Raw genomic sequence first — 132657 nt, 5'->3', positions numbered from 1 at the left:
TACATTTACTTGAGTATCTGTACTTGAGTATTATTTTTTTCTGGAAACTTGTGACTTCATTACATTTGAAAGACAAATCCACTACATTTCTATCAATCTCCTCGAGTAGAAAGGTGTCACTATGTAGCAGCTTTGAAAATTTGATTTTTTTTTTGCAGGTGACAGACAGCCTATCAATAATCCAAGTTCAATGATTTCCCAGTATTTTTTGAAAACTGAGCAGTTGGCAAAATGGAAGATGGCGGCTCCTCGGCGCAGTGCAGTATAAGCCATACTTATAAAATATGTTCCAGTTTTCTGAAAATGTTAAAGATTTGTTTAGCTTTAAATGTTTGCCTAAAACGAACCATATCACAACCTTCAAAAACTTGCCGTCCAACCTGTCGAAGCATATTAAGGGACTGTATGTAAACTTTTAATTTCTTGTAAAAGCTTGAAATTATCGGTGCTTTAGAGCTAAAGTTTCAGTATGAAGTATGGTCGGTCAAATTATTTTTTATGGATTTGCCCGCCAAGTTGCCATAGCTTTGTGGATACACTGCTAATGCATAGGTGAGCTTCGACAATGACGGTAGTTAGCATGCAAAAGCATGAATTCAAATGTAAATGAGCTTAAGATTTAAATAAGTTAATATTTTTTTACTTTTATATATGTTTTTGTTGTTGTTTTTACCTTGTATAATTACTATAGTTATGTGTAGAGCTGCACAAGAAAATCATAAAAAGATCATGATCTCGATTCAAACACCCACACGATCTCTTTCCTAATGATAACGATTGTCTTTGACAAAAATCATACCGGAACATTCAAATCTGCGTTGGTGCCTCTGCTGAGCCAGAGAGAGCAGTTATCATGTATGAAACAGCTTCACAAACAGTCTTTTCTAGTCCTGGACTTATAGCCAAAGAGTGTGTTCATGTCTGTATTTACAGCAATTTCACTGTCCACTTGATTCAAATGTGGATGAATGTATACACATACCGTAGATGTGGACACACTGCGCGAGAACACCACTGTGCTGGTTTTGTAAGGGTGGGTAGGAGGGTTAAATAGTGTGTTTTGTCAATTCAGTTGTTTTATTTCTATTGGTTTTGTAACATTCTAAAAGCTCTTTATTACACAGATACTACAAGCTAGTCAGTGTATTCAGTAGGTTGCTGCAAAGGCATAAGGTATTGTAAGTATTACATACAACAATGCAACAATAATAAAACAATGCATTGACATAAAAAAGGAAATTTACTTTTGATACTTAAGTACTTTTACTTAAGTAAAAATCTGTCTTTACATCTTTCACTTGTAATGGAGTAATATTTGACCAGTAGAATCTGTACTTTCACTCAAGTAATGGAGTTGTGTACTTTGTCCACCTCTGGATGTTGCAATCAATTAACTCCACAATTGGATTAAATAAAAGATACAAGATGGCAAAATACAATCTTTCACCAAAGGTTTGAGCAAGACATATGCGATAAGAGAGACTAAAAGTGTGAATAAACATATTGCAAGGAGTGAAGCATCATCTTGAGACAAATCTCCCTGGTGAACAATATGGCGCAGGTGAATGTCAATAAAGGGCAGTTCACACCAAACTGCGGTATTTTTCAGGTGCTTTCTTATGTAAACATGCCATAGACGGGCGTCTAAAGTGAAGAAGAACTGGGCTAAACTTTACACAAAAAATAAGTCATATATATATATATATATATATATATATATATATATATATATATATATATATATATATGCGTTGCGTCTAGCTTCCGGTCTGAACGGCCTCCAAGACCGTATTTCATGCATGCCACATCAAAACACAACAAAAATGACACTTTATGAAAGAGAGAGAGACGCTACCTCACAAACACCCTGTCATTGACAGAACGTGCAGTGAAACATAATACTTACCCGCAAGAATGGGAAATGTTGCGGGCTCAAACTTTATTTGTGTGTTTGTGTAGGCAGTAATATTGTTTGTGTGAGAGAAAGATAAAGAACGCATGTGTGCGCGGGCACAACACGCGCGCTCCGCTTTGGATGTTGCGTTCCCATAGCAACGCTAAAAGGCGCATACAGTAGTTTAACCCCCGCTCCCTTCACCCAGCATCTGACTTTAAACGCTTCTATCAAGCACCCTTTCGTGCAAATTTAGAGCGAGGTAGCGCGGAAGATTGCGATAAATAATTGTGTGAGTGATACCGCTCAATTGACCAGGTTGTGACAACTCTAGTTGTTGATTTGAGGGATTGGGGGATAAATGAGGTGTGAGAGGAGGAGGGAGAGGTCAGTGGAGACAACGTGTTCTGCACATGAGGGGGAGAGAGAGAGAGAGAGAGAGAGAGAGAGAGAGAGAGAGAGAGAGAGAGAGAGAGAGAGAGAGAGAGAGAGATGGGTGATTAGTACTGAATTGATAACATTCTAAATTCAGATGCAAGGAATCAGTCACTCGCCCATGTGCTGGCTCTACACTTTTAACTCTTTGCTCACAATATGCACAGGCAAAACAAGGTTTGATCAAGATTACATGGCAGCTTGAGCAATTTCCAGACTTTACCTGCCTTTATTATTATTATTTATGGAATGATTGAAATGATACACGCATTTGACTACTGCTTCCTTGTAGGTTCCTATATGGTCTAGTGGCCAGCACCCTTCAAATAGTCATCCCCCTGAACGAACTCCCTTCACCTCACTTTTGTCCTCCTCTCCTCCGTCGCTCTCTGCAGCACACGTTAGAGCACTAACTCCACTGACATCACATCTATACCATTAGCTCTTTCAATACCCCGCACCCCTTCCTTTCCTGTCTTTTGCCCCCTCCTGCTCTCTATGCAGTTTTAGAGGAGGCTTTGTTCACAGCCCACAGCTCACCCCTGGATTTCTACACCAGTGGGTTCACTCTTTCTCTTTCTCTCTCTCTCTCTCTCTCGTCCAGCTTTAGCATCCTGCTTCTCCCACTCCCCTCCTTCTTCCTTTCCCTCCCTCTCTCTCTATATTAAATTTCCAGTCACACAACAGTGCAGTGGATATCCCTCCCTCCCTCCGGTTTCTCTCTCTTCTTTCCAATCTCCTCCCCTCTCCCACAGATACCCTCCTATGTTGAAATCTTCCTGGATCTCTCTATGTCTCCCTGTTGACTGCTCTCTCTCTCTCTCTCTCTCTCTCTCTCTCTCTCTCTCTCTCTCTCTCTCTCTCTAAGTCAAAGCCCTCAATCTCCATTGATTAAGACTCCAAGCTGTCCCCCTCCTCATTTACAATCGTCTCATCTCTTCCGCTTTCACCCCAATTAAAGCAAAACCTTTCTCTAGCCCAGAGCTCCCCCCACTTATCTGGCATGGCAGTCGGCTCGTCTATGTTGCGCAGTGTGTACGTTGACCATGTGGACAGCATTAGTAAATCTCTCCATTTCCTCCTCTCATGTGGGGCAGCTAAGATGTGACTGATTGTGTGGACACCACAGGCCATTAAATGAAAAGTGACGTGGTCCGACTAGAGGATTAATGCAGTTCACATGATGAAGGCAGAGCAAGCAAACTGCTCTTGCACTCCAAACACTAGGCCCTGTGTGTGATTACCGTCCTTCACGGGGAGCTGCGGGCCCTTTCAGCACTGCAATGCTTTACTAGCTTAAGCGAACACGCTGTATTTTATGCCATGCTTCAGAATTAATATTCTCCGCCGTGTCCTCACCTGCAGAGTGAAAAATTCCTAAACCACAGTGTGGTACAACACAATACTAGAGAGTGTATGCTCTGTGATAATCCACTACACTGATGCATTAGATCTTCAGTTTTTCTGTACTTGCAAACTCTTGCTATTACGCAATGATTGTGTGAAGACTGTTCAATTCCAGTGCTCTCTACCGCAGTCATTTTCAACCGGGAGTTCATGCACTCTAGGGAGTAGTTCAGCACAGTCCAGGGGGTATTGGGAAAGATTTCCATATTGCTTCGTTTAACCTGTAGAACAGGAATTAAACATTAAATATTAGGGCTGTAAATAGATTAAAATAAATATTTTTGTTTGTTTGTAGTTAACACATTACTGAATTCAGTTCCTTCTTCAAGTAAACAAAGTGTGTAAGTTGTGCTAATTTGTGTGGGAGACCAACACACCCAAAACGACACGTCATTATACTGTAGCAACACTTTGCTTGCACCCCCAAAACTTCACCCTTGGTCTGTATTTTAAAGTTGCACTCAGTCATTTTTTTTCCCTTGTTTAAAAAATTTTACTTTAAAAAAAACTTAATTGTAATTTTGCAACATGTGTATAAAATCGTGAGCACTCACATGAGATGAAAACTCTAATCCATGCTATTTGTGTACTGTATTCCGGATCTTCTGAGGCTGTGATCGGTTTGTGTGAGGAACAGATCAAAATTATAGTCATGTTCCTTGTTCAATACAAGTAAAGCTCAATCGACAGCATTTGTGGCATAATGATGATTTCTACAAAACAATTATCTTGATTTGCCCCTTCCTTTCTTAAAAATAAATAAATAAATAGAAAAAAAAGATAGCAATAATCTGGGTTCCAGTGAGGCACATAAATGAAAGTGAATGAGGCCAATCCGTAAAAGTAAAAATACTCACTATTTCAAAAGTGCAGTCACAGTAAACTTAAAAAGTTATATCCAATTTTACAACTTCGTCGCCATGACAATGTATTGCCAACATACACTAAACACTAAAATGACTGTAAAAATCATGATTTAAACAACTTTACAGCTCAAATGATTGGTGGCGGAGCAAGGGTGTGGCCAGGGGTGGCAGTGGCCACCATGAACCGAAGCCTGGCCACCCCATAGGCTTCCACTCGCAGTTGCTGTTTTAGTAAATTGTTTTGATAATTTTTTGACCAAAGGTCAAAGAGGTGAAATCATCTCTGTACAATTGTCCAAACTTAACATGTGCGCACACCAAGGTCAACGCACCTCTCTGTCCTGGGTGTCATTGTATCCACTCACCCCCCCACAGTACAACAATATAAAAATGCTGCCCGAACATTTCTGCACCCAAATAATACATGAGTTTTAACAGAAGAATTCATGTAAGTGCTTTTATAAATGATAAGCTTTATATTCCTGCCTTTAAACCCTCCAAAATTTGGCCCCATTCACTTCCGTTGTAAGAGCCTCACTGTAACCTCGATATTTGCTTGTTTTTTTAAAGAAAATGACAATAATTAATAATTCCTTACATTTATATAGCACTTTTCTAGGCACTCAAAGTGCTTTACATAAAGGAGGGGGAATCTCCTCAACCACAAATTGGCCAGGACTCCAGAGTTATACCCCTACTATTTACAAGAAGTACCCTGGGATTTTTAATGACCACAGAAAATCAGGACTTCAGTTTAAAGTCTCATCCGATAGACAGACGAGTCAAAATAATTTTTTGTGGTAATCAACATTATGCCACAAGTCCTGTCGATTGAGCTTAACTTCTATTGAACCTAGAATATTCCTTTAAGTCTATGCAACGATCATCACCACATCCAGTGCAACACTCAAATTCCACTTCAGTTTAAACATTCAAGAAGTATTTTGAGAGCTTTGACAAAAAAAATGTTCCCCTCCCAGTTTGGAATGCCCAATTCCCACTACTTAGTAGGTTCACGTGGTGGCGCTGTTACTCACATCAATCTGGGTGGCAGAGGACAAGTCTCAGTTGCCTCCGCTTCTGAGACGTCAATCCGCGCATCTTATCATGTGGCTCGTTGTGCATGACACTGCGGAGACCCCGCATGTGGGGCTCATGCTACACCCCGTGATCCACGCACCCCATTGAGAGAGAGAACCACTAATCACGACTACGAGGAGGTGACCCCACGTTACACTACCCTCCCTAGAAACCAGGCCAATTTGGTTGTTTAGGAGACCTGGCTAGAGTCACTATGAATATGTGTTCATAAATATCTATATAACAGTGTAATGTAACACATTATTATGACTAAATGTATCTGACTGTTACATGTTTCATATTGTTTATAAATGGTTAGGTTAAGGGTTGGGGGTTTAGTTAGGGAACCTAAAATATCAATATGATCGTATAATGTTTTCAAACTAATACCATTTTTTTTAAGTATAAAAAAAACATGCAGATTAAACACTCACAATGAATCCAGATTGCCAAGCCTGTGACGGAATCCTCCGAACTGAGGTGAGAATGTAATGACAAGGATGTTTTCAAGAAGCAGGCAAAAAGTAGCTACTATGACACCTCTGTCATGAGCATAGCCGGATGTAGGCATGGGCAGATTTTTTTCAAGCAAGAATGATAATAATAGATATTTTTGTGCAATGCATATGTTTTGGTGCTCTTAAAGAAGCCTAGGCCTAGAAGCACTACCAAGAGCTGGTGGTGGTAATGCTGGCATGTAGCTACTGTTAATGTACCACAGGATTCCTTCTTCCCCAGCTCCCACTCATCAGATATCTCCCTCTTGCCCCACCTCAGTTCCCAAAATCATGTTGCAGGTGTTGGCAAAAAAACTAGATCTGATTTCTAATGCACCATCCCAGACAATATTTGCTAGCTACCCCAAAAAGGAATTTGGGGGCATAACGATCAGTTACCACTGGATTATACCTTTTGCGACCATAGCTGGAATGCCGTATTTTGCTAATTGCAGGCTTCTGTTTCCCTTGTCGTTAGTTCGGTGTTGTTAATGAGAAAGATTTTAACATTGCTTCTTACATCTCTTTTATTTACATCTATATTTTAAAGTACTATCTATCTATCTACCTACCTAGATTCCTGTATATTTACCTAAATTACTTTAACAAATAAAATGAACAATACCCATTACTACCTTACAAAAGCAAAATGTAGTAACTACGCTTGCTTTAAGAGTGCAATTCTAATTTGTGAAATTTTGTAATATTTTAGTTATAGAGGTAGTATAACAAGATTAAGGTATACTTACCCTCCAATATGCCCACATATAACATCTCCCAGCCCACCTTAACATAGCTGGATAGAGCCGGGCCTGGCCATAAGACACCACTGGGATGACACTTGTAGAGGAATATAATGTGCATCTAGCCTATATAAGACACCAGACAGAGCTACATTTCTGCAGGGGCGAAGGAATGATCTGAAAACTGGGGGAGACAATTATAAATCTTTCAGCTTGACTGATGAATATTAATTATGTGATGGTATGTAGTTAATATTCAATGCGCCTAGTAGTCTTGCTTTGCTAAAAGGCAGAAAATGGTAAAAAGGCAACAGCTATAGTATTGCCGCTTACAGTGGGCTGGTTTTCTTTCACGCTGCTGCCAAGCAAAATAAAAATCTTAAAATAACATTATACATTTTCAAATAGTAGGGGGATGATTTCTAAAAGATCAAAAATGGTGGATATGTCCCTCTCCGTTATAATGGTTGCTATGCTCATGCATTTATGCTGCTCTTTACTCGATTGATGATAATGCAAAATTATATCCAGTAAAATATTTTTAAAGAGTTTTGCTAACCCATTTCTGTTTAGTGTTGATGTAGGGGTACTTGGGCTTTACTAATGGGGCTGTTGGGAGGACAAAACATGGTGGAAAAGACTGCTCTATACTGCAATAGATCCAGCACAAGTTCTTATGTTCTGGCATGTTTGAGAGAGTCTAGTGTAAAATCTGTGCTTTACATTGGTCCACCAGACATGTGGCAAGCTCTGCTCCATCTCTGCTGCATTAGACCATGTCAGCACATTTAGCTCCATCAAAACTCGCTATTCTCAAGGACATGTCAGAATATATCTAATGCGGTAAGTAACTCCTGCCATATATGTGTCAAAGCCTGTGTTGTCCTTTTCGACTGACACGAAGGTGTGGCTTCTTACTATGCATTATATTTTAAAAGATAACACTGTGAAAAGTTAGAACGATAGGATGCAACATGACGTGAGATGCAACCATGTGTGTGAAATTCCACACAGCTTCTAAAATAAAAGCCTCGCTGTTACTTACAATTGCATTAAAGTTTAACAACTACATTAGCACTCCTTGTACTGCACATATTCACATCTACCTACATAATGTTAGTGCAACGTTAGCCCTTTGCACTGTGCTGATTGCGGAGATGTTAGTAAGCATGTAAATATGTAAACGTTCTTTGTGAATGCAAATAAAGGCATGAAAGCTGTAGTGAGATATGTTTAGCATTGCAAGACTTATTTATATTTGTGCCTTGAGCTGGACACTTTAACCACCATTTACTTTAAAAACATTACATCACTGGTTCCTGCATTACTAACACTTTCTTGCCACCAGTGTTAGGTAAATAGCTCTAAAGTAATCCACTACAAATAAATAATTCATTCCCAGTTATTGATTATGTCATGGAGTCATTTCAAGTACTTTCTAAAACACATTTTACAGAAAAGTTTTTGTTTTTCCACTAAACTAACTCAAAATAATGTCTATTGTGATGTTAAACTACTTTTATTTTTTGCTTAAAAAGTAATTAGATTACAGTATACAATAACTGTGTAATCAGATTACACCTGAGACAGATGACCACTGTCTTCTAGCACTCAGGGTTCCCACCCTTTTTGAACAAAGAATTTCCATTACTTTTCCATTTCGTGAACACTGGATAAGTATTTTTTTTATTTTTTTTTAGAGCGATTGCTCTCACAAATTGAAGCTCAGCTCTTTTTGAGCTGAGCTTAACTAGAAATAAGGATATTCACTATAGAAATTTCCATGACTTTTCTAATTTTTAATTTTATTTGAATAAGTTCCATGACTTTTCCAGGCCTCCAAATCACAATTTTAAAATTCCCTGGTACTTCTAGATCTTCCATGACAGTTGAATCACAATACATTTTAAATATTTTCAGTTGTGTTAAACAGCTTACGTTACCATGGTTCTGTGAATCACAGTCCAGAATACAGAGCAGTGAGATAACAATCAAAACAGTTAATCAATGAAAACATACCAAAAATTCAGTCCCATTGTTCATTGACCCATGAGCACCATGAAGCTGCCACCTCAGTGAACCTGTTTTGATAAGCTCTAGTGTTGCCAGTCTGTGCAGTCTTTCAATGGGCTATTCCATTGCTTAATAATATTTCCTATCAGGCCTCTCAGTTGAGTTTCGTGTTCTTAGTGGTGTGTCATCCACCATGCTGTGTCAGGTCAGGATTTGCAGCAGGCTTAGTCTTGCTATGAAAAGAAATACATTACATCTTTCTTTGTACTTTTTACTCATGCTACCCCTGGCCTGACCCCGATCAGAGAAAGGAGCAGCATGTGTTACAGCACTCCTGTCTGATACAGTCAGTACTTTTACCCCACCTCACCAATGAAGCTGAGTTTCTGCTGCCTCAGCATGCCTGGAAACATAACATAAGAGAGAGGGATCAGCTTCACACAGCAGAGCAATTAAACCCAATAAACATCTCCAATGTCAGAATATGAACCCTTCAAATGCCCCCTAATGGGCATGAAGCCTTAACAAAACCTGCAATCACCAAACTAACCGCTGATATGTATTGCATGTGGAATGAATAAAGCCTTAAAAACAGTGTTTCCCAAATCATGGCCCTGGAGTACCCCACTGCACATTTTGGATGTTTCCCTTTTCAATCCAGAGTATGAATTATTCTTCTATAGAGCTAATGAGCTGAATCAGGTTTGTTTGAAAACATAAACATCCAAATTTTGCAGTGATGGGGTCTGCAGGATCAGGGATTGAAAACTGCTAAATCATAAAATAACCGTTGCGGTGTCCAAAATATTTTTCCATACTTTAAAATAGTGTGACCACCCCTCAAGGCTAGAGTACACTTAGATTTTCTGTATTCTTTTTTGGTCTTGTGCACAGTCAAATGGTCTAGACTTTCAAAGTATACTCTTTTGACTGCGAGCCAGTATGGATGCATATCACTACATGCACATCAGAGAAGATGCTGATCGCTTGTCTGGTAAACCTGGGCTGCACACTGATTTTCTGCACGTAGTGTGCTGATGACGAAATTTACTTCACGTTTTCATAGCAGCACATGGAAAATTAATAATCATCCCTGCTCAGTTAACGAAAGCTTATTTTTTTCACTCAGTTAGCTGCAAGTAAAATTATAATCAGTTCCACCAAAATCAACTATGCTTGGCTACACCTAGGTGGGAAACCCTGTCATACTCGTTCTAGTTGTGTGCAAAAGGACCGTGTGCAGACAAACAAGAAAACGCACCTGCACGCTGACCCTACGTCAACACACTTACCCATTAAGGCCCAGCTCTGCCCTGAGGTCCTGAAACTGTGTCATTTGGAAACCATTTTTTTCTCCAGTGTGATATGAACATCTGTAAGGGGTAAAACAAGACTCCACAACAATTCCTCCGACTTTTGCTTTAAATATAACACAATGTGGCAGTTGAAGAATTCGCCCCTAAAACAAACCCTCTCTGGCTCTGTGACCCACTTATTCCCTTGGCCTGAGCTCAACGTCGATAGAGCAGACGCTGCAAGATTAAATGCATACGGCCACTGGAACTGCAACAATACTCTCTCTTCCACACGAGTGAGCAGACTGGCCCAACTCCTCAAGTTACGCTTAATAAACTGAAGTAGAGGCACCAGTCATCAATGTCTGTGCTACAGCAATTTACTCTCGACAATGCTAATCTGATGCTTTATTTAGACAATAATGAGACAAAATGTGTATCCACACATCAAACTGTGATAAGTGCAAACAGTCTGTGTATCCAAATGAGTGATATCTAAACAGAGCTCTCTTGAAATAGGAACAACCACAGACTAGAGTGTGAAAAGCCCCCCCAAAAAAAGGAAACGAAAACTGCAAGAGCGTGTAGCCCACAGTTGTTCAGCTATTGACGTGACCTGGATGGCAGCGAAAGGGATGAGCAGCCGTCACTGTGAGACAGAAGAGCCTCTATTTGTGTGTGATGAAGGGATGGAGAAAAAGCTTAGAATCAGATCCCAGATGTCAGTGTATAATAGCAACCGCCTCCGTCTCCCAGGTGACAGGGACAAACATCACTTCCTGTCTGTGTGAGAATGTGTGTCTGTGGACCAAGCATGTGCTTATGTGAAAATACATGAATATGTACATGATGTGTATGCGTGCATGGTATTGTTAAAATGGTTGACTGCTCTGTGACCACAGGCTGTTTTGCAATTCACTACCATTTCAGTGGCTGTTAGTAGCTCAGATTGTGTGCCTGTGTTCCCATTATGCAACTGGTGCATTACAAAGAAACAAACCAATCATTAGACGTATGATAGATTTGGAACATGCACTCCTAATGTGACAGATATGTAGAACATCTTGCATTAGTCACAAACAGTTTCATAATTAATGCCACAGGATGCTCAAAGATAAGCATGATATGACAGTAATGTTCATTCTTTAAAAATGTTTGTTTCACACACAAGATGTCTATTAAACAAAGTGTATCTAAATCAAATCGTTTGTTCTTTGCATTTAGTTCAGTCACTTATAGCACTAAACAAATCAAATAATTGTGTTTGCATATATGACACTATAAACTTGTGCATACTTGGAAATATTGCATGCAGCAACAAAGATCCAAGGTATATACATTTATGACATTGTACATGTATGTGTGTGTTGTATTTGTTTATACCATGTCTATTTGGTCAGCAAGATTACATGTTATGCCAAGGAAAGCATGGCATGCCATCTGGTATGACTACTTGGCGCAGGAGTTCACTGTATGGTTCCATGACATATTGGAGTGGTTAATTTTAACACTGTGACACCATTTGGCAGAATCAAACATTTTGCAACCTATCACTCAGTCTATTTCAGTCACTTGCCGGCTGCTAACACGCCACTACCAGGTTAAAACACCCACAAGCATACGCACATACAAACAAATGCTTACTCTGAGTATTAAAGAATCACAGGCCCGGTTTCTCTTATGAGAGGTTCTCTCATTTTGCGTAAGCTAGCTTAAATGGGCGTGACTAGAGTGCATATGAGCGTAGTTTGTAGGCTGGAACCCTGATTTTCATCTCTTCAGCGAAGCTCTTCGCATCTCTGAACTGGAAGTTCGAGGGGCATCAAGCAAGCGTGGACAGCGCTCGAAGAAGCCGGCCGTCTTCGCCACCTTCAGCCGTCCTGCGAGCTATGCCATCCGGCGACGTATCCTTTTTAAAGCAAGCTAGTTCTTACAAAATTTACAAAAGAGTATGAGCGTCTTTTTAAAGATGCCTCGCTCCACTTGCGCCTCATGCCGCACCCCTCTCAGCACCGGAGACCGCCACGTCATCTGCGCTCTCTGCCTGGGACTGGGGCATGCAGAGCTCGCCCTCGCTGAAGGCGGATGCGATCTCTGCGAGGAGCTTCCGATGTCGACCCTGCGGGCTCGACTCGAAGCGCTCAGGACCAAAGCCGCCGCGCCGCCTTCCATTCAGCCGCGCAGAAAAAAACGCCGCTCTCAAAGGCTGCCGGAACCAGTGGTAGAAGCGATTGCCTCGCCGGAGCCCCTCCCTCGAGCATCGCCTTCACCCTCCCCGCCCACCCCGGGACGCGCAGTTGCCACCGAGCGGCTGCTCTGCTGCCATCTCGGACGAAGAAGCGGAGGATAAGGGCTGTTCCATCATGGCTTCGGACAGCCAGGAGTGGTCAGGCTCACACGCCTCCTCCTCGGCCCAGGAATCCAGGAGTCGAAGGGGAATCCGGAGTCGAAGGGGAATTAACGCGCCTCCTCACACAGGCCGTCGACCGCCTCGGGCTCGAGTGGTCACCGCCCCCTGAGCAGGCTCCCAACAGACTCCACGCCGCACCTTTGCCTGCCCTCCGCGAGATGGCGGTCTAAGCTGGTGCTCCCGTCTAAGGCCTGCAGAACTACTTCCGCCTGTGTTGGCCGCGCCTATACCGCCGCCAGCCAAGCCGCATCTGCTCTGCATTCCATGGCCATCTTACAGACAGAGGCTGTTTCAGATCTGACTAGCCGACATGGGAGAAGCTGAACGCACTACGCGCCGCTCTCTCTGTCCGGTCTCTTCGGTTCCGCGGTGAGTGGCATTGTTGACCGTTTCTTGAAGCCCAAGCCATGAATCTCTTTCTGCCTCGTTGCGCTAGCTCCTCTGCAGGCCGCCCACGTGACCAGCCTCCTGCACGAGCCTCTTCACAGCGCCCAGCTCAACAAGCCAGACTTCTCAGCGTCGACAGGGCGGCCGCCCTCGATCGCGCTCAGACAGCCGCCGCAGACCGCCGCCCCCCTGTGGGCCTCGGCCTAAGATTGTACTGAAACCTGAGCAACCGAAGTCCTCCTAGCGTTGTTGAGAAAACGACGGCTCAGTCCCACCACGGCCGGACCACCGTCAAAGCTTCGCCCCCTGTCAGTCCCCTTCTCTCAGGCTACTGCAGTGGTGGATTCAGCAGCCAACAAGCCGGTGATACTACCCGTTTGCCTGCACTCAAACGCCGTTTTCACGGCGACCCAAAGAAATCTTGTAAAGAGTAAACATGCCTTATGTGTAGAAAATGTGCCCACAATCCAGTGCTCACTCCTACGCACAAGCATTACACATCCCGTGTCCCTAACAGAGCACAGTCACATAAGCGGTTACGACCCGCTCGAGTGTTAGAGTTAATAAAGCGCCCACGAGCCCGTGCGTGCGCCCCTCCTCTGCCCGCTCTGTCACACGGCCAGCTGTATTTAAGTCCCGTACGCCCCCTGTCAGTCCCCTTCTCTCAGGCTACTGCAGTGGTGGATTCAGCAGCCAACAAGCCGGTGATATTACCCGCTTGCCTGCACTCAAACGCCGTTTCCACGGCGACCCAAAATAAAGCCTTATGTGTAGAAAATGTGCTCACAATCCAGTGTTCACCTCTACACACAAGCATTACACGTTCCGTGTCCCCATCAGAGCACACTCAAAAGCGGTTACGAACCACTCGAGTGTTAGAGTCAATAAATGCGCTCACGAATACGTGCGCGCGCCCATTCTCTGCCCGCTCTGTCACACGGCCAGCAAACACTTCTCTGTATGTAAGTCCCGTGCCCGTGGCTATGCTTGCGCATCACTTAACAGACGTGACTCTTTCCCCATTCACCTCAATCGGGAAGTCACTCACAGAACAGCCTGTCCATGCTATCTGCGAGCAGTCCAGCATAAGCACAGTAAGCGCGCTCACACATTCTGTTCAGCGCGCTGTGTGCGGCAATCAGTGCGATTTGGCCATTCACCCTCTAACATTACACTTCAAAGCGTGGGAAGATATTCCAGGGATATCCGAATGGGTGTTAAGCACAATAAAACAGGGCTATTTGCTACAGTTCAATCGCCGTCCTCCTTGCTTCAGAGTGCGGCTCGAAACTACTGTGAACACGGAAGCAGCGTGCATGCTTCGTTCAGAAATAGCAAACCTTCTGTGCAAAAGGGCCATAGAGAGAGTGCCGCCTCCCCTGAGCTAGTCGGGGTTTTACAGCCGTTATTTTCTTGTCCCCAAGAAAGACGGCGGCCTCAGACCAATATTAGATCTCAGGGTTTTGAACAAAGCGCTTGCAAAAAGACCGTTCAAAATGCTTACAACCAGCAAACTCCTCGCGCATGTGCGCCAGGGGGACTGGTTTATTTCTCTCGATCTGAAAAATGCATACTTTCAGATTCAGATAAATCCCCGTCACAGGCCATTCTTGAGATTTGCCTTCGACGGCCAGGTTTATCAATACACCATCCTTCCGTTCGGCCTGTCCTTAACAACCCGTACTTTCACGAAGTGCATGGACGCGGCGCTCGCACAACTGCGGAGTCAGGGTTTGCGAATTCTGAACTATTTGGACGATTGGCTGATTTTGGCACAATCACATACGGAGCTTCTGTCTCACAGGACAGTTCTCCTCAGTCATCTGAACAGTTTGGGCCTTGCAGTCAATTGGACCAAGAGCTCACTACAGCCCAGTCAGTCAATTTCCTTCCTTGGAATAGAACTAGACTCAGTGGCAATGACGGCTCGCTTATCTACACAGCGCACGCGCCGTGTGCAGCGACTAGCCGCGTCATTTCAGATGAACAGTCTCACACCTCTGAAGAAATTTCAGAGAGTGCTAGGCTACATGGCCTCAGCCGCAGCAGTACTTCAGCTGGGTTTACTGCACATGCGCCCGCTTCAGCATTGACTAAACACCCGCGCGTCTCGCTGGGCTTGGGCCACAGGCCGCCAGCCCATCAAGGTGACTCAGACCTGTATTTCAGCTCTGCAGCCCTGGACAGTGGCCGAATGGTATCAGCGGGGAGTGACAATGTGAGCTGTATCTCGCCGAAAAGTCATCTCGACAGACGCGTCCAACACGGGTTGGGGCGCGGTCTGCGAGGGCTCTCCGGTTTTCGGCTATGGTCAGTTCAGGAAAAGCTCCTTCACATAAATTGTCTGGAAATGATAGCGGTCGAGTACGCGCTCGTGCGCTTTCTCCCGGTCATTCAGGGTCACCACGTCCTGGTCCGTTCGGACAACAGATCTGTGGTATCCTACCTAAACCGTCAGGGCGGTGTCAGATCCAGGAACCTCTTCCATCTGACCGAAACGCATACTGAGTTGGTCCCAGTGCCACCGGCGCTCGCTGAGGGCGACGCACGTGCCAGGCCACCTGAACGACGGCCCAGACAGACTGTCCAGAGACAATATTCCCCCAGGGGAATGGTCCCTGCACGCTCAAACAGTCCAGACGTTATGGCACCTATTCGGCAGAGCAGAGATAGACCTCTTTGCGTCCAAAGAGAACTCTCACTGGCCAACATTTTTCTCGAAAAGCGAGGACGCGCTGGCCCAGGACTGGCCCAGACGCCCGCTTTACGCCTTCCCTCCCGTCTCGCTATTTCCACAGGTAATGCAGAGGATCAGGGAAACGCGTCACTCGGTGCTCCTCATAGCCCCGCGTTGGGAGAATCAGACATGGTTCCCGGAGCTTACGCAGCTGTCACTGACAGCGCCGTGGACCATCCCAGTGAGAGCAGATCTCCTCTCTCAAGCTCGCGGCACAATCTGGCATCCCCACCCAGAGCGCTGGGCGCTGCATGCGTGGGTGATCAATGACTACCCGTCGCTCTGCCAGAAGGAGTAATAAACACCATCATACACGCTAGAGCCCCTTCCACGAGAAGACTCTATGCGTCAAAATGGTCTGTGTTCTCAAAATGGTGCACCGACAGAGACCTGGACCCGCGGACATGTGGGGTGTCGTCGCTGCTCCTGTTTTTACAAGAGCTGCTGGATAAGGGCAGATCCCCATCCATGCTCAAAGTGTATGTGGCGGCCGTTGCGGCGTTCGCTGGACCCCTGCACGGCCAGTCATGGGGTAAAAACGAGCTGGTCATCCGCTTCCTCAGGGGAGCTAGAAGGATGAACCCCCCGCGCCCCCCCTCGGTTCCTATCTGGGATCTTTCTATAGTTCTCGAAACTATGAAAGCCCCCCCTTTCGAACCACTTCAATCCGTGGATTTAAAATACCTTTCACTCAAAACCGTTTTTCTGACTGCCCTGTCATCAGTCAAACGTGTGGGAGACCTTCACGCGCTGTCTGTCAGCGCTGCGTGTCTTGAGTTTGGACCAAGTGACTCCAAGGTCATTTTAAAGCCTAGACACGGCTATGTTCCCAAGGTGATCGGTACTCCTTTCAGAGCACAGGTCATTTCCCTATCGGCGCTGCCAGCACCCGATAGCGAACGCAACGCCAATCTCCTTTGCCCGGTCAGAGCACCGAGATTGTATACTGCGCGCTCCGCCGCTTTCAGACGCTCTGAGCAGCTTTTCGTTTCGTTCAGAGGGCGCACCAAAGGTCTCGCCGCCTCGAAACAGACACTATCTAGATGGATAGTGGACGCTATTGCTGCTGCATACGCGTCAAAAGACCTGCCATGCCCGTAGGGCATTAGGGCTCACTCCACTAGAGGCATGGCATCCTCGTGGGCATGGTCCAGCGGGATTTCCATTCACGACATATGTGTGGCAGCGGGATGGACTTCCCCTCCACCTTTGTCAGATTTTACAATATGGAAGTGCCCGCTCTGCAGGCAAAACTACTAGCGGTTTAATACGCTACAGCTCCCCTGGTGAGCTGCACTGATGGGACACATTCCACACAGACCGGCACCGCCACTCTGTCGTTCCTTCCCACTATGTGCTTATGTATTACACAATCAATGACCCGCATTCTTGCCGGCCAAATATTATTTCCCCACTCATAAGGGCTCCCCGGGTCCCCCTTAATTCCCTGGGGCTCATACAGTGGATGCTTGGCGCGCGGCGTTGACAATGGGTTCCCGTGAGCGTAAGCTAGCTTACGCATATCTGAGAGAACCTCTCGTAAGAGAACGTATCGGTTACCTAACGTAACCTCGGTTCTCTCTAGATGAGGGAGCAGTATTGCGTAGCCGGCCGTGCTTCAGCGCCACGGCGACTTTTCGCTTCAGTCAATGAAAACCAGGGTTCCAGCCTCACGAACTACGCTTATATGCACTCTAGTCACGCCCATTTTGGCGGGCTTTGATGCAGTGAGCGCGGACGCCTCTCATTGGATCGCGAGTTACGCCCAAGCTCGATCTATAGGCTGCAGCAGTTGCCGCAGAGCAACCTATGAGCTCGCTAGCTAGCCCGCTCAAGGTCTGCAGCTGCCGCACTGCGTTGACAATGGATACAAAAATTAAGGATAATTTTTTGGCTTCAATATCTCAGAAAAGATTAATCTTTCCCGTAGCGTAAGCTAGCTTACGCAATACTCGTTCCGTCATCTAGATAGAACCGAGGTTACGTTAGGTAACCGATACGTTATACTTGGTATTAAGAAGTGTTTCAGGTGATCCGTTTGAAACTGGATGACATTAAATACATTTTTACAGGCTGTTCTGTTTACTTAATCAAAATGAACTAAAGCAACACAATTCTAGAAAATGTTGTCACAACTTGATTACATTGTGTTCTATCCAATTAAATATTTAAAACTAAAGTTTACTTGATCCATTTGAGTTTGGACTACATTAATACTTTTGTAGCAGTGCTGAAACTGGATGGGATTTTCATTTCTTAGCATGCTTTGCATGGGACTGGATGGGATAAACAAATGTTGAAATTAAGTATTTTTGAGCAAGAAAAGAATATGAGGAGATGTATTATTGTTTAATGTTCTGTTATATTGGTATTTAAAGAGAGTGTCTGTTAGGCATGAGTTTTCAAGATTTGCGATTGTGCTTAGGTGGAGGATGGACTTTCACGCAAGTGATGTTTGATTAAAGTGCTGCTTAACTCTATATAAGCAGTTGCTATCAACTTGAAAGTGCAACAGTTTAACTGTCCTTACACTTGCTCACTTGGTATATACTAATAGTTAGTAAAATAAGTTGGACCAACATAAGAACATTAATTATTATATTAAACATTATTAAATTGAGTTTGACTAACATAATAAAGTTGAGTTAAAACTACTATAGTATACTACAGAAAAGTCATTACATACAAATTATGTTGGCTGAATAAAACCGAATTAAATCAATTAAGTAAGGGTAAACATGGTCCAAAACATTTGAGATGTGTCCGCTTCAACCAAGTTAAGAGGAGGTCGAAAACATATAATAAGAACAAATTCAACCACACTGAACTTAGTGTAAATGCTCATGCATTCAAATGTATTCAAAGAACAGCCCAGGACTGCCAACTCACCTGTCCATCACCTCACCTGTTATGTGCAGCAAAATATTGGAAGACCTACCACAAAAATTGTTTGACAAAATTAACTTTATTTCAGTTTCATAAAACAACATATTCTAGACATCCAGAGACAAATTAAGAAAAGTAAAACCTACAGAAAGTAAAACTGTCATAAAAATACGATAACCTGATCGGGTGTGAGGAGGCAGCATATCATTAGAGAGTGATGAAACAGAGCCTGATTTATAAACTTCTAGCTCTTCAGTCCTGTATTCCCACAGACTGAGTGAGTTTAATCACGTTACCACTCACAAGATTCATTCAAGGTGCGTTTGAATACTTGAGTATGAAAATAGAGCTCTCATCTCACTCCATACCTAACTACCTCTATTCTTCCCCTATGCAGTTGCTTCTAACAAAAAGTAAAAGAAACAGAGCTTAGATGACTCCCTGTGTTTTGTAATGAAACCTTGAGGAATCAGTGATGGGTAAAGCAGTCCTTAAATAAGATCCATAAGAATTTCATCCTCCATCACATTGGAAACCGATGGCATCCCAGGATTCTGTGAGACTGGACCCCGTGGACCGGTAGGGATCATCAGCGGACCTGTTAGAATTAAGAGAGAGAATATATTAAAGGGTTAGTTCACCCAAAAGGAAAGTTTTGTCATCATTTTCTAACCCTTATATAGTTCCAAACTTGTATGACTGACTTTCTTCAGAAAGAAAGATGTTAGGCAGAATGTTAGCTTCAGTGCATCTTTTTTCATTGTATACAAAGAAAGTGAATGGTGACTGAGGCTACCAAATTCATCCTTGCATCTCTTTTTGCATTTCACAGAAGTCAGTCAGTTATATGGGTTTGGAAAAATATAAGAGTGAGTAAATGATCTCTCTTTAACTTATTACATTTGATGATACAAAACTATTATCTTAGAAATTTTAAGACGACAAAAAATATAGCTTCACAAACCAAAGCAAATTAATTTAATATACCAAACCATTAACAAGGTCAGAGATGTGATCAAATAAATTGAGTATATGATAGTTTCTTGTAAATTAACATTACCTTGGTGAGGTTGCCTCCACTGAGGCTGCATCTGAGTGCCCCCTCCTGGTGCTGGATGAACCATCTGTTGGATGGGGTGCATTCCCTGCATGCCCTGCATCCCAGCTTGCTGTAGAGAGAGAGAGATAAAGAGGAGAGAGAGCAGATGAGTGGCACACGTGGTTCAGATTTCACAGGAATGGGGTTAACCGGTCTAACACAGTGTCCTAACCAGATGTGAATCAACAAGATTCCAGAGACAAGTAACTTATATTTACATTTATGCATTTGGCAGACACTTTTATCCAAAGCGACTTACAGTGCACTTATTACAGAGACAATCCCCCCCGGAGCAACCTGGAGTTAAGTGCCTTGCTCAAGGACACAATGGTGGCGGCTGTGGGGATCGAACCAGCGACCTTCTGATTAACAGTTATGTGCTTTAGCCCACTACACCACCTCCACTTCATGCACAACTTGCATGAACAAATTGAATGCGCAAATGCAACAACCATAGCCAATCAGAAAATAAATGATTTTCAATATACAGATTTGTACAGCGGGATTTTGGAACAATTACATTTCTCAGTCGGTGGGGTTATCCAGCGTTATGTCACAGAAATAGAAACCAAGTGATCGTCAAAATGACCTGTCACTCATCACTTTTGGGTGGTTAGGACAAAAACTCTGATTAAAATGGAAGAGATGTTACTGCTTTTATCGCTTGCTGCTTAATCTCATCACACCTGGTTAGAACACAGTGTTAAGGTTTGGTTAATGTACTTGATGAATTAGAAAACAATTGCTTTTGAAGTAAATCGCTGTCGTTCATCAGAGTTTGTCAAACACACTTACAGGCTGTTGCTGGCTGAGGAGGAGGCTGCGTAGTTGGGGATTTGCTCCTGGGTTTGGGAGGCGGAGCATGCCACCAGGAGGCTGGGATTGACCTTGTGCCACCTGATTGGGTGGGGCACCAGTGACCGGTGGCTGCTGATTGCCAGTTGCAGCAGCTCTCATCTAATCGAAACCAAAAACATGAGGAGGAAGAAATAAAAGAAGTGGGCATGTATTACATAATTCTTAGTCCTGTGTGAGAGTTATATCATAAGAGAGAGCAGTGAATACAGAGGCACTTTAACAGTGCTAAAGGTGTTAAACGGGACATACACATTTGTAGCTTTTATTTCCCAGAAGTCCACTTATACTACAAGTCAAGGCTTTGTTCACCAAAAATTTACAAAGCCTAGTCCACATCTCAGGCAGCACCCCCACAGGCTGATATAGTCACGCTGTCAGAAAATATTCAGTTTTGTTTGAGGCAGTTAGTAAACTTGATATACAAAATCAGAATTGTATATTCTGCTTTCTTTTGAGTTATGTCTATGAAATAATCAGTATTGATTACTTTTGGGTGAAAGGAAATTCTGATTATAGAATCGACACAGATTTTGCTTATTGTTTCTATTTTTTATTATTTCTTCAGTGTTTTCTGTACAACCATTTATGGACACAGCTATTATTTGAATTATTTCAGTTTTTTCACCCTGGTCTATTATTGAGATATCATGGATTTCAGGTTAACCTGCCCCTACATGGCAAGGAAAAAAAATAAAAATTATTTGTGGTTGGTTGCTTTACATGTCAGTCTCTTCCTATGTAAGTGGATGGTTCTTGGCCAGAATAAGCCACAAAGTGGACCAGACTTAAAAGGAAAGTTCAATCAAGCATGAAAATTCTCTTTTTTTTCCTATTTCTATTCTATGTTTGAAGAATATTTCAGCTCTGTAAGTCTATACCAGGTGTCTCATACCACCAGCCCATAGTTTCATACAGCCCACGTGAGTGTTAGTGTGTGTTCACACTTGGCAGGTTTGGTTAGATTAAAATTAACTCTGGTGCGATTGCTGTGCGGTTCATTTGAACAAGTGTGAACGCTGTCACCCCAACCTTGATGCGCACCAAACAAGCAGACAGAGACCGCCTGAATAGTGGGTCTCGGTCCGCTTCCAAACGAACTCTGGTGTGGTTCGATTGATATATGAATGCAACATGGTTCAGACGTCTAAACGGACCAAAAACAGGAATTTGCCTAATACTGACCTCAAGCATACATGGTTCTTCTCATCAGAAGAGCTATGTTGCCTATTACAGTTCGGTACAGGCGTCGGAACTGCTGTCAGCCGTCCTTGCAGCATATCTTCATTTGTGTGTACAACGGAGGAATTCCTGGAGTTGTTGAGACTCTTTTACACATTTATTTAGCTCTTCGTTTGTTCTCAGATGGTAAAAATACCACCATATATAAATATAATGAGCGCATTTCGCCCAGCAGCCAGAATTGTTTTGGATGATCTGCAAATTCCTCCAAAAAATATACGTCATAAAAGCAGTCCAATCAGGTTGTGACTTTTCCTGATACCTTTGGTTTTGTATCGTTAGGTTCGGTGTTAAAAATGCCAGTGTGAATGCTAAGCGAACCAGGACTAAATATATCCTTTTCTTTTTTGGTCTGGACCAAGAGGACCAAGACAACCGAACTACAAGTGTGAACACACCCTAATAGTTTATCCTCAAACCCTGCCCGCAAATTAATTTTTAACTTTCTGCATTTTGTTTTGGATTTTAATGTTCCCCCGTAGTTCTCTTAAAGGATTATTAAGCAATAGCCTAATATATTCAACATGGCTTATACACACTTAACAAAACTAGATCAATTCCATCATGATGTACAGAGATGTCTGTACTGGAAGCATCTGTTGATGTGACGTGTGTTCAAGTGACGGCAGCTCAGTTTATTACTATATTTGATGAGTTGTACAGCTACTTAGGTCACTTATTTTGTCCATCCAACTGAACTAAAATGATTAAGATTACAAATATTTGTTAACTGATTGCTATGCAAGTTATGTCCATATATATTTAATTAACTTCTCACAGTTACATCAAAGCAGCCCGTGATGTGTCTTGTCTCTAAAAGGGACTGCCGTTTCTAATGAAATACAATATCAGGCATCATTAGGCTACTCCGCTAAACATGCAGAGTAGTCTACTAGATATGGATGAGTGATGAGTTGCTCAACTCCGAAAACATCTGTCCATGCATCAACAACAGTAGGCTATAACTAGTAATAACTAAAACTGTTAACAGAGCACTATTCACTGGAGCGTGCCAACTCTGCTCAGTCTACAGCGCCACGGCAAAAGAAATAATATTTTGTTGTGAAATGTTGGGTGAGCAAACATCCTCCTTTTTTGTACCTGAAAAAAAAAAAAAAGTGTCTGGCTAGGATTTCGAAACTGGCTAAAAATGTCTTGGATTTGTCTTTGTCTTCATATCGATGTGCATACTACAGTTAGTACTATAATACATTATTTTGTACTGCGCTTTAGTTTGTATTTGTTTACGCGTCCTTATGTGATTATTCTGGCATTAGAATTCTCTTGCTCACTCGCTTACACCACGTATTTTCATATTTTACTGAAAATGTTGACTGTATCGAGACAACATATAATATATACTGCATATCAGGGAAATTTAAACTAATATGATGGACAAAAACAGACCATGATGGAAATTTTACAACTCCATCAAAGCTGCCACTTACTGTACGTGTCAATTCCAAATAAAAGTCAGAAAACACCATTAAAAAGAACACATGTCAGGCCATTTGAGGGGAGAAACAAGCCCTTCATGTCTATTCACATAAATATCCATACTATTATCTGACAAGCACAAAAGGCGTCAGCCAAAGGAGAGTTTTTAATAAAAAATGAAGTTTGTCTTCAAAAAATGTTAGGATTCAATTGCATTGTATGGACGTATAGAGCTGAAATATTCTTCTACAAATCTTTGTTTGTGTTCTGCAGAAGGAAGAAAGTCATGCACATCTGGGATGGCTTGAGGGTGAGTAAATAATGACAGAATTTTCATTTCTGGGTGAACTATCCCTTTAATACAGATAGTCAAATGTCTGTCTTTGCAAGACTACCCTCTCTCAGGACCTTAGAATTAAACAGAGCAGTTAAATCTTTTTTTGCAACTGTACCTATAAGACTTCCATATATAAATGTCTTCTTTTATGTTTTGCTAACCTCGTCACATTTGAAATGAGTAGAAAGTCCCTTGTTAAGTTGCTGAATACTGAACAGGTGGGGATATGTAAATGTGGAGGTAATTTGTTAATATGCTCATGTCTGTGATATTAATACCACCACACATTCTGAATGACCAGTTTTTGCAGCAAAGTTTCCATAAATGAGATGGATTGACTGGGGAGGAAGCTTCGCATTGTGAATGTTATATTATGTCTGACTTCATAGTACACTGAACCCTTTTATTTCAAAAGAGAAAGCAAAACAATTTGATGAAATGTCCCCTTTCACATATGGTGCATTCACTAGATTGGTGCTGAAATAGCAGAAAAACAAGTTCTAAGTTGCTGTGCTAGAATGGGATCCTATGCCCTTTGAAAATTAAATTGTTAATTTAAAAACAGCTTGGTGTTATTTGCTTTACTGAATATGCAGCGTGGTGCAAATGTCCACTAGTAAACGCTTTTTTTATAATTTAACCACCCCAAAAATAGTACAAATTTTATTATCAGTACAACAACTAGAGTAAAAGAACTGTATTGGCCTTGTTAACTCCTTTGTACAAAATCTCGGATTGTTTGGAAAACCTTAAAATAACTTTTGATTTCAATGCAAGCTAAGTGTATGCTGTCATTAAAGAAAAAGTGGGACATAAATTTATGCTGATAATATAATTTTAATGAAAATACAGTATTTGCCTTCAATTATAAAAGAGAGCAAAATACAGGCATTTTCACTTATGCCCTCAGACATTTGCACCCCACTATATTTCACATGGAATGAGAAATAAGTAAAGGTAATATGATCTGGCATGTGTAATTGTGTTTGTGAATCTCACCATGTTGTTTTGTCTCTGCTGGTCCTCCATCAGTGTGACCTGACTGACGGAGGGCAAGCCCACCACCACAGACTGAGAGAGAGACAGGGACAGAAAGGGAGAAGAGGAGACGAGGGAGGTTTAGAACAGCATGCACATTCCATCTCAGGCAGAGAAGAAATACAAACAGGGTTAGTGCACAGGGCAAGAGAGACAGAGAGAGAAAGACTAAGATCAGGGTAGGGGAGAGAGGAGAGGGGAAGTACTGCTGGTTTACCTGCTGTTGCACGCTGCCATGCGTAACAGGGATTGGACCCGGCGGTCTGTTGAGGAAGTTCTGATTGTTTGGGACCTGCCCAGGTTGCATCTGTGCTGCATTGCTCATCTGTCAACAGGACAAGCAGTGAATTACAGACAGAAAGTGGGTGGTTATTTGCACCTAAAGTGCCATTAATAAGTCCACACAGACAACCTTGTATTCAAAATCGACTTTCTTTTTTTTTGTCATAGAATTTTTATTGTTGCAAATTGCATTTTCACATTTTATACCACCCCACCCACCATATACAACCCTACCCAACCCCAACAGAAAAACCCCCAATCAGAACAACAGGACTTGCATACATGTATACATACGTACATGCAAACATACATAAAGAAATAAACAAAAAACAGGAAACACACACACATATATACACATACACATACATACATATATACATACACACCTCCACTCAATCCAAATCTAAAGTTGGTAAATCATTAAAAAAAATGTAATAAATTGATGCCATTTTTTAAAGAAAGATTCCCCCTACTTCTAATATTGTACTTAATGTTTTCAAATTTAAAAAAAAAAAAAAGGCCAAATCTTTGAGCCAAACTGAAATCGAAGGGGGTTGTGGGGAAGTCCAAGATAACAGTATTCTGGCACCTAGCGAGAAGAGATGCAAAAGCCACGACGTCAGCCTGACTACGGCATAAAGGCTGAGACAGAGATGAAACACCAAAGACTGCAATCAAAGGGCTAGCCACTAACTTGACCCCTAGGACATCAGAAACTATTGTAAAGAAAGAATTCCAAAAGTTTTTCTATTTGGGCCAAAGAACAAACATATGGCTAAGGTTACATGGTGAAAGTTTACATTTAGCACACAAATCTGAAACATTGTGATATATTTTAGAAAGTTTTGTCTTCGAGAGATGAGCTCTGTAAATCATTTTAAATTGTATAAAGCCAAGTCTAGCAAACAAAGTGGTGGTACGTACATTGTCTAATACTCTACTCCAGTAGTCATCCTCAAACTCTAAGTCAAGTTCCTCTTCCCAAGCCCTGATAGCTTTAATACTGTGAGAATTATCCTTTGACAAGATAACTGCATATATCTTTGAGATAATCCCACCCATATGAGGATTCAGTTTAAATGCCTCTTCCCATGTAGACTTTTAAGGCAGAGAGGGAAACCCGGCGAACAGAGAGGAGGCACAGTGCCTAATTTGAAAATAATGAAATAGGAGAGAGGGAAGCAGATTAAATGATGAGGATAATTCAGAAAAACTTGCAAACACATTATTAATGAAAAGATCTTCAAAGCATTTCAGACCTTTCTTTTCCCAGAAAGAGAATACAGAATCTGAAAAGGGAGGAGGAAAAAGATTATTATTACGTATAGGAGCCATGGTTGATACCGAGGTAAATTTAAAATGATGCCGAAATTGGAAGAATATTTTGAGAGAAGAGACTACTATTGGGTTATCTGTGTAATGTGAAAGGGACAAGGTGAGAGAAGAGAACACCATAGCAGGGAGAGATGTTGAAATACAGCCCTTAGCTTCTAAGTGGCACCATGGCAAAGAGGAGGCCCGTACCAGAACAGCAATTTCTGAATATTTGCCACCCAATTATAATAATACATAAAGTTGGGCAAGGAAAGCCCTCCATTTAAGTTAACTTTTTTGGAGCAAAATTTTGGAAACTCTAGGAGGTTTTCCTGCCCATTTAAAAGAGGATTAATTGGTCTATGTTCTTGAAGAAAGACTAGCTTGAAAGAGGTAAAGACATTTTGGGAGAATGTTAATTTTTACAGCGTTTTTCCTATCTAATGGAGATAATTGAAGAGCTGTCCATCTTAAAAAAGCTGACTTCATGTATGAAACTAAAGGTGTAGAAAGGGTAACATTAACACCAAGATACTTGAATTTAGAACTTTCCAAGTGGAAAGGTATGTCCTTCTGTTTTAGTTTTTGACCAGCTTAATTTATAGCTAAACATTCACTCTTCTGTAAGTTCAGTTTATACCCGGAAAATTTCCCAAAATCGTCTAAGAGACGTATTATTTCAGGAATAGATGCAATTGGATCGGTAACGTAGAGTAAAAAGTCATCAGCGTATAAGGCTAATTTATGTTAATTCCCTTACGTATTATACCCTGAAATACAGGAAGTGTTCTAAGCATTATTGAAAGGGGCTCAATAGCTATGGCAAAAAGTAATGGGGATAGCATCCCTGGCACGTACACCGTGATAAAGTAAAATATTCAGATTTAACATTGTTAGTATAAACTGAAGCTTGAGGGTCAGCATATAAATGTACCCACGAAATCAATCCCTCTCCAAAACCAAACTCCTCCAGTACCCTAAAAAGTAAACCCATTCTATCCTATCAAATGCCTTTTCGGCATCCAATGAAATGATAACCTCAGAAGAGCTACTGTTTTGTCTTGAGTATAAAATATTAAAAAGCGTACGAATACAGTCCTTTTATAAATCCAGTTTGTTCCTCTGAGATAATACTAGGAAGTATTGCCTCTAAACGAGAGGCCAAGTTTGGCTACAATTTTAACATCAACATTGAGGAGGCTAATAGGTCTGTATGAGTTACATTATGTTGGGTCCTTCCCATCTTTAAGCAATAGAGTTATAGATGCTTGTCTCAATGTTGGGGGCATCATACCTAGCTCTAAAGATTCCTCAAATACAGACAAAAGAAGTGGAGCCAAGTGAAATAGAAATTTCTTATAAAATTCGGAAGGCAGGGGATTTCTTAGATTGCAATCAATTAATTGACTTAATAATTTCCTCTAAGGTAATGGATCTATCAAGTTTAGATGCTAAAAGAGAATCAACCTTAGGGAAGTTAATACACCCAAGAAAATTTTTCATTTCCTCTGATTGGTCAGAAGCCTCAGTTTTGTACAGAGAGGTGTAAAAGTGTTTAAGAGTCGAATTAATCTCTACAGGATCTGAGGTTAGTGCACCACCGGGTTGCGCAATTTGAGTAATAAGATGTGAAGCCGCTCGGCTGCGCAGCTGGTGGGCCAGAAGACCTTATCCCCATATTCATAATAATTGCCAGGCATGTGTAGCAAAAGTCTCTCTGCCTCACCTGTGGATAACAGATTGAATTCTGCCTGCAAATTAAGTCTTTGTTTATGTAGCTCATGAGTCGGTCTATGAGCGTATTTAACATCTAGAGCTGGAATATTATCAGATAACTTTTTAATACTATTCCTTCGTTCTTTAGTAACGTAAGCAGAGTAAGATATTATCTGTCCTCTTAAAGCCTTCAAAGTTTCCCAAAGTAAGGAATAAGAGATTGAATCGGTCTGATTAGTAAATGGAAAATCATCTACTGAATTAGAAATATATTTTCCAATTCAAATATTTGTATATGCGATTAATTAATCGTGGCACCATGTAATTATTTCGATTAAAAATGTTAATCGATTGACAGCCCTAGTTAATAATATATATATATATATATATATATATATATATATATATATATGTATATGTATATGTAGAGAGTAGGCCACAAGTGAAGGGAGAAGAAAAAAAAAAGAAACACCATCCTTCCGCCCACCCTACCCTGAACATCGCTCAATTTCTTATCTCCATTCCCAAAAAATGGAGGCAGAACACCAAAACTCTGGAACATCCGATGTTTGTAAACCATTTATATTCATATCTATGTCGAATGAAATCACTCCCGAACATATGTAGTAACATAGTGAACATTCAATTCAGGCGACATAAAAACATATATTGTCAAAACACCCTTGGTTAATAGTTATCAGTTATCCGAGTACAATTACTTATACAATTGTGTCCTTTGCATAATTAACTCTACAAGATACCTAGGATGTTGAATGCTGTTCGTTAAACCATCGCTGTGCTTCTTTGGGGCAGTTGAAATTAAGCTTCTCATCATGGAGGTCAATCAGCAGGTGAGCAGGGAATCTAAGAGAGAACCGCACGTTCTTCTCACGCTGGCTATTTCTCACAGCTGTAAATGCCGCCCTCTTTTTAGCAACACTGGAGTTGAAGTCGGGGAAAATGAAGACCTTACGGCTCTGATAGAAGAGTTGGTTCCTATTCAAACACCGAACAGCCTTTTCTTTGTCGCTGAAGTAGTGAAACCGCACGATCATCAGTCTAGGCCTTTGATTCTCCCGGTAAGCCGAAGGCGCAGGGCCAATACGATGCACTCTATCCAGCAGCGGAGGAGTTGGAAAGATTTCTGATCCAAGAACGTCCTGGAAAAATTGTGACATGAAGGTAACCGGATCGCTCCCTTCTGTTCCCTCAGGTATGCCGATGACCCGAAAATTGCAATGCCGAGAGCGTGACTCAAAGTCCTCCACTTTGTCGGCAAGTTTGTTTGCCGAATTGAACTTTAGCACCATGTGTTCCAGTGCTACAATGCGGTCGCTGTAGTTGTTCAAGTGTTGATTAAGATCGTCAATCCGCCGTCCTTGTGACTCTATGCTCGATTTAAAAGACTCAAAATACGCAACAAGTGGGGTATGAGCTGAGTCAATAGCTGCTTTTACCTGTTCTGCGATGGTAGATGATAGCTCGGAGATCTGAGTGACAGAGATTTTCCAGATCCAGCGGCAGCTTGTCGCCATGACCCTCTATCGCGGTCGCTGACGATTTAAGTTTCCGTTGCCTTTCAGAAGCCATAAATCTTTCCCAGCAACAATCTTAGAGTGAGTAATTAAAAAAAAGAAATCACCAAGTGTATTAAAAGCTTCAAGTAGCCTGAAAGATATAACTGTAAGACAAAATGCTCGGGAGCCCACTTCACGCGCGTCTTCTCTCTCACATGCTCAACCGGAAGTCCAAAATCTACTTTAAACCTGGTAATAAACAGAATGTTGCAAGACTTTGAAAAAATTTAAAACAAAAAATATTTTAAGACAAAATTAATAAGAAATATTTAAGAAGTTCTAGGTCACTAATAAAGATGCAAGTTTGTGATATTGATCATGTTATCTCCTTTGTAGGGAATGTCACATTTTCTTACTTTCATCGAAGCATACAAGATGCACTTTAGAACTCAGAGTTCCCGCTCTTTTCAAGTCACCATTTTCAAGGACATTTTATGCGCCTAACAATGGTAATATTTAAGCAAAAACCCATGTGTCCATTTAAATCCAGCTTTTATTTTGGTGTTTCTGTGTTTTTTATTTTTTTTTTACAGTAGTTTCAGATAAGCAGTTTGTTCCATGGCCAAGTGTGATTATTAATCCCTGTAAAGATGCGATTTAATTAAATAACTACAAAGTCTGTATGTGCTGTGCACTTCAGGGTGCTCTGCTCAATGTCATCTCACACACACGCATGATTATCATGATGAGGTGTTTTCAGTGTATGAGTGGCCGGCATTCATGTTGAAGCATGCATCACTTGCAGATCATTTATGCAATTAAATCAGAGACTTTTAGTATGATTAATTATACAGTCAAACATTCATTTTCACCCAAATGTGTCATATTCCATGACATTCTGCATTTTATTGCTCATATGCATATAATTTTTATGACTAGATTCCGTGTTTCCGCATACTACATGTGGTAACCGCAGTATAAGCTGACTCCAATTGTTGAATAATTGAAAATGAATTCACATCTCAAGGTATTAAGGCAGAATCCCCATTCTACCAACCCAGTGTGAATTAATTACTTTTTTTAATTTTTTAAATCAGTGGTACGACTGTAATCGTTGTCTAAAGTTTATAACTCACAGGGATGCAAACTCACGAGAGGCTTCAAAGGTGAAACAATAACTGATTCATGATCATATTTTCCGGGTTATTTTTCTTAAATAATAAGCTAAAAGAACCAACTTAAGCTCTTTTAATTATTCAAGTATAGAAAATGATCTGCACAACTGTGCAAAGATAAAAGGTATTTTGGTTTGGCTTGCTTCTGTTGCACAAATTTGTTCAGTTTCATTAATTGATTAGTTCAGTGACCCCTTCTGGATATACCACTAAGTGGCGACAAATGAGCATCTTATATGCAATGAGTGAGTCATTGAGTCATTTTGAGAAGTTCATGACCGAAATCTGCCAAGAGACTTTATAGTGTTTAAGCATTAAAAGAACAAAGCAGATATATACGTTTGTGAACTTCTAACAATAGTAGTCTAATAATAATAATAATGAGTATCATAATGTCCTTATCTTATCCTTTATTAAAATTTGCAAGTCAAATCTATTGACCAGAATGTTTAAGCATAATAAGAACAAAGCAGATGTGCTTTATCATTTTACTACAGTATATAAAACTGCGGAGCATGACTTTTATCAGTAAAGACAAAAGTAATAGCATACTAATAATAATTTTGAGTTATTTCATGCCAATTCATGATTGTAAAGTGCATTTCACATGAGTTGAGTCGAAGCATCAACACTCCGTTCAACGGCAGTATCAAGCGCCACTTTGCCCTTCCACATGACAAGCATTGCAGAAAGCGTCACAGAGGGGCGAATTAACAAGCTTGCCACACATGAAAGCGGGAAGTGTGCACAGTAAAAATTGAAAACATAGAGAAAAAAATCTGGCAATTGCTTTGATTGCAGAAAGTAAAAAAAAGGACTTATTCATGACAAGGTCTTTTTTTTGGTGAATGTAATTACTGTAATAATTGGGGACTCTGGATACTCAGAAACGATGAGGTAATAATATAATAAAAATAAATCCTGAGACATTCAATATCTCTTCATAAATTTGGACAGTTTTAAAATATTTATTGCAGCACTGTACTCTCAAAGACATAATTTGTGAGGCAAAAACACTTTGGTGTGAAGTTGGAGTTGAGGTTGCACACGTCACTTCTTAGACTTCAAAGTCTTTGTCAGCGCTGACGCGAGTCATGTGAAGGCCCACAACGTGTATAAACATCAGTCACTTTTTCACACTTACACCCTTTTCTCTCCATGATGAACAAGGTAGACTCGCATGCTGATGCTAAAGTAAATGAACAACATGCCCCTCTCATTCAGTCTGTAGGTACATGTTCCAAGTCATTCAGTTTGTTTATGAAAAATAAATTTTACGAGTGCCACTTCTCACTGTGCCATGTGCTGCTGTAGCCAAGCACACAATTGGCTGTAGCTGTAACTGATCAAGTGATCTGCCTTGGTTGGACTGCGATTGCCAAGCACACGATTGGCTGCTGCTGTAATCAATCATGAGGGTGTAAGCACCCTTAACCGTTGAAGTTATTTCACAATGCGCAGCCACAGACAAAACGATACAAATGTGTATTTGACTCCTATTCCGAGTCCCGATCATTATCATGAATTTGTGCATGTAACGAAAACCTTACTAGCAAAACCTTTAAACAGTTTTATTATTCTCAAATATTTTTCAGGAGAAATTTTTTTTTTCCAGGACATTTAGGTACTCTTCTAATTTTCCATGAATTAAAAAAAACTGCACTGCAAAATTCCAGGTTTTCCAGGATGCGTGGGAACCCTGACATTGTCAAATCATGCTGGGATAACATGCATTATCAGATTTTGCACTAATTTAAATAGTCCATTCCAGCTTAAGCACCTGCTGTCACTGTAGCAAAAGAGAGACATACTAAATACTAAGAAATTCAAGTTGATTTTCAGTTAAAAAATGTATTCTCATCACATTAATTGTAATAAAAAAACAACATGAAAATAAAAGCATTTTCTCACAGAATTTTGAAGAAAACTTAATTTCCATGTAGGTACACCGATCAGCCACACCATTAAAACCAGCTGCATAACATTTGTATAGGTCTCCCTCATGCTGCCAAAACAGCACCAACCCGCATCTAAGTATAGCATTCCGAGATGATATTCTTCTCACCACAATTGTACAGAGTGGTTATCTGAGTTACTGTAGACTTTGGCAATTTGAAACAGTCTGGCCATTCCCTGTTGACCTCTCCAATCAACAAGGCATTTACGTCCACAGAACTGACGCTCACTGGATGTTTTTTGTTTTTGGCACTAGTTTCAGTAAATTCTAGAGACTATTACTTATGAAAATCCCAGGAGATCAGCAGTTACAGAAATACTCAAACCAGCACATCTGGCACCAACAATTATGACACAGTCCAAATCACGAAGACCAAATTTTTTCCCCATTCTGATGATCAGTGTGAACATTAACCTAAGCTCCTGACTCGCATCTGCATGATTTTATGTACTGCTGCCACACAACTGGCTGATTAGATAATTGCATGGATGATTGTTGGTGTTGTTTGTAAACAAGACTGTGTGTGTGTGCTTGTCCTAAAACTGGAACCACTATTTAATAATGCATATTTTATTTTACAATTTAGTTTGTATCTGTTCTCTTGCTGGTTGGAGTGTGCATATATAAAAACATTATAACAGTAAAAAAAAAAAAAAAGTAGACAGTTTTTCTGCAGCATACACAACCGCAATTTAACAGACTTAAGTCTTGGTGACATTTACACTTGCACGACGAAATACAGGAGGAACGCGCATGCAAACGAGGAGCTCTGTGTGAAACCCGCATGTGCTATGTACAAAGGACCACCCACACTGAGGTCAATGCCAAAAATCAGGTTGCTATTGGCTAACACAGCAAATTCACGTGTTAAAGTTCAACAAACTTGAACCCCACACGGAATCCGTGGAACTTTACGTACCAGGGTAAATGTGACTGAAGTATTGAAAATATTTACAATTTGTTTGTGTATGTGTGTGAAACTCACAGAGCGGTGTTGCTGCACTTGTTTGTGGTTGGTGATGACCTGCCGAATGCCATTGACGAATCCGCTCTGGTCGTTAGGGATGAGTCCCATGAAGATCCTCTTCCGGGACGAGTACAGCAGCATCAGCACACGCACCTCACATGGAGCACTGTGGGGGAAGTGTACACAGCCAGCCTACACACACACACACACACACACACACACACACACACACACACAGACACACACAAGATGTGTGCCAATCAACACATCAAACCATTGTGACAGCAGAGCTGGCTGGGCCTACATGATTATGTTTGAGGACAGGATTAAAATGAACTAAGCAGCTGTTTCCCAGACACAGATTGAGTCTAAAACAGAATTTAATCAGTGCTAATGGTGATTCACTACTGACAGATCTCTCAGTCTGCGTCAAGGGACCTAGCTCCAGGGTAAAGGTTCATTTCAGAGCCTTTCATTTCCACAGAGGTGCTGGCTATGTGACTTTGCAAGAGATTTTTGTTTCTGCACTATCACTCAAAAATAGATAAAAGGACTCCCCCATGAGGCTAAAGAGCCTTATTACACACAATCACATTCTCTTTCATGTAGGGAGAAATGCAGACACTAAAGGTGAAAGAGACACTGACGTAAACCAGTTTAAAGACCTCTGTATCAGTTGCTATAAACAGGTGAGCAGAGGCATATGACTTGATATATGACAATAAGAGATGCTTCCTGCCTGTATAATGATCCTTGTAATGAAAATTATTTAGCTTAAAGGAGGCTATGGTGCCGTTAGCGTACTCACAAATCCATTGGCCATAATGCGATACAGTCCCTTCAAAGACTCCACATCTTTATTAGTGAAGAGAAATTGCACCATACGTGAGTTCCTGAACAGAGGACCCAGAGTAGTCTATAGAAAAATAACAAGAGAGTGGATTAAAGAGTTATAGGCATTCAAGCAAGAATTAAAAATCAAGTTGCATTATCATAACTATAAATAATAACAATATTTGGTAAAATACTACTTGAAAAGAAACCAAAATATAGACACAGGAATGAATTGGTTGAAAGTCCCCAATTACGAATTAATTTCTAGAAGGTAACCACAAAAACCTGGATGTCTAATGATGACCAATCACAATTCAGTATACAAATATTAAAATTACATCAACACTGGCCATTTAAATACCAGCCATTCTATCAGTGTAAGTCAATGGGAAAAATAAATCTAATTAGATCTAATTAAATAACTTTGATTTTAAGTTATTTAGGATTAAGTATAATAGTATACATTTCATAAAAAATAGATAGCACAAATAAAGTTACATTTATCTACAAAATAATGTTCTGTACAAAGAATTGAGTCTGTATTCGGTTAAGTTAACGGAAATAAACAATTAAGAAAAAGAAAGAGAAAACAAGCTGATTAGGAATAGGAAGAAGAGAACAAAGAAAAAGAGAAGAGGAAGATGATGAAAAGGAGAATTAGGAAAAGAAAAAGAAGAGGGGTACTATGAGAAAGAATAGGAATGAGGAGGAGGAAATGGAAGAAAAAGAGAATGAGGAAAAAGAAGAGGAAGAAGATGAAAAGCAGAAAGAAGCAAAGAGAGGTAAGAGGAAGGAAGAAAAAGACAATGAGGAAAAAGAAGAGGTTGAAGAGGAAAAAGAGAAAAAGGAGTAAAAGAAGAAGAGTAATAAGATAAAGGAGGAAAAGGATGAGGAAGAAGAAGAAAGGAGGAAAAGAAAGAAAAAGATGATGGGGAAGAGAGGTAGAAGAAAAAGAAAGAGGAACAGTAAGAGGAAGAAGATGAAAAAGAAAGGGGACAAAGAAAAAGAAGAAGGGTACTAAAAGGAAGAAGGGGAAATGCAAAAGATGATGAGCAAAAAGAAGAGATGGAAGAAGAGGAAAAGGAGGATAAAAAAGAAAGAGCAAGAAAAAGAAGAGGGATACTAAAGAGGAAGAATAGGAAAAAGAGGAAAAGAAAAAGACAATGAGCAAAAAGAAGAGGTAGAAGAAGAGGGGTAATAAGGGGAAGACGACGACGATGAAGAGGAAGAAGCAGCAGCAGAATATGAAGTGGAAAAGAGGAAGGAAGATGAAAAAGAACAGAACAGGAGGAAGAAGCCACCTTTCAAAGACAGTAATTAATTCTTCCTGAGGGGAATTAAAAGATTTAGATTCACCAGGAGCTGCTGCGGGATGAGCTGCATGATTAGTTTCTGTGGCCATTGGTCTGTATTTCTACAACCCAAAAAAAGAAACAAAAGTCACAAGAGAAATCAGAACTCATCCTCTCTAACATGTATTCTACATTATGCAAATCTGCACAAAATGGGAGTCACTCACAGATTCTCCCCTTGGCTGACTTGGACCTGGCAGGGCAGGGAGCGTGTCAGTTTGGTGTTGGAATCCATGGAGGAAGCCTTGGGCTTCTGCGGTGATTGATGGAGAGAGAGGGAGAGATGGCAGGGGGAGGGAAAACAAGAGGCAGAATAACATGAAGAGGTTAACATACACACTAAAAAAACCTTGCTGGCAGAGATGGATAGCAAGGCTCGAGGCAGGAGGTCTTGGTGTAATATACAACCTGCAAGTGCAGCTTCCACAACATGAGAGATCGGCCTGTCATCGGAACAGCTGCAACATTTTTATATCAATCACAACAGTGCAACTTTTGAGCAAATGGACCACTGCCCATCACCTTCTCCATATCAATGGAAAATCAGCCAGGCCTGATACATTTGTGCAGATTTTGTGCCAGAGCTCTAAAATAGACATGATCATTGCTGAAAACTATGAAATGTGGGAATAACAGAGGGCTCATCTGCATATCGACAGAATTGTGGCAAAGAATTGCTATTGATTTAATTTACACACTCCAGCTTGGCAGTGTTTATGTTTGAGAATAGAGTGCGGTGAGCCGTGTGAATTCATCCAGATGGTGACTCCATGACAAGCCTCAGCAATAGTGTGTGCCACCGTGCTTGATACGCGACTGCTGGCATGTTATTGAACAGATGGTGATAATGACCACAGCACGTGTGTCTGTGGATTTGTTTCCTGATCGTTTGCAATGACCCATTGTCATTTCGATAGTTGATTGTGTGTTTGGGAGTGTGCATTCCCAAACAGGGGTCACCTGAGATGATCTTCTGGACATTGTGGAATGTCAATAGAGCTGCATTAATCTGAACAGGAGGACCCTCCCATAAATCACACAGTAATCAAGAAGCATCATCTATCACATATCATTCAGTGCAAATGGCAACCCACCCACGGGTTAAAAGATCACAAGTCAAATACATCAATGAAACTGAATGAGATAGCTTGGTTTCAGTCAGTCAATTAAATGTTTATTATGTGCCAAGAGAACTACATTTGTTGAAGCAACGCTTCCTCCAAAATTGAAAATTAGACACTCAACTTCCTGTTGTTCTAAACCTGATGCATTCAGGTTTGGAACAACATTCTCTTAAATTCGCTCTTTTATGGAACACAAAAGGACATTATGCTGAATGTTAACCTCAGTCATTATTCACTTTCATTGTATAGAAAAGGTGCAATGAAAATAAATGGTGACCGAGGCTGTCAATCTGTCTAACATGTGTTTTTGTGTTCCCAGGAAGACAGAAATTCACACAGGTTTGGAACATCATAGGGATGAATAAATGATGTTGAAAAAACAATTTGGGGGGTAAACTATCCCTTTAAGTGTGTAAAGTCTTACTGGATTGTATAAATACTAAAGAAATAGTTTGTTTATTTTCCTGTAGTAAGGCAACAGAATCTAACCAATCACAATTAAAGGGATAGTTCACCCAAATGTAAATTTGTCTCATCATTTACTCACCCACATAACTTCCCAGATGTAAGAATGCAAATCACCAAAAACAAAAGAAGAATGTGAAAGTGGAGATTTGCTTAACTTTGATCTGTTATATGGATTTAAACACTGGAGTCTAATGGACTGCTTTTATGCTGCCTCTATATGCATTTTAAAGATTAAGAATTTTGGTACCCATTCACTTCAGGAAATACAGAGCTAAAATATTCTTCGTTTGTGTTCAGCAATTAAATTTTTGGGTTAACTATCCCTTTAAGTAGACAAATATTACAATGACCTTATTCTGGTCTTTGTATAAAGCACTTGTATAAGTTTCTCACCTCCTGCCATTCTAGAACTCCGCTCCAAGCCACAATCTTGTTGGCAACACCTTGCGGTGATCCAGCCTGAGGTGTAGAAACAGCAGGCTGAAAAATAGAAGTACGTTGGAAGTGCAAGAGAGTGATTATTTTTATTTTTTTAAAGATGCAGTATTATCTACAGAAATAAATGTTGAAGTCTGACCATGCCAGGCTGAGATGGTGGTGGCGTCTGCTGATTGGCTGTGGGCTGCTGTTGAGGGGCTTGAGGCGGTTGCTGATTGGGTGCGGGTGGAACAGGTGGCTGGACTTGTGGGGGCTGCTGTGGCTGCTGGGGTGGAACTTGTTGCTGCGATAAGACTGGTGGTGATACTGTGGTAACAGTAGACAGGCTGGGTTTACCTCCTGATGGATGAACTGGCGCTTGGCTGAAAGGGGGTGTTGGCATTTGTGGGACTACAAAACACAATGAGGAAAATCAGCACATGGTGTGTTGCAGATGTGAAAAATGGAAAAACACAAGTAGTAGGCAGAGATAAAACTTGACTCACATCTCTTCTGCTGATTTGCAGCATCTAGTACCTTCATTGCTGCACTATGGGCTGCATTTAGAGAGGGGTTATTCTATGGGATAAAGAGAGAGTGTTTGTGTGGGTGTGTGTGTGCAACAGAAGGACAACCATCATGAAGTCTCATCATTAGTGTGCAAATACTTGTTTGAAGCCAGATCCTTCATCTAAACAAATACATTGGTGCACATCTCATCTTCCACTTAGATCTGAGTTTATAACAGCAGTTTGTCTTAATCTTAAGAATTGAAACTAGGCACCATATGCTGAAGATTAACAATAATTTGCCTCCAATTAGGCACAGAAAGGTTTAAAATGAGCAGACCAAATTGTCCTCTTGGAAAGCACTGTGATTACTCTTGTAGCTGTATAGACAGGGTCCAAAAATGTCACCTGCCAAAAGTGAGGGAATTGAGAAAATGTACTGGCCATATACATGTCTTACTCTGCATTACAACTTTATTTTACCTCTGATGTAAAAGTTGTAAGAAGACGTGTGGTAGTCGTTGAGCTTTTCTTTGGTAGACCATTTGTATTAATATAAATCACTCATGTCATATTAGTGAGTGTCATTCTTATATTGCAATTCCTAAAATGTTTTTACCAACTTATGAAAACTATCAAAAAGTTTTAGGTGGATTTGGCACTTGACCAACTGTAATTTTGGACCCTGGCCTGGATACGAATATCTCTCCATAATGACCACAAACCTACTATGAGCATTCTTGCCTTAACGACCACAACATATTATAATAAATGTTTTTATGTTTAATTATCCATTTTAATGTGAGTAGAACAGATCTAGACATTTTTAAAATCTCAATTTCACTAATATTAAAATCATGTCAAATTGATGCTGTGTATATAGTTTCCGTTTAAGTTATTACATTTACTTCCATCAGCATGGACATACCGGGTATTGAAGAGATGTGCTCATTGGAGGAGTAGTTTGGGCTGCAGTGCAGAGTGGAGGCTGAGCCACAGGCAGAGACTGAGGTGGCACAACAGGTGCAAGGGAGACTGCGGCAGAACCTCCTCCAGGAGCCACTGGACACACAAAGAGGAAACATAGGTTGAGAAAATATGATAATGCAATTTTTTTTCTCCCATGTGCGGAAAACAAAAGAGGTCCATCTACCTGCTGACAAACCCGGTTTAGAGATGTAACATAGCACTTTCATATAAAAAGACATCAAGGCATGTGTAATGTATTTCTTACCAGGAAGTGCAATGCCCCTGACCAACACCATGTGAAAAGGGTCTTGGCAGTAGTCTGGGTGTGCAGATTCTGGTGTCCCAGCAACTGAGGATGCTCTTTCAAAAAGAGATCGAAGCGCTGGAAGTTTCCGTGGGGCAATTACAGAAAAGTGGATCCCCCGCTAAAGAAAAAAAAAACAATCAACACAGGCTAATCATATTTACAATAATCATCAAGACAATTTCATTGTCTACTGCAGGGCTATTCAACTTCATTGACAAGGGGGCCTGATAATAAAAATCTTCAGGGCAGGCAGGCTAAGCCAGAATATTTTGTTCTCGAAAAGCTTCTATATACAGATATTTTGTTATAGGCATATATCATATTTGTTCACTATAAAAATAAAACATTTGTGTTTATTGCTTTATTTTTTTATCATGAGAAATATTTCCACCAAGCAGGAACTTGAGATTCAAATAAAAAACTAAACTTAAAATATTCCATAGAGTAAACAAGACTGATTCTAAAAAAAAATTATGAACAATAAGAGTTGAATTTCTTGGCCAAATTAATGAATAGAACTTTTCTGTTTCTCCACACTCACGCTTGTCAGTCAACAATCATTTGGCTTTTTAATTTAATATTCCCCTCCTGTTAAAATTACAGATGATAATTATTTGTAGCGCAGCTCTAAAAGCATCTAAAAATGTGCCGCTTCTGCATGAGACACTGTAAAATCATAAATATTCATCTAGCACAAGTTTACATAGGGAAACTATTGAATAACAGCACGAACAAACAAAAAAGCCCTAAAGACAACTGTGTGGAAGCCTGGTGAAAGCCACTGAAAATTTCAAACGGGTCCTATTTGACCTGTGGGTTGCCAGTTGAATAGGCCTGGTCCGCTGTGTCAGACAGACTAAACCAGTAAAAGTGCTACTTTTGGGGCATTGTAAATAGGTTGAATACAAGTAAAGTGGGACACTCAAGTTTAATCATTATATGTATATTCTTCTATTAATAGTTCATCCTAAACTAAAATAGGATGACACTGATTCAGCCATTTGGATATTTTTAAAACAATGATAATGGCAAATTTTTAGAAAGTGTCCCTCTTTATATGTATTCACCCTAATGGGTGGGGTACCATATATGTTCAGTATTTTTTTTTTAGGTATACAGCAAGTGCATTGCCTTTGAAAAGTAAAATTTCAGCTTGCAATGATCAAAATATAGCAGCCAAGATTAGCAGAGGTTACCATCCAAAAACAAAAGTGAAAGCAATGATGTGCCACTGTGATTGGGAAAAAGCAAAATATTACACCAGGATAGTGCTAGCAGCCTTTACAGCTTAAACATATAAAAAAGCACAGCTGATCTTGCAAATTACCATATAAAACATCATGGCATAGACTATGAAAGAACATCAGTACTTAAACCAGCAATGATCAGTACAAGACAAATACATTCTATTATATTACATAAGGGAAATTATGCCAAAAACAATACATTAAGAAACATAGACAGAAATGAAAAGGAATATTCCAATCAATCAACAGCATTTGTGGCATAATGTTGATTTCCACCAAAAAAATTGACTCATCCCTCCTTTTCTTTATAAAAAGCAAAAATCTGTTACAGTGAGGCACTTAAAATGGAAGTGAATGGGGACAATATTTTGAGAGTTTAAAGGCATAAATTGAAATCTGATTTTATAAAAGCCCTTAAATTTAAACTTACTGTTAAAACTTGTGTATTATTTGAGATGTTAAGTTGTTTAAATAGTCATTTTAGGGTATGTTGACATTACAACATCAAGGTATTGAATTTGTAAAATTTAATGTAACTTTTCACATAAAACCACGTTAACAGGCATATTGTTTATGTCTTGTGGCTATACTTTTGAAATAGTGAGTGTTTAACATTGCCCCATCCACTTCCATTGCTTGCCTCACTGTAACACAGAGTTTTGCTTTTTTTTAAAGGTTGTGCAAGTCAAAATAAATGTTTATGGTAATCAGTATTATGCCGCAAATGCTGTCGATTGAGATCAACTTGCAGTGTTGTATTACTCGAGACCGGACTCCAGTCCATATTTTCATGGTCTTAGTCTTGTCAATTTGACTCGGTCTTGACTCGAACTTGAACAAGTGTGGACTCTGACTTAATCCCGAGTCCAGTCGTATTCCTTTTCAAAAAATATACAATGAAATACAATGAGTAGAATCAGAACTAGTGATAACCAGTTCACAAATAAATAATTCTATTGATTCAGTTCTTTTCAGCAAACTGGCCAAACAGGTTAGCAAATAGGTCTGAATCAATTGGCTATTCAGTCCGATTCATTAGTTGGATAAAGTAAAGATATTTACTCTGGTCTCGGACTGGATTTGAACTCGGATGAGCTGGTCTTGACTACAACACTGTCAACTTGTATTGAACCTGGAATATTCCTTTAAGAAATGAATAAATACAGGTCGATCAGTGCATACTCACATCACGTATGATCTGGACCAGGCTGTCTGCAGTGCAGCCTGTGTAGCTGACGCTCTCCACAGCTGGCAGTAAGTATGGCGGAGAATTACACAGCAATACACAAACCTTGTGAGTCTGGCCGCTGGATAGAGAATTATTGATTAAAGATCAATTTGTTTGTTTCCTCAGAACTACGTTCAAGAACATAGATTGGAGAAACACTGCACTCACATTTGCTCCCTCATCTTTTTGAAGTCATCAAAGAGCTGCAGGGCCACAGAAAGACCCTCAGCTATGAGACTGCAACTCTCTGCTCCACCTCCCATGAATCTGTGCAAAAAACACAAATATGAAAACTGCAGTTCTCCGCATTTATACAAGCTATAAAGGTCATTAAAAATGCAAAAGCATACTTCTAACATGTTTTTGATGCCCAACATAGAGCAGCCAGTTATCTACACTGCATATGGCAAGGAGATAGCAAATATGATGTAATACTGTATATGAAGCCCTTACTGAATGCTGTCTATCCAGGAGACGAACTCAAAAGCCGAGCTGGTTGGAGCATGGCACTGGACATAAGATTCTGGAGCACAATCCACTGTGTTGAAGACCACCAGTCCATATTGTGTACCACCATACTTATACAGGAAAAAAAATACATAATTTATCATATATCCTCAAGTATAATATTTAAAATGAAAGGTGTACATGTATCAGGACATCAAACTCACATCTCCTCCAAAATCTGTTTCAGCAGGTGGTCCTCCATTAAAATACCTGTCGTCATACAGAGCAGGTCAGTATAGAAGACAAACATTTGTAAAACCATCAGACAGAATGAATGACAGGTGATGACTCTTACTCTATAGTTGGTAGTATGTAATTCTTCCTAAGTGATTCAAAATATGGACCAAGGTTTGCAGTTCCTTCTATGACAAACACCACATCCGATACCTGATTCAACCCAGACTTAGACGTGGGGTCCATATGGGTCACCATGGGTCTAGAGCCAAGACAAACATTAGATCAATAAACCTTTACTTTCAATGTCGGTTTAACATAGATGTTGTGGACTCCTTAAACTGCACTTGTCCTGAATGTTGTGCGACTCTTTATACTGAATTCATTGACGAGACAACTAATTTGTGTGTATATATTATAAAATGAATGGGAATGGTAATGTACCATACTACGATTACATACTGAATATATCTTAAAACCATGTAAGCCGCCAAATTATACAGAATCTTTCATGCTTAAAAACAGAACTGAATAGAATAACTTATTCCGCGTCAAGAAGCCTGACAGCAAATGCATATTTTGTATGTATTGTCATCTATTGAATTGGTAAATTCCTAGAAAGACAGCACAAACAAAAATAAAATATCTATTTTCGCTATGAATGTTTGTAGCTGCGGATGTGAACATAAGATAGCATGTTAGCGGTTATCATAGAATGCTAATTTAGCTCATGTGTCTTACCTGCTAATATGATCAGAACTGACTTTCAACGAGAATAAAGCGGAAAATTGCAGTATGATATTTAAACCAGCCGCTGTTTAGTTGTATTTTGAAAGCTTCATCTTAACGTGGATGTAAACCGTAATGACAACAAACCTCCCGATTTGCACTCTGCGATCGACAATATGGTCTGATCGAAGATTGAGCAAAAGTAATTGGCTGGTGAGTCGATTTGATCGATTTTTCACTGTAGTGACATATCTGTTGTAGTCCAATACCCGGAAGAAAATTCGCCATGGGTTCCCTCTGGATTTTCCTATGGTTTTTTATAATGTAGGTTTTTTAATTTATAAAATAAGGTCTGTGGTAAACATTATTTGACGAAACGTTGAAGTTTTGTTCTACAAAATAAATTGCAATAATAAATACAAATAAAAAATGGTCATACATCAAACGTGAATTTTCGTCCACGTTTCGTCAAGTAATGTTTACCACAAACCTTATTTTACTCATACATTTAAAGAACCCATTATAAAAACCAATATGAATATCTCTCTCGTAAATCTTGCGAGATTCTTACACGGCGTTAATTTGTAGTCGCATAGCAACGAGGATCGCTTGTTAAATATAATTTTAAATTGTGTGTATTGATTGAACTGTCCGTTTTAATTAACATTTCAAGTTCTGAAATAAATATTTCACATAATATATTTGATAATTTTAGTTTTAAGTCTGCGGCTTTCGGTCATGAGATATTATTGGTCACTGAGAAGTAAATAAATCTGCTTAGATAGTCAGTGACGAGTCTGATAGGGTAGTCAAGTTGTAACCTTTTCGCCACTTGTATAAGAAGTGCTGGGTTCTAATCCACTCAAATGCAACTTGATATTTTATTAAACAAAAATTGCATCAGCTCTTCAGAGGACGTATCGTGAGTGGGGACACAGTTGTTTGCATTTTTATTTGCAATATTACATTTTCCTCTTCTAAAAGAGATAGGCATCTTTAAACAGCAGCTATTTGTATATAGTTGCTTTCAACACAAGCACTTTTTAATTCATGAATTACTATTAATGTCGATTAAGTCACAATTACAGAACCTAAGATTTTATGTAAAATGTGCCTTAACATGAACTTATGTCAAATATTACTGTATACAAGAAACATGGACAGGGAAAACTGGGTCTAAAGGAGGATTAGAATCCAGGTCATCTGTAAAGGCGAGTCATATTCAAATCGTCTTAACACACTAAGCCATTGTAGAAACAATAGTTTGTTTTTCATTTCTTTGTATACACCAGACTATTTCAGAGCCGTACTATGTGACAGGTATTTACACCTAGTGCAAACAATCATATGATGATGATGATAATAATAATAATAATGTTATATTATTGATATTATTGAAGTTTCTAATGCTTTCCGTCATTAATATGCTGAGATGCGAGCAAAAAAGCTAAGGCGAAAGCATCTCAACATATTGCGCATGCGCGAGAATTTGACGAGAAGGGATCCCTTCTAGGCGAATTATTATTATTATTTTTATTTATTTATTTATTTATTTATTTTTATTAATGCCACGAACCAGAACAATACAATGAGACATAATCCTTCAAAATGAAACAAAAAAACCAAGTAAATAAAGTAAAATAATAATAAAAAAAGAACAGTGCCAGAGGACAAGAAAAAAGTATTACAAACAGAAAAGGGGTGTTACATTATATATCCTGCTTACAATGCTATAAGCTCTAATTGCCTTTTTACTTGTGCACTTACACAAAAGAGAACAATAAAGCTTAAAATCATTTTTAAAGCAAGAAAAGTTAGGTTTGGAGTCAGACCATTTCATTTTATGAATGTGAAACTTCCCCATCAGTATTAACAATTGTATAAAGTATGCCTTATCTTTCTCAATCCCATGATCACTAAAGTGTATCATAATGTCAAATCCACTCAGCTGTAAGTCAATGGTCCTTCTAGGCGAATTAGACTTCCGGATTCGCCTGCAAAATGACGTCACGGCTGTTCAGCTCTATTAAAGGAATATTCCGGGCTCAATACAAATGACTCAATACAAGCTCAATCGACAGCATTGGTGGCATAATCCTATTGACTAGCACACAAAAATGTTTACCTGCCCCTCATTTTCTATAAAAAAACAAAGAAGAACTTGCAATGGAACTGAATCGGGCTAATAATAATAATAATAAAATAGTATAGCCACAAGATGTGAACAATAGACTATGTGTGTTAACATGATTTTAGTGTGATTCAATTGCTAACAGCTCAAATACATGAGTTTTAACAGAAGAATGATAGCTGATTTAAGTTATTTTATACAATTATAAGCTTCACATTTCTGCCTTTAAACCCTCCAAAAATTGTCCCCTTTCACTTCCATTGTAAGTGCTTCACTGTAACATAAATTTTCGTTTCTTTTTTCTCTTTTTTTTTTTTTTTTTAAGAAAAGGAGGGACGAGTCAAAATATTTTTGTGGTAATCATTATGCCACAAATGCTGGCGATTGATCTTAATTTGTATTGAACCCGGAATATTACTTCAAAATGTTTGCTTCTCTTGACGAAACATGGGGATTGTTGTATTTGGATATGATTTAAATGTATACAATAATAAAAATAATAATAATAATAAATGTCTAATAAAAGTCACTTTTAATATAGAAAATTGTCGACACTATTATTATTATTATCAATGTTCATAAAGAGTTCCAAAATGTAAGAGCACATTCAGCAAAGTTAACAGTAGATGTCACCAAAGTCAAGCATCCAATAAATAACAAGCTTTTGCACAAGGCAAATGGACAATTTACTTTAAAGGCCTATTATGTACCTTTGGGGCATCAAAATAATGAAATTGTGCCTGTGGCCTCTCTATATTACACTATCGTATGTTACATGTAAGACACAGGGTCAAGCCACCGTTATGTGCATAAAGAAGGCGCCATTAAGTTATTGAAGAACGAATCACGTTTCTAGGACGGTGTGCAACCTGTTTCTTGTCCTCGTTGCTCTTTACCGCAAGAATGTGCATAATTACTCAGACGGCCCCCAGCGATCCAACCTGCTGTCAAATAAGAACAGCGTGCCGCGAGCTAAGTGGCCCTGTGGCTTGCGCGTGCTCTCATGTACTCTTTGTATTCTCCAGTGGCGACCGCGACACCATCAGCAAGCTCCACTGAGAAACAGAGTACATCGAGTTCGTCTCATCTTAAATCTCCCATACAAATAATGCTCTGAATCAGTGTAACCCATTCTAGAGTTTTTCTCCTATCCCCTGGCTGGCGTCTTTTTTTCTCAGCCAGTAAACTGAAAGATTGGTTATTTTCCGGAACTCGGTGTCCTGTGTCTAGAATAGGATTTTTTTTATCTAGTCACTGTGCCCTAGAACGCACATTCTTCTCCAGGGAGTTTTCTTTTGTGCAGTGGCACAATTCTGGAAGCTTATTACTCCCCCTCAACCACACACATACACTACACAAATAAATAATGTCTAATTCCTGACCTGACATGGACACATGAAGTAATGCAAGGTTCAAATAAGACACCAGATATATATATATATATATTTATTTATTTAGAAGACTGTACTGCTTATGTGCAGCCTTGAACCCTACTGTAGTTATTATGGAAATATTGTAATTTATTAGTTAACTAATTTTAAAACAGGTTGCTGTACATTGGATAGTAGAATAATACATGTTGTTATTAGGCCTATTATTCAGAAACATACATACTTCTTGAAATAATATATACTATTCCCATAAATATTCTGAGATCTGAACTTTATTGCCTTTTTGTTACAGGCAGTGCTAGGTCTCAGGAAAGATTGAAAATACAATTATAATGAAGGTGCACAAATCCCTTTTATTTGTGCTTCACATACAAATTTAAATGTTTCCTCTGTGCCATTAATGAGGATTTATGTTTGCAAATAAAGTGGGAAATGCATTGGGTGTCATGTAAACAAATCAGTGTGCATTTTTACAGAATTAGAAATGCTCACCTAAAAAAATTCAATACAAATGGTCCTTTAAGACAATTTCTTGTAATGTTTTAGAGATTATAACCTACTGTACTCCTTTAAAAATACAAAGGTATGTCTGAGATTTACAACAATAAGCTCTTGTGCATCACCCTGTGTATTTAATAAGTCCACTTATTTCAAATTCCAGCTGAATGTTATGGCTTGTTTTTGGACATCCAACATTATTCTCAGGAGAAGTATCCTCCAGGTGGCACTGACTAAAACACACAGCCCTTACTGGTTCTTTCTGCTGGGAGACAGAAGCCATCTGGAACTCACAAGCAACGGAAGTGTGCACGCCCATATACATGCCACTACTAACTGGGTCACTGGGACTCCAACACAATAGAATGTCTCTAAAATACATTTCACACGAAAGGGATCGTTCACAAAAATTAAAATTCTGTCATAATTTACTGTTTAAAAATGCATACAACTTTCTTCTTACATGGAACACAAAAGGAGATATTAGGCAAAATGTTAGCCTCAGTCACCATTTCCTTTTATTGTAAGGAAAACAATCGCAATGAAAGTGAATGGTGACTGAGATATTCTGCCAAACATCTCCTTTGGAGTTCCATGGAAGAAAGTCAGTCACATGGGTTTGTAAAATATGAGGGTAAGTACCGGCGAATGATGAAAGAATTTAATTTTTTGGGTGAACTATTCATTTACAGCAAATGGGTTTGCCTGAGGTTCAACACACAAACATGGAAGAAAGTTTATCACAGTTTATGTTGGATAATGAACCACATAAAACTCATAAATATGTTCTCAGAGTATTCACAGTTGAACTGTATCTTGAAATGGACGTCTCCTCCCACAGCGAGGCTGCGAAAATGAATGTTGCATTCTCCATTACTGTCACAGCTATTAGCAGTAATGATAATTGCACCATACTAATAATTGCGCTCAATCATTTTTTCCCCCCTGTGTGATGAAAACAGCTCTAAGCCACGTCCTCTCCTCAAGTTTTTTTTTCTTCTGATCTCTCTCGCACACCTTCTCTATTCCCATTCCTCTCTATTCCCCATCTCTTGCTCTCAGCTCACTGAGCCGGGTGAAATATCTTTCTGACTAAATGATTTTTTTGCACTGTGGAAATGTTGCCATGGAGACTGAGGCTCCCTCGACCCCCACCCTTCTGTGTATGTGTGTGTATTGGGAAGTTTATGGTGGGTAGTTGCGCTAACTGGCGTGTCTTCACCTCAGCAGCGACTCTGGCTGAGGCGCTCACGCTGCTCACACAGTGCTGATGTGCAGCAGTGTGCAAGTACACATGATCTGTCCACCTCCTCTCCTCTCTTTCTAAGCTATCTTCTCATCACACAACCTCAAGGATTTCTGCCTGCGTGGCCTGTAAATTAAATTCTTGTTTTCTTACTCACTTGTTTGTGCTATTCTTTTAGGTATATATACAGGTGAAACTCGAAAAATTAGAATATCGTGCAAAAGATCATTAATTTCAGTAATTCAACTTAAAATGTGAAACTAATATATTATATAGACTCATTACAAGCAAAGTAAGATATTTCAAGCCTTTATTTGATATAATTTTGATGATTATGGCTTACAGCTTATGAAAACCCCAAATTCAGAATCTCAGAAAATTAGAATATTGTGAAAAGGTTCAGTATTGTAGGCTCAAAGTGTCACACTCTAATCAGCTAAACACCTACAAAGGGTTCCTGAGCCTTTAAATGGTCTCTCAGTCTGGTTCAGTTGAATTCACAATCATGGGGAAGACTGCTGACCTGACAGTTGTGCAGAAAACCATCATTGACACCCTCCACAAGGAGGGAAAGCCTCAAAAGGTAATTGCAAAAGAAGTTGTATGTTCTCAAAGTGCTGTATCAAAGCACATTAACAGAAAGTTAAGTGGAAGGGAAAAGTGTGGAAGAAAAAGCAGCAGGGATGACCGTAGCCTGGAGAGGATTGTCAGGAAAAGGCCATTCAAATGTGTGGGGGAGCTTCACAAGGAGTGGACTGAGGCTGGAGTTACTGCATCAAGAGCCACCACACACAGACGGGTCCTGGACATGGGCTTCAAATGTCAAACGTCTTACCTGGGCTAAAGAAAAAAGAACTGGTCTGTTGCTCAGTGGTCCAAAGTCCTCTTTTCTGATGAGAGCAAATTTTGCATCTCATTTGGAAACCAAGGTCCCAGAGTCTGGAGGAAGAATGGAGAGGCACACAATCCAAGATGCTTGAAGTCCAGTGTGAAGTTTCCACAGTCTGTGTTGGTTTGGGGAGCCATGTCATCGGCTGGTGTTGGTCCACTGTGCTTTATTAAGTCCAGAGTCAACGCAGCCGTCTACCGGGACATTTTAGAGCACTTCATGCTTCCTTCAGCAGACAAGCTTTATGGAGATGCTGACTTCATTTTCCAGCAGGACTTGGCACCTGCCCACACTGCCAAAAGTACCAAAACCTGGTTCAATGACCATGGTATTACTGTGCTTGATTGGCCAGCAAACTCGCCTGACCTGAACCCCATAGAGAATCTATGGGGCATTGCTAAGAGAAAGATGAGAGACATGAGACCAAACAATGCAGAAGAGCTGAAGGCCGCTATTGAAGCATCTTGGTCTTCCATAACACCTCAGCAGTGCCACAGGCTGATAGCATCCATGCCACGCCGCATTGAGGCAGTAATTAATGCAAAAGGGGCCCAAACCAAGTACTGAGTACATATGCATGATTATACTTTTCAGAGGGCCGACATTTCTGTATTTAAAATCCTTTTTTTATTGATTTCATGTAATATTCTAATTTTCTGAGATTCTGAATTTGGGGTTTTCATAAGCTGTAAGCCATAATCATCAAAATTATATCAAATAAAGGCTTGAAATATCTTACTTTGCTTGTAATGAGTCTATATAATATATTAGTTTCACCTTTTAAGTTGAATTACTGAAATTAATGAACTTTTGCACGATATTCTAGTTTTTTGAGTTTCACCTGTATATATATATATATATATATATATATATGCCTAAATAAAAGCTCCTTTTAAATTTCTTGTCATTCCAGCAGGCCTGGATCCTCCCATGACTGTCACTTGGCCTGCCTTACAACAGCCCCATTTATCTTCGCCCCAGGCCCATCACTGTCATTCTTGGCCCATTTTACAACTTAAAGCCGAGCCGGGCTGGGCCTCCAAGCTTTCCGCCCCTTCAAGAATGTTCTGCTGGTCGACTGAATTTTTTTTTAATGATAGATGCTGATTCCTGGATTAGGGTGGCCAATGACCAATATGTTTATATAATAGGTAGACACTACGGTGAAATAACTGCAAATATGATGTCCACAACCTTTACTGAAATTCACTTATTTTACACTTAAACTCTAAATTAATTCAAAAATATTTGAATATGAAAAATCTACACTATCCAATGACAAGCAGATTTAGAAAACGACACTTCAGGGAATGACCACACCTGTTAGGAACCGTTCACACTGAATGCTAAAAAATGCAGCTTGCCTTGATGCAAAATTACCTTGATGCAGCTTCACGAATAGAGCAGAATGCGGGAGTCTTGAGATGCGTTTTTAGCAATACTTTTAAAGGAATATTCCTGGTTCAAAAAAGTAAGCTCAATCGACAGCATTTGAGGCATTTTTTTTGATTACCACACAAAAATAAATTTGACCTGTCCATCCTATTCTTTAATAAAAGCAAAAATGGGGGTTAAAGTGAGGCACTTACAATGGAAGTGAATGTGGCCAATTTTTGGAGGGTTCAGCATTTACATAAATTATTCTGTTAAAAATTGTGTGCACCTATAAAAAACAAAACTATTGAAAAACAGTGCAGGTTCGTTGTTCACGGTCCCTAAATCAGCCAAGTTATGGGCTAATACAAAAAATTTGAAAATGGCCAAATATCAGCCAAATAATTCACCTGGCTGATCTATATAAATCAAATTTGTAGTCTTCACCACACATGCTAATTCCCTCCATCTCTGTCTCTCTTGCTGTATCTGTGTGTGACAGTCATGTGGAGGGCTGGCAGAGAGTGCTGACTCTGGGTGTTCTGTGTACAGTGAAGCTTAGAAGAACAGTGCATTAGACTCTTGGTTGGCCACAAGAACACAGATGTGGACTCTTTGAGCAGGCAAGATGGTTGTAGATGGATCAGGCATTGACCTGTGTAAAAAAAACTCCACCTTTTTGAAGGGGCACCAGTGGAAGTCCCGGCTCACTCACAAGGCAATGTAATATATGGCAAAGACATTAAAAATATGTTTATTGTATTTGTGTTAAGACATTTTAAATAGTGGTACTGTTTTCAATAAGCAATCCAGGGCACGTAGGATCAAATTTTGACCTAATATAATTTTTTTTATTTTTCTGGTATAGCAAGCTAAATTGCAACTGAACTGGAGAGGCAGTAACCATTTACACAGACAGCAGAAAGCAGCTTATTGCAAGAAAGTAGCGTTCCGGTAACTCTTTACTCCAGTATGTGGCTCGTCAGTAAGCAGATTTCTCCACAGCAACGTAAGTTCCCTGTGACACTTCTGTAAATAACAAACATGGTATCTGATGAAGACATTACTATTTTATTCTCTGTTGCTTCGCTTTTATCCCAGATATTCAAGAGCTGTTGCTATGTTTTTAAAATAACTTTGTCGCAACATATAATAGTGGGCTTTCCCTCTTATGCAAAACTCTAGGATTCCCCCAATGTATCAGCGCTTATACTCGAACGTAAGGGACCATCAATATTTTACATTGGTGTATATAAATTGGTATAGTTTATAGTGTATGTGCTTTACCCAATGTACTCCCAGAAACTTTTTCTTTTCCACCTTATTGATTTGATCTTGGACCCCATCCTATAATGTTTGTTATCTGGTCTGTTCACACACAGGCACGCTCCTCAAAAACCTGTAAGAACCATGTGCTTACATGACCACATTAAGCCGGTTTCTCCAGGACAAAGCTGGGCATGTTAAACTGCATTCTTTTAATCCCTTAAACCATGCAAGGACATTGCCGTTCTTGTTTACATGACATGACAGAACTCCACTTACTGAAAACGCCTGGAATAAACCATTTTCTTAAGTGCATGCTAGCATGGTCACTGATAATCATGCATTTCATGCAGTTGAATGGAAAAGTGTAGATTTGACTTTTTCAAAATAACTATTTTTGTTATTTAGTGGAGAAAAATGAATTGACATGACAGTAGGAAGATAATGACAGAATTTCCAGTTAAAAGCAAATCTGTGTGACCCAAGTGAACTAACAGAATTTAAACATCTAAATGTTTATTTTGTTCTTTCATTTCTTGTTCTTAGTATTTTGTTCTTTTTTGGGGGGCCTATGGAATAAACAAAAACACAAACAGAAGCATGTACACAAGGACTGCAATGTTCCACACTGCATTTCTATTAAGCAAGTCTGCTATAAAAAATGTATGACTGCTACAAAATAATTACACACAACTTAACGTACAGCAGGAGGTGGAATGGGATGAGACACAGAAAGCAAGAGATAGATTGAAAGATTAGGGTGATCCACAGCCTACATAAATTACTGTATTAAATGAATACACAAACAGTTGTATCAAGCAAACATGTCATAATGATTTTTCATACATGTTTTATTTCAGCCATCATTGCTCCAGCCTTAAAATCATCTTCTTAATCTTCATCATTCACATATTCATCCTCCTAACAGTTTTTTGGGGATTTTTCTTTTTTTTTTTTTTTTTTTCAGTTTTGTTTTGTTTTTCTGAAATGTTCTCAACCTGACTGCATTTAATTTATATCTTGCTCTAAGTCTCTGCTTAATCTGAACATATAAAAAAAGTAAACATTTTCAAAGAAAATTAAAAAAGCAAACAAACGAACAAACAAACAAAAATATACCTAGAAACTGTAATGCCATTGCAAAGAGAATATACAATATTAACAACATTATTAATCATCCGAGTTGTGATGATATGGAACAGGTTGCTAGGTCAGCATGTTCATCATTAGTAGTGTTAGTATCAACTTCATCCTCAGATTTTGTGTTGAGCATCACTTATTAAATTATCATTGCATCAAGTTGACATCATCCATGTTTATACAAGCATGCAAACACATTTCCTCAAGATCATTCAGAATTGCACTGACATAGAGAACAAAGGTAAGAGGGGAGACCAACATAGAGAGAAATATGGGCTGATAAAGGAAAGAGCAGAATATCATAAAAGTGAGTGGCGTGTATGTGTTTGTGTTGGAATAATAAAGTATGGAAGCTGATGAAGGGGTCAGAGGTCACTCTACAGGGAAGGTGCCTCCAGAGTGTAAGATCAAAGGCAGCAGGAGAAACAGGGCTGCAGACTAGAGCAGGGTGGAAACGAAGACTGTGGGTCAATACCACATCTACGTCTATGAAGGGATCAATGGTCTCTTAAAAAACAACAAGAGCTGATATATGATAACGGACTAAGGACTGAGCTTGCTCTGTGTATGTGTGTGTGTGTGTGTGTGTGTGTGTGTGTGTTTCAAGCCCAATAGCTTGGCCTGGTGTATGATTAATAGTAGAAATAGAGAAAATATGAGTAGGGGAGCTACAGTGGGTAATAATTATACTGATGTACATTTCAATAACGTGAGTGTTTAGTATTCCTGCATTGAGGGATGTGTGCAGTAGCATTTGGCAGTGGCTGTACTGTGGACTGTTCTGCAATATTAATAGCTGCAGTGTTTGTGCAGACCTGGATATCAAGGGTACATGAATTGATAAAGTTAAGGGTGACCAAAAAAAGATGTAAGATGTAAACAAGGTAAAATGAAAATCATTCTCATGCACTAAAATCATGTAAGACTTGTCTCCCTCTATATCTCAGTTTGCAAGGAATGCTTCAGAGAGAAAAGATAGTCACATTAGCCAAAAGAGATGAAGAGAACCAGTTAGTCTTTTTTTCTTTTTCTTTTAAAGTTAATTAAAAACTTCCAATACGTTATTCCTCGAAAGCTCTGGCCACCAGGTTTGTCCCCTCTTACATACATAGCACATTTACAAAAAAGACGAGCACACCCAACACAAGAACATAGATCAGGCTAGGGAAACTTTTCAGTGACGAGCTGGTTAGGGTAACAACAGAGACGGGTTACTACCACATTCTACGGAGAATGACCGAAATGCGGATCTGAGAAATTACACCCTGTCCCTAACAAGTGCAACGGTCCTACACAAGAAATAGTTCCTCTAAGACACAGGACAGGAGACACATTTTGATTGTTCAAAATTAGATTTTTTTCTGTGCAGGAGAGAGGAGGGGGCAAAGAGCGAGACGTTAGTTGCAAACATGTGGTCGTACAAAGGGTCACAGTGACATATAACGACACACAGGCATACACGCACACACACAAACCAACGAGCAAATGCATATCGACACAAAAGAACACTCCCACAAACACTTAAGTACACGGGAAGAAAAGAGAACAGATGCGTGCGTTTTTCCAAAGTGGTCCTCTGGGCAAAGTGATGTAGCAGAGCACACATCTTTTGGAAATTAATAATGTCTAAAAGAACCCCCCCAAAAAAAATCGTGGCATGGTATAAAAATAAAATACTATGGCCAAATCATTTCCCTGTAGGATATGTTTCCAGGAAGTACACACAAATCCGTCCCAGTTAGGGTCCTCTGGCAATATTTGAAATCAATGTTAGCTCCTTGGGAAAGTTCTCAAGGGGTTACAGTCTGCCAGCACGTCAATGTCCGGAAAACATATTGTCGAACTGTTCCTTTCTTTTCTGGTAGACCAACAAGGATGGTTTGGAAAGAAAATTAATTGCTGATCTCAATGAGCTCCAATCAGAAGGTGATACAAATTTTAAAAAGACAGAGGGACACATTTCAATTCTGCACAATATGATTTGGCCAATGCATCCATCCTTATGTCTCTTTCTCCAGATGGGAACGCTGATAAAGTAGTCCTCCTCTCCAGAGAAATAGGAAACAGTTGCTAGGTTTCTGCATTGGCAGAGAGGACCACTCCAAATACTTGCAGCTACTTGTCCTAAACACTTTAAATTTCTTTCTATAGCTACACACAGACACCCTTACAAATTCACATACGCACATGCACTCACACGTACACAGAAACATTTGTGGTCCATAATTTATCAGGTCACTGATTTTTTTATATAGTAATTAAAATGTTTTGTTTAGGCTCAGTTTCAAATAACTAAATAAAGATCATCTATTTTTCAACTGGGAATGTTTTTCATAGTTCCCCTGAATAAATCATGATATATTTTGTCTTAACATAATTCCTGAAGCAATACCATCCATGCCAGAGTTTTTTGTTCCATGTGTTTGAATGAGCATTTGTATGTGTGTGTGCATGTAAGTGTGTGTATGTGCCAAGTTAAGTATAATAGGTGTTATCTATATATTGTGTTGGTTGGGTCTACAGGGATGATTTAGAGGAAAAGCACAAACACAAGCACAGTCTCTCTTCTCTGGTTCTTTCTTGATGAAGGATTATTCACAGGTGAAAAGGAAAAAATGTATTCTGTTGCTAAAAAGAGAATGCTGACCTGAGAATGAGAGAGGGAGATAGATACAGAAAAAACCCCACTATTAACCATGTAAACAGAAGTAAACAAGAGTAGTAACATGTTACATAAGCACAAACTGCGGTAGTGAACAGATGTTGATGCTATGGGCCTCTGCCATTACTCCAGTACATGAATGAAACCTAACACACTTTGATGCATTCACGCACACAGATCCCTTATCTGAGGATGTAACGCTCCAATTACAGTGTGTGGTGTGTGTGTGTGGTGTGTGTGTGTGTGTGTGAATGTTCATACTCACATCTCTACTCAGAGTGAGGGCTGTCCACCACTATGTGTGGCTTTGGGGAGGCTGTGGCACTCTTTGATACATATGTGGTTATGGATTTCTCCTGGGGAGGTAATCATCAATAAACATTAATCAATATTCAGAGGGTGATTTGAAATATGACTTGAAATCTTCACATATAAATACATCATAACAGTATTCTTATTACATGATAAAGGTATTTATAATGACATTGAAAAGCAATGTATCCATAAAAAGTTTTAACTACAGTTATAATACATTGTAATACTGAACTACTCATGGTGAAACCTTTAACCCTTTTAGCTCTGAAGGTGTTTTTAAAGATTTCTTGTTTCAGTGGCATGCCCAAAATTAAAGGCGTATTACTCTACAAAAAAATCAAAGAGGGTCAATTGTTTGGTATCTTTTAAAGAATTTTTTTTTTTTTAATGATATGGATAGATAAACTACGAGACTCTCAGCCTAAGAAACTGCTAAAAAATATCAAAAACAACTTGAGCGGGGGGAGTCACGTGATGCCATGTGAGGTTTGGACATGTGAACGGAGAGCTCTGCGCACTTTGCTAGTTTTAACACTAACACAGGTTAACTAAAAGGTTAACCTGTTGATACGCAGCCCCTTTTTGAGCACAAACCATGAAAATGACATACCTGAACTTAAATGGTTGTATTTACTGGACCCTTTGTAGTATGGACACAGTTGTATTATCTTTTGAAAGAAGACATTTTGGGGTTTTATTTCCCAAGTTTCATAATTAATATATGTTGTTATTTAGTTAGAGAAGCTGAAGTTTATAGTAATGGAAATATTTTGTGCTAATCTAAAAAACTATAATAAAAGTGCCAAGACAATGTTCTCAAAGCCACAAGTCTAAAAAAGTTATGTTTCAAATTTTAAGATGATCTAACAAAAAATTAGGTTCCTGCAAGCTTTTTCTCTGTAAAATCGCTGGAAGCATACAGAGTAAAATTAAGGCTCAACCTTTCAAGACGACACAAAATCTGACTGCACTGCTTGGCTATTATGAATAAAACTATGCCCCATTTTAAGAAATAGACTTAGGAGACAGGCTCATTTTGTTTAAGAGACTCTAATATATAAGAAAATTAATAGTTTTACAACATGAATGCTGCTCAGATTGCATAGTTTGTTGAAGAACGATGACGAAGGGTAATTCTTTCAGGTGAGATCTCATGTAAACAATAGAGAATATATCAATATTTCTCAGATTTATCACTTTTATGGACAAAAAGTGCTATTGGATGTTTTTCATTGAACGCTTGCCATGGAAAATTGACCCAAGTATGGTGAACTGGATTCATCTGGCGATCGCGTTTTCATAACAAAGGTATGAAGTCCTGTTTTGATATTGCATGTTTTCATTTGTACTCCTGGCACATATAACTAAATTGCTGTTTCTGGAGCATTGCTATCGTGAAACCAAGATCGGATATCAATGATTTAAAAGATGTATGAAAGATGTTTAATTTGTTAACATTCATTACATTTATAGTCGGTAAATTATATATTAAACTTAAGCAGAGTGACGTCACCACCACGTGCAGGGAATTGCATATCAACAAGTTTAATGTCATAAACCAGTGAGATTCAATACACAGAACTGAGAGTTCTAGAAGGACATTATGTCAAAGAATTCAAAATCCTCATGCTGTCACGAACCCCGCTCCTCTGCCCCATCTCCGCTTCCTCGAGCACGCACCCATACACTCTGCGAGCATGCTCGCTTCCCGCTTCCTCGCTCCGCCCCCTTGAGCTCGTACGCTCTGTTTCCTCCCTCACGAGCTCACACGCTCGTTCTGCTATTACGAGCTCTCGCTCGTAAACTCTCTCCCCTCTCTGACTCATGCTCTCGTCTCACTCGCTGCAGCCTGAACATTATGACCACCTGCACTCACGCGCTTCTCAATCACCCCTTTATTATGTACACCTGCACTCGTCCCATCACCTAGTTATTCATTTCACCTGCACCGCTCGTTTGTTCCCCTATATATATCACAACCCTTTCGTTTCACTCGGGTTGGTTATTGTATGTATTTAGTTCCCCGTATCGTTGCCCTGCTAGTCTCGTCTAGTTTTGACCTCCCTACTGTTTTACCTCTTAGCTTGCCAACTTGTTCCCCTGTCTCCGTTCCCACTTGTCCCTAGTTGTTAACTGTTTTCCCGTCCTCGACCCTCTTGTTATTGTTATCTTGATTCCCGGCTTTTGACCTCACGCTTCCCACGACTACTCTTCATTGGATTTGCCCCCTTGTTTGTACGTTTGTCTGGACTGCTTTTTATTTAATAAAGCGGTTTTCAACCAACATTGTGACTGTCTCATCTTGTGTGTGTGTGAGCGGGTTACAGAATAACCAACCTCACCGTAGACAGTCACAATGCGTCACGCGGATGTTTCGCGCAGCTCACTAGAGCGGAGAGGCACGTCACATTCGGCGCAAGGAGCTACAGTTTGGAGGCAGGACCAAGCGCTCACGGCCCAGGGGCAGCAGGTATGTGCGTTGTCTGATTTATGTCACACTGTTTCACCTGTGTCTGCCCCTGAGCCCGTTTATGCCTCCAGCGCATTTCTGAGCGCCGTGAGCCTTCAACCCCCTGAGAGGTTTGACGGCTCTTCGGACGCTGACCAAGGGGTTTTTCTGCGAGGCAGCGGTTGTGTAACCCATAACCCCGCCCTCGGCATTATGGACCCAGCTGCCCAACTCGTGGGTTTAGCGTCAGGGAGCCAAACCGTGGAGGCTTATATTATGGATTTTTGTGTCCTGGCATACCAGGTGAATTTTAATGAGGTGGCTCTGAAGACCATTTTCCAATGTGGTCTGAATGAGCCAACCTCATCATTAATGCCTGGTGGTCGCTGCCCCCTTAACCTGGCTCAGTTTATTGACCTCGCCCTACTGTACTCTGGTTCCTCGTTCACTGTGGGGGAGGCAGACACTGAACCAGCGCTCCACACCAAGACCCCCGTCTCGAAGCCTACCACGGCCCCAGTCCCGAGGCCTGTCACGGCCCCAGTCCCTAAGCCTGACACGGCCCCAGTCCCGAGGCCTGTCACGGCCCCAGCCTCGAAGCCCGGCACGGCCAACGAGCCGGCGCCCATGCCCGCCACGGCCAACGAGCCGGCGCCCATGCCCGCCACGGCCAACGAGCCGGCGCCCATGCCCGCCACGGCCAACGAGCCAGCGCCCCTGCCTGCCACGGCCGGTGAGCCAGCGCCCATGTCTGCCACGGTCAGCGAGCCAGCCTGTAGCCTCGACCCCCTGAGCCAGCCTGTAGCCTCGACCGTCCCCATGGCCACGTCCCCTGTTGGCCGAAGACGTAAGAGAAGGAAGAGGGCCCCTTCTCCCCAGTCTCGTCTGGTGCTCAAGACCTCTGCTCCGCCCTCAGAGTCTTCCACGGCTCTGCAGACCTCTGCTCCGCCCTCAGAGTCTCCCACGGCTCTGCAGACCTCTGCTCCGCCCTCAGAGTCTCCCACGGCTCTGCAGACCTCTGCTCCGCCCTCAGAGTCTCCCACGGCTCTGCCGGGTTCTGCTCCGCCCTCAGAGTCTCCCACGGCTCTGCCGGGTTCTGCTCCGCCCTCAGAGTCTCCCACGGCTCTGCCGGGTTCTGCTCCGCCCTCAGAGTCTCCCACGGCTCTGCCGGGTTCTGCTCCGCCCTCAGAGTCTCCCACGGCTCTGCCGGGTTCTGCTCCGCCCTCAGAGTCTCCCACGGCTCTGCCGGGTTCTGCTCCGCCCTCAGAGTCTCCCACGGCTCTGCCGGGTTCTGCTCGCCCCTCTGAGCCCTCCCGGGCTCCGCCTCCACGAGTCTCCAAGGGCCCCTCACGAGCCTCCTAGGGCTCCTCCTCACGAGCCTCCCAGAGCTCTACCCCTCAAGTCCCTCAGGGCTCCACCCCTCAAGCCTCTCACGGCTTCGCCTCTCGAGTCTCTCAGGGCTCCATCCCTCGAGTCTTTCATGGCTCCACCCCTCAAGCCTCTCACGGCTTCGCCTCTCGAGTCTCTCAAGGCTCCATCCCTCGAGTCTTTCATGGCTCCACCCCTCAAGCCTCTCACGGCTTCGCCTCTCGAGTCTCTCAAGGCTCCATCCCTCGAGTCTTTCATGGCTCCACCCCTCAAGCCTCTCACGGCTTCGCCTCTCGAGTCTCTCAGGGCTCCATCCCTCGAGTCTTTCATGGCTCCACCCCTCAAGCCTCTCACGGCTTCGCCTCTCGAGTCTTTCAGGGCTCCATCCCTCGAGTCTTTCATGGCTCCACCCCTCAAGCCTCTCACGGCTTCGCCTCTCGAGTCTCTCAGGGCTCCTCCGCCTCTCAGGGCGTCCCCTCTCGAGTCTTTCATGGCTCCACCCCTCAAGCCTCTCACGGCTTCGCCTCTCGAGTCTCTCAGGGCTCCTCCGCCTCTCAGGGCGTCCCCTCTCGAGTCTTTCATGGCTCCACCCCTCAAGCCTCTCACGGCTTCGCCTCTCGAGTCTCTCAGGGCTCCTCCGCCTCTCAGGGCTCCGCCCCTCGAGTCTCTCAGGGCTCCTCCCCCTCTCAAGCCTCTCAGGGCTCCCCCTCTCGAGTCTTTCAGGGCTCCCCCCCTCAAGCCTCTCGAGCCTCCCAGGGCTCGGCCACTAGAGGCTCCTATGGCTCTGCCTCCCGAGCCTCCTACGGCTCCCCCTCCAGAGCCTCCTACGGCTCCACCTCCCGAGCCTCCCAGGGCTCGGCCACTAGAGGCTCCTATGGCTCTGCCTCCCGAGCCTCCTACGGCTCCCCCTCCAGAGCCTCCTACGGCTCCACCTCCCGAGCCTCTCATGGCTCTGCTCCCAAAGACTCCAGAGCTTCCTAGGGCTCCGCCTCTTGAGCCTTCCACAGCTCCACCACCCGAGCCTCCTACAGCTCTGCTCCCTAAGACTCCAGAGCCTTCTAGAGATTCACCTCTCGAGCCTCCTACGCTCCGCCTCTCGAGCCTTCCATGGCTCCACCACCCGAGCCTCCTACGGCTCTGCTCCCTAAGACTCCAGAGCCTTCTAGAGATTCGCCTCTGGAGCCTCCTGCGGCTCCGCCTCTAAAGCCTCCCTTGGCTCCACCTCCAGAGCCTTCCAGGGCTTCACCTCTGGAGCCTCCTACGGCGCCACCTCCCCCGGCTCTGCCTCCAGAGCCTACCAGGGCTTCACTCCTGGAGCCTTCTACAGCGCCACCTCCCACGGCATCACCTCCCCCGGCTCTGCCTCCAGAGCCTACCAGGGCTTCACTCCTGGAGCCTTCTACAGCGCCACCTCCCACGGCGTCACCTCCCTCGGCTCTGCCTCCAGAGCCTTCCAGGGCTTCACCTCTGGAGCCTCCTACGGCGCCACCTCCATGGGCTCCACTTCCTGAGCCTTCCAGGCCTTCGCCCCTAAAGCCTCCTTCGGCTCCACCTCCAGAGCCCACCAGGGCCTCGCCCCTGGGGCCTCCTGCGACTCCACCTCCCTCGGCTCCGTCTCCTGAGCCTCCCTCGGCGCCGCCTCTTCTGTCTCTCAATTCCCCGCCTGCCGAGTCTCTCACGGCTCCGCCTTCCAAGGCTCAGTCTCCCAAGTCCTCCACGACTCCGCCTTTCACGGCTCCGCCCCCTGAAACCTTTCCTCACTGGGTCTTGCCTGCTCCCCTTGTTACCATTCCTCTACCTGTCCTGTAGCCTCTTCCCTGGCCTCCGGACCCTATTCCTGTCCGGTGGTCACCTTCCAGACCCCCGGACCCAGTCCCTGTCCTCCAGTCGCCTTCCAGACCTCCTGACCCAGTCTCTGCCCTATGGCTGCCCCCTAGACATCCCGACCACCCGCCTGTCCACTATGTTCCCCCTGACCTTGCCTTGAACTGCCCGTTGACCCCCATGGACTGTTTCATTCCCCTTTTGTGCCTTCTGTCCCCTCGAGCTCACACGCTCGTTCTGTCCCCTCGAGCTCACACGCTCGTTCTGTCCCCTCGAGCTCACACGCTCGTTCTGTCCCCTTGAGCTACGCAACCCAGCGTGGCCGTCAGGAGCCGTCCTATTCAGAGGGGGGAGTACTGTCACGAACCCCGCTCCTCTGCCCCATCTCCGCTTCCTCGAGCACGCACCCATACACTCCGCGAGCATGCTCGCTTCCCGCTTCCTCGCTCCGCCCCCTTGAGCTCGTACGCTCTGTTTCCTCCCTCACGAGCTCACACGCTCGTTCTGCTATTACGAGCTCTCGCTCAGTAACTCTCTCCCTCTCTGACTCATGCTCTCGTCTCACTCGCTGCAGCCTGAACATTATGACCACCTGCACTCACGCGCTTCTCAATCACCCCTTTATTATGTACACCTGCACTCGTCCCATCACCTAGTTATTCATTTCACCTGCACCGCTCGTTTGTTCCCCTATATATATCACAACCCTTTCGTTTCACTCGGGTTGGTTATTGTATGTATTTAGTTCCCCGTATCGTTGCCCTGCTAGTCTCGTCTAGTTTTGACCTCCCTACTGTTTTACCTCTTAGCTTGCCAACTTGTTCCCCTGTCTCCGTTCCCACTTGTCCCTAGTTGTTAACTGTTTTCCCGTCCTCGACCCTCTTGTTATTGTTATCTTGATTCCCCGGCTTTTGACCTCACGCTTCCCACGACTACTCTTCATTGGATTTGCCCCCTTGTTTGTACGTTTGTCTGGACTGCTTTTTTATTTAATAAAGCGGTTTTCAACCAACATTGTGACTGTCTCATCTTGTGTGTGTGTGAGCGGGTTACACATGCTCTGGAGACATTAAAAGACACTTAAGTGCTCAAGCTAACAATCCCGCTGAGGCCCCGAGCCCGGGAGCCAATTTGGTCAGAGAAATTAGGGAAATTCAGCAAGAGATGTTGAACATGTCGGCAATGCTGATGAAGGTCGTTGCTCCACTGCCATGGAGACGAAATTCACTGAGGTCGTTACAAGAGTGGGTGATGTCGAGAATCGAATAGATTATCTGGAGTCATCGGAGAGGGAATTATCTGCTAATCTGCTACCCAGGTGGATTTGGAGAATGTCTGGGAGAAGTTGGAGGACATGGAAAAGCGTAAGCCGGCGGAATAACATTTGTATTGATGGAATTCCTGAGGCCGAAGAGGGTCAAGATATGGAAAAATTCCTGTACGGGCTCTTTCTGAGTCTGTTCGACATAATAGGCCATAAACTGGAAATTGATCGTGCTCAGAGGGTTTCGGCTTGGCAATCCGCTGAGGGAGACAGCCCTCAATCAATTCTGGCCTAATTTCTGAGATCATCTGAGTAAGATCTTGTGTTACTTGTGGCAAGGAGTAAAGGAAGGCATTCTTGGAAGAACCACAGAATTTTCTTGTTCTCAGACTTTGTGAATTCGACAAGAGAGAAATGTGATAGATTCAAGGAATGCAAGAAACTCGAACATCAACGGAAGGTCGCTTTTGCACAGATGTTCCCGGCCAAATTGAGAATAGATGCTAAGAATGTCAGTAAAACATTTTCACGTCCCCAGCAAGCTATGTCCTTCATAAAGTCAATGGAGTAAGTTATTTTGTGGTCCTCACATTGCAGCCAAGGAGAATGTCTAATTGAATATTCACTTCACTGTCCGAGGAAACAGAGCGCCTTTTTTGTTTCTTTTTGTGTTAGTTTAGCCTAGCAGCTAGAGTTTGTTTTGTGGAGTAACACTCTTTCGGGACAGTTCTGTGAATGAATATGCATGTTCTATGTGCTTATACCTCCTATTGGCTGGAGTTTGTTTTGTTGAGTATTTCTTTCAAGTCATTGGCGTGATTAGGTCATTTGTTGCACTCATGTAACAGCCGAATGGGCTGCTCACTTAACATTTATTTGACTGTCTTTGGAAATGGAGCACCATTTTTTTATTTTTTTTGCTGGTTCCGCCAAGCGGATGGACAGTTATGTGGATGAACATGCTCTTTGTGTTTATTCCACCTATTGGCTGGAGTTTGTTTTATAGATTATCTTTTGTTGTGCAATTCTGTCTCACAAAATTTGTATAGAAAGACTTGAGCAATCCGATGGCAAAGTTGTCGTAGACGTACATGGACTGTTTGAGTTCAGAGTGATGTTTAGAGGGATGAATGCCAGTTGGCGCTGTTGTGTGCAGGGTTAATGCACACGTTTTTCTTTTTTCTGTTTGTTTGGTTTGGGGGAATGTTTGGGGTTTGATTGTTGCACTAAAGTTGCATTAATGACAAGGCAGGAAAACTTCTGGTTAGATATATAAAACAGAGAGAGTCTTTTTCTACCATTTCCTCAGTGAAATCTGCTGGTAGTGAAATATTTACCTCAGCCATTGATATTAATAATGCTTTTAGAGAATTCTGTCTTAATCTCTATAGTTCCATATCTTTGTCTACTGATGAGGATATTAGAAATGTTGTGGAACCATTAGAACTTCCTAAACTGACGACTGAGCAAAATAATTCTCTTAATTCTGAGATAACTTTGGAGGAGCTTGGCGAGGTAATTAAGGCCTTGCCTACAGACAAGGCTTCGGGGCCAGATGGCTTTGCCGCTGAGTTTTTAGATCTTATGCTACAGAATTGGCTCCACCTTTGCTAGAAGTTTATACGGAATCATTAAAGAATGAAAAGCTCCTGCCAGCCATGATGCAAGCCCGGATCATTCTGATACTTAAAAATGACAAAGATCCAAGTGAGTGTAAGAGTTACCGTCCAATTTTCCTGATCCAGCTAGACGTTAAAATATAAAAAAAAATGTTGAATAACCGATTAAGAAACGTTATGACATCTCTTGTACATATAGATCAGGTGGGGTTTATTCAAGCCATAGCTCTTCTGATGACATTAGGCATTTTATCAATATCATGTGTCATGTGTCAGTGACGAATGATCCGACTCCGGTCACTGCCATCTCACTTGATGCCGAAAAGGCATTTGATATGATAGAATGGGATTATCTTTTTAAGATTTTGGAGATGTATGGGTTCAGGAATACTTTTATTGGATTGATTAAGTTACTTTATAGACAGCTGGTAGCAGCGGTACAAATGAATTGATTAATTTCAGATTATTTAACTAAGGATAAGGGCACTCAGTAAGGTTGCCCTTTTTCCCCATTATCATTCTGTCTTACCCTGGCACCATTATCAGCTGCGATATGAAAGGCGGATGATTTTCCAGGGGTGGTGGCGGGAGATGTGGCGCATAAGCTTTTGCTTTATGCAGATGATATTTTATTATTCGTCTCCTGACCCTACTAGATCTATGCCTTGCCTCCACAGATGTATTAATTCCTTTTCTAAATTCTCAGGATACAGAGTTAATTGGTCTAAATCCAGAGCTTTGGCTCTGATAGCGTACTGCCTGGTAATGGCTTTTCAGTCGAGCGCCTTCCAGTGGCCCAAACAGGGCATTAAGTATTTGGGTATTTTATTCCCAGCAAATTTGTGTGATTTAGTTAGAGTTAATTTTGTCCCTTTTTTTGAGGGATGTGGGCAGGTGGGCTTCATTACATTTATCTATGATTGGGAAGGTTAATGTTATCAAAATTAATTGTATTTCAAAATTCAATAAATGTAGTAATTAAATCTTATTCAGTTCCATTCTGTGTCATTTGAGCCATCATTGAGTATATGTCATATGTAATTAGAGTAGACAATCCTATCTGCCCATATTTGGATGACTTCCACCTCTGAATCTTATCGGGCAGTGGTGGCTCAGCGGTTAAGGCTCTGCGTTACTGACCAGAAGGTCAGGAGTTCAAGCCCCAACACCAACAAGACACCACTGTTGGGCCCTTGAGCAAGGCCCTTGAACCTATCTGCTCCAGGGGTGCTGTATCATGGCTGACCCTGCACTCTGACCCCAGCTTAGCTGGGATATGTGAAAAATAAATAATTTCACCATGTATATGCAGAAATGTATGTATAATGTGTGACAATTGATACATTTATTATTTACAATGTGCTACATAATTTCTGATTATCCAGATAGCACATAAATGCTATATGCACATTGTGCTACGTGTGGATTATCTAATGATCTAAGCATCCGATTACATTGTCCATGGGCTCGTTTAAATGGGAATCCCCTCCTCTAAATAACGGTATGTTTATATTTTTAATGAAGTTATACGCGAAAACACAGCTTATAAGCAACACCTGTTTACATGTAACATGTAGGCTGTTTTTATTCTGCTCTTTGAGAACTATCCAACAACATATGACTTATGGCTATTTGAACAGTTTGATGTTTTTAACGATTACAATCATTTGTATAGTGCAACATTTTTAATAAATTATCAAAACGGAACACTTCACTTTCAAAGCACTTTTTCAGTTTTGGTCATAAAGACTACATGCATTGTAAAGTACAGCTTCTAAGCTTTAAAGTGATACCTATTTTATGTTGGTCAAGACTGTAGTTGTTGATATTTTGATAATAACTTTTTCCTCAATCCGAGCTTAAAGGGTTAAAGAATATAATGCATTATAACACACAATAACAAATCTTTGAACAAATGTAAATGGGTATTGACTCTTTTATGTCTTTTATGTCACTTTGCAGTATCTTTCTTCTCACATAATTAAATAATTTCCACTTAAATATTGACATGTCCATATATTTATTTGTTAAGTAGCTGTCTAATAAGCTAGGTAATGTACAGACAGCCAGTCATTATTGCAAAATAAACCCCTTCAGGGGGACTCAGTGCCATTCCACTTTGTGACTGGATCCTGATCCTGAACCCTGTAAAGGTGTTGATTTTGCAATAATATAGTATAATCAGATATACCAGAATAGGTATTTTATATAATAGGTTTATTGTAAGGTATCATGAATGCATTATAATGAATTAAAAATACCTTTAACAGTGTTTCGCAATCTTGGCTCTGGTGGACTCCAGCATTGCACATTTTGGATGTCTACCTTATCTAACACATCTAATTCTCCAGTATTGCACATTTTGGATGTCTACCTTATCTAACACATCTGATTCTTCTGATAAGTGGGTGTGTCATATAAGTGAAATATCTAAAATGTGCAGTGCTGGGGTCCTCTAGGACCATGATTGAAAAACACAGATTTAATGCATAATGTACATTATACAGGTTTTTTTTTTTTTTTTTTTTTTTTAAAAAAAGGTGCTACCAGGGAGATTATTTAGATTTGGTTTTTTTCAGTCTTATCCAAGATATGTAAACCTGCTTCAACAGTGTACACTATAAGGACGGATATGCATCAAGTGCAAAAATGAAGGTTGAAATCAAGGTTAAAGTCATTTTAATAAGACTTGGCGTACATAGAGTTCACTGCCTGCACACAATAACACACAGAGCACATTAATTGATTTTCTCACACACACGCACACACGCACGCGCACACACACACACACACACACACACACACTCCATGTGGTCACACTGTCTACCTCCACCAGCTGGTGCCAGTGTTCAATAGGTTTGCGGGGATTCGCCAGCATGGCTGTCCAGTGCTCCCTTCCCGGCCCATCAGCATCACTGCCAACACGGCACATCCCGATCACCTCATTATGACCAATACTGAGAGACAGAGAGTGGGAGGGAGAGAGTGAATTAATGCAGTTAGGCTAAGACATGAAGCAGAGACATAGAGCACAGCTCATCCAATACAACAATTGGAATAGAGGTATAGAGAATGCAGGAACAGAGAGACAGGAGCGCGCATAATGAGTGAGAAAGCACACAATATAAATGCAGACCCAATCGCCATAATATAATTAGAAAGATAAAGAGAGACCCTTCTCTGTCATATTCTAACCTGACCATTATGACACACACACACACTGAGAGTTTCCATACACAGTCCTTTAATTACACAGATACAGACTGAGAGATCACATAATTACACAGACAAACAGAGAGAACAGAAGGGGAGAGAGACAGAGGTACATCCCAATTATTGAATTACAGAGATGAACAAAATGAGGCAGGGGCACAGGGTACAGGATCAATGATTTCAGTGAGAAATTTTCACAGAGGACAGATGGGAAGCTGTTTATGATAGAAGTACTGATTATTGAGATAATAAAATAGAGAAAATGAGAAAAGAGAGCGATGAGAGAGAGAGAGGTGTCATAATCACTTAATTACCCTGAAAAGTGAGTTTGAAAAGCTTCTAGCTTGAAATGAAATAACAAGCAAAACAAACACGTTGGAAAGATTATACCAATTGCAGGAACAATTTAGGAGAACAGCGCTGATTTAAAAGATGGCTGTCATGCCAGATTGACAAATCCAAGTAGGACATTTTCCTGGATCTACATCCTTGATGGCCTTGGAACAATATTACCATCATCTAGTCATTGGCCAGGCCAATTTATTGGCTGATATTTAGCCATTTTGACACTTCCATTTTGTTTATGTTTTAAATAAGTAGATACATACAAAATTATATATGGAGTGTAATGCACATTCACACTGACATATTTTCATTTAAAAATGCATTGATTTTACTAAGCTTACATCTCTCATTCACACTGGAACATTATTTTCCTCCACCTCCACCTCCACTTCTCGAGTACTGCATACTTTGGAAATGATGATGTTGCAGCTACTTTGAAATTGTAGTTTCCCAAGCTTAGCTACTAATAACGTTAAGTACTCTTTAAAACCCTAACCCTATAAGAAGTTATGATTTTAGAATTATATAATATCACCTGATATTAAACAATTAGGGTGACAACATTAAATTGAAAAAAACATTTAGGTGCATTCTGTAACATTTGTCTTTGTGTCATCTTGGACTTGTACTGACACCTAGTGGATTGGATGCAGCATCATTTAAAATCAATAGTTTTCAGTTTCAGATGCTGTTGTAGAAAGTTTGATTTCACAGTCAGGCATGATTACTTTAATCAATGAGGGAAAGTGTCAAATAGCAGGACGGTTACTGAGATTAAGCGAGTAGTATTTGGCTGGTCATGTGATTCTATGATTTTTTCTATGATGGCAGCTCCCATGTTTGGACCCTCTCCATGTAGAATAAAACAGCTTTTATAAAGTTACTGATATGACTGGTGTCTTAATTGTACTGTGAGTGGTCATGATTTCCTACATATATTGCAAAATTACAATTCATGTCTTTAGGAGTTACATTTTTTAATGAGGAAAAACCTTTAATATAAACTAATACAACTAGAAACACCTTATATATAAATAAGTAAAAAATATAGTGATGACATCAGCAATTAACTAAATAGTACGATTCATTAAAGAAGACATTGACTTCTTCCAAAGGGGAAAATGAATTGTGTCATTTTTTTCTATCAGTCTAAACAAACTGGAGTTCCCAATGCTAAATATAAGTGAATTGTTTATATTAACTGAACTCTGCAGAAGAACCAATTCACTTAAATGATTTGGATTTCCCAGCACTACAGCCGTGGCCAAAAGTATTGGCAGTGTCATACATTTTGTGTTTCGCAAAGTATTCTGCTTCAGTGTTGCTGATTCACATTGTTTCTAGATTATTGTGCAGAGTGATCAAATACATTTTAAATAATTTCAAAACGCTTCATTGTCCAAAAATTTGTATTTATCACAAAAAAACAAATTTCACAGTTTTTTGGCCCTGGCACAAAATTACCAGCTAACATAATTTTACTAATCATATCAGCAGCACCTGGGAACGTGTGAACGAGTACTAGTCAGGTGAAATATATCATTCTGAATGGATTATAAGAGCAGACTGATTGCTATAAGAGGAGGGAAGAAGTGCTTCCAATCATTGTGTTCTTGTTAGCAATGTTTACATCTAAAGAAAGACATGCAGCCATTATTGCTTTGGATCAAAATGGCCTCAAATGCAAGGAAATTGCTGCAAAGTATATTGCACCTGAAAGAACCATTTACCAGATCATCAAGAACTTCAAGGAGAGAGGTTCAACTGCAGTGAAGAAGGCTTCAGGACGTCCCAGAATGTCCAGCAAGCGCCAGGACCGTCTCCTCCTGAGGAGTCAGCTACGGAATCGTGTCACCACCAGTGCAGATCTTGCTCAATATTGGCAGCAGGGTGGTGTGAGTGCATCTGCATGCACAGTGTGGGGAAGACTTTTGGACTATGGCCTGGTGTCAAGAAGGGCAGCAAAGAAGCCCCTTCTCTCCAAGAAAAACATCAAGGACAGACGGAAATTCTACAGGAAGTACAAGGATTGTACAAAGAAGACTGGTGCAAAGATATTTTCTCTGATGAAGCCCCCTTCTGACTGTTTGGGACATCTGGAAAATCGAAAATTGAGAAGAAAAGGTGAACGCTACCATGAGTCCTGTGTCATGCCAACAGTGAAGCATCCATGTGTGAGGTTTCTTTTCATCCAAGGAAGTGGGCTCTCTCACAATTCTGACCAAAAACACTGCCATGAATAAAGAATGGTATCAAAATGTCCTGCAAGAGCAACTTCTACCAACAATCCAGGAGCAATTTGGAGATGATCCGTGCATTTTCCAACATGATGGAGCACCATGTCACAAGGCAAGAGTAATAATGAAGTGGCTCGGAGATCATTACATTGAAATTTTGGATCCGTTGGCCAGGCAACTCCCCAGAACTTAATCCCATAAAGAACCTGTGGTCAATCCTCAAATGTGAGTGGACAAGCAGAAGCCCACAAATTGTGATCAACTCAGAGCACTAATAAGGCAAGAATGGATCACCATCAGTCAGGAATTGGCCCAGAAGCTGGTATCCACCATGCCAGAGCGAATTGCAGAGGTTATGAAGAACAAGGGTTAACACTGTAAATATTGACTCTTTGCATATATTGAATGTTTTTGCCACTAAAAGCCTTTAAAACTTATGAAAATCTTATCATTGTTTTCCAGTATACCATAGAAACATGTGAAAAAATAATCTACAAATACTAAATCAGCAAACTTTGCAAAACACAAAATTTATGTCACTGCCAATACTTTTGACCACGGCTGTACATATGAGAGAGAGAGACGGTTTAGGTGAGTGCATTGCTGCATTCGCAATAAAATGTGTCGGCGAAGCGACACTAGGGGTCTCTCTTGAGCGCCGAATATGCCTCTGATCTATGAAAAAAGGCCAATGAGAAGTTGGCAGCTAGTATTTGCATACCCCGCCCCCGGACATACGGGTATAAAGGCGAGGAAATACTACGAGTTCATTCAGAAAATTTCTTCTGATCCGATGGTTGTGCATGCTGTTTCCTTCAAGTCACACCTGTTCCAGTATTCCTCTGACGCTTTGCATGCTGTTGGATTGACGGCACATTACAGCGGCTATTTCTCCTTCTTGCACGGCAGTGTAATTTGCCCCTGGGCGCTTCGACAGCGCAGAAAACAAACTCTAAGAGAGATATTTAAAAGAGTGATTCCTCTAAAAGAATATATTTTCACTAAAAGAGCAATACACAGCGGCGTTGAACGTCCTTTTCAGGACGCGTCTTTTTAAAGATGCCTTTCCACCCCTGTGTAGTTCCTGGATGCGGTAGAGTGCTCTCCGCTTCAGACGGCAACAGATGTTGTCTCGTGTGTCTGGGCAGCGATCACACTGAGACTGCGTTTGTGGATGGTTCATGCTCTCACTGCGAGGGCATGACCATGGCAATGTTGCGGTCGTGACGTTTCTATTGAAAGCGAGCCACTCCAGCCGCCCCCCGCATTGCTCCTTCTTCCCACGGGATTGAGGACAGTGCGGGTGGCGCTGGAAGCGATCTGGGGATGGCAGCGGGTGCAGCTCTGTTGGGTACCCCCCTCGGACCACCCGTCCCCCGGCACGCTCGTTGACTCCCGTCCGTGCTCGAGGCAACAGCGGCTCGCCTCACAGTCAGACTGCCTATCCTCTGGAGCGTTAGGCCCAGCATGCCCAGGCTGAGGCTCAGATGACCGATATGCTTTCCCGGGCAGCCGCCAGCGTGGGCTTAGTCTGGAACCCTCTGTCCTCCCCACAGCCATCGCGGTTGGATGACTGGTTCCTGGGGTCTGGGCGCCGCTCACAGCTACACCCCCCCGGTCCCGTTTTTCCCGGAGGTGCATGATGAGCTGACATCACTGTGGAGAGCACCCTTCTCCACCCGTCACAAAGCCACTCGCTCATCCACTCTAGCTACCCTCGACGGCGGAGCGGCCCACGGGTACACGGCGATTCCCCCGGTGGATAGGACTGTTGTGCTCCACCTGTGTCCCGGAAACCTTACCACCAGGCGGGGTCGCCCTGTGCTCCCTTCCAAGGTCTGTAGGACAACATCTTCGCTGACCGCGAAGGCCTACAGCACTACCGGACATGCCACTGAACGCCATGGCCCTCCTGCAAGTTCAACAGGCCAAGGCGCTCAAAGAGCTGCACGTGGGTAGCCCTGATCCCAATGTGCTGCAGGAACTGCGCCCAGCGACCGACCTCGCCCTTAGAGCCACGAAGGTCACAGCGCAGTCACTCGGGCAGGCGATGGCCACGCTCATAGTCCAGGAACGTCATCTGTGGCTGAACTTGGTTAAGATGCGTGAGACCGACAAGATTCGCTTTCTCAACGCCCCAGTTCGGCCTCTTTGGCGACACCGTCGAGGACTTCACCCAGCAGTTCTCCGCGGTGAAGAAACAGATGGAGGCCACACTATGCACTCACAGAGACCACCCCCCGCCTGGGGCTTCAGGTCAACCGAGAAAAGAGCAAGCTCACCCCGGCTCAGAGCATCTCTTTCCTCGGTATGGAGTTAGACTCAGTCTCAATGTCAGCACGCCTCACCAACGAGCGTTCAGACTGAGTTGGGGCACCGTGTGCAACGGGCACAACGGGCCGTTGGAGAGGGGCTCCACTGCGCTGGCATATAAATTGCCTAGAGTTGCTGACTGTATTCTTTGCCCTGCGGAAGTTCCTCCCATTAGTTCGGTGCAAACATGTCCTAGTCAGGTCAGACAGCACCTCCGCAGTAGTATACATAAATCGTCAAGGCGGCGTATGCTCCCGCCACATGGCATGACTCGCCCGTCGTGCATGCCACTCACATCCCTGACAAACTCAATGTGATAGCTGACGCGCTGTCACGACAACGTTTGCCCAGCGGAGAGTGGAGGCTTCATCCCCAGTCGGTCCAGCTGATTTGGGAATGATTCAGTGAGGCCCAGGTAGATCTGTTTGCCTCCTTAAAGACCTCCCACTGCCCGCTCTGGTATGCCCGAACAGAGGCTCCCCTCGGGGCAGATGCACTGGCACACAGCTGGCCCACGGGGCTGCGCAAATACGCATTTCCCCCAGTGAGCCTTCTTGCACAGGTGCTGTGCAAGGTCAGGGAGGACGAGGAACAAGTCACACTAGTGGCTCCCTATTGGCCCACCCGGGTCTGGTTCTCAGACCTCGTACTCCTCTCGACAGCCCCTCCCTGGAAAATTCCCCTGAGGAAGGACCTTCTTTCTCAGGGGCAGGGCACGCTCTGGCATCCGCACCCAGACCTTTGGAACCTCCACGTCTGGCCCCTGGAGGGGATGCGGAAGATCTAGCTGGTCTACCACCTACCGTCGTAGACACGATCAACCAAGCCAGAGCCCCTTCTACCAGGCATCTCTACGCCCTGAAGTGGCGCTTGTTCGCAAATTGGTGTTCTTCCCGAGCCGAAGACCCACAGAGGTGCGCAGTTAGGTCAGTGCTCTTATTCCTGCAAGAGAGGCTGGAGGGGAGTCTGTCCCCTTCCACCCTTAAGGTGTATGTTGCTGCTATCACTGCCCACCACAACGCAGTAGATGGCAAGTCCTTGGGTAAGCACAACTTAATCATCAAGTTCCTAAGGGGCGCCCGGAGGTTAAATCCCTCCCGGCCAAGCCTGTTCCCCTCCTGGGACCACTCGGTAATCCTCGCGGGCCTCCAGAGACCTCCCTTCGAGCTGCTAGAATCAGTTGGACTCAGGGCCCCCTCTCTTAAGTCTGCCATGCTGATCGCACTCACCTCCATCAAGAGGGTCGGGGACCTGCAAGCGTTCTCTGTCAGTGACACTTGCCTGGAGTTTGGTCCGGCAGACACGTACGTGACCGCAACCGGGACCGCACGCAGAGCTTTAGATGTTCTGAGCAGCTCTTGTCTGCTTTGGGGGAGAGCGGAAAGGGAATGCTGTCTCAGAGGCTGTCCCAGAGGCTTTCCCACTGGGTAGTGGATGCCATTTCATTGGCCTATCACACCCAGACCGTGTGGTCTCCGCAGGGTCTTTTCCCCCTGAAAGAATAGGAAACTGGGTAAGACCCCCTATCCCCTGATGCTTGTAAGGGCCCCGGCTGTTTATTGCTCTATGCGAGAAACATAGAGAGAAAAGAGGCCCAGCCAGGCTGGCAAGCGTCGCCTTGTTCCCCTGTCTAGGGTAACCAGAAGGATTCCGATGACTTTTTTGGGGCATTGGGGAAGGGTACGTGCAGTCTGACACCGCTGGTTTCCTTGGCACATAAATTACCTTCCCGCTCCTGTGTCAGCAGAACACGTACACGGCTCAGCGCATGGCGTGATTTAAATTGGACCCCTAGTGTCGCTTCTCCAACACAACATCGAAGAGAGTTTGACAGACGGGGAACGTCTAGGTTACGGATGTAACCTCCGTTCCCTGATGGAGGGAACGAGACGTTGTGTCCTACCGGCCACGTCGCTGATCCGAGCCAATGTAGTGGCCGGACCATTTCCGGCTCCTCAGAATAATTCCTGAACGAACTCATAGTATTTCCTCGCCTTTATACCTGTATGTCCGGGGGCGGGGTATGCAAATTCTAGCTGCCAACTTCTCATTGGCCTTTTTTCATAGATCAGAGGTATATTCGGCACTCAAGAGAGTGTGTGTAGTGTCGCTTCTCCGACACAACATCTCGTTCCCTCAATCAGGGAACGGAGGTTACATCCATAACCTAGATGTTATAAATACAATTATTATTTAATTACTTATTTTTAAACACAATTCACAATCATATTTTATCTAATTAAACAACGATCTTCTGAAAAGCTGCTTTGAAACAATGCATGTTGTGAAAGGCGCAATACAAATAAAAATGAGTTGACTTGACTAGTGCTATATCTCAAATATAATGGATAATGTAGCTCGTAACAGGAAAACCACTGTCACACTACTGAAAATGTTAATAGTGTCGCTACGTATAGTTTGTTTAAACAGATTAGTGTGGACATGGCCTTGTCCACTACTGAAAATGCTTCTATTTTGCACACAAATATTTTCAAATATTAAAAATATTTTCATTATAAATTATATCAGCAGCATAACAAGTTTTGTAAAAGGTTGAAAAATAGGCCTAAACATAAAATTCAGAATTCTGCTTTAATGACAGCTTGCACTCTAGCATGATGACTGATGAAAACAATGATGATGAAACCCTGATGATTCATGTTACCCCAGCACTATTTCCAAAATGTTCCAAATGATCCAAGAACATGCTGCTAAATCTTATCATGCAATAACACATGAGTGCCAGCAGGGTTTATGCCCTGCCTTTATTTATTTGACAATAATTCCTAAAATAAAGCAAATACAGTTTTAGTGAAGACTTAAAACAAGGTTTTTGTGTTGCAAAAAGCCTCTCCATAACTGCTAATATATAACTACATCATACTATTGGCAATCTGACTTCACTGTATATGGCAGATCTGTGTCAAACAGTGGCACAGCTGAAATAAAATAAATGACCTGTACTTATCCAAGGGTGACAGGATCACGTAAGCCTTAGGCAACCTTCAGAGTTTAGTACAAGCCATCTACATGAACAAAGATGTCTTCATCTCATTTAAGGAAAACTCAAATTATCTATGGTGAATAGGAGAGCTGTTCATTAGGAGAGGTTGGTGGATTACCTTGTGCCATATGGGGAGAAATGGAATCATGAGGCGTACCGACAAACAAGCATTGGAGAGCTCGGCTGTGAATCGCTAAATGAAAAAAACTAAAAAACAAAGCACTGCTTAAAACAGATTTTTATGCACTTGATTTTTGCAAGGCATATTTTGTTCTACAAAAAGCACACAATAATATGTGCAGAAAAATAGGATAGGGGAATAGATGGCACATTACACCTAATAGTATAGTTATATACTGTATACACTTTAAAAAGTGTAAACAAATTACCTTAAGGAGCTATTCATATCTGATCTGACCCTTAGGATTAGTTTTGTTGGTAAGGCCAATGTATTTATGTGATAATGATTCAGACACGATTAATAATATTTTTGACGTGAATCAAATCAGTTAATTTAGATATTACTGTACCAAATGAACCACATTTTTTGGTTTAATATTTTTTTCAGTGTAGAATCGGTACTGTACATCTAGGTATATTTCCTTCTCAAAAAGTAAAAACAAACGAATGCACAATCTAGCCATAAATGCGACTCTGAAGGTCTAAAGCACTAAAACGCTGCAAGAAGTGCCCCACACACAAACACACACACACACACAAAGGTGATTTAAGGTGTGCCCACCAGGCAAGAAACATTGGCTGCGTTACAGAGTGTCTCACCACCAGACACTGCTTCCATTAGTATTAGGCCTTCGTGTATATTCATGAGGTGTCTGTCTTTATGCAAAAGAGCAGACATCCACCAGGAATAGTCTGACACACAGGGGCATATGGCCCTATATTTAGCAGAGCTAATACTGTATGTGCAACAGGTTTACTAATTCACAAATTAAATGACAAACTATCACTCTCAGCAATGAAGATCTTCAAGATAAGAAGACTTTTATTATCTTGATAATAAAACAGACAACATTATTGTCTGTTGATGCAGATGTCTTTTGAAGTTCTCCCACTGACTTGCTAGCTTAATTCTTGCAATGATTGGAAAAACACATCCACCATAAATTCTGCAGGACATTTCATATCCTGTACATTATGCTTGATGTAGATGACAAGATTAAATTCACTGCCCACATCAACCACCAAGTCTTGCAGATTCTTACTTTACAACATCAGGAAAATCTGACCTTTCCTGTCTGAATATGCTGCATAGATCCTTGACCAAGCTCTGGTCATCTCAAGACTGGACTACTGTAATGCCCTGTTGGCCGGCCTTCCAGCTAGCACGATTAAGCCACTGCAAATGGTCCAGAATGGAGCAGCGCGTCTGGTCTTCAATCAGCCAAAGAGGGCTTACGTAACCCCAATCTTGATTTCACTCCACTTGTTACCTGTAGCTGCCTGCATCAGATTCAATGCTTTGACTCTGGCCTTCAGGACAGCCAATACACTCTCTTTCTTCAATTCAGCCCTCCAGGTCTATGCCCCAACTCGCTCCTCGCACCCCTAACCCAATAGACTTGCAAATCATGGTTCAAGGCTGTGATGCAATAAAAGCGTATTGGCTATTTCACAATCCCTTTTATATGTCCAGCCTCAACTTTCTGTTTTTAAAGGAAATACGTCAACAAAGGACAGAAATCTGTGTTCTTCAAGGGATTTCATGGGCTCTTTCAGACAGAAGTGGACCCTTCCTGTCAAGCCTCGCATCATGGCACAGAGCATGATGCATTGTGGCATGTATACCAGACTCCATCAAAACAGGAAGAGAGCAGTCATGATCTTACCAGTCATAGTCCATGACAGCGATGATAAGTGACACATTCTCAATGTTCTCGTTGGGGATATCAAAGACCAGAGCCTCATTATATGTCGGATTGAGAGTATTCTTCTTTATGGAGGTCTTCCTCTTTTTCAGCCTTCGACCTTCACAAACCAAAGATGCCTTTACATACGGGTCTGAGTGTGAGAGATAGAAATGGAGATAAAGAAAGAGAGTGAAAACCTGTCAAAGAAACAGCAACAGCTGTAAAGTTACAATGAAAGTGAATGGTGAAAGAGGCAAACATTCTGCCGAGCATTTTCTTTTGTGTTCCACAGAGGAAAAAAGTCTTATGGGTTTGAAACAACAATGCTTTGACAACATAACGCTTTGATAAATAAGGCTAATAACAGAATTAATAATTATTACTGTGTCGACAATAATGATACATTAGTATAGGTATAATGAAGCATGGACCAAATGTTCCTTTTTTATAATGCACCGTGATAGTACAGCATAATAATTTCCTATGAGAGGAATCTTTATTACATTACTTCAAGCCTTTCTGTGATAATTAAATTAGTCAACACCAATTAAAGATGTCGCTTGTCCTCATGACTGTGATGCTGATACCTTTATAAAGTGTTTTTGTTTTGACATTCAGCTTTTTGGAGGTGCTATTTGATATTCAAAATGTTCAGAAATGTTTTTATGATCTTTAACGTTATTACAATATTCACATTCTGGACATGTGATATTTAAGTTTTTTATTTATTTTTCTCCCCTTTTCTCCCCAATTTGGAATGCCCAATTCCCAATGCGCTCCAAGTGCTCGTGGTGGTGTAGTGACTCTCCTCAATCCGGGTGATGGAGGACGAATCTCAGTTGCCTCCATGACTGGGACCGTCAATCCGCGCATCTTATCACGTGGCCTGTTGAGCGTTACCTTGGAGAAGTAGCACGTGTGGAGGCCCACGTTATTTTCCGCAGCATCCATGCACAACTCACCATGCGCCCCATTGAGAGCAAGAACCACAAGGTTACCCCATGTGACTCTACCCTCCCTAGCAACCAGGCCAATTTGGATGCTTAGGAGACCTGGCTGGAGTCACTCAGCACGCCCTGGATTCAAACTCGTGATTCCAGGAGTGGTAGTTAGCATCAATACTCGCTGAGCTACCCAAGCCCCCTGATATTGAAGTTATTAATGAGCAGCGGTTTCATCCCATCTGACTGTTTACAATGTCTGAGGCACTAATGAGGCATTGCTGTTAATTATGAGGGAATTTTTCAGCTAGGGATGGCGGGCACGCCTGGGCACCTGAGAAGCCTGTGAGGTCCATGGCTTTCAGATTGGTGGCCTTGATAATGGTGACAGTCAATCGACCAGCTGTTGGCAGGTAACACAGTGAGAAGTTCAGCTCCCCCAGGTCAGCTTTCTCCTGCATAAATCCAAAGGTCCAAAGGTCACATCAGAGCTCACTTTGGAGTAAGAGTAAGACAATTACTGAGAGAAATGGGAAAATAAAAGCTTCTCATGAAATTCATGGAAACCTTTCAGCGATTTAACTTTTTCTTGTGATGTTTAAATAATTAATTTGTCCTGTTCTCCAGACACAATGATAAACTGAAGGAATGACTGTGGTCATCAAGACTAAATCAAATATTTTTAAAAGGAATGTTCCATGTTCAATTCAAATGAGGCTGTATAGACTGCAACATACGGTTGCATTACCACAGAAAAATTATTTTCAACTCGTCCTTCAATTTGCATAGACAATCAAGAATTGTGTTTACAGTAATAAAGTAAGACTATTGGCAAAAACATTGCAACAGATAAGCATTAAAGCTGAAGTTTGTAATTTCTGTGGCACTAGCGCCATCGCACGGAATTGCATAAATAAACGTTTGTTTTCAAACATCTCTCTGAATATGCCCCATTGTCTGCTGCTGATCAAACAAACAGATAGTCCTGCACACAACTTGTTATTGTGTCAGTATGGACAAGTCGTTCAAAACAAACTTTTATAATGCCACAGAGACACAGTTTTTAATCAACAAATGGCTTACTTACAGTTGCATAATAAGCTGGGATAAGCAAAAGTATTTCAACACAGAAAAAGCAACACAAGTCAGCTTTCAAACACAGTACTGCCACAAGAGACTACTTGTAATGCAACATTATGGGCCCTATTTTAAGCATGCAAGCGTTAAGCGCAGAGCAGTGCCTTAACTCATAAGCCCAAGTCAATGGGCATGACCATGAAGTGCTGGTATTTTCGTGCAAGTGTGCGCCAAGTCTAGACGCAAGTTGATTTGGCGAAATCGCCTTGCAAGGCGCTAATTGGGTCAATGGAGGTTCTTCTCCGGCACCATCTCAGTCCTATTATATGGTCTATCCCCTGTCAAGCACCAGCGATATAAACAAAGACAGTACATTCATAAAAAATTGGTAGTGTAAATGGACTGTATGCATAAAATATGGATTTACATTGTGTTGTGCGTCCTTTATAAATGGGACACGTTCCTTTTATACGCATTTAAAATTTGGTTCAGGTTGTGGATGTAGGCTGGATGTGGATTACAGAGAATGTACAGTAAGTATTATTAATAATGTTCATCTACTGACACACAAATCATGACTAGTATTAACAGTGATTGTATCAGCACGCACTTCACTTCTACATTACATTAATTTATTGAAACAAGAAAAAATGAAACCAAAAAATTTTACATCTCAAATTACACTTCAAACGAAATGAAAATATAATCAAAATAACAAAGTGGTTTTAGCAAAAAACATAATTAACATAAAATACACCCTCAGTTCGGACATCCACACCCACAGTAGCGCAAACACTCCCACCCACACCCACTCGCACTTTGCACTGGCACGAAAACTGCACTTATAATTTGCGCTCTCACGAAAACTGGATAAGACGTAGTGCAATGCTTTGCACACTCACAAAAACAGAGCCATAAATGTGTTAATATGAGACAACATTGACAGACAAGATTAGCAGTTTAATCAAAGTTATATTAAAATGTTCAACTCCTGTCATGACTATGGCTGGAAAACCCTCTTAAAGGGTTAGTTCACCCAAAAAATGAAAATTCTCTCATCATTGACTCACCCTCATGCCATCCCAGATGTGTATGAGTTTATATTTTCTATTGAACACAAACGAACATTTTTAGAAGAATATTTCTGTTCTGTAAAGCTGTGGCCAAAAGTATTGGCAGTGACATTAATTCACTATCTAGCTTCCGTATTTGTAGATTATTTTTTCACATGTTTCTATGGTATACTGGAAAACAATGATAAGCGTTTCATAAGTTTTAAAGGCTTTTATAGGAAAAACACTCAATTTATGCAAAGAGTCAATATTTACAGTGTTAACCCTTGTTCTTCATAACCTCTGCAATTCGCTCTGGCATGCTGGATAGCAGCTTCTGGGCCAAATCCTGAATGATGGTGATCCATTCTTGCCTTATTAGTGCTCTGAGTTGATCACAATTTGTGGGCTTCTGCTTGTCCACTCACCTTTTGAGGATTGACCACAGGTTCTCTATGGGATTAAGTTCTAGGGAGTTGCCTGGCCAACGGATCCAAAATTTCAATGTAATGATCTCCGAGCCACTTCATTATTACTCTTGCCTTGTGAACACCAAATTGCTCCTTCATCATTGGGAGAAGTTGCTCTTGCAGGACATTTTGATACCAGATGCACTCACACCAACCTGCTGCCAATATTGAGCAAGCTCTGCACTGGTGGTGACGCGATTCCGTAGCTGACTCCTGAGGAGGAGATGGTCCTAGCGCTTGCTGGACACTCTGGGACGTCCTGAAGCCTTTTTCATTGCAGTTGAACTTCTCCCCTTGAAGTTCTTGATCGGTAAATGGTTCTTTCAGGTGCAATATTCTTAGCGTTGATGATGGCTGCATGTCTTTCTTTTGAGGTAACCATTGCTAACAAGAACACAATGATTGGAAGCACTTCTTCCCTCCTTTAATAGCAATCAGTCTGCTCTTATAATCCAATCAGAATGATAGATTTCACCTGACTAGTACTCGTTCACAATTTCCCAGGTGCTGCTGATATGATTAGTGAAATGATGCTGGCTGGTCATTTTGTGCCAGGACCAAAAAACTGTGAAATTTGGGTTTTTGTGATAGTTTTTTTTAGCCAATGAAGCTTTTTGTAATTATTTAAAATGCATCTGATCACTTTGCACAATAATCTAGAAACAATGTGAATCAACAACACAACAACTGAAGCAGAAATATTTGCGAAACACAACATTTATGTCACTGCCATTACTTTTGGCCACGGCTGTAGGTCCATGCAATGTGAAGTGATTCCAGGTGGCAAGAACTCCAAAAGCTCCAAAAAAGGAGATAATACAGCATAAAAGTAATCCATCCAGTGGTTTAATCAGTGTCTTCTGATATAATCCAGTTGGTTTTTATTTGAGACCAGACCTAAATATAACTCCTTTTTCACTGTATATCTTGACAGCAGTCTCCTTGGCGATAATGATATTAAGCTCGATTATACTTCCTATAGCGCCACCTAACGCTCTTCGTATGCATCAAGCACCAGGAAGTGTAAACAAGCTTGAGCTCATGATCGTGCCTAGAGACTGCATTGACACGATATGAAGTGAAAAAGTAATATTTTGGTCTGTTCTCACTCAGAACCAACTTGATTTCCTCAAAAGACATTGATTAAACCACTGGAGCCTGATGGATTACTTTTATGCTGCCTTTATCTCCTTTTTGGAGCTTTTGGAGTTCTGGTCATCATTCACTAAAAATCTTTATTTGTGTTCAGCTGAAGAAAGAAAGCCATACTCATCTGGGATGGCATGAGGGTGAGTAAATGATGAGAATTTTCATTTTTGGGGTTGAACTATCCCTTTAACATTCACGCAAGTGACTGTTTACATAGTGTACAGATTAGGGACAATTGGGAATTATGTTGTTAACACACAATCTATTTTTATAAAAGGACTATTTATAAAACATTTCCAGCTCAAATAAGCACATTTTTGTACAGAATAATTATTATACTGAACAGTAAGCACTTTAACAAATATAAGAAATGCAGATGTCTGCTTTCAAACCCAGAATGCCTTGTTCCTTAGACTACAATGTAGGTGCATTTCACTATATGCAATTTTAGTATGTTTTCACAAACGGAGTAAACATTTTTGTCTGTAGTAATCGATAGCACACCATAGATCTTGCAAATAAATTCTTCTGGATGTTTAATTTTGAAAAAAAAAAACGTCATTTGTCATCTTTGATCACTTGCATGTCTTTAAAGAAAAACAGACAGATTTCCCTATCTGAAAGAGATGCTTGGTCTGTTTTCCGCCCTAAACTCTTTGTCGAGACTTTTATCTTTCTCTTCGGTTCTTGATCTGCCAGACAGAATTAATCATAAGCTATAATGAAAAAGGAACAAGGCCAGCAGAGGTAAACAAAAAAGCCTCAATATTTCATCAAAAGCATCAAGTGTCTGAGGTACATCTCAAAGAACTGTAGGAGTTGCTAGTGCTGGGCTTGAGTCCACACATGATTTAAATGCTTCACAGCCTTTTCTGTTACACACATCAGGACACCGAAAATGAATTATACCTCAATTCATTTTCTTACCAGCTGAGTGGGAAATTAAGTTTATGCCACCTGAGCAGCTGATTGGCTGAATCATGAGTGTTAACATTTAATAAATATCCATTCAAGCCATTTAAGACATGTGACACAAATATACTCAAATCCAGCATGCACCACTGAGCAAAGTTTATATTTGCCTTGTCATACTTAGGAGTAAATGCTGCAAAATGTATCTTCTTTCCTTCATCTGACCTAGCTGTGCTTCTTGCAGAAAATGTAATCTTCCTGTTTAAGCATACTAAAGCTTGTGTTGTATTTGATTTATTATCCCTGCTCAAGTGTCACTCTGAAAGGTATAAACACCATTCAAAACAATAATATTCTATGATAAAATGCTGGTGATGATAAAAATGTTTCTAAAAACAGTTTCTAAAAACAGCTCATTTAAGATGCTGTGATATTTTCTGAAGAACTCTATAAAAAGCTTCTTTGCAAAGCTGACCTTCACTAATTTTTTGTAATTGTCTCTGGAAGGACAGGTACATGCATCACTGCATCTCCTCACACCTCCATTACAAACATCCCCACTGACACATAATCATCAGCTAAGCATGTAATCATGCATGATTTTCAATTGTGAGTCAACAACTGTATCATGAACATTAAACTTCACCAGCATACTTAAATGAGATGTTCAAAGATATATTCTGGGTTTAATACAAGTTAAGCTCAATCGAAAGAATCTGTGGCATACTATATATTACCACAAAAATGTATTTTGACTTGTCCCTCTTTTTCTTTAGAAAAGCACAAATCTGGGTTACAGTGAGGCACTTGCAAACAGAAAGCACGCCACTCCAGCCGCCCCCTGCATTGCTTCTTCTTCCCACGGGATTGAGGACGATGCGGCTGGCGATGGGGGGACGGCAGTGGGTGCAGCTCCGCCATGTACGCCCCATCGGACCACCCGCCCCCCGTCGTTGACTCGAGGCAACAGCGGCTTGCCTTACAGTGGCTCGCCTTACAGCCAGCCTGCCTATCCTCTAGAGCTCGAGGTGGATGAGCTCGCCACTGCATCGGAGAGCGTGGCGTCTGACGCTGAGGACTCCCCTGGGCTGCCGCCTTCGGGCCAGCACACCCAGGCTGTGGCAGAGGTCCGATATGCTTGCCCGGGCCGCCGCCAGCATGGGGCTGGACTGGAACCCTCCGTTCTCCCCACAGCCATCGTGGTTGGATGACTGGTCCCTCACCGACCTCGCCCTCAGAGCCACGAAGGTCACAGTGCTGTCACTCAGGCAGGCGATGGTCACACTCGTGGTCCTGGAATGTCATCTGTGACTGAACTTTGTCAAGATGCGCGAGACCGACAAAGTGCGCTTCCTCAACGCCCGTCTCCCAGTTCGAGCACTTCGGTGACACCGTCGAGGACTTTTCCCAGCAGTTCTCCGTGGTGAAGAAACAGACGGAGGCCATTTCACATATCCTGCCCCACCGCAAGCCTGTCACCATGGGCCATGCCCCGTCTGCTCTCCAAGGGCTTCCTCCTGCGGCGATGAAACACCCTGCTCAGTCTCAACCCAGGTCCAGCTCTTAGCCTACGCGTCGAGCACCCCGCAGGAAGTCGACGCCCCCCGTCTCATGGACCCCCTCGAGGACCCGCAAGGCTCCCAGGCGCTCCTGAGACGATCGACCAAGGGTGGCCTGGACCATTCGACTCGGTTAAGCAATTCAGTTTTCCAGGCTCCCGCCCCTGCTTTTCCGCAGTACATGGCGAACATGCCAAATCCCTGTGCACGGAAATCGCTACTCTTTTACTCAAAGACGCGATAGAGCCTGTCCCTCCAACCGAGATGAAGAAGGGTTTCTACAGCATTTACTTCATCGTAACCAAGAAAGGTGACGGCTTATGACCGATCTTGGACTTTGCGAGTTTTCAACCGGACCTTGCACAAACTCCACACATCTTAACTTGCATCCGGCATCTAGATTGTATGCTTACTTTCACGTCTCAATTCTGCCTCGACACCGACCCTTCCTACGGTTTGCATTCCACGGCCAGGAATATCAGTACAAAGTCCTCCCCTTCGAGATGTCTCAAAGGGGAGGACTTTGTCCTTGCCCCGCTCCGAGAAGCCGGCATCCGCATACTCAGTTACCTTGATGACTGGCTCATTCTGGCCCACTCCCGAGAGTTACTATGCACTCACAGAGACCAGGTGCTCAGGCACCTCAGCCGTTTGGAGCTTCAGGTCAACCGAGAAAAGAGCAAACTCGCCCCGGTTCAGAGTATCTGTTTTCTCGGCATGGAGTTACACTCAGTCTCAATGTTAGCACGTCTCACCAACGAGAATGCGCAGTCAGTGCTGGACTACCTCGCCACCATCAGGCCAGGCACAACGGTCCCTTTTAAAACTTTTCCAGAGTCTCCTGGTGCATATGACATCCTCTACACCGGTCGCGCCGCTGGGGTTGATGCATATGAGACCGCTTCACCACTGGCTTCAGACTCGAGTCCTGAGACGAGCATGGCACCATGGCACGCACCGGGTAACGATCACTCCAGCCTGCCGCCAAACATTCAAACCCTGGACAGACCTCTGCTTTTTGTGGGCAGGAGTGCCCTTGCAGCAGGTGTCCCAACACGTCCTGGTCATGACTGACGCCTCCATATCGGGTTGGGGTGCCGTGTGCAACGGGCACACAGCCACGGGCCGTTGGAAAGGGGCCCCGCTGCACTGGCACACCAGTTGCCTAGAATTGCTGACTGTTTTCTTTGCCCTGCGGAAGTTTCTCCCTTTAGTTCATGACAAACATGTTCTAGTCAGGTCAGACAGCACCACCGCAGTAGCGCACATAAATCTGCAAGGCGGTGTACGCTCCCACCACATGTCGCGACTCACCGTTGTCTCCTCCTTTGGAGCCAGCAGCGACTCACATCCCCGGCGACCTCAATGTGGTAGCGGACGTGCTTTCACGACAACACTGGCCCGGTGGAGGGTGGAGGCTTCACCCCAGTCGGTTCAACTGATTTGAGAACGATTCGGCAAGCCCCATGTAGACCTGTTTGCATCCCGAGAGACCTCCCCTCGCTACAGCCCCTCCCTGGTGAATTCCCCTGAGGAAATACCTTTTTTCTCACGGACGGGGCATGCTCTGGCATCCACACCCAGACCTCTGGAACCTCCACGTCTGACCCCTGGACGGGACACGGAAGATCTAGCTGGTCTACCACCTACTGTCGTAGACATGATCAGCCAAGCCAGAGCCCCCTCTACCAGGCAACTTTACGCCCTGAAGTGGTGCTTGTTCGCAAATTGGTGTTCTGAAGACACACAGAGGTGCACAGTTAGATCAGTGCTCTTATTCCTGCAGGAGAGGTTGGAGGGGAGGCTGTCCCCTTTCACCTTGAAGGTGTATGTTGCTGCTATCACGGCCCACTACGACACAGTAGATGGCAAGTCTTTGAGTAAGCACGACTTAATCATCAGGTTCCTAAGAGGTACCCGGAGGTTAAATCCTTCCAGGCCAAGCCTGTTCCCCCCCTGGGATCTCTCAGTGGTCCTCACGGGCCTTCAGAGACCCCCCTTCGAGCCACTAGAATCAGTTGGACTCAGGGCCCTCTCTCTAAAGACTGCCCTGCTGAGCGCGCTTGCCTCGGGGATCTGCAAGCGTTCTCTTTTAGCGACACTTGCCTGGAGTTCGGTTCGGCAGACACACTTGTGATCCTAAGACCGTGACAGGGCTATGTGCCCAAGGTTCCTACCATGCCATTCAGAGACCAGGTAGTGAACCTGCAAGCGCTGTCCCGGGAGGAGGCAGACCCAGCCCCTTCGTTGCTGTGTCCAGTATGTGCTTTGCGTACCTAGTTGGACCACACGCAGAGCTTTAGACGTTCTGAGCAGCTCTTTTTCTGCTTTGGTGGACAGCGGAAAGGGAACGCTGTCTCCAAACAGAGGCTCTCCCACTGGGTGGTGGATGCCATTTCATTGGCCTATCACACCCCCGCACACTCAACAAGGAGTGTTGCGTCCTCGTGGGCACTGGCCAGGGGCACCTCCCTGGCAGACATATGTAGAGCAGTGGGTTGGGCAACACCTAATACCTTTGCAAGATTTTATAATCCCAGGGTTGAGTCAGTACTGTCCCGTGTTTTCTCAGGTCCAAGCTGGTAGAACTCGGTAACACGCTGACGGACAGGCCGGGTGGATCGCTTGCACCTAGCGCCCTTTCTCGGTCGAGGTAAAACTGTGTGCTTTCTTTCCCTGGGAATTCTGTATATTCGGATCCCTGGATGACTCCTCCCTAGCTCTACAGATCCACAATTCGGCGGAGGAATTTGCTGATCCAATCCACTGTGGGTACTCAAATCTACCCTGTACTGGAATAGGTGCTCCACAGGTCGGGACTCTTGAGTGGACTCCTCCTGTGTGTATTTTCCGAGGTACGGTCCCCGAGTGGACCCGCGTCTCCCTTAGGCAGTTCCAGCTGCCCTCCGGTCGCCGTGCTGTAGCAACTCCCCCCTCATTGAGGCTGGATCTACCACCGCTGCATTTTTCCACATGTGAACTGAATGGCCCATGTGATGTATTCGCTATATTTACCTCCCCGTCCCTGGGCAGGTGTGGTTTCCGCAGGGTCTTTTCCCCCTGAAAGAATAGGAAACTGGGTAAGACCACCTTCCCATGATGCGTGTAAGGGCCCCAGCCATTTGGCCCTATGCGAGAAACAGAGAGAAAAGAGGCCCAGCTAGGCTCGGCCAGTTCCCAGGTTGGCAAGTGTCACCTTGTTCCCCTGCTTAGGGTAACCAAAAGGATTCCGATGACTTTTTATGGGGCATTGGGGAAGGGTACATGCAGTCTGACACAACTGGTCGCCTTTGCATGTGAAATACCTGCCCGCTCTTGTGTCAGCAGTACACGTGCACGGCTCAGCGCATGGCGTGATTTAAATTGGAACCCTAGTGTCGCTCTTCAACACAATGTCGAAGTGACCGACAGACGGGGAATGTCTAGGTTACGGATGTAACCTCCATTCCCTGATGGAGGGAAGGAGACATTCTGTCCTCCCGGCCACGTCGCTGAGATGTCTGGCTCCTCAGAAAACTACTGAATGAACTCAGTGTATTTCTCCGCTTTTATACCCGTATGTCAGGGTATGCAAATACTGTCTGCCTAATTCCCATTGGCCTTTTTTCATAGATCAGAGGTATATTCGGCGCTCAAGAGAGACCCCTAGTGTCGCTTCTTCGACACAACGTCTCATTCCCAGAGAACGGAGGTTACATTCGTAACCTAGACGTTAACTTTGTTGCCATGACGATGTAATGTCAACAAACCCCAAAATCCTAAAATGACTGTACAAATTTATGATTTAACAACATCACAGCTCAAATAATACATGAGAATTAACAAAATTAGGCCCCAAAAATTGTAAGTGCCTCACTGTACCCCAGATTTGAGCTTTTTATAAGAAAAGGAATCAAATATATTTTTAGTGGTAATCAACATTATGCCACAAATGCTGTTGATTGAGCTTAACTTGTACTGAACCCAGAATATTCCTTTAAGTACCATCAAAGATGCCACCATTACCATAATGTTCTAATGTTCTTGAACAAGAAAGGTGGAAAAAAGATCTTGGGGTGAATTCACTAAAATGTTACACCACTTTTGCATATGACTGAAACAACCATTCGAACAAAACATGCAATATGCTTAAATTATGCTGCACCATATTTAAATGAACAATTTTCTTTTAATGTAATTTATGCTTTTTATAAATTGTGCCTTATTCACAAATCTCTATTTGTGTAGATCAATTAGCAGTGTGCTATGGCTGTCCACAGAAAGCAGGTGGTAAGCTGAGTTTTATTAAAAAAAGTTGTTTGTGTACATTTACCGTTGATGTGGCAGCAGTTATTCATCAAATGATGATCAATTGATGGAGAAGAGCATTATAACTGGGCATATATCCAGACACGCAGTGCAGCGGAGCGCACTTTCACATTTTAAAGAGCCGATTCAGGTGTCTGGATAAAGTATCCCAGATTGAGTTTGCCTCTTGTATACTCTATAACATTAACACATAGAACTTGCCTGCAAGATTGGGAATTGTGCAGTGCAAATTGCAATAATAACAAAAGTTTTGGAAGCGCTTGTTCTGTTACCGAATTTGCATAATTCATTAAGTGAATCAGGAAAACTAGGCTATCATTGGGCCTAATTCATTCTTAGCAAATTCCACCCTTTGTGTTTAAAGTCTAATGACCCTTTAATGTGTATTGCAGTCATTATCTCACCGCGGTGCCTTCCACAATGTCTCTCCAGATAGGCTTTTCGCCAGTTCCCTCGCTGAAGTCTAGCAGGTTATCCACCACCACTTGACCTATGAGGTCATGTCTGGAGAAGCGGTCAAAGTCATAGATGGAGAAGTGGAGCTTGCGTGAGTGCAGTTCAGCAAGGGGCACACCAAACTGGAAAGTCTCATTAAAGATAGGGTTGAGAGTTTTTCTGTGCACCTGTGAACCAGAGCCAGGAAAAGAGAGTGGAAATGAGAGAAAGTGAGGGAAATTAGATGAAATTAGAAAAGTGAAGTAGCTGAGAGGGGAATAAGTGAAGGGAGCGAACGAAAGATTAGGTAAAGGAATAGTTTAACCAAAAATGTAAATGTTGTCATTATTCACACATCTTAATGTCTTTCAAAACCCAAATGAGTTTCTTTCTATCATGGAACACAATGGAGAATTTTTGTAGAATGTTCTAGCCACTCTTTTTCGTTTAATGAAAGTGAATGAACGTGAAAATGAAAAAAAGCTAAATAAATTTGTCATAAAAGTGGTCCTTACAACTCTATATTACGAACAATATTCCAAATATTCTAAAGCCATATTATAGCAATTGTATGAAGAATAGATCATTACTTAAGTTTTATTCCCTGATAATCTTCGCCTCCATTCAGCTGTTAACCGAGAACTGCATCAGTCTAATTTTTAACAATCATTCAGACCGGTTTTGTTAAATGTATCAAAGTGATTCAATGAAAAGGTCCAACTCAGCGTATCTAACTTATGAATCGAACATAGCTACTTTAAGTGAATAATGTCATAAAGGGATTGTTCACCCCAAAATTTACATTTTCTCATCATTTACTCATCTTCATGCTATCCCAAATGTGTAGGACTTTTTTTCTTCTGCTGAACACAAATGAAGATTTTTAGAAGAATATCTCCGATCTGTAGGTCCATACAATGCAAGTGAATGATGGACATAATTTTGAAGGGCCATGGAAAGGTAAACATTTGTCCTACTCCCTGAAAGATATTAATGAAATGAGTATCATAAGATATCTCCCTCTGACAGCACTAGACTCTGTAAACAGCAAATAAAAATGTGTCCGTGCACCATGGACAATGATGCTTTTGACCAGTCAATCATTTTGCACGTTCTCATAGTATTATAGTTGCAGCTAATTATTGAGGCTTACCGACATTTTTAGACAGTTGTCTATTAGAGGGTGCTATTTAGCTGCGGTTGTTTTAAACAACCGTTTCTGCCCGATGTCAGTCTCAATAAAGCTCATTTATTATCTTTGGCGTGCGGGATTTGGCAAGAGGGGTGTGGCTAATTAAATGGCTCGGTTCCCTGGAAGTAGAATGAACATTTAAGTCATTTTTTACTATAAATCTCAACTTTCACACTCTTCTATTGTTTTTGATAATTTGCATTATTCATGCATATCGCTGCCTACTGTGCAGGGAGAATTTATCGTAAAACTTATGGACTTATTGATTTATAAAAATGTATTTATTTCTCACCAGATCTATCATATCGCTTCAGAAGACCTGGATTAAACCACTCGAGTCATATGGATTACTTTTATGCTGCCTTTATGTCCTTTTTAAAGCTTCAAAGTTATGGCCACCATTCACTTGCATTGAATCCACCTACAGAGCTGAAGTATTCAACAAAAAACCTCAATTTGTGTTCAGCAGAAGAAAGAAAGTCAAACACATCTTAGGATGGAATTAAGTGGGTAAATGATGAGATAATTCAAATTTTTAGGTGAACTATCCCTTTAAATTTGGTCTGCTTCTCACACGATTTCTATTGTATGGCTTCAGAAGACATGGAATAATAGTGCAAATTTTGACCAATTTTATGCTACTTTTATGGTGTCTTTTTTATTTTGGAGCTTGAGAGCCAAGAGTGGCCTAGATATCCTTCAAAAATTCACCATCTCTGTTCCATGGAAAAAAGAAAGTCAGGTTTAGAAAGAGATGAGGGTGAGCAAATTATGTCAGAATAAAATTTTTTGGGAGAAATATCCCTCTAAAAAAAACAAAAAAAAAACAAAGACAAGCATAAAGTTAATTCAAAATGCACAGGCTAATATAGATGTATTTTTAGATGAACTAGGGCAGCAAGAAAAAAATCTAAATGCAAGCAGACTGAGAAACACATTCAAATCTTAATGAGTCCTAAGAGTCTCTGCCATCTGAACTGTAAATTATTGTAAGAGCAGCAAGCAGACAGCAGCTTCAGAAATGTAAAAAAGATACCTTGGTCTGAAATTTCTTCTTCCGATCAGGCAGTAAGTAGATCTTGACATAGGGGTCTGAGAATCCATTGGCATCCTTTGCCGGGAGATCCAGGGCTTTCAGTATCTTAACCACCAGCTGCTCCGTGCTGCAAGAGAGACATGTCAACCTCACTGTAATTCACTTTGAACTATTTGGAACTCTATACACTCGCTTGCCTGTGTGCAACTCTATTTCTGCATCATCTAACAGGCAGAGCTGGTTTATGCTGAAACGGCCTGACAACCAGGCAAGCATCAGAACAGCATTGCAGCATTGACTTCAGTGAGAAGGTGCCAATGGTAAAACTATGTTCAACAGCTTAGAATTAATTGATAGATGGACAGAACGATACATGTGCTGCGCAAGCTAAAAGGATATTGTATTATGTGAATATATGAGATAATACATCACTAATGTGAATATAAAACATACATTTTTGATGTGCAATGCAATGTCTTCGGCGGTCTGCAAAGGCCTCCAATGCTGGACTTTATAAATAATCTAGACCTTATTACAGACCAAACCATATGTCATTCCATGGCTAGACTGCAGTGGGTTGTTGTGGTTTTATGCCAAACTTAGCATGACCGTGAACTCCAGAAAGTGTAAGGCTCATCCGGTCTTTGTGAGGATGTAAATAAGAGAGGCGTGGGAACTTCTGTGGTCGCTAATCAAGCCTTGTTACAATTTGTCTCATGGTGTTAACAAATGCATCACCCTTTCATTAGAACACTTCTTCAACATATCAACAATACTGGGGGAGGAGGAGCCCAACCACAAATCCAATAAGGTCTTATCCAAACATGTCGATCACAAAGAATGTACCATTGGCTTGTGCATGACATAGTACAAATCACACCCAATCAGACAGAAATAAACATTAATCATGCACATTATCATTATTATCCAATTTGGAGGTCAAATTAAAGTGACAAATCTAATCATTCTATATTGACCAATCATATGCAGTTAAGGATTAAGACATTCTGTCATACTTGCTATTAGTAAAATCACATCTTATTACATAATACGATACACGGTGACAGTGCAATTTAGAATAAACAGTCACAGATGCATTATTAGCTGTCCAGTCTAATATACATTATATCAGTTTGGGGAAATTAGAATTGAATCTCATGACGGGTGGCACGCAGCTGAAGAGCGTGCTTTAAATTAGACTGGTCTTTAGAAATCTACTCCTCTCAGGACTGTAATTGAAAATGACAGTCTTGTCCACATTACAGGAAGCATTTTAAAGTCACCATTCACCCCACACCACAGTCACGTGTTGAAACACTACACCACTGCTTTTTATTACTAAATGGCAGGATCCATCAGTTGACAAATTACATTTAACATATTGTTCAAATTATTGTCGTAAATGCACGTTCAACACATAACATATTGTTTTTGGAGGGCGCTTAAAAGTGTTACATTTACTAATATTTTTCATTTCCAGTGATGAGTGATTGATCATGTGACACCTGGTGCCAGAACTAAGGGCCCATAGCAACCTGCAGATCGCGTCTTCCAGGGGGTCCTTTGGAATCTGAGCACTGCTATAGAGATGAATATGAATGCTAATAGAATATATATATACCCCCACAACCCTACCTCCTCAAAACAAAAGTCATGCTTTTATATATGCCACATGAAAGCGTTCGTCTGGAAAACACAATGATCGCCACTCAGCTGGAATCTGACAAACAGATTGAAAAATTAAAATAAACCCACAAAAAATCCAGCTCAAACTCTCATAGACAATAGGTTGGAAATGGCTGCTATTCCCCAGCCACCGCATGTGTTATCGGCTAACCGCTGTGCTGATAAAAATGCCGAGTCCCACCGGATGTGGCTCAAGCTGACAGTGTCAACCAGCCCGCCATTCCCAAAATGCTTATAGCTGTGATATATTCACATTGATGTATTGCAAACGCAACAGCTCAATAGGAGGTGTGATGATGTCAATTAAACACAAGCACACACAGGGATGAGAAATAATCTTGGCCGACCAGCTCTCACACACACCGAGTAACATGCCATTTCCTAATACATTTCCATTAAATCTTAGTCAATACCTAATAAGTCACCCAAAAATGAAAATTCTGGCATCATTTACTCAACCTCATCCCAAAAAGCATTTGACTTATACAAAAAAAAGCAATAAAAGCGAATGGTGACTGAGGCTAACATTCTGTCTAACATCTCCTTTTGTGTTCCATGGAGGACAAAATGTTTCAAAAGGAATAAAGGGTTTGGAACATCAGGGTAGTGGTGGGCAATATAACCAAAATTCTATATTACATACCTATAGTTTTTTCTTTCTTTCTAGAAAGTCAACAAAAAAAGGGTTTATATATATATATATTCAATAACAATGGCATAGGGGTTGGTGACATAAGCAAAAAAGTATATAGCAATATTCTTGAAATTTTTGGTCGAAAATGTATCATTTCGATGTAAAGTGATTTAAAAACTTCAGTAAAAATATATATATTTTTTTTTGAATAATTAAAAACAGGTCTTAAATAAAAATCTTTTTTTATCTATTCTGCATTTGTTTTCAATCCAAGCAACAACAACAACAAAAAAAGCATTTGTTTTCATTACAAAGCAAACTACTCTATCATGTATTAGATTTGTATTTAGCTAATGTATATAACTACTAAATATAATTTGACAAAGGTATTATTTAATTATTCCTGGGGTAATTTACTCGATCGTGATCACGTCCTGCGGATGTTAGAAAGAACACTCTCATTCAATAACTTTTAATGCAAAAACAAATTCTCCTACATTTGTTTCCATGTTTGTTTGTCTCTCACACTATTAGTCTCACGTGCAGCCAGATGGAGCGTTGTGCACACAGATATTTACTGTGCATACCTCAATATAAACGGTGTAGATAAATCTCTACCGGCTGACACTTTATACTATCGTCACTATACATATATAGTCATACCACCAAGCCCTACATGAGAGTGAGAAAATGATGACAGTTTTATTTTTTGGGTGAACTATCCCTTCAATTCAAAACCTCCCCATCTCACATAATCGTGCCATACTCACCTGAGAACTCACAGCGGAACATACAATAGAATGTAATGAACAGGGACAGATCTGTCAAATCATTTATTTGAACTACTCCCCATGTGTAAAGTATGAGGTATCTCTCTCCACTCACCCATCTTTCAGAGTTCTTTCTCCCTTTTGGCTTCCTCTGTAATTCGGAGTGTAACACAGTGCTGTGTTATTATGTGTTGACAAGCTCTGCTGTTTAAAGTGGCTGGTTATATATAATTCATGAGAGAAACAGTCTCTCCCTCCTTTCAGTTCTCAAACATCAGCACTTTTTTACCATTCATGTCCCTGTGCTTGACGGCAAAATAAAGCACCAGGCCTGACGTGCATGAGCTGCCCATGGTGGGCCTGATTATAACTCACTGTGCTGACTGCAACTCCCCTGCCTCTTTCTTCGGCTCGCATTTTCAATTGTGTGCCCTGCTGATGAGATCTATTTATAACCCACTGATGTATTGAGAGGCATGGATCCACATTGTGTGTCAGTTCCATATATGATTTTTCTTTTTTCCCATGGGGCAAGGAGGTAATGGCGAGATGGGTTTGAGCAGACTCACTTGAAGGCGTAGCGCAGGAGGAAGCTGATTTTGCCACAGGTATCGCCCTGTTTGCCTTCCCCCTGGTCTCCCTGGCGCAGCCGGTAGAGCTCTGGTTTGATCTGCCCTATTCTGGTCAGCTGCTCACTCTTCTCCTCACCGTGAAAATCAGGGCTGGAGAGCTGGTGAGTCATGGGCTTGGGCCTGGAGAGAGACCAGAGGGTGAACACATCAGAAACCTAATCGGAATGAGCTTTATTGCCAAGTATGCTTACACATACAAGGAATTTGTCTTGATGACAGAAGCTTCCAGTGCACAAACAATACAACAACAAGACAGAGATAATAATATAAGAATAGAACAAAAATAAAAAGTGAATAGAAAATATAAGTATATATAAAAATGTGCAATAAATGCAAAACATTTAAAATAATATACATTAAATGTAATGTGCAGAAGAGGTAGGGTATGCTGGATAAATATAAATAGACTAAACTATGTATTGCACATAACTATTGCTCAATGGGGCAGATTTAACGGCTCATGAGATGGATGGCCTGAGGAAAAAAACTGTTCCTGTGCCTGCTGGTTCTGGTGCTCAGTGCTCTGTAGCGCCAGCCAGAACGCAACTGTTAAAAAATGTAGTGGGCTGGGGGAGTACATACATACACGCACACATGCACATGCATACACAAATTCCCACCACAGTGGGTAATGTAGTGTAGTGGTTAAAGCTCAGAACTGGTAGGGAGAAAACATCACGAAACTGGTCAAGAACATGTTCAGGTCATATTTCATTCCAAAATCAAAGGGAAGACATAATAATTGTTATTTTGCTTAAATAACAAGAAGCCTATTATAGTACAATTAAGATTATTTTTCACATTGTGACATTATTTTCATGACAATTAAGCATATTTCTCCCCTATTCTCATGAATGAAAACAATTAAAGATATTAAATAAATGGTTAAGTATGCAACATGACATGGTAGTATGTGTTGAACTGCCTTTATTTAAATACAAAATTACTTTTAATTTTAAAGTGTATTACAATAGTGAAAACTCAAAAGAAAATTGTCCAGACGCATTGCAATAATAAGAATTTGGGAGTAAAATATGTTTAAATGTAAAGAAAGTAATGTCAAAATGCAATTTTCTTATAATATATAATTTCTTGCATCTTTTCATTTTGGGGTAAAATATGACCCGAACAAGCAACCAGTAAGGTTGCTGGTATAATTCCCCCAATAAAGCAGCCATCACCATTGTGCACTTGAGCAAGAAACATAACACTAGGTTACTCAGTTCTTTGTTTTTTACTTGTAGCAACATTACATAACATTTTTATAACAATATGTAACATTTATGGAAGCAAATTCCACTATTCTATTCTATTTAGACCAGCCAAAATATGGAGGGTCCAAAAACATATACAACAGTGATATATGTAAGATCTTGCAATATATTAAACCACTATTTACATTTTATTGATACTTTTTATTATGAAAACTGAACACTTGCATACAACACACATACTGTATAGCACAACAAAAAACAGTACACATCCTGCAACACATCACACATTCTCTCTATCATCCTGTAACACACACACACACACACACACCCCATAGAGAGGAACAAGAAGATGAGGTCACTAACCTAGTGGTGACCTGCTGCTGGGATTGGGCATTGGGCAGGTCTTTTGCAGCTGCACCTCCTTCAGTTGACAGGGGCAACTCAGGAGATGTCTGGCTCAACTTTAGATTCGCTGAAAGAGAATTAGAGGGAAAGCATTAGCCATAAAGAATCTCTTAGGAGAATAGTTAAGTATAGTGAAGAGGATGGAGTACAGTGAAAAGAGATCATATCTATCACGTTCTGTAAGTCTCACAATGGCAAACGAAGTGATTCTCAAACTTTAGCACAATTTGCACAAGGTGCACTCTCAGGTGGTACGCAATACAACTTGTAATTTGAACACTTAAAGGAATAGTTCACCTCTAAATTTAAATTATCTCATAATTTACTCACCCTCATGGCATCCCAGATGTGTATGACTTTCTCTCTTCTGCTGAACACAAACAAAAACTTTAAGCTCTGTAGCAACACAAATCTTAGACCTGTAGGTCCATACAATGCAAGTGAATGGAGAAACATCTTTAAAGGTCCAAAAAGCACATAAAGGCAGCATAAAAGTAATCCATATGACTCCAGTGGTTAAATCCATATTTTCTGAAGTGATATGATAGGTGTGGATGAGAAACAGATCAGTATAAAATAATACAAATAATTCTTCTCCCTGCCCAGTAGGTGGCGATATACATGATGAAATTGAAACAACAAAAACAAAAGAAGAAGAATATGAAAGTAAAAGTGGAGATTGATAGTAAAAAATGACTTTAATATTTATTTGTTTCTCACCCACACCTATCATATTGCTTCTGAAGACATGGATTAAGTCGTATGGATTACTTTTATGCTGCCTTTGTGTGCTTTTTGGACCGTCAACATTTTTTTACACATTCACTTGCATTGTATGGACCTACAGAGATGAAATATTCTTCTAAAAATCTTCATTTGTGTTCAGCAGAAGAAAGAAGGTCAAACACATCTGTGATGGCATGACGGTGAGTAAATGAGGAGATAATTTTTATTTTTGGGTGAACTATTCCTTTTAATCACACTTCAGACTCAAAAATATCTAAATGTTTTTGCATTATTTATTAAAATATCAAACTACATTGCATTTGTTTTAGAGAAAAAAATCTTAGAGGATAACATTTTTTAAGCAAAATGTATCACCAGTTGGTTAAAAGTCATAGAAAAAACATGACAAGTCTTTGTCATTTCTCAGTTCGTTCTGAGAAAGTGTTTTTTATTTTTTATTTGCTGAAATAACTTGGTTTGATATTGTGAATCTAGTGTGAAAACATGACCAAACACTTTTAGGGGCCACTGTAAATAGAACATTTAAAATATTAAAACTATAATTTTATTTATAATATTTATTACCTCTCCCTCATCTATTTACAAGAACTGTGTATAATCCTTGAGAAGTGTAGATGCTTGAATAGGCTGTTGGTATGCAAAGTGGTGCTTGATGTGATCAGACATGGTACATGGTCAGAAATGTTTGAGAACCACCGAAGTAAAGAGTTAAGTATTACTCACCAGCATTGTTGGGATAAGAGTCCATGTCTAGGTAGGATTGCTCCTGCATCTCCTGTGGACCACCAACCACACCCCCAACTACCAGCCCCCCTCCGCCCTCCACCCCCATCAGGTCAGAGAAATGGGGGTGGTGCTGTCCATGCTGGGAGAGTGAAGGATATAGAGAGGAAGAGGAGTGAGTGTCCTTCCTCTGCAGGAGAGGAGGGAGGAGCGACGAGCCGCCACCCCCCACCCCACTCAAACCCCCACCACCAGGCAGGAGCCCTGATGTCAAGCTTAGACCTCCTCCTTCCTTATCTCGCCACGGCAACCAGCAAAGCTTCCAGGACACGAAGAGTGAGACAGAGAGCAGCACGATGCCACAGAACGTCACAATGACAGAGAGCAGACTTACGGAGATCTCTGAGACAGAGACAGTAAGAGAGAGAGAGAGCGAAAGAGACAAAGAAAATTAGAGACAGTTTGATTTCTTACAACCTTGCGAGGTAAAAAGCTTGATTGCATTAACTGGAAGATATCAAGGATGAACAGTGAGATATATGAAAAAGAAAAATGTGCAAATGAAGTTGGATTAGCAGACAGAAGTTGTGCTTGGGGAATGAATGCACTACGAAACAAATCAGTAAAAATGTCAGAATATCTATAAAATCTATAAAACAAGATAATTTTACTTGATAGGCAAACTGTGTGGGGCTGTTCACCCCCAAGCATGTTTTTGCGGCCGTTTTTCAATTTAACTTAAGATGTAGATTCAAGAGAACTATGCTCATGTATTCAAAATCTTAGCATGCACTGCAGCATGAATAAATTATGAAAACTGCAGTGTTACTGTTGTACTTTTCTTTTCTTTTTTTACTGATTGTTGCTTTTATTTATGCTGTTGGTTGTTGTGTTTGTTGTCACTTTCAGTTTTTTGTCATGTAGCAAAAATTCAAAGCTATTTTTTTACTCAATGATGTGTTTGATGATTGTCACCATCATTATGATTTGTATGTAAAGTGTTGAGCCTCATGAGTGTCTCCTTGACAAGCTTAAGAAAGTACGATAGAGGGATCAGATGTTGGTCTTTGATTCTCAACTGGTGTTGAAGGATGATACCATTTATTTTAGTTTTGATTCGATACCAAGTACATTTAGTCCAATATCGCCGATATCGATACCAGTACCAAGAATTCTTTGTATAAAATGAGACTTATTACTTAAATTTTGTATATATTTATCAGAATGGGCCTAAACAGAAAATTAATAGGCTGCTTTGTTTACCCCTTAATAATTAGTTAGTATAAGCCACATATAAAACCTCAAAATAAACCATATATATTATTTTATGGTTACTATAACTAAAACCAAGTTACCATATGGATACTACAGTATCCATATGGTAACTTGGTTACTGTAAAAAAAAAAAAAACATGGTTACTACAGTTGTGGTTACTAATACAATATTACTACAGTAAAGCCATAGTAAGTTTCCATAAGGTTATCATTTATTAATGTGGATTACTGATCATTATCAATGTTTTAACAACTCTGACTTGATCAAAAATGGTCACACAAGCCCATTATAATACATGTTACATCTAGGTTTGTCATTAATTAGTGTGAATAACTCAGAAGCTGTTTTTCTGTCATTACTTCAGGAAAGCATTGCTCGCTCTTTGAATGAGTGCTATGATTGTAAGGGTGAGTGCTGTCTGACTGCTGGAGTATTTTAGCATTTCTGCACATCAAAATGAGCGGAAGAAAAAATAGTTCTGGTGCCATGCAACTGTTCAGTAATATAATATTTTTCCAACTTTGAATCTTATGAGATGCATTAATATTCATGTAATCTAAATAATAAGATAACTTATTAAAAACATCTCGGAATCAATATTTTAAGTGAGGATCGATATTCTTGATTCCACATCCGTATCGGAAGTATCGATACTTTAGTATCGATCCACCCATCCTTATTAACTTGCACTTTATTTTACCTCTGACAATAGAATAGCCCCAACTAGTTCTATTGTTAACATTATTAATATTAAAGATAATATACTGTAAGTAATTGAACTTCTCTATTCACTTTGAATTGAATTTGACTGTAGTTGATTGAACTAAGAGTTTATTTAAAAAGACATTAAGCTAATTTAACAAGTTATATTGATTTACGTCAACTGTATATTCTGTTTAAGCAACTTTCCCTATGAAGTTCACACAAATTAAAATTTAAAGGCAGCACGAACAAGATTCTTTTACAGTGCAGATGGGCATCTTTAAACATTGCTGATTTTTAAGGTCTCGGCCAAGAGCGGCAAATTTGTTTAGGCCACAACCACATATCCGTTTTGAAACCTATATTTTTAGTTCCCTAATGTAATACATTTCCAAAGTATGTGGTAATGGAGAGCATTTTCGATACTCTACATTTTCGGTGTTCATTCTGTTGTGGATGTCTTAGGATTATTGAGTTTATTTTTCTTACCTCACTAGTAAATTGTTTTCTTGTTTTCAGCAATAACCTCTCTAAATATTGTTAGATATATTTGACTTAAAAAAAAAAAAATCAACCTAATTCAAGATATTTTCTCTTTTTGTAGCATTTTATCTTAATTCAAATGAATTGTTCCTTTAACCAATGAAATGGCACAAAATTATGCAACCACCCCACAAATTATCTGAAAACAATATTTTACAATATTTAGCTTCTAAAGTAAATGTATGTAATTTGAAGACTGTATATATATATATAAACTGGAAAACAAGGCAAAAAATATGCATTAAGAAAATGACTTTTAGCAGTGTGGGAGAAACCGAGGGAGGTTCGGAGAAAGGGAGAGAGAGGATCAGAGGGAGAAAAAGGAAAAGAGATGGCGCATTATGCCTGTAAATTACCACAGGCTCTCAAAACATTCACAAGCCCTTATCTGAATAGAAAGCCAAGAAAAAGATGGATTTATTTCTTCACAGAAAAAGTGGTAACACAAATGACAATTTCTACAAAGATGTCCTCTAAACTGTAATTAAGCCTTATGAATCTGTCTCTCTCCAAGTATGAGCTTTCAATCACAGAGCCTTTAATAACGATTTCTAAGGGGGTGCGTGAATGAATCATTTGAGAAAAAAATTGTCTTTGGCAACTCGGTTTCATCACCACAGTGGGGAGAACTGCTTCCCTCCACCAAGTAGGAACAAACAAGTGCCTGCCAATCAAGAATAACAGAGGGCTAGTCTGTCAGCTTGACTGTTTGTCTGTTCTCAAGAGCTCTATTCAGATCTCAATCCACATTGTTTCTTGGCTTACCCCTTTCTCACATCACTTCCTCAGAACCAACACCCACCAGCAGTTCTGAAAACCCCAGGGTGGTTCTACCTAGATCTGCTCTGTAATTTCTATTATACAAGGAGGCCATTTCATGTCTTCTTCAGCTATTCCTTTCTGTCATGCTATCTTTTTCATGCTTTATCTTCTTCCATAATCATTCCTACTCTCTACCATTGCCCTGTGCTCCATGCATCAAGGGCTCAGGTTTTAGCTGGCTAGTTTTGGCAGTTAGCCCCCGTTGTTAGATGCCGTAACGCCACCATTATGCTGGCAAAAAGTCTGATTCTCCATTGACAGACCTTCAAAATTGCAAATATTTAATTATTATAGTAGATGTGTTACCAGTGCCCAATTTTTAAAGCATGAAATGGAAATTTTCCTTGTCTGCCGCCTTTGATGTCACTGCTCATGCACTGGCAAGATAGTCACAAGTAGAGGGCTTGGGACTATAAGCTTTCCTGTGGAGCGATCAACTAATCAAAACTGTCAAGATGTAATTTTCCTCTGGCTTCACAGTAATTAGTCACGTGACATTTACAGCTCAGGTGATTGGCTTAAAAATGTGAGTACCCATGAGCAAAGTTGGCTGCATGCAATGTCATGCATTTTCCACATCTTGCCCAAATTTCATCTTTTGTCCCTTTTGGCCTCTATCTTCTTTCTTTCTCTCTGTATCATATTTCTCTCCTACCCTTCTTGTCCTCTCTCTTGCTGTTTTCTTTCCTCCTTCCTCTGTTCTTTCTGTCTGTCTTTGGTGAATAATTCATCAGTGTCTGTATGTCATTAATCACTACTTGTTCAAAAGATATGTTCAGAGAGCGAGACAGAGGGAGGGAAAAGGGGACTGATCTGTCAGTTTGAAGAACAAGACTCAGATAGAGGTTGTTAGATGTGCCAAACTACATATTTTCCAAATCCACTAGTTGGTGGGTTGCCTGAACTACTAGTTGACTAATCAGTCAGTACACCCAAAAATGAAAATTCTCTTATAATTTACTCACCCTCATGCATCCCAGATATGTATGACTTTCCTTCTTCAGTAGAACAAAATCAAAGATTTTTAGAATAATATATCAGTTCTGGTGGTCCTTTCAGTAAAGTGAATGGTGATCAGAACTTTGAAGGTCCAAAAAGCAGCATAAAGATAATCCAGTGGTTAAATCTTTAAAAGTGATATGATAAGTGTGGGTGAGAAACAGATCAATTTATAGTTCTTTTTTCTTTAAATCTCCACGTTCACTTTCACATCAAAAGTCACGTTCATTGCCTGTTTAGTTTCACTTTCACATCTGAAAATGAAATTGGAGATTTTTTGTAAACATTAAGATTTATAGTAAAAAATGACTATTAATCTGTTTCTTACCCACACACTATCCTATCACTTTTGAAGATTTGGATTTAACCACTTATGGATTACTTTTCAAAACTTCTGATTTCTGTCCACATCCATTGAAAGAGACATTCTTCTAACATTTTTCATTTGTGTTCAGCAGAAGCAAGAAAGTCATACACATCAAGAAAGGCATGAGGGTCAGGAATTTTTGGGTAAACTAACCATTTAAAGAAGCCCTCTGTAATTAGGCTGGCTTGGGCTCACCTGACACCGATCAGACACATTTATTACAGGGCGTTTACATATGACACATTTTTGCATTCAAAAAAAGCTGTACAGAGCACAATGGAATGGAACAGAGCACAGAACATTTTAAAAAGTTGAACTATTTTTAACTTTAATGAGACACTCAAAAAATGCAACAGCTAAATGCATCTGTATGTTAATGACTGTAGCGGTTTTTAGAGGATTTTAGCATATAAACTGTCAGCACGGTAGTTAAAGCACCATTGTTAAAATTATTTAAAACAAATTATGAATTCATAAATTAATGAATAATACAAAATTGAAAGCCATCACGTCCATGATAGACAGACTGAGAATAGAGAGATATAGAAGGAGAAAATGGAAGAGACTGAGACAGAGGAGGAGATCAGAGATATGAATAGTGGAAAAGGGAGATAGAGAGGAAGGTGGAAAATTGTAAAGGGAGAAAGAGTAACGAAGAAGAGATGGTGATAAAGGATGGTGGGCGGGAGAATGGAAAGAAGAGAAGGGAGGGAGAAATGGGAACGATGGAGGGGCCAGGAAGGAGCAAACAGATTAGTGTACATGTTGAAGCAGACACATTGGCTGACTGGTCAAGATAACGATTGCCTTCACACATCGAAGGTGAGGAAAAGAGAGAGATAGTGCGAGAGGGGTTAATAAAGTTCGCAAGTGCTCTCTAGTGAGAAAAACAGGCCAGAAAAGGTGGACAGTGATGAAGAGAGGGAGAGAGAAGGGTAGCAGGCGTGAGAGAGGAGGAACTGCAGGAATGAACGATGTGGAGCCAAACAAACTGACACAGATGGAGAGAGAGAACTAAATAGAGGAGGAGTTTGGGATTAGAAAGGTTAATTTATTGATCGGCTTGCGAAGAAAAAAAAAAGAGTGTTTGGAGGAAAAATAACTGGGGAGGGAGTCTGATACAAACTACAAACTCCAGAATATAAGAGTTCTATCCTGTTGCTAGTTGCTAAGCTTTCATTTATCTTGTCTCATTGATTTTCCACACCATCATCACCTCCTTAAGATCGAGGGTGATCTTAATCGTATTTGTATGCAAAATGTGTACTGAAACTGGATTGGATAGACAATAAAATGTACCATATCATCGTATTAGCAGCATTTAAAACGTAGAATCTAAAACACTTAGAAGCTAAACTTAGGAGATGTACAAATCTTTACAAATACTGTTATGAATGGTTGGAATTGAAATTGACAAGACCTTTTTGTGGGCACTGGTAAGATGTTCAATCAGACACAATCACTCTCATTAATATGTAACATTTTATAAGTAAATTTCTTTAGACATTTTGACATTTTGAAACCTTTTAAAAGGGAAATTCATAAATAAATGAAATCCAGATGGATTTAATAAAAGTGAAGTCATTGGCACTCTTTCCTTATAAAACATATAAAAATTTATGTGTGCCAGAACGACATATTGAAAGATCTGCTGAAGTGAACGCAGTCAGTCTTGGTTCTTACTACAACAGCAAACATTAGCAGTTACACATTTTGTCTCACACTGTGACTTCATATCAAGCAGTTGGGGTGGGATCAAATATCATGGGTCACTTTCTGGTTTCACCCGGAGTGTGTTAAAACAATTAATGTCTTCTTTTAGGATAAAGCAGCAGGTCCAAATTGAAAATTTCAACCCTGCTGTACAACTAAGCTGTAACAAACCATGGCTTACACTGAGACCCAGGGTTAAAATGTGTATTTTTTTCTCTTTCACCTTGTTACTGTATGCTTGACAGCATGAGTACCCTTCAGCAGTAGTGCACATATGGGCCACACTGTGAGTACAGAACAGTTTAAAGAGCCAAAGGCAGCTTCCCTCAGTTTCAAACTAATTAATACTATGGTAAGCTGCCCTTCCTGCTCAGCTATGCATGCCACTATTGCACAATACATTCAGAAAAACAATATCATGAACTGGGCTTCCCATAGCTTCTCAGCTTCTCAGCATTTGACCATCCATTAAAGGATGCATTGTTTTATGTCCAAGATTTTTTTTAAGAAACGCAGTTAAAGTAATGACCATGTAGAACCATCTGAGGGTTATTCTTTAAGAATATATATATTATATATATATATATATATATATATATATATATATATATATATATATATATATATATATATATATATATATATATATATATATTGTCTGAGGATCATTAAAGCCGACGGGTGTAATTTCTATGCCACTAGTGTCAACAATCTGAATTGCAAAAATATATTTTTTTATTAAACAGCTTTCCTGAACACTCCCCCAGTCTTCCATTGCTCAAACAACCAGATAGTCCCGCCCCAAAAACACACCATTTGTTGAGTCAATTTTGCTGTGTCGGGATGCTGAATCAAATAGATCAATGTTCTGAAAGCACCACAGTGTTTACACTTTTCAAGGAAATCAACATGCAAAGCCTGGCTTACTTGTACAGTAAATGTCTTTGCATACTATGCTGGAATGGGAGAAAGTATTTTAACACAATCCAGCTTTAAGATGAAGGGCTCTATTTTCATGAGTGTGCCAAGCACAGAGCTATGACCGTGTTCAACGTCTTACACAATTTTCGTGAGAGTGCTAATTCTAAGCACAATGTTCAAGTGGCAGTGGGTGGGAGTGGTGCAAAGTGCAATTTGCTATTTTGCTGAGAAATACGTAATTGTCCTAAGACTTTCAAAAGCAGGTCTGTTTGCTGGGCAAAGTCTAAAATCAGTTCCTGCATTCACAGCTTGGATATCCCACCATGAGGTGGTAATAAAGTCAATTTCCAAACTCTGAAAATGCAGTGGAAAATCGAATTATGTCCATGACAATTACTGTTGTATGAATGTGCTTTCTTTGATTATATCGCAGGTACTTGACGCTGCAATAACCGAAGAAGAACCTCAGAATTAAATTGCACTTGACCCAACCCATCAGCACTTTGTGCGTGTAATTTCGCCAAACCCACTTGAACATAGACTTAGTGCATGCATGCATGAAAATAGCAAAGATTCCTGGCCATGCCCACTGACTATGATTGTATGACTTATGGCATAGCACTGCGCTTTGCACTAGCACTCTTAAAATAAGGCCTGAAATCAAACAAAATTGTTAATGTCAAAGGTTGCCTCAGCCCTCTAGCACAACTTCCATGGTACCCAAAGCTGGATCAGATCCAGCCCCACCCAAATAACTAATGACTGGCATTTAGTCACTATGTCAAAACAAGGCCCTTACAGGATCTGCATATTTTCCTCATTTTCTGCCCTGACTTGGGGTTAAAATCTGTGGATTTCTGCAAATTGGATTTAAATTTGTTAAAATATGTTAAACGGAGCTATGATAACACTGGAATCAAACGCATAACCCAATTAGTCAAAATATTGTGTAAATCTTTGTGAATAATAGGTGTTTGAATTCTGCTTAAATCTGTGGAGCTCTCTGCAAAATATAGTGGGCAAGGAGATCTTCCATTGCTTCATTTCTTCCCCTTCTTTTCAAAAGAAGCTTTGAGCCATTTCAATTACTTGTGGCAATTTCATTTTAAATAGAATGCAAGTTCAATTCCAATTCAATCACTGGGCACTTGGGAATTTAAACTATAATTACTAAATCTGTAAACAGGACAGCCTCACTCTGAATACAGCAACCAGCCATAACACCTGTGGTGGGCATGGTGTGAATACAAATAAATGGCCAGGCGCAATTACGTGAAAGAGCAGCTTTTACCAGTGCACATCTCTGATACGCTTTCCTGCTCTCATGGCTTAGTGCAATTGGCTGATGCAGGAAATTACCCTTTTAGGCTATTTGTCAGTTCAAACTCAATATTTTGGTTAGAAGTTGGATATAAAACATAGCAATTTATGCTCTGATTGGGCTTCATAGACCCCATGAAATAAAAATTCTGACTTTGAAGCTTTTAGTCTGTGCCTGTTTGCTTTAGGGGTTGCATGACTACTGGTTTTTAATAGTTGACTAGTCGAGTCCACTAGTCAGATTGAATTTGACTAGTCGTGACATCATCCGGACCAAAAATATTGATGGCTCATCATATTCTCACTAATTTTGTCAAATGATCTCTTACAGTACCTACTTCTAAATGGCAGTAACAAGTAATAAATCATGTGTATGGATTTGATGTAAACTAAATCTATTGGTTTTTAAAATAAAAAGGGGACAAGCCTTTTGATGTTCCACACCAACTTCCTGTTAAACAGGAAACACGTCAACAAAGTAAAGCAAACAGTGGTCATCACGCAATATCATGGGGTCTTTAATAGTCTGGGCTGTGCTCTTACCTGTGTTCATCTGTCTGTTAGGTCCTCTCATCATGTAGCTGAACTCTTGGCAGCTTGCACTCTGGCTGAAGCCTCCAGACCGGAAGCACAGTTCCTCAACCAGCACCAACGCCTTCTTACAAAGGTCGTCTTCCCAGTCCCCCGACATCCTCCAATCTGCATCGCACACCCACCCTGCACTCAACCAATCGTGCCGCAGCCCTCACCGCCCACACCAATTGGACGGTGCTTGAGTGGAAAGGGTGAATCTGGCCACTTTCTACCGTACTGATCCAATAAGACAGGAGGCCTTGTTTTTGTTTCAGAATGACAAAGTTCCAACAAGGAGTTGAGAGGGTCTCTTTATGACAGTTAATTGAAACATTAAATGTTTGCTAAACCCATTGGTGAGTGAGCCACAATCAATCCTCTAGCACACGCTCCTGGGGAAAAATAAGACAGAGAAAAAATAGAGGGATAGAGAATGAGGGAGGGGGAGATGATGCATAATTGTATTAAATAAATGAACAGAGTGAAATTTTAATTATTGGATTTTGTGTGTGTAACTCATCAGCAGGCTCAGACGGAATCTGAAGGCTGTTTTGGCTTATTTATTTTTAAGAAAAAAAATCAGCAGAATGAATTTAAATATGGTAATATGTGTTAACAGAGCTAAGAGTATTAAACTCTTATTGGTAGTTGAAAGCATGGTCAAATTAGCAAAAATATGAAATTAACAAAAACTGATAGAATTTTGAACTGTGAGATCTAAGGGCCAGACCATACGTGTTATTGTGCAAAAGAAAAGTATACGCAAAGAACAGAACAAACTGCAGGTCACTTGAGATGTGCTTTTTAAAGTTAAAGTTATTTTTAACTAGACACGTTGTCTAAAAAACATGGCGCTCCCACGCAAGTCACTGAAAAACAGTGAGACACGGTGCATGTTACTGCCCATGTAGCATATTTACATAAGATAACAATTAAAAAGCAGCGTGGACGAACACAAAAATGCATTTAGTGTGAACGGCCCCTAACTTTAGCATAATAACATCACTACATGTAAACTGTACGAAATTGCTGTCCTCCAGGGGCATTACTATAGACACTATAAATAATCATTATTATAGGTGCAATAATCACACTGTAAATAAAATACGCATTTGAATACACTAGGATATATGGGCATCTATCAAAGCAATGAATATTATCCAAGAAGCAACATCAGTCTAGCACATTTTTACATAGAAAAACCATTGGAAAAACAGCACAGATGGGTGCAAAAACACATCCGTAATTCTGTGAAAATCGAATAAGTCTTCTGCAAAGTTTCTTTGTGCACAGATTCTGTTTGAGGCTGCTCATCAGTCGTTTTCTTGCACAGACCTTTTTATAATGGATGACATTGACATCCCTGAGTCCTTGTCATGGTGAAGCAGGTGAAGAGGAATTTAATTCATATAAATGTTGTGAATTTTCCTTCAATGAATGAATGGTGGTACTGCATTTAGTTCTGTTGTTCAGAAAGTATATCCTAGATTTTTTTTTTAGCTTAGACTCTCAGATATCTGAGAGTCTGAGGAGATATGTGCAAGATCAGTGTGGAATGCAGAGTAATTTCTTCTTTATTCATTCTAACATTAATGTTGATTGTGGTCCACGGCTGTATTTCTGGAATGTTCTTTGAAATTGCCTGAAAAAAAGGGAAAGAGAGAGAGTGATACAGAGAGACAATGACGCACACATCATTAAAAACGGCTTTAAAATTACGGTCAAATTATCAAGGCAACCCGCTGGGCTCTCAGAGCTCAACAGCATGCAGAAAAGAACTGTTCATTCTAGATAAATGTTCCTTCTCAAAGACAAACGTCTGTCCTTGTACAGCGTATCTTGTGAGATGTTGTTGAATGATGCCCTAAAGATTAAAGGGATAATACAACTGTGTGATTTTTTTCTTGCGTGGAATACAAAAGGAGATATTAAGCAGAATGTCCAAACTGCTGTTTTCCATAAAATGAAAATGGATGGGGACCAGAGACAGCTGTGGTCACCATTCACTTTCATTGTATGGAAATTCAACATGAGGATAAGAAAATAATGGCAGAGTTTTAATTTTTGGGTGTGCTCTCTTTAAGGTTCTATGTGGAAGAAGTATTTAAAGGGATATTTATTTAAAGGGATATATAATTCCAAATTAAGCTCAATCAACTTAATGTGTGACATAATATTGATTACCACAAAAATACATTTGCTCTTAATATGCCTTGCCCCTCCTTTTTCTTTTTTTAAAGAAAGCAAAAATGTTGGTTCCAGTGAGGCACATAAAATGGAAGTGAAATGGGGCAATCCATAAACATTAAAATACTCACTGTTTCAAAAGTAGTATGTGTATAACATGATTTTAGTGTGATACAATCGCTTACTAATCTTTTTTGTGTAAAGCTATAGCCAACTTTACAACTTTGATGCCAGGAGACGTAATGTTGTAAACTCTAAAATGACTGTAAAAATTATGATATACAGTTCAAATAATACATGAGTTTTAACAGAATAAATGCAAGTGCTTTTATAAAATCCTATTTCTGCCTTTAAACCCTCCAAAAATTGGCCCAATTCCCTTCCATTGTAAGTGCCTCACTGTGACCTTGACAAATCTAATTATTATTATTATTTTCTTTTTTTTTTTTGTGGTAATCAACATTTTGCCACAAATTCTGTGGATTGAGCTAAACTTGTATTGAACCCGGAATATTCCTTTAAGGTTCGTGTTAAGATTCTGAGGGAGCTAAAGTATTCTTAACTTTTTATTTTATCTTCAACACCAGAGCCATTGACAAAGTTCTCTCCCCAAAATTGTAATTCCAAGAAGAGCTTTGTTACTGGATTAGAATAAAGGTCAAATCTTTAATAAGGAGTATTGCTACAGCACTGTTCTGTACATGTACTAATCCAATATGTTTCCATAAAGACCACTGTAATGATTCTGCAAATAAAAATGATTGGGTAGTAAATAAGAATTGAAATGTAATCATTTCTATTAATCATTTCATTTCTTGACCAGTGCAACCTCACATACATGTGTATTTTCACTAGCAGTGGTTTTGTACAAACAAATATTCCAAACTAAATTACTTCCAAACAGCTAAACAACTGAACACAATAAAATGGCACTGGCTTACTTTGAGGCACATTATGACAACATTGAATTGCAGGTTGATTTTACAGGGTTTCATTGAGATCAGTACATGGTTTTTCTTTACTTTCTTTTTCTTCTTCTATTTTTTAATAAATGTCAGGGTGGGGCAAGTTATAAAATATTTATTTGGAAAGTTGCCACATGTTTTAAATGTAGATTTATTTTTTATTATAGTTCATCAATTACAACATTTGTTAAAAAAAATTGCTTAATATTTTTCTACATTACTTTTTAGGTTTTATCTGGCTCATGAATTGCAATTTTTGCTGAAAGCCTTAAGCTTTGTTTAATGGTAGGTTCCATTGTGACAACTTGCCCTGTATTCTATGACCCAACAATAGGGACATGTTGACATGAAAGGTAAAATGCCTGTAATTTTAAATGTTTTTTTTTTGTGCTAACATTTAAGGTACGTGCCTTTACATGTCTATTGCATTAAAAAAATAAACATACTAATTTAAAATAAGAAATATTCACTAGAACAATGTGTGACAACTAGTACTGATCAACAGATATATTGAAATCTGTTTTGATACATGCAGACAGCAATGGGAAATAAAAATGTTGTAGTTATTCATCTGCTGAGGGGAAGTGTGTATATATTTTGTCAGGGTGGGGTTCAGCATCTATGAGATCTCTTTAATATTCTTCCATTGTTCTTTGCTCATTCTTTCTAAAAAAAATAAATAAAAACAAAACAGGTCAAAGCTCCACCTTTTATTTCCTTTCTCCTTCGCTCTCTTAGCTTTCCTACAAGTGTTACTATCCTGCCCTCTCCATCTTTCCTTCATCCCCTCTCTGCATCAGCTAAAATGGTGCAAAGCCAAAACAAAATGCCAAATATATCAACATCTGAATCGATTTACCAATCACCTTCTTTCATCAGTGTTTTTCTCTCTTTTTGCCAGTGAAATCAGAGGTCTCTCCAATGGGATACCTCCTTATTTAGCAGCACTTACATCTATCATCATGAAAGACTATTCTTTCATGCTTTTTAGGTCTGCAAAATGTCTTTGGTCTTTCATTGTGAGGTGGATGGCTTCTCTCCAGGAAGGTGCTTCTTTCGCATCTATCTTATCCGCTTCATTCAATCAATCAATCAATGGCTTAAGTATAGCTATAACTTATAATTTATTCAGGACAAGACTTAGGTTAGGATGTTCAACCACACACACTCATTCATTAGCTTCTGCCCTCTCTTCAGAGCTGCCTAATCAGTGATCAATCAATCAATCAATCATTCAGTCAAATGCTTATGTACAGCTATAAGTTATTCAGGACAAGACTATGGTCAGGATGTTCACCCACACACACACGTTCATTAACTTCTGCCCTCTCTTCAGAGCTGCCTAATCAGTGTGTCAGAGTGGTCTGGATCTTGTGATCTAAAGCATGGCTTTAAAACTGGGTGTGGAGCGGAGGGGGGGCGGGGCCGGGTCGGAATATCGCGCGCCCGGTCCCCAATCCGCCTGATGAGGCGCGCGAGGGATAAAGGCGGCCGGTGACAATTGTTTGAGAGAGAGAATTACGGGCATGTCCGTCATGTGTGTTTGTTTATGTGTTTTTGAGTTTTCTTTAAATTATTATTTATATTGACAAGCCGGTTCTCGCCTCCTCCTTGCCCATCCTTTAACTGTTTTACATTGGTGCCGAAAGCCGGGAGGGAGGAGGGATGGCCATCGCAGAGTCCTCGACAACTGCCGTTCACTCAGGGGAGCGCCGCTGCCATCTGCCGGGTGACGGATTAGCCCGACCGCCCGGATGCGGGGTACGGCCATCGTCCGCGGGGCAAGTGGGGACTGGATACCCCGACCGCCTGGAGCGAGGGAGCCGCTGCCGGGGGCGGAGGAGTGCCCTGCCATCCCCAGAGACGCAGAGGGGTCGAGGGAAGACCGCCGTCCACGAGGGGAGGAGGGAAGAAACTCTCCGACCGCCCGGAGCGGTAGAGACGCTGCCAGGGGCGGAGGAGTGTCCCCATTTGCCGCCAGAAAAACGGAGGCACGTTCACCGTGTTGGCCTTTTCCCTCGCCTATTTTGTAGTTGTTTTTCCCCTCCTGTCTCCTCCCAGGGCGAGGAAGGCGGGGATGACCATGCGGGACGCGAGATACACCCCGCCCCAGGGATGGGGGCGTTTACGTCATGCCGGTGGCACCCCGGCCTGAGATAATGCCGGGAGGCATTAATGCCGGTCGGAATATCGCGCCCGGTCCCCAATCGGCCTGATGAGGCGCGCGAGGGATAAAGGCGGCTGGTGACGATTGTTCGAGAGAGAGAGAATTACGGGCATGTCCGTCATGTGTGTTTGTTTATGTGTTTTTGAGTTTTCATTAAATTATTATTTATATTGACAAGCCGGTTCTCGCCTCCTCATTGCCCATCCTTTAACTGTTTTACACTGGGGTACAGGGCCTCCTACGGGGCCGCAAGGGGGTTCTTCTTTTCAGAACAAAAATTATGATAACAATAATAAATGTAAAAAAGTAAAAAACAAAACTATATTTAATCAATTTGCCATAATTGCCATTTCAGTTTAATCTAAATGCTTCTCTTCAGGTTTATACAGTACATTTATTGGGCAGAAAAACATACACATATACAGCACAATGCTGTCAACTTATTACAAAGGCTAAATGTTTTCCAGATAATTAGGGATGCACCGATATGAACATTTGCCTGATCCAAAAAACTATAGGCAGATATCGATATTTTGACACTTACCTAATTTTGTCATCAGATCACTGTTTTGCTTAGGAATTATGCTTTAAAAAAGTGCACAGAGGTACAAAAGCTATTTTATTGTTCTCACAATAAATAATTTCCATTGAACATGGATTGGATCTGTTGAACAAATGGCAGGCCAAAATTTTAAGAGTCATAATGAAAGAAAAATACCAGATAAAAAAAAAAAATATATATATATATATCTCATCAGCTTTCCATATAGGAGATTTCATGCTAATGCGATCATAAGAATGAAAACTCTGATATGAAAAAGTATGGTTCATATTGTCGGTTTATGTCGATGGTTATAGGCGATGGTTTTAATTTGGTCAATAATTGGCCGATACATTGGTGCATCCCTACAGATAATATTTTAATAACATTTCTTTTGGCTCTTGTACAATAACAATATAAAATAAAATTATTTAAATTGTTTTTATAGTATCACACTTATTGTTTTACACTAATCTCATATTATCTTCCAATCTGGTCTCTTACCACTAAGGACATTACGGAACCTATAGCACAACTGTATTACAGAGCACTTAAGATCCACAGTAATCTCCCAAAATGGTCTCATCATTGCAGTGCGCTCACACGCACAAATGCTTTGACTTATCAGAACTTTGTAAACAGCCATGCTCTTGCTTTTTATTTTCGTATTCAAAATAGCTCTTCACCTGCACTTACAGGTCTTCTCCCGACACAAACTTCGAGACCACTACGCCTTACTCGGTCAGTCTCGCAGGCACTCATTCCAGTTCCTCAGTACAAAAATAACTATGGTCAGAAATCGTTTTTCTATACTTACATTAAAATTTGGAATGACATTCCTTATCATATTCGAACATTAACGTCCTTCACATATTTCAAAAAGTCATATAAACAGTTTCTTCTTACTAGTCAAACTTGTACACATTGATTGCTCATGTACTGTTTTTAGTCTTGTTTTTCCGTATTTTATGTTTTGTTTATATCTATCTAGTCAATAATAATGTCTTGTATAAATGTGCTGAAATTCTGTTTATTGTTTTATGTTGCTGCAGAACAGGAACCTGCTGTAAACCAGTTTTTAAACTGAGCCAGGCCCGTTTTACTGTAACTATACTGTTGCTGTTGAATTTTCCTGTATAATAAATGAAATGAAATGAAATGAAATGAATCTCCAAATCAACAATGCATTACAAGATGATCACTGTTGGATGTTTTTGGAGAAATTTGCTGATTCTTTCTGACACTGCTTGAATAAATAGTTGCAGTTAGAAAGGTTTAATTGCTCGATGACGGGAACTAGATGTGAACATGCAATACTATCTTGTAGTTCTGCACTTTTGAATGTGCATTATCATGAGACTCCCAAGCTCTCTGTTTACTTTACATTTACATTTTACATTTATGCATTTGGCAGACGCTTTTATTCAAAGCGACTAACAGTGCCCTATTACAGGGACAATTACCCCTGGAGCGACCTGGAGTTATGTGCTTTGCTCAAGGACACAATGGTGGTGGCCATGGGGATCAAACCAGCAACCTTCTGATTAACAGTTATGTGCTTTAGCCCACTACACCACGGTTTTGTTAAATAAGATCTTATAGTTATTTATCCTTTTTATTTGTTGAAAATCCAATTGTTAACATGTTGAAGTGATGCGCTTAGCATCCATATATCTCTCTGAAACATGTCTGATTGGGGTCACGTGACCAAAAAGTAGCCTATTTATACATTATTATCATTTACACAGACTAGTCATTCAAACCACCACCGACCGACTAGTCGATTGTGAGAATTGGTAGTTTTGCACATCCCTAGTTCAAAAGCACTTATCTAAAGGAAACCCATACAGATTGTATTACATATATCTGCCCATCTCAGATCTTCAGTTCACTGTAAAAATGAGACTCAGATTTAACCATGAAAAAGCCTCGCCTCCACCCCCTATTTTCTCACCACCACTTGCCCTGTAAATCTGTCTTTGAGTTTGACTTAGCTCTCAATCTAAAAGATGGCCGTCTGGCACCAAACTACTGTGCCCCTGTCCAGAAAAATCCTAGGTCGATTCAGAACGAAGTTAGAGAGCAGAAAAGGAGACAGGGAGAGCGGGAAAGAGAAGGCAATGAAACATGAAAAGAGGAATGAGCTGAAAGAAAGAAAGAAAGAAAGAAAAGAAAGAGAGAGAGAGAAGATGAGACTTGAGAAGAAAGGGAAGGGAAGAGAAGAAAGAGAAAGCAATAGTCTGGTAGTACAATATAGCTTGTAGATTTGAATTCCAGACAGAGAAAAAGCATTTTCTTGATGCTACTGTAAGTGTCTGGAGGATGGGAATTTACAAGTAATATACTGTAATAAAAGTACAGTGACGCTCTGGGGCATTATGGTCTGTATGTCTGAAAAACAGCAGGAAATGTGCATCATAGAAAAATGTGCTGCTATTAAAATCCATGCAAGTGACATGAAACACTCGGACACTCAGGACAACAAAGCATGAAACCCATCTAAGACATTCCATTGACTGCTGTCCAGGTCTTAATATCTCCACGAAAAGCAATACACCACAACAGGGACCCCAGCAACCCGCAACCAGTCACATTCCAATCACGAGATGCAAGCCGGACAGAATTGCTACGGTCCAATCATGTAATAAAGACACACAACAATAAGTGATCCCAAAATAGACACAAAGCCAAAGAGATTATTTTTTTCTCAGATGAGCACCCTGCACTGACAGAAAATCAATAAGGACACTTTTAATTCAAATTAAAACCATTTAGAAATATAACTTGTCCATTTCAATAAAAAATAAATATAATCAGATAATAGTGTCAATGAACAATCACCTCACAGACAAAACAATCATTTGTAACATCTAGTATGACAAATAATCCTTTCATTGTGAAGTGTGTAATCTTTTCAATTAAGGATGTTGCGATACTTTTTTTTTTTTTGAGAACGAGTACTGATACCTTTCGTTTAGGTACTCGTCGATACCTAGTCCGATACCTGTTCCATATCAACAATTTCTTTACATTTTATTATCAAAATGGTATTTAAATAAATAAATTAAGTAACTTTAATCAAATGAAAGTATAACAATTAATTTTTAACATGATATTGAATTATTTTTATCAAATGAAGTGATTTTATACAAAACCTTACAGCACAATCCAAAATCCAACATTAGAGTTATTTTTGTCAAATAAAGTGCTACATAACTGTCACGGTATGTGGTGCTGAGAGAAGGACCCAAACGCAGGAAGGCAGAATAGGGCTTTTACAAAACTCAAAATCAAAACTCTAACAAGAAAGAGATACAACCGAGAACAAAACAGAAAGTAGACCGACCGAAACTGGAGACAGGAAACAGGGAACAGGGAACAGACCAGAACACACTAACAGAGTGGCAACACAGCAAAACCATCAAAAAAAAAGACTGAACAACAAAAGGAGAGAATATATAGAAGCTGGTAATTGGAGGCAGGTGCCACTGGTGATGAGCTGGGTGGAAAAACAATCAGTCATCCTGGCAACAGAGTTAACGTTCTCCACATGGCACCTGCAAAACACACAGAGGGAGGGAGGGAGAGGGAAACACAAACACTAACACATGACAAGACAGACAGACAGACAGACAGACAGACAGGAGGGACTATCTAGCCCAGTCTGTGACAGTAAGTCTGGGCAGAGGGTAAGGTCAGACATGGCCAAAGGACAGAGGGTGAGGTCAGATATGACCACAGGACAGAGGATGAGGTCACACATGGCCGCAGGACAGTGAAGTGGGTGGACGCTGGGCACTGAACAGACTGAGCAACAGATTGGTAACTGGTGTCTGGCAGGTAATGGTTACTGGGCTCAGCAACAGACTGGTGGTTTGTGTCTGACAGGCACTGGCCACAGGACTGAGCAAAACACTGGTCGCTGATGTCAGATGGGTGCAGGTTAAGAGCTGAAGAACAGACTGTAGCTAACTTTGGCTGGTTGTTGGCTGCCTACATGAGCTAGTTGCTGGCTACGGGCCTGGGAAACAGACTGGTAGCTGGTGTCTTATGGTTGCTGGCCACTCGACTGAGCAAAGGGCTGGTAAACGGCAGTTAGGAACTGGACAGTATAGTTGACAGTCATAGGGAACTGAACTGGCTCGAATGTCACCGAGGGCTGGACAGGATTGTCGGCGGTCACAGGGGACTGGACAGACTTGTCAACAGCGTCAAGGAAATGAACAGACTCAATGGCCAATGGGAACAGGACAGGCTCGTAGACAGCCTCAGGGAACTGAAGAGACTTGATGACCATGGGGAAATGGACAGAATGTGCAGCGACCGCCGTGGTCGGACGCACTGGCAGTGACTGGGAAATGGCCTCTGTGGCCATGAGCACTGGCAGCGACTGGAGAATGACCTCCTTGGCCAGGATAGCAGGCAGCGACTGGGGAACGACCTCCTTGGCCAGGATAGCAGGCAGCGACTGGGGAATGGCCTCCATGGCAGGGAGCACTGGCAGCACCGGGGAATGGCCTCAGTGGACAGGAGCATTGGCAGCAACTGGCCTCTATGGCCAGGAGTGCTGGCAATGACTGGGGAATGGCCTCCATGGCCAGGAGCACTGGCAATGACTGGGGAACGGCCTTCATGGCTGGGTACGCTGGCAGCGACTGGGGAATGGCCTCCATGGCCAGGAACACCGGCAGCGACTGGGGAATGGCCTTCATGGTCGGGAGCACTGGCAGCAACTTGCCTCCATGGCCAGGAGTGCTGGCAGTGACTGAGGAACAGTCTCCTTGGCCTGGAGCGCTGGCCGTGACTTTGAAATGGCCTCCATGGCTGGGAACACTGGCAGCGACCGGGATATGGCCTCCATGGCCGGGAGCACTGGCAGCAACTGCCCTCCATGGCCAGGAGTGCTGGCAGCAACTGGGGAGCAGGGGCCCTTCTCCTCCTCCTCCTCCTCCTCCTCCTCCTCTTCCAGATGGCCAGAAGCACTGCTGTGGGAACGGCTGCCACCTCCTAGTAACCAGCACCTGTCAGACAACAGCTACCAGTCTTTTGCTCAGTCCACCCTCCTGATGGTCAGGAACAAGCTCAACAAGGGGGGGCTGCAGCTGAACCATTCTTCCTTCTCCTCTGCTTCAGAGTCATTAGAGATCTGGGTGATTGACTGGATGGGGGTGTGCTGGATTGGTCACTCTTGGGAGGCTTTCCATAGTCAGGCATGTTCAAATTAACCCTATGGGACAGATAGCTCACGAAACCCCCAAACAACAAACTTCCCAGACTTCCCATCTCCCAGGAGCCAAGGGGATACTCAAGGCAGAATGTAATGAGGAGGAGGTGTGGCCAGGCCAGAGAGATAAAGGAAGAGCCAGGGACGTCAGTGTGTGTGAGAGAGAGAGAGACACATGGCCAAACTGCGTGTGTGTGTGTTTATGTTGCTGTGTTTTCAGTTTGATGTTCTGTCTGATGAAAGTTTGTTGAATGTGGATCCGGCTCCCACTTCCTCCTTTCCCAGACAAACAGTGGTTCACACTGATCCGAAACCCGGGAAAAGAGGAAGAGCACACTGTCCGGGAGAACTCACCACTGCAATCTGCCAGGGTGTGGAGGAGCCTGCTTGCGTCCACCAGAGGGAGGAGGAGCCACTGACGTATGCCGGGGGTGGAGGAGCCGCTGCCGTCTGCCAGGAGGCGGAGAAACCACTGCCGTCTGCCAGGGGGCGGAGGAGCAGCTGAGGACTGGGTGGGAGACGTGCCCGTGGGAGCCGAAATATTATGTTTTCTTTTCTCGCTCGCTCTCTCTCTCTCCTCTCTCCCTCTCTGTCTCTCCCGCTATCTCTTTCTTTTTCCCCTCTCACTCCCCTCATCTCTCTCAGATTCTCAGGAGGCGGGGAGGACCGTCGGGTGGCGGAATGGCTGGAAGGTCAGCGTCTCCCCTCCAGAGATGGTGGGAGGTGTAAGCCAGTCTGGATGGTGCCCCGGCCTGAATCGGGCAGTGGAGGAGTGTGACGAAGAAGAGGGTGTGGCCAGGCTGTGAGGATGCACACCTGGCACTGAGTTGCCTAATCAGCGGGAGAGAGATAAAGGAAGAGCAGGGGATGCAAGAGAGAGAGAGACACACACACACATGCGGCTGCTCTGCGTGCGTGTTTATGTTGCTGTGTTTTCAGTTTGATGTTCTGTCTGATAAAGTTTAGTTGAATGTGGATCCGGCTCCCAATTTCTCCTTTCCCAGACAAACAAAAATCCTTCATACATTAAAAATGTCCATGAGTCTAGCCCCCAAGCTGAAATCACTGGCAAATACCCTCATTTCAGCCTTCTCTTGATTGAGAGAAAAAAGCTGGGTGAGCTGCACTAAACACTCTCACACTGATGGAACCAGGGGGTTGGGAGATGGGAAAAGAAAAATGCCCATTCTTGCCTCTGCTGGGTCAAGAATTGGTTGGATTGTTCTGTCACGGTACATGTTGCTGAGAGAAGGACCAAATGCAGGAAGGCAGAATAGGGCTTTTATAAAAAATAAAAAAATAATATAAAAATCAAAACTCTCATGAGGGAGAGGAATAAACAACCAAAAAAAAACAAACAAACAAACAGAAACTAGACCGACTGAAACTGGAGACAAGGAACACGCTAACAGAGTTGCAACACAGCAAAACAATCCAAAAAAGACAGAACAAAAAAGTGGAGAATATCTAGGAGCTGGTAATTGGTGGAAGGTGCCGCTGTTGACGAGATGGGTGGAGAAACAATCAGTCATCCTGGCAACAGAGCTTACCTTCAGAGCTTACCAAGTGGCACCTGCAAAACACAAGAAGGGAGAGAGAGGGAAACACAGACACAAATACCAACACACGACAAGACAGACAGACTGGAGGGACTGTTCAGCCTGACTGTGATAATAGCAGAGCATTAAGATATATTGCTTAAATATATCTATTGAGATATTGCTTAAATATAATAAATAATTACTATTGACTTATAATTATTATTATTTGTAGTATTAGAATTATTATTATTTGAATATTACATAACTATACTGTAGTGAACTATTTTTCCCTTAATTAAATTGAGCTTTTATTTTGGTGGAGCTTTTAATTGGAAGTGTTTCTGTTTTATGACCAAGGAGCGCTGACACTATTACGGTAGCTTCCCACTCCAGGTAAGCCAGTTGCTACGTGATTCAAAGTGATTATTAAACAGCAAAAGGCTGCTAATTAATTAAATAAATATGTAGTCTTTATGTGCCTTGTGCTAAAATGGAATTATCATTCTGCTCAGTCATCTGCTTCAAAAGAGTATGCAATGCTCATGATGGCATTTTCTGTGTATGAGCCAAGGATCTCTAAAAGGTATGAGCACTTTGTGTCTTTATGTCTGCACAACACCGGTTCCACACATTCACAAGTTAATTTGTGTGTAGATTGTTTACGTAATGACATTCATACATCAGATGGTATCGGATTTTGGTACCGGAGCATTTTTACGAGCACAAGTACAAGTACATGAGTGCGGTATCGGATCCGATTCCGATACCAGTATCAGTAACAGGACATCCCTATTTTCACTGTTAAAATCCTTTCTCCTTTACAAGCTTAATCATAACTGGTAATCTGGTAATCAGAAGCCACCACCATTGTGTCCTTGAGCAAGGCACTTAACTCCAGGTTGCTCCAGGGGCATACTTGTAATAAGGGCTCTGTAAGTCGCTTTGGTTAAAAGCATCTGCCAAATGCATAAATGTAATGTAAATGTAAAATGTAATATGTAATGACAACTATAAGTAGGCCATCTGTAGGTCAATTTCTTAAAAAAATTGAAAAAAATAAAAAATAATCAAAATATTGCTCTGTTTGTTTGAGTATCCAGCCTGACATGCCCATTTTGGCTCAAACAATGGCATCAGTCTGGGGATGGGACTTTCTGCCAAAAAATCAAAAGCCCAAAGGTTTTAAAGAGCACGACTGAATACACTTACTAGCAGCTTTTACACTATCGAGTCAGTATGACCCAGGGCTATCAACTGGCCAGCCGGGACTAATAGCCTAAGACCTCAAGCTACAAGATCAAAATTGATCTGTGTTCCCACCATCGGGCCAATAAATCCGTAGTGTTGCCCAAAAACCTGCCCTTAATATGCTGCTGTGGTGCCAATGTCACACATTCACAAGCAAGAGGGAAGCTCAAGCTGAGGTATTATGTTACCTAGTTTTCTAGTATATCAAGTTTATATTGAATGTAAACAGCAAGATAAGTTAGCGTTGACAACTCACCGACTGTAACTCTCATGGTGTCCCATGTTGTCTCTCCACTAACAACTGCATCCCAGCAACGTTCACCGAGCCATGGAAAGTAATTTCTTAGGGCACCTCTTGATTTCTTAAAGGCAGCTCAGCTTAAAAGGGCACCTTTACATTTGTGAATGGCACCTTTAGATTTGTGAACAAAAGTGGCCCCCGTTGTAGCCCCCGTTATGTGCACGTCAGTGAATCAGCCAATCGTGTGGCAGCAGAGCAATGCATAAAATCATGCAGATATGTCAGGAGCTTCAAATAAAATTCTCATCAACCATCAGAATAGGGAAAAATGTGATCTCGGTGATTTCGACTTTGGCATGATTGTTGGTGCCAGACGGGCTGGTTTGAGTATTTCTGTACCTGCTGATCTCCAGGGATTTTCACACACAACAGTCTCTAGAGTTTACTCAGAATGGTGACAAAAACAAAAAATATCCAGTGAGTGACAGTGCGGTGGACAGAAATACCTTGTTGATAAGAGAGGTCAAAGGAGAATGTCCAGACTGGTTTGAGTTGACAGAAAGGCTGCGGTAACTCAGATAACCACTCTGTACAATTGAAGTAAGCAGAATAGCATCTCAGAATGCACAACAGATTGAACCTTGAGGTGGATGGGCTACAACAGCAGAAGACCACGTCCGGCACTTTTTTAGGACCATAGTGTTCATAATAAAGTGCTCAATGAGTATATATTAATATTTTATAATAAAATTCTAAAAGTTAATAAATATCATTATTTTTTGTTTACAAATTACAACAATATTTAGGTGACTGTGTTCCAAAAACACTTTAGTGAATGAAAAGTGAACATATCCTATTACAACGAAGTAAACAAAAAAGGAGATCTGAAGTCCAGATACAGGTTGAAAAAACAAATTTGCAAAGTGAACTGGCTTCTTTTCTCCTGAAGACTTGCAATTCACTGGAATTACAGTTTATTTTGCTGCTGCATTATCCAGTAGACAAGTTAACAAAAATGTTTTTCTAAATACGCTACATGTTTATATTGAAATCATGTGTAGTTTGAGGTTTGTGTTTCTTTACACATAAAACAAGTACCTCCAATCAGTTCCATACAGTGAGGTAAAGATATTCTTAACTTATTCAGAAAAAACAACACTGGTATCAGATTGGGATCTGGATTGTATCGGCCAATACTGAGAGTTGAAGTACTCTGATTCCGCATTGGAATCAGATTGGGAGAGAAAAAGTGAAATTGGTGCATTCCTACAGCAGAGAGCAGAGGGGTCTGAGGTTCTGCCCTGGACCCAGAGGTGAAATTATTCAAGTCGATGAAGAATGATGCAATTAGTTATTGTGCCACAGGAAATGTTCAACTACCCTATTTAGGCTGATCACTTTGCAGATGTCTGGATGTAGGGATTGACTGTAGGGTCTTCAATAACAAAAATTCTGTAATAAACTTCCAAGGATGACCCTCATGTCATTTGAAACTCGTATCACTTTTTCTTGCATGAAACAAAATGAGTTATCTAAGAGAATGTCCAAGCTGCTTTTTTCCATACAATGAAATTGAATAGTCACCACGGCTGTCTCTGGTCTAAATCTACTCTTGTTGTATGAAATATAGTGCTAAATATCTTCTTGGTGTTCCACACAAGAAAGAATGTCATATGTGTTTGGAATGACATGAGGGTGAGTAAAGATGACAGAATTGTCATCTTTCAATTAAATATCCCTTTAAGATTGTTAAGACTCTCAGTTATTATTTACAAACACACCAACCTCACACATTTTAGTACATTTTAATGAGGATGCCAACAGATAAAACTTTATAGCTTAATTTGCAATAAAATTCCTCTTTTTCTGCAGCTGTCTGCTTCATCATTGTTGCTCTTTGGAACATTTTTCAAGTTTCACATCTAGTGTTCAAATATACAGTATAATCAAACACATTTATATTGCTGTACAGTGGTACATTTTCAATAGAATGTTAATTGATTTCATCTGTAAAAAATTAATTATTACAGCTTATACCACAGGGCGTTTAAGCAGCTTGGAGAGCCATTAGGATATTTTAAGTATTTCAAACACGTTTTTAGGCAAACATGGGGTGTTCCCATTACGCATGTACCTAGCTTCTGTAGTTTCCACAGTTGCCTGCCTTCTTTTGAAGTTGCACTGTCTTCTTTCTTTGTTCAAGAAAACCTGTCTCACAATATCCCGTATTCCCCTGAAATTGATAGATGTGACTGAGACTAATTGTAAAAGAAAAATGACGGCTAATCCTTTTCTTTTCTACTGAGGCTATGAATTTGAACACTTCTATTGACAAGGGATGTAAATCCATTAAGTATATCCAATAGGATATTTGAGTAATGTCTTAATGAAGCCATTGTGGTTTTCTTTCTCTCCTTTTTCACATTCTGTTTTACCTCCATGCCAGTGGTCTAATCTGCAAAGTCATCGGGAGACTAATCTGCTTTTGTTTTCGGTAAGAGATTTTTTTTTATTTTTTTTAAACCTGATGGATGATAACAGTCATTTTCTTTACCCATTTGGCTTCAAAGGCAAGTGTATGTTGATACCAGGGACTAAAAATGAAATGTTTTTCATTTCGGTTCATTCTGAGCAAAAAGTATATTTTTTCATTCTGGTTCAGAAGTTCCACAGCCTCCTTTCCAAAAGGTTAGATTACCAGCTAGAATGAAATAAAAGAACGAAAGAAAAATGTTCTTTTAAAAATGACAATACTCTGTGGTAAGTGGTGGGTGAAATACAAATTGCAGTATTGTCAGATATCGCAGCAGAAACAAGCAACCTGGTCTGGAAAAACAAGCCCAAAATAAGCCACTTGCCTCACCAAATTAAGCTAAAATAAGCTATTTATTTCCCCTGTGTGGTGGATTTATCGGCATAGAAATCATAACATGCAGTTAATTAACAGTTAAGTATATTTTTATTTACAGATCGGCTTCTGAGTCAAAGCCTGGTAGAATCAAATCTGTATGAATGCATCATATCTAACAATAATTCAGTGAAGACTTGGAAACAACAGAGAAAAGTACCTTTTATCCCTAATAATGTTTTCCTTGTATCTGGATTAGCCATGTATGAATATGTAGAATATATACTATACTACATTACACTATATTGCAGTTGTTAAAAAGGTTTTCATTCACAGAATGTGACATCCACAATGGGCAATTAGGCAAAGAAATGTGTGATGCAGCAGTTTCCTTCAGGATCAAGCACGTGTTTCATTTTTTCGGACTGCATGAAGTGGTGAAGTTCTACAAATTTACTGTGATAAACTCTAAACTCATGAAAAACGTATCAAAACAAAATGCGGTTACCAGCATTTTAAAACTTTCACATTTTTACCACAGAACAATTGCAAATCACTTTGTTCTGATTTTCGGCTACTTTCTGCTAAAAATTTCGTTCATTTTCGTTTTTCATTTTTGTTCCTTGAACCGTTTTTAGTCCCTGGTTGATACATCCTGCAAAGTGGGAATGAATAAATACATAATAACAATGCTATTTTAGAAGAATGATTTCTCCTCGCAATTTCTCCTCATCGCAATACCATCACTCTCTTTCTTCTCCAGCCCTTCCTTTATTTTAACATCTGGTGCTATTCTACTCCCTTAAAGGGATAGAATTTTCATTTTTGCATGAACTATCATAATTTACTCAACCTCACATCACTCCAACCCCGTTTGACTTTCTTCCGTGGAACACACAAGACGACATTAGGCAGAATCTTAGTCTCATTCACCACTCACTTTCACTTCATCATATTCCTATGAGTGAAATTGAAAGAAGACTGAGGCTGCCTAAAATCTACTTTTGGGTTCCACGGAAGAAAGTCATACAGGTTCACAAAAACGTGAGGGTGAGTGTGACATCATTTTCATGTTTGGGTGAACTAACCCTTTAAATCACAGATTTCATGCACTGGAGGAGGAAGCACGGTCACAACCTTTGCTTACCAAAACTCATCCACATCACTACGTCATCTCCTTGTCTAGCTCATATCTGCCATGATGCCTTTCGTACCTGGACACTCTTCCTGTCTTTCCTAATTTCAGTGCTTTCACTGGCCACTAAACACACACCATAACTGCACTGCCAAGGGCTACTCTCATTTACACAACCAGACCTCCAATGCCAGTCAAAAACAGGAGTGGTATTACATACTGTATACCAGTAAAAATTATACTTGGGTCTTAGCGTAGCGTGAGAGGTAATATTGCTTATGAGTGTCTGAAAGGAGTTTAGTAATGCATATCTGGCTTCGCCATGCAACATTTATAAACTGCAGATAAACAGCCAAACCTTTTCATGTGCACACATACTGGGTTTCTATGGCAGTAAGCACCTGGAAAGTGTAAAAACAAGGACATGCACATGGCTATTACAGTGCCGGTCTGCTGCAAGTTATCTACTCCCATTCTCTGCCTCTCACTCCCTCACCCTCTCTTTGCCGTCCAGGCCCTCAGAGTATTTAAATTATCTATAACATCACATAAGAACACACAGCCAGAGAAAGACTGAGTGACAGCAGTATGAAGAACCCTAGGATACTGGAGAAGCACTGTGCCAGGCCTTAGATCCATCTCCCACACAGATAGAGAGTGTAGAGGGAAGCTCTCCACAGCCCAACAGCCAGCCAACGTCATTGGCCGCTCAGTCACGTCATGGAGGGGAATTAATCGCCCCCTCAAATGGCTTTTACGAATGCCTTTATATGCATGTCTGTGCAGCGACGAAGAGGATTCCAGTGACGGTTCCAAATGGATGTATTAATATTTGCATAATTATGGTCCTGTGTCTGATAGAAGCCTGTGTAAGCCTGCCTTTGAAGACTGTTGGTAGGGGTGGGGTTTGTAGGGTAAGGAACACCAATAAGTGCTTGAAGAGGAGAGAAGCAGCTTTAAATATACATTTCAGATCCTTTCCTCTTGAATTACATATGCATGTGCAGATTGTGCATGTACAGCAGAAAATAGGTAAGTTAAGAACAGAATTGCATAAGTGACAGTCTCTCAGTGCCAGAAGCTCCTTGGGTTCTATACATTGTTGCATATAAACACTCATAAAGATGTGTATAAATGAAAATACACAGTCACGATCCTGAGCATGATTTTGCAGAACAAAAATTTAGATTTTTGAAACAACTGGAGGCTTTTGCACGACGATACCGAATAGACGTGCAAACCTTCACAACACATAAGCGCACACACAAATAGATATACTGTATTATGGATAACCTGAACACAACAATCGGTAGAGTCAATATGTTTTTAAAGCCTTAAAGGACCTCAAAGAGAACGATTGACTCCATCATATGTAAGCTACACTCTCTCTCTCTCTCTCTTTCGAGCTCAATATACATCCAATATAAACATGCTACATACATTTTTATCATGCGACGCGTTATAACCGCAACATCATAACATCTGCCCCGCAAACCCCAAGAAAGATAAAGGCTGGAATACCGCACCTGGGACAGACGGTTGCCAGAGGGTAGACCTAGAGGGACAGAGGAGGTGCCTCTCCGCTCCCCTCTTTCTCCTCTCTGTCTGTGTTTTCGCCTGTCTTCACAGCCTCGTTTTTTCTCTCTATTTCACTCTCTGCCCTCCCTCTCTTCTCTCTCCTTTGCCTTGTGCACGGAATACTAAACGTGCAGCGCTAAACACATACTGATGTATGGAGAGAGAGAGAGAGAGAGAGAGAGAGAGAGAGAGAGAGAGAGAGAGAGAGAGAGAGAGAGAGAGAGAGAACGAGCTAAGGATGGGTCGGGCGAGCTTACCAGGGATTGGTGTGTGTACCGTCGGTCGGCCCGTCACACGGTAAGCGCCAAACGATGATGCTCAGAGAAATGCAGAGTATATAGCTTTATATTAGCTATATAAATTCGGCTGACAGGATTATCTCCTATAGTGACTCGATATCTACAGCAGCGGCACCTATGTAAGTATTTCAGATAGGATTACGTATTAACATACACTATTTACAGCCAGGGGCAGCAGTAAGATGTAATAGTTTACAGCACAAGGGCCCGTTCACACCGAAAACGTACATGCGCTAAAAGCAGGACGCAGCGCCACGAACAAAAACGCGTTTTAACAGTTTAAAGGAATATTCCGGGGCCAATAGCTACAAGTTAAACTCAATATAGCTACACCATTTGTGGCATAATATTGATTTACACAATAAGAAAAGGAAGAGACTCTCTTCCCCCAAATAATCAAAATAAACAAGTAGCCTACAGTATTTATAGCTACCATGATCAATGGAACACGTAAATGCTTCACGTTGCACCCGCGCATGCCTGGTGTTAATCATGAGGGGTTTTGTTAACTCACAGAGACGGAGATATGAGCTGCGTGCCATCTGAAGACCCAATCGCTGTCTTCAACCGAAGCGGCGAGCAGCCTGACAAATGCTTCGCTCTTAACCCGGTAAAAAGCATTCAAAGCCGCTGTTGGTTAATTACAATCTGATGAATGAACTCACGCCTCATTTGGACTTGTTTATTGAATAATGAGGCATCAATTGTGATAAGACATGCCAGTGTTATGGACGTCACCATCTTGTATGTTAGTCACTGTCAATATGGTTACAGCTGTCAGAGTACGGTAGTGACTTGATTGTTTGTTGATACAGATAGTATTCAAGCCGCTACTTTAAGTTGTTGTATGATCAGAAATATTCAAGACTCACCTTTAAGTAAATTAGGTTATCAATCCCAAATACTGACTGTGCAAATGTAGCCATGTATAATTTGAGATGTAAAGTTGTTTAAGTCTTAATGTTTTGTCACTGGAAATAACTTTACATAGAAAATGTTAGAAAGTGATTTTATCACACTAAACTAATGTTAATATGCATATTGTTTATGCATTGTGGCTATACTTTGAGTATTTTCACGTGTACGTCACAGATTGGCCCCTCACTGCCTCACTGTACCTAACCCAGATTTTTGCTATTTTTTAAGAAAAGGAGGGGCAAGTAAAAATAACTTTTTGTAGTAATAAATAATATGCAACAAATTCTGTTGATTAAACTTAACTTGTATTTCATCTGGAATATTCCTTTAACATGATTTTAGTGTGACACAATTTTACAACTTTGTTGCTATGATGATATAATGTCAACAAGCCCTAAAACGACTATACAAATTAATATTTTAAACAACTTTACAGCAGTTTTAACTGGAGAATTAATGTATACATTATATAATAAAAACGTGGCGCTACTGCGCATGACTATGAAGGCATTTCAACGCCATTAATCCGCGCGCATTATTGACACTTGCGCACAGTACTTCATTGCCGCACGAGGAAACCGCATGACATCTCCTGCGCGTGCAATACAAGATCTCGCACGCAAGGACATGCCTGACAGCATGCGCAAGACATGAAATAATAAAAAATAAAGTAGAGGAGTAGGAGATTTTAACATTACAAAACTAATCCTTCAACCAAGAATACACATATTTTGCTTTGGGACTTTTCATCCCACTCAAAGTCTCTAAATACATTGAAAATTCCTCTTTAAAAGCAAGTATTCAGGGAAATTTGTGTATGTAAAATTTAAACAAAAGCAATAAATTATTAATAACATAATATACATTTTTATCGTTAATTAATAAACCAAATGTAACAATTTTGCATGAAATTATCAGTCTCGCAGATATTATTTGTTGCATCCAGCTAAATTCATCCTTCCAGAATGAATACACCAAATTACATTTGTTCAGCTGTATATCTCTGATTTGTATATTTGACACAGATTTGAGTCCCCAACATGAAATCTTATTCTTTAAAATTCTTTAGTTGGATAAATAAGATTCATCATTTTAAAGTGCATTGCATTAAGTGGCAATGGGAAATGAACAGAAATTGGTTCTAATTTCACTCACTTCTTTCTACTCCAAAAGATGAAAAATGATCTCTTTACAGGACCTGGAAAACATTGTTGTGGTAAACAAACCATCTCTCAAAAATCTGTTGGAGCATTTTTTATCTGCAAAGTTTACATTTTCTATCATGAGATCATGCAGTTATTGGTTTTACCACTGAATATTTTAATTGTTCCTTAACTAATTTAATAATTGACAATGGGATACTTTTAATAATTTTATCATACACTTTTGGTGAGCAATTATATTGTATTTAACACAAAAAATATTGAGAATCATTATATTCCCAAAGCTACCCATAACATGTTTCACTTACCATACTGTATGCCTTTTTGCCACAACTCATCAATAAACAAAGATTCTCACTGTTATACATCTGTTATTCCAGATTGACATGTTATGTGGACTAAAATTATGTTTCAAAATCAATTTCCAATAGAATAGCACTTGTTGGTGAAAAGCAGAAAGTTTTACAGAAAGTCTGGCATGTCCTCGCGATCTTGTATTGCGCGGAGATGTCATGCGCGCGCGGGATCTTCCCATTTCCTCGTGCGGCAATGAACTACTGTGCGCAATTGTCAATAATGCGCGCGAGGGTTTAAAAGGCAACGATTAATTACGTTGAAATGCCTTCATACTACGATCATAAAAATAGCGAGACGTGGTGCAATGGTCAAAGCGTCCATCTAGCGCATGTTTACATTAGAAAACAATTGAAAACAGCGCGGACGGACGCACAAACGTGTTCCGTGTGAACGGCCCCTAGCCTAAGCAAATATTGCTGTCCTCTGTTACTATAGACGCAATACATAATCATTACTATAGGTGCTATAATCACACTATAAATAAAATACTCGTTTTAATGCCGTAGGATATAGGCTATGGGCATCTGTGAGCACAATTAATTTAAATGTAAATTTAGTGCACTTATTATCAGAGATTATTCAAGTTAATGGGAAAGCTATTTGCACTTAAACTTGCTGGTCATATTCAGTCATCAATAAGGCGACAGGGTTTGAAACTGCATTGAAAATTCACTGTGAATGCACATTTTGACTGCATAGAACTGCAAATTGTCACTTTTTGAACTGCAGTTTTTATTATCATATGTATTATTAATTTGTTTAAAAAAAAAAGTAGCTATTATAGTGTCTCACTGTTCAGCGGTAATTAATAATATTAAGGCAAGTAATATGTCGATTGCTTGTTCCATACCCAAAACTGTTGCAATAGTGTCAGAAACATGCATACTTACATGTTTGGTGTCTCAATGATCAATGCATTGTAGCCTACTGTACAGTATTTATGAGGAGTATGTAAAAAGGGACACGTAGAGCCACAGCCTGAGGCATTGAGGACGATGATTAGGGTATAAATGAGTATAAACAGCTGCCTCTGCTAACTGTCAGAGCAGTGCACAGGGTGAGGCTGAAGGAGACAACAGGAGAAGACAGGGCAGAGAGAGCAACAGAACGAGGGAGGGAGATGGTAGACTTAAAGACAGACTAAGAGAGAGAGAGAGATAGAGAGGGACAGGTTAGAGAGAGAGAGAGTGAGTGAGAGAGGGGTTATAGAGAGATGAGGAGATCTGAGACAAAAAGGGTTCAGAGAGAGAGGAAACTGAAAGCTTGGCCTCAGGCGGCAGTCGCTGTCCTTAGTTTGCTCATGTCACTGAGGTAACATGTACTGGCACTGCTCCTGTAGCTTACTAAGAAATTACATTTACACGCACATTCATGAACACAGAAATTTACATATTCTTGGACATATTTCTGGCAGCAGAAATGCTACAATTCAGCTTAAAATGAATGCAGTGATATCTTGAACACTTATCACAAAAATCTTATTACATGTCTACTTACTAAATAAATGGACATTACATTTTGCTTTTAAGGTTAAATTGCAGGTAAAAGAGACAATCGTCTTAGATACAGACATCACCTCTCCATTAACTCAAAAATGTGCATGCTCATTAGCTGGACCAGCTTGAAAAAAAGCGTTTTTGCCCTTGATCTGAGCTAAAGAAGCACAATTAACCCTCTGCTAAGGCCCACCTTCAAAGCATTTTTATTTCTAACCAATCCTGTTGTAGCAACTGTTACCATCCACCAATTCTATGACAAGCGCTTGCTTTTTCCAATGAGAGTCTATGGGAGCAATGTGTTTGAGCAGTTTTATGCAATTTGTTTATGAAGATATACATTTTATATATATATAAAAAAATATTTGTTTCTGGGTCACTTTTAATAGTGACACGAGGAACCTAGAGAGGATATACACACTGTGTTTTTTTAATCTTTAAATAATCTTTAAATCTTTTTCTTTAAATCTTTAAGAGATTAAACTGTGTCAGCTCTCATTCCAAAATTAATATTTATAACATCAGAAAGGATACCAACATTTAACAAGGTAAATATGTACCTTGAACATTTAACAAGGTAAATAACGTAACTTGAATTAATTTATGTATTGATTTAGGTCTTAGTTAAACAAAAGTAATTAAAGAGAAAACAGCATCATAGTGAGTGTGTAATGAGACGTTATGAGCAGTTCTGTTCACATATA

General features: G+C 41.0%; 2 protein-coding genes across 3 annotated transcripts; both read right to left on the bottom strand.

Moving 5' to 3' along the window:
- Positions 1-18716: 18716 nt before the first annotated feature.
- On the bottom strand, positions 18717-44941 carry med25 (mediator complex subunit 25). Of its 2 annotated transcripts, XM_052139552.1 has the most exons (20): positions 43464-44941; positions 42844-42984; positions 42713-42758; positions 42495-42619; positions 42210-42308; positions 42000-42120; positions 39525-39684; positions 39219-39352; positions 38288-38360; positions 37942-38192; positions 37758-37844; positions 35940-36025; positions 35777-35834; positions 34395-34502; positions 33605-33778; positions 24876-24983; positions 24620-24691; positions 20545-20706; positions 19711-19819; positions 18717-19248 (listed from the first exon to the last, which is right to left on the bottom strand). In XM_052139552.1, the coding sequence occupies exons 2-20, from the start codon at positions 42978-42980 to the stop codon at positions 19142-19144; spliced, it is 2217 nt and encodes a 738-aa protein (XP_051995512.1). In that variant the 5' UTR covers positions 42981-42984; positions 43464-44941; the 3' UTR covers positions 18717-19141. The 2 variants fall into 2 exon arrangements, with proteins under 2 accessions (XP_051995512.1, XP_051995513.1); XM_052139553.1 differs by lacking the exon at positions 24620-24691 and having other exon boundaries at positions 43464-44939.
- Positions 44942-53079: 8138 nt separating this feature from the next.
- syt3 (synaptotagmin III) lies at positions 53080-127826 on the bottom strand. Its single transcript, XM_052139561.1, has 13 exons — positions 127669-127826; positions 109381-109687; positions 108016-108437; positions 98810-99211; positions 97298-97406; positions 95658-95840; positions 91999-92125; positions 89740-89958; positions 79143-79263; positions 77847-78018; positions 67715-67844; positions 56314-56404; positions 53080-56033 (listed from the first exon to the last, which is right to left on the bottom strand). The coding sequence occupies exons 3-12, from the start codon at positions 108161-108163 to the stop codon at positions 56318-56320; spliced, it is 1698 nt and encodes a 565-aa protein (XP_051995521.1). The 5' UTR covers positions 108164-108437; positions 109381-109687; positions 127669-127826; the 3' UTR covers positions 53080-56033; positions 56314-56317.
- Positions 127827-132657: the final 4831 nt, after the last annotated feature.

Source organism: Xyrauchen texanus, chromosome 12 (genome assembly GCF_025860055.1).
Source record: "Xyrauchen texanus isolate HMW12.3.18 chromosome 12, RBS_HiC_50CHRs, whole genome shotgun sequence".
In the NCBI taxonomy this organism is placed as follows: domain Eukaryota; kingdom Metazoa; phylum Chordata; class Actinopteri; order Cypriniformes; family Catostomidae; genus Xyrauchen; species Xyrauchen texanus.
The sequence above is the reverse complement of the archived record's forward strand: the minus strand, read 5'-3'. Positions and strand labels throughout refer to the sequence as shown.

What these genes read in the sequence shown, in the direction of transcription:
- med25 (XM_052139552.1), bottom strand. Translation starts at nt 42,980, where the DNA reads ATGGTGACCCATATGGACCCCACGTCTAAGTCTGGGTTGAATCAGGTA. An exon ending in GAGTTCTAGAATGGCAGGAG is followed by an intron (nt 36,026 to 37,757) that starts GTGAGAAACTTA and finishes CAATCACCGCAG; the next exon opens with AAGCCCAAGGCTTCCTCCAT. An exon ending in TCCTCAGCCAGCAACAGCCT is followed by an intron (nt 19,820 to 20,544) that starts GTAAGTGTGTTT and finishes CTCTCTCTACAG; the next exon opens with CAAGCTGGGATGCAGGGCAT.
- syt3 (XM_052139561.1), bottom strand. Translation starts at nt 108,163, where the DNA reads ATGTCGGGGGACTGGGAAGACGACCTTTGTAAGAAGGCGTTGGTGCTG. An exon ending in ACATTGTGGAAGGCACCGCG is followed by an intron (nt 79,264 to 89,739) that starts GTGAGATAATGA and finishes GGATTTATGCAG; the next exon opens with GAGAAAGCTGACCTGGGGGA. An exon ending in GCTGTCATGGACTATGACTG is followed by an intron (nt 67,845 to 77,846) that starts GTAAGATCATGA and finishes TCTGTCTCTCAG; the next exon opens with TATTGGTCATAATGAGGTGA.